The sequence below is a fragment of the Oncorhynchus kisutch genome, unplaced genomic scaffold, assembly GCF_002021735.2.
Source record: "Oncorhynchus kisutch isolate 150728-3 unplaced genomic scaffold, Okis_V2 Okis02a-Okis13b_hom, whole genome shotgun sequence".
NCBI lineage: Eukaryota > Metazoa > Chordata > Actinopteri > Salmoniformes > Salmonidae > Oncorhynchus > Oncorhynchus kisutch.
Window position 1 is genome coordinate 2,188,080 of NW_022261979.1, and position 142,182 is coordinate 2,330,261.

General features: G+C 43.7%; 8 protein-coding genes across 35 annotated transcripts in view; 3 read left to right on the forward strand and 5 right to left on the reverse strand.

Moving 5' to 3' along the window:
• Positions 1-5,403: 5,403 nt before the first annotated feature.
• LOC109900173 (titin) lies at positions 5,404-42,370 on the forward strand. 27 transcript variants are annotated; one of them, XM_031811968.1, is made up of 32 exons: positions 5,405-5,717; positions 7,896-8,168; positions 8,476-8,580; positions 8,879-8,921; positions 9,010-9,085; positions 9,537-9,755; positions 16,241-16,328; positions 16,675-16,925; positions 19,367-19,542; positions 19,664-19,777; positions 21,127-21,390; positions 21,746-21,883; positions 22,083-23,411; positions 23,645-23,887; positions 24,043-24,270; positions 24,458-24,706; positions 24,922-25,137; positions 25,286-25,537; positions 26,554-26,757; positions 26,963-27,175; positions 27,290-27,502; positions 27,698-27,892; positions 28,162-28,329; positions 29,585-29,787; positions 30,162-30,203; positions 30,894-30,956; positions 33,938-34,120; positions 36,166-36,573; positions 38,849-38,971; positions 39,158-39,286; positions 39,463-39,537; positions 39,675-42,370. In XM_031811968.1, the coding sequence occupies exons 2-32, from the start codon at positions 8,013-8,015 to the stop codon at positions 39,702-39,704; spliced, it is 6,396 nt and encodes a 2,131-aa protein (XP_031667828.1). In that variant the 5' UTR covers positions 5,405-5,717; positions 7,896-8,012; the 3' UTR covers positions 39,705-42,370. The 27 variants fall into 27 exon arrangements, 18 of the variants coding, with proteins under 18 accessions (XP_031667828.1, XP_031667829.1, XP_031667831.1 ...); XM_031811969.1 differs by having other exon boundaries at positions 24,485-24,706; positions 28,213-28,329; XR_004206637.1 differs by having other exon boundaries at positions 5,404-5,717; positions 39,158-39,537.
• On the reverse strand, positions 41,936-47,598 carry LOC109905481 (casein kinase II subunit beta). Its single transcript, XM_020502879.2, has 7 exons — positions 47,217-47,598; positions 46,610-46,682; positions 46,027-46,129; positions 45,582-45,697; positions 44,492-44,567; positions 43,565-43,754; positions 41,936-43,337 (listed from the first exon to the last, which is right to left on the reverse strand). Exons 2-7 carry the CDS (start codon positions 46,679-46,681, stop codon positions 43,247-43,249), a joined length of 648 nt encoding a protein of 215 aa, XP_020358468.2. The 5' UTR covers position 46,682; positions 47,217-47,598; the 3' UTR covers positions 41,936-43,246.
• A 10,486-nt stretch (positions 47,599-58,084) lies between these two features.
• LOC109905458 (allograft inflammatory factor 1) lies at positions 58,085-64,947 on the reverse strand. Its single transcript, XM_020502838.2, has 6 exons — positions 64,814-64,947; positions 64,503-64,564; positions 59,651-59,717; positions 59,501-59,542; positions 58,687-58,852; positions 58,085-58,512 (listed from the first exon to the last, which is right to left on the reverse strand). The coding sequence occupies exons 1-6, from the start codon at positions 64,830-64,832 to the stop codon at positions 58,425-58,427; spliced, it is 444 nt and encodes a 147-aa protein (XP_020358427.2). The 5' UTR covers positions 64,833-64,947; the 3' UTR covers positions 58,085-58,424.
• A 987-nt stretch (positions 64,948-65,934) lies between these two features.
• LOC109901245 (uncharacterized) lies at positions 65,935-70,983 on the forward strand. 2 transcript variants are annotated; one of them, XM_031811992.1, is made up of 8 exons: positions 65,935-66,082; positions 66,206-66,553; positions 66,644-66,973; positions 69,731-69,787; positions 69,983-70,123; positions 70,232-70,279; positions 70,367-70,429; positions 70,761-70,983. In XM_031811992.1, the coding sequence occupies exons 1-8, from the start codon at positions 66,019-66,021 to the stop codon at positions 70,772-70,774; spliced, it is 1,065 nt and encodes a 354-aa protein (XP_031667852.1). In that variant the 5' UTR covers positions 65,935-66,018; the 3' UTR covers positions 70,775-70,983. The 2 variants fall into 2 exon arrangements, with proteins under 2 accessions (XP_031667852.1, XP_031667850.1); XM_031811990.1 differs by having other exon boundaries at positions 65,936-66,082; positions 69,980-70,123.
• A 3,427-nt stretch (positions 70,984-74,410) lies between these two features.
• LOC109905451 (uncharacterized) lies at positions 74,411-77,413 on the reverse strand. The gene is made up of 8 exons (XM_031811989.1): positions 77,297-77,413; positions 76,882-77,175; positions 76,486-76,785; positions 76,100-76,381; positions 75,702-75,959; positions 75,458-75,562; positions 75,260-75,291; positions 74,411-75,096 (listed from the first exon to the last, which is right to left on the reverse strand). The coding sequence occupies exons 1-8, from the start codon at positions 77,403-77,405 to the stop codon at positions 75,004-75,006; spliced, it is 1,473 nt and encodes a 490-aa protein (XP_031667849.1). The 5' UTR covers positions 77,406-77,413; the 3' UTR covers positions 74,411-75,003.
• A 79-nt stretch (positions 77,414-77,492) lies between these two features.
• LOC109900163 (choline transporter-like protein 4) lies at positions 77,493-98,491 on the forward strand. Its single transcript, XM_031811993.1, has 22 exons — positions 77,493-78,072; positions 82,144-82,192; positions 82,563-82,636; positions 83,124-83,202; positions 84,997-85,096; positions 85,408-85,539; positions 85,820-85,880; positions 86,099-86,213; positions 86,412-86,495; positions 87,729-87,841; positions 88,135-88,257; positions 88,593-88,692; positions 88,782-88,874; positions 90,962-91,067; positions 91,230-91,489; positions 92,181-92,275; positions 92,607-92,710; positions 92,868-92,941; positions 93,105-93,175; positions 93,591-93,685; positions 94,699-94,783; positions 98,290-98,491. The coding sequence occupies exons 1-22, from the start codon at positions 77,847-77,849 to the stop codon at positions 98,400-98,402; spliced, it is 2,352 nt and encodes a 783-aa protein (XP_031667853.1). The 5' UTR covers positions 77,493-77,846; the 3' UTR covers positions 98,403-98,491.
• A 33-nt stretch (positions 98,492-98,524) lies between these two features.
• Positions 98,525-115,603, reverse strand: LOC109900152 (steroid 21-hydroxylase-like). The gene is made up of 12 exons (XM_031811988.1): positions 115,418-115,603; positions 114,175-114,366; positions 113,935-114,024; positions 112,392-112,546; positions 111,093-111,188; positions 108,886-108,996; positions 108,632-108,718; positions 108,380-108,475; positions 107,500-107,613; positions 100,796-100,962; positions 99,143-99,246; positions 98,525-98,958 (listed from the first exon to the last, which is right to left on the reverse strand). Exons 1-12 carry the CDS (start codon positions 115,548-115,550, stop codon positions 98,711-98,713), a joined length of 1,593 nt encoding a protein of 530 aa, XP_031667848.1. The 5' UTR covers positions 115,551-115,603; the 3' UTR covers positions 98,525-98,710.
• Positions 115,604-125,634: 10,031 nt separating this feature from the next.
• Positions 125,635-142,182, reverse strand: part of LOC109900141 (tenascin) — a 21,682-nt gene continuing 5,134 nt past the window's right edge. The window contains exons 2-15 of the mRNA XM_031811994.1: positions 140,038-141,858; positions 139,691-139,828; positions 138,122-139,465; positions 137,324-137,446; positions 132,727-132,870; positions 132,366-132,485; positions 130,372-130,527; positions 130,050-130,162; positions 129,592-129,724; positions 128,814-128,965; positions 128,238-128,334; positions 127,430-127,591; positions 126,882-127,045; positions 125,635-126,195 (exon numbers count right to left, since the gene is read on the reverse strand). Coding sequence (XP_031667854.1) covers positions 126,097-126,195; positions 126,882-127,045; positions 127,430-127,591; positions 128,238-128,334; positions 128,814-128,965; positions 129,592-129,724; positions 130,050-130,162; positions 130,372-130,527; positions 132,366-132,485; positions 132,727-132,870; positions 137,324-137,446; positions 138,122-139,465; positions 139,691-139,828; positions 140,038-141,754 — 4,662 coding nt within the window. The 5' untranslated portion in view covers positions 141,755-141,858 and the 3' untranslated portion in view covers positions 125,635-126,096. The remainder of the gene's footprint in view (positions 126,196-126,881; positions 127,046-127,429; positions 127,592-128,237; positions 128,335-128,813; positions 128,966-129,591; positions 129,725-130,049; positions 130,163-130,371; positions 130,528-132,365; positions 132,486-132,726; positions 132,871-137,323; positions 137,447-138,121; positions 139,466-139,690; positions 139,829-140,037; positions 141,859-142,182) is intronic.

A 142,182-nucleotide genomic window follows, 5' to 3' on the forward strand; every position in this document is an offset into this window, starting at 1 on the left:
TCACACAGTCTTCCGGAACAGCTGGTGCTCTCATGCATGTTTGAGGGTTATTTGCCTCGAAGCGAGCATAGAAGTAGTTTAGCTCATCTGGTAGGCTCGTGTCACTGGGTAGCCCCCAGCTGTGCTTCCCTTTGTAGTCTGTAATGGTTTGCAAGCCCTGCGACATCCGACGAGCGTCAGAGCCGGTGTAGTACGATCCGATCTTAGTCCTGTGTTGAAGCTTTGCCTGTTTGATGGTTCGTCGGAGGGCATAGCGGGATTTCTTATAAGCTTCCGGGTTATACAGTCCCGTTCCTCTAGCCTTTAGCTAAGTGCGGATGTTGCCTGTGATCCATGGCTTCTGGTTGGGGTATGTACGTACGGTCACTGTGGGGGCGACATCATCGTTGCACTTATTGATGAAACCAATGACTGATGTGGTGTACACCTCAATGCCATCGGAGGAATCCTGGAACATATTCCAGTCTGTGCTAGTAGAACACTCATGTAGCTTAGCATCTGCTTGTAAGCAGGAATCAGGAGGATAGAATTATGGTCAGATTTGCAAAATGGAGGGCGAGCTTTGTATGCATCTCTGTGTGTGGAGTAAAGGTGGTCCAGAGTTTTTTTCCCCTCTGGTTGAACATTTAACATGCTGGTAGAAACATGCTGATAAAAAAAGACAGATTTAAGTTTCCCCGCATTAAAGTCCCCGGCCACTAGGAGCGACGCCTCTGGGTGAGCGTTTTCTTGTTTGCTTATGGCGAATACAGCTAATTTATTGCGGTCTTAGTGCCAGCATCAGTCTGTGGTGTTATGTAGACAACTACGAAAAATACAGATGAAAACTCTCTAGGTAGATGGTGTGGTCTACAGCTTATCATGAGATACTTTACCTCAGGTGAGCAAAACCTTGAGACTTCCTTAGATATCGTGAACCAGCTGTTATTTACAAAAATACATAGTCCGCCGCCCCTTGTCTTACCAGACGCGGCTGTTCTATCCTGCCGATACAGCGTATATCCAGCGAGCTGTATGTTGATAATGTGGTCGCTCAGCCACGACTCCATGAAGCAAAGATATTACAGTTCTGAATGTCCCGTTGGTAGTTTAATCTTCCGCATAGGTCATCTATTTTATTTTCCAAAGATTGCACGTTTGCTAGCAGAATGGAAGGCAGTGTGGGTTTATTCGATCGCCTACTAATTCTCAGAAGGCAGCCCACCCTCCGGACCCTTTTTCTCAGCCTTCTCTTCACGCAAATGACAGGGATCTGGGCCTGTTCCCGGGAAAGCAGTATGTCATTCACGTCGGACTCGTTAAAGAAAAAAATCTGTCTGCCGGTTCGTGGTGAGTAATCGCAGTTCTGATGTCCAGAAGTTATTTTCGGTCATAAGAGACGGTAGTAGCAACATTATGTACAAAATAAGTAAAAAAAATAAGTTACAAACAACGCAAAGAAACAAACAAAAACACAATTGGATAGAAACACGTAAAATGTCAGCCTTCTTCTCCGGCGTCATCTTAACTTTCCTATAGCATCTTATTCAACCCCCCCTTCCCTTTCTTTAGTCATAGGTGCACCCCAAATGGCACCCTATTCCCTACATGGTGCACTACTTTTGACCAGGGCCATAGTGGACTATGAAGGGAATAGGGTGCCATTTGGGAGACACACAGATGGTCGGAGCATCTGACGTGCACCTGACCCAACAGCTGAACACGCTGTTCACCCATTTCTGCAGGGCAATCTTTATCTCTGGCAGCTAGTTAGTCTAATGATGGTTGATGTATACAGTAGTAATGATGGTTGATGTATACAGTAGTAATGATGATCGGGATGTCAGCTGGCCTACTGGAGGTAGAACATTATAGACGTGAGAAATGATAGGGCCTCTATGCACTATGGAAAAGTGTTTTCAAAGGGGCACCAGTTTGATCAAGATTGGCAGAACTACCGTTATTTCCTGTATATTGCTCTATTTTTGACTGGTCAAAGGTAGTTGGGTCCTGGTCAAAAGTAGTGAACTACATAGTGGATAGGGTACAATTTGGGACACAGTGTGGTTGTGAGAGTCCCTGTTACTTCCCCAGGTTAGAAGCCGGACCAGAGCTGCTCACCTGGCCTTTAGCAGAGAATCTAGATGTTACCTAGTGAAGACAATGGAGGAGGCAGTCATGCAGGAGGCAGCAGCAGACACAAGACGTCTCATCTGGTCCATTAACACCATGTCTGTTTCCTGACTATTACCATTGAGATTACGCTACATTAAAAGACCCAGAGGAGATCCTGAGCACTGAGGCGTACACCACGCTGCTCGGTGTGTGTGTGTGTGTGTGTGTGTTTAGGTTGACCTAGGGAACAGGCCTATGGGGGGTTGTTGCGGTGGGGGAAGGGCAGGATTAGTTTGAGTGCACCACAGTTATTGGTCACTAGACACAAACAATGGGAGGACTAAAGAGGATTTGGTCTCTGTGGTCCCCCCTCCTCTCCTCCCCATACCCCTGCTGTCCCTATAGCGATGGTTCACTGTGTGTGTGTCAGGCACCCTCTGGGGTAAGGACAGCCGTGTGTGTGCAGCTGGAAGATCTGCCATCCTGTCTAGCGAAGTGTCTCCCTGCCCCCCACTGTATGGCAGACCTAGACATTTAATGAACTACTAGCCTAGATGTTGAGCAATGACAACAACTAGCAGCATCAGACTAGCCTAGATGTTGAGCAATGACAACAACTAGCAGCATCAGACTAGCCTAGATGCTAAGTAGATGCAATCTCTGTTAACACTGAATGGAGGGCTACTAGACATATGATGATGAACTGCTATGATCTAACACAAGTACGTTGATGCTGCTGCAACTCTTTCAATGACAGCCTCACAACTGCAAGACAAGTTCACACAGTGAAGTGAACACAGTAACTGGCCATTTACTTCTCAGAAGCCCTGTATGTCCTGTGAATTTCTAACCCAATTTAGCGATGCATTGTCATGCAATGTTACATTGGGACATCTTGGCCCACCGTATGAAGCCGGCGGGGCCACAGCGGACGGATGAAAGAGCCGTGTTGGGTTAGTGCTGAGGATGATACTGACTGGAGCTGTACTAATAGACTTCTAGGCTGCTACGGAGCAGAAAGACTCCATTGTGTGTGTTTCTAATGAGCCTCTGGTAGACACACACTGTCGTGAGCTGCCTGTCTCTCAAGAGGTCCTCCCAGACACACACACACACACTCATTCAACAAGAGGTGCCATTGTGGAGTGGGATACACTCATAACTCCATATGAAAAAGTGTTTGTGGCATATTTGTTCGAGTACTCCAGTCTGAGAAAACGTAGTAGTAGTAGCTCATGCTGTAGAATGGCATCAGTGCATCACTGTTGACTGTCCATAATCATGTCTTGCTTGTGTGTATGTTGCTGTGCATCATCCAACATGACAACACACAAAGCTTTCTCTTTCCTATAACATGTTCTGCAGTGTGTACCATGACAACAGAGGCTAGCGCGGTGGGCGAGGCGGACACAGAGGGCAAGCCGAAGCCCAGTGTAGCAGAGGCAGAGAGAAGACCGGAGAACAAGCAGAGCTCGGAGGCAGAGATACAACTGGAGAACAAGCAGAGCCCAGAGCCAGAAACAGAGAGAGAACCGGAGAACAAGCAGAGCCCAGAGGCAGCAGCAGCGGAGCCAGAGAGGGAGAAGCCCAGCCAGAAGACCCAGGAGCAGGCCTCAGAGCCTGGCTCCACAGAGACCCCCATCTTCACCACCACCACTGAGGAGGAGCAGCTAGTGAAGCCCCGCCAGCGCACCTCAGCCAGCCGGGGCCTCTCACGTCTCTTCTCCTCCTTCCTCAAGCGGCGCTCGCAGTGCTCAGACGTAGAGTGGGCTGAGGTCGAGAAGGCGGAGAAGGACAGGAAAGAGAAGGCAGAGGCTGGAACAAAGGAGGAAAAGTTAGAGCAGGCCAAGGGGGAGGAGAAGAAAGAGGCAGAGGAAAGGGGGGAGAAGAAAGAGAAGGAAGAAGCAGCAAAGAAAGCAGAGAAGAAGAAAGAGGAGGAAGAAGCAGCAAAGAAAGCAGAGAAGAAGAAAGAGGAGGAAGAAGCAGCAAAGAAAGCAGAGAAGAAGAAAGAGGAGGAAGAAGCAGCAAAGAAAGCAGAGAAGAAGAAAGAGGAGGAAGAAGCAGCAAAGAAAGCAGAGAAGAAGAAAGAGGAGGAAGAAGCAGCAAAGAAAGCAGAGAAGAAGAAGAAGAAAGAAGAGGAAGAAGCAGCAAAGAAAGCAGAGGAGAAGAAGAAGAAAGAAGAGGAAGAAGCAGCAAAGAAAGAGGCAGTGAAGAAGAAAGAAGAGAAAGAGGCGGCAAAGAAAGCAGAGAAGAAGAAGAAAGAGGAAGAAGAAGCAGCAAAGAAAGCAGAGAAGAAGAAGAAAGAGGAGGAAGAAGCAGCAAGGAAAGCGAAGAAGAAAGAGGAGGAAGAAGCAGCAAAGAAAGCAGAGAAGAAGAAGAAAGAGGAGGAAGAAGCAGCAAGGAAAGCGAAGAAGAAAGAGGAGGAAGAGGCAGCAAAGAAAGCAGAGAAGAAGAAAAAAGAAGAGGAAGGGGTAACGAAGAAAGAGGCAGAGCAGCAGAATCAAGAGGAAGAGGCAGCAAAGAAAAAGGAGGAGGAGAAGAAGAAAGAGGAAGAAGAGGCAGCAAAGAAAGAGGAGGAGAAGAAGAAGAAAGAGGGAGAGGCAGCAAAGAAAGCAGAGAAGAAGGAGGGAGAGGCAGCAAAGAAAGAGGAGAAGAAGAAAGAGGAGGGAGAGGCAGCAAAGAAAGCAGAGGAGAAGAAAGAGGAGGAAGAGGCAGCAAAGAAAGCAGAGAAGAAGAAGAAAGAGGAGGAAGAGGAAGCAAAGAAAGAGGAGGAGAAGAAGAAGAAAGAGGGAGAGGCAGCAAAGAAAGCAGAGAAGAAGGAGGGAGAGGCAGCAAAGAAAGAGGAGAAGAAGAAAGAGGAGGGAGAGGCAGCAAAGAAAGCAGAGGAGAAGAAAGAGGAGGAAGAGGCAGCAAAGAAAGCAGAGAAGAAGAAGAAAGAGGAGGAAGAGGAAGCAAAGAAAGAGGAGGAGAAGAAGAAGAAAGAGGGAGAGGCAGCAAAGAAAGCAGAGAAGAAGGAGGGAGAGGCAGCAAAGAAAGCAGAGGAGAAGAAAGAGGAGGGAGAGGCAGCAAAGAAAGCAGAGGAGAAGAAAGAGGAGGGAGAGGCAGCAAAGAAAGCAGAGAAGAAGAAGAAAGAGGAGGAAGAGGCAGCAAAGAAAGAGGAGAAGAAGAAAGAGGAGGGAGAGGCAGCAAAGAAAGCAGAGGAGAAGAAAGAGGAGGAAGAGGCAGCAAAGAAAGAGGAGAAGAAGAAAGGGGAGGAAGGGGTTCCAAAGAAAGAGGAGAAGAAGAAAGGGGAGGAAAAGACAACGAAAAAAACGCAAAAGGGGAAGAAGAAAGAGAAAGAAAATAAAGAGGAGGAGAAGGGGAAGAAGAACGAGGCGAATAAAGAGGTAAAGAAGAACGAGGAGAATAAAGAGTTAAAGAAGAAAAAACGGAAGGGCAAAAAGAAAGCAGGGGAGGGGAACAAAGCAGGGGAGCAGTCCACAACAGAGGTGCAGGTGAAAGCCCCCATCGCGGCCCCGGAGCCAGAGCTCAGAGCAGAGGTGGAGGGGGAGGCTGAACAGGAGAGTCAGGAGGAGCCGGTAGAGGCCCAGGACCATCACTCCATCAGCAGTGCAGAGACACAGGTGAGTGAGGGAGACAGTGAACTTCTCACCTAGGGCATGGGTGCACAACTCTGTTCCTTGGGGAATGCTATCCTGCTGTTTTTTTTTTGTTCTGATTGTGGGAGACAGCTTTTGCAGTGCGCAAAAAAACAAAAATGCAGAATTATCATACCTACACTGAACAAAAATATAAACGCAACATGTGAAGTGTTGGTCCCATGTTTCATGAGCTGAAATAAAAGCTCCCAGAAATGTTCCATATGCACAAAATGCTTATTTTCTCTCAAATGGTATGCACACATTGGTTTTACATCCCTGATCGTGAGCATTTCTCCTTTGTCAAGATAATTCATCCACCTGACAGGTGTGGTATAATCAAGAAGTTGATTAAAGAGCATGATCATTACACAGGTGCACCTTGTGCTAGGGACAATAAAAGGCCACTCTAAAATGTACAGTTTTGTCACACAACACAAAGCCCCAGATGTCTCACGTTTTGAGGGAGTGTGCTGTTGCCAGGCAGAATTGACTTTATTTTAATGGACTTTTTTACTTCTATGAACTGTAACTCAAATTGCTGCGTTTATATTTGTGTTCTGTATATTATTAAACGTGTCAATGAGTTGCCTTCCCATTTTTTAAAATATATTTTTCTACAATGCTGTTATTATTTTACACATTGAGGGGCTGCATTGCAGCAGACTGAAGATGTAGGTCAATGAGTCTCAAGTGAGAGACTGGAGTAAAAATAAGTGAGGTGAACATCAGGCACAGAAACTGAAGGAACATGTTACCCAGAGTCTGATCAACAACATAGCATTCAGAGAATAGCTACACTGAAGACACTCAGCGTAGCAGGAGAGAGAGAGGTACAGGACAGAACATCAACTAGTTTGGTGCTTGACTGGGGTGGGCTGCTGACTCAGTAGAACTGACTAGGCTGCTCTGTGCAGGTCTAGAGCTGCCTAGATCTAGTCTGCGTTAGGAAAAGTACCGCTTCAAGTAATTATTTAATAAATGAAGTAACATTGCTGTTACATAGTAGTCTAGTACTACTAATCTAGTAGTGCTGAGCGAAAAAAACAAGTTGATGCTCAGTTTGTGTGACGATGTAGTAGGGAGTTGAAGTTTCCAACAGACCAAAATTAGACATAGTTTACAGCAGAAATGTGGTAATTAACTACAATGAACATAATCCATTGCTTGTCTGGTCTCGGTCTGTGTGGAGCAGAGATGAGAGAACAAGAGAGAGGGATAGAGAGCAGCTGCTTCGCGAGGTATCTCTACCTGAAAATACATCATCTAAGTGATTGATAGTTGGTATTAAGCATAAAAGTTTGCCTTATTTACTTTGAAGAACTACTAAAATAGTGCTTTTGTCAGACAGCATAGGCAGCAGCTCTATACAGATGAGATGATGACTTGGAATGAAATAATAAAGTCATCAAATAAAACAAATATTTTATTAAAGTAAATTACTGTGAAGAAATGGTTAATAAGTGATTAACAAAGGTCATCATTAGCATCATGGGACTTTTATTAATGGTTTGATTCTGTGTTGTTACAACCTTTAACCCACATAATGCATGCTGCATTTATTGTAAAAAATGTTTTTATAGAAACCGAAATCAAAAACTGAGATCATTTTTTAATAATTGAACCGAAACCGAACCCGACTTAAAAAACAAAACAATTCCCAGCACTATAATCAATGACAAGAGTTGAAGTGTAGTTGGAAAGAGAAGAGCATGGCGGTATGAAAGCTGTTTGTTATAACACAGAAGGACTGCAGTGCGTGTAGTGTAGTTGGAAGAGAGAAGAGCATGGCGGTATGAAAGATGTTTGTTATAACACAGAAGGACTGCAGTGCGTGTAGTGTAGTTGGAAAGAGAAGAGCATGGCGGTATGAAAGCTGTTTGTTATAACATAGAAGAAGGACTGCAGTGCGTGTAGTGTAGTTGGAAAGAGAAGAGCATGGCGGTATGAAAGCTGTTTGTTATAACATAGAAGAAGGACTGCAGTGCGTGCCATGCTCTTCTCTAACAGCTACACTGAAAGTCACTTGTCCTTATTTCCTGAGGATAATGACTGCATTATATTTTGAGTCACTCTGTCTATTACATAAATGTAACTGTCTTTAATTAGAAATGAAACATCCTGACAACATGTCTGTCATATGACCTTTCTGTGACCCCCTAGCCAGCACAGGCGGAGCAGAAGGTGAACGCCGAGGTAGAGAAGGAGGGGGAAGAGAAGGAGGCGGGAGTAGAGGAGAAAGAGAAGAAAGAAGAAACAGAGGAAGAGCCAGCCGAGCAGATGGAGGAGGGAGAGGCGAACGGAGGGGAAGGGGAGAACACTAATGGAGAAGACAAGATGGCTTTAGCAGAGGAGGCCAAACCCTCCAAGCGTCCGCGGATCATGCAGTGTAAAGTCACCCTCCTGGACGACACTCTGTTTGAGTGTGAGCTCGGTGTAAGACACTTCTCAAATACACCGTTGTCTTTTCAGCCTTGTTCTACTCTTTTCTACACTTCAAATAATTGCCCATCAACTCTGTTTCTGACTTAATCTTTTTGAATGCATAGTTGTGATCGTATGTGAGTACATCCAGTAATATTTCTTCCTTACTGAATGCTTATTTGTGATTGGTTATGAGTACAACCAGTAATATTTCTTCCTTACTGAATGCTTATTTGTGATTGGTTATGAGTACAACCAGTAATATTTCTTTCTTACTGAATGTTTGTGTGATTGGTCTCCTCTCTGTCTCCCTGTGTAGAAACATGCGACGGGCTCGGATCTGTTTGTGAAGGTGTGTAACCACCTCAACCTGCTGGAGAGAGACTACTGTGGCCTGGCCGTCTGGGATACCCCCACCTCCAGGGTACAGTACACTTTGCCTGGTTTAAGAATGGGGTGCTAATCTAGGGTGAAGTGGTGAACAGTAATCTTAACCTTCCAAGTGAAAGGAGGGTAGATGGCATCTCACCTGTGGAGTCCTTTGGGAGAGAAAGATATGTTCAGTGAGTGTGTTGTTTTGCGTGTAGTTTGACTGCATGTTCTTGCCCATTAGAGAAACAGTACCTATAGGATGGAAGGTGCAGTTTCACCACACAGGGCAAAATGACTTTCTTACAGTACGACGGCGTTCATTGAGTCTGTTCTCCTGCTGTCATTTACAGACATGGCTGGACGCCTCCAAAGAGATCCGGAAACAGGTGGCAGGTGGGTGATGTCAATACGATGACCTACAGTAAATACATGTTTCTAACTCAAATGACCAACAGTACTCAGACTGTATTTTCATCTCCAGATTATACATACGAGTTCACTTTCAACGTGAAGTTCTACCCTCCTGATCCAGCTCAGCTCACAGAAGACCTCACCAGGTTAATCTACACACACATCTAAATATCTGCCGTTAACTCAATTTCAGGGTGTCAGTGGTTAACTCCCATTCCCCTCCCTCTCTCTCTTCACTCTCTCTCTCCCTCTCTCTCTCTCCACCCTCGCCCCCCTCTCTCTCTTTTTCCCTTAACCCCCCCTTCCTCTTTCTCCCACCCCCTCGCTCTCTCTCTCCCTCCAACCCCTCTCTTGCTCACTCTCCACCCCCTCACAATATCTCTCACCTCTCATCTCTCCTCTCTCTCTCTCTTTCCTCTCACCCTTCACCCCTCCTCTCTCTTCACCCCCCCCCCTCTGCTCTCTTGCTCCTGCTCTCTCCACCCCTCTGTCCTTACCCACCCCCTTTCTCTTTCCTTCCACCCCCCCTCTCTCTTCCTCCACCCCCCCTTTCTCTCTCTCTCTCCATCTACCCCTCTCTTTCCCTCCCTCTCGCAGGTACTACCTGTGTCTACAGCTGCGTAAAGACATACTGAGTGGCCTGCTGCCATGCTCCTTTGTAACTCTGGCCATGCTAGGCTCCTACACGGCCCAGTCTGAGCTGGGGGAGTATGATCCAGAGGTCCACGGCTCTCACTACACCAAGGAGCTGAGGCTGGCCCCGGGACAGGGCAAAGAGCTGGAGGACAAGGTCATGGAGTTGCACCGCACATACAGGTAAGAACCAGGGGAGGACTGACTATATACTGGAACTATGATGTACAAAAGACCAGGGAGGACCAGACTATATACTGGAACTATCATGTAGAAAAGACCAGGGAGGACCAGACTCTATACTGGAGGAATGTGGAAAATACCAGGGAGGACAGAAATATATACTGGAGTAATGTAGAAAAGACCAGGGAGGACCAGACTCTATACTGGAGTAATGTGGAAAAGACCAGGGAGGACCGGACTCTATACTGGAGTAATGTAGAAAAGACCAGGGAGGACCAGACTCTATACTGGAGTAATGTGGAAAAGACCAGGGAGGACCGGACTCTATACTGGAGTAATGTACAAAAGACCAGGGAGGACCAGACTCTATACTGGAGTAATGTGGAAAAGACCAGGGAGGACCGGACTATACAGTGCCTTGCGAAAGTATTCGGCCCCCTTGAACTTTGCGACCCTTTGCCACATTTCAGGCTTCAAACATAAAGATATAAAACTGTATTTTTTTGTGAAGAATCAACAACAAGTGGGACACAATCATGAAGTAGAACGACATTTATTGGATATTTCAAACTTTTTTTACAAATCAAAAACTGAAAAATTGGGCGTGCAAAATTATTCAGCCCCTTTACTTTCAGTGCAGCAAACTCTCTCCAGAAGTTCAGTGAGGATCTCTGAATGATCCAATGTTGACCTAAATGACTAATGATGATAAATACAATCCACCTGTGTGTAATCAAGTCTCCGTATAAATGCACCTGCACTGTGATAGTCTCAGAGGTCCGTTAAAAGCGCAGAGAGCATCATGAAGAACAAGGAACACACCAGGCAGGTCCGAGATACTGTTGTGAAGAAGTTTAAAGCCGGATTTGGATACAAAAAGATTTCCCAAGCTTTAAACATCCCAAGGAGCACTGTGCAAGCGATAATATTGAAATGGAAGGAGTATCAGACCACTGCAAATCTACCAAGACCTGGCCGTCCCTCTAAACTTTCAGCTCATACAAGGAGAAGACTGATCAGAGATGCAGCCAAGAGGCCCATGATCACTCTGGATGAACTGCAGAGATCTACAGCTGAGGTGGGAGACTCTGTCCATAGGACAACAATCAGTCGTATATTGCACAAATCTGGCCTTTATGGAAGAGTGGCAAGAAGAAAGCCATTTCTTAAAGATATCCATAAAAAGTGTTGTTTAAAGTTTGCCACAAGCCACCTGGGAGACACACCAAACATGTGGAAGAAGGTGCTCTGGTCAGATGAAACCAAAATTGAACTTTTTGGCAACAATGCAAAACCCTTGGTGTAAAAGCAACACAGCTCATCACCCTGAACACACCATCCCCACTGTCAAACATGGTGGTGGCAGCATCATGGTTTGGGCCTGCTTTTCTTCAGCAGGGACAGGGAAGATGGTTAAAATTGATGGGAAGATGGGTGGAGCCAAATACAGGACCATTCTGGAAGAAAACCTGATGGAGTCTGCAAAAGACCTGAGACTGGGACGGAGATTTGTCTTCCAACAAGACAATGATCCAAAACATAAAGCAAAATCTACAATGGAATGGTTCAAAAATAAACATATCCAGGTGTTAGAATGGCCAAGTCAAAGTCCAGACCTGAATCCAATCGAGAATCTGTGGAAAGAACTGAAAACTGCTGTTCACAAATGCTCTCCATCCAACCTCACTGAGCTCGAGCTGTTTTGCAAGGAGGAATGGGAAAAAATGTCAGTCTCTTGATGTGCAAAACTGATAGAGACATACCCCAAGCGACTTACAGCTGTAATCGCAGCAAAAGGTGGCGCTACAAAGTATTAACTTAGGGGGCTGAATAATTTTGCACGCCCAATTTTTCAGTTTTTGATTTGTTAAAAAAGTTTGAAATATCCAATAAATGTCTTTCCACTTCATGATTGTGTCCCACTTGTTGTTGATTCTTCACAAAAAAATACAGTTTTATATCTTTATGTTTGAAGCCTGAAATGTGGCAAAAGGTCGCAAAGTTCAAGGGGGCCGAATAATTTCGCAAGGCACTGTATACTGGAGTAATGTAGAAATACCAGGGAGGACCAGACTATATATTGGAGTAATGTAGAAAGACCAGGCAGGACCAGACTCTATACTGGAGTAATGTAGAAAAGACCAGGGAGGACCAGACTATATACTGGAGTAATGTACAAAAGACCAGGGAGGACCAGACTATATACTAGAGTAATGTAGAAAAGACTGGACTATATACTGCAGTAATGTAGAAAAGACCAGGGAGGACCAGACTATATACTGGAGTAATGTACAAAAGACCAGGGAGGACCAGACTCTATCCTGGAGTAATATAGAAAAGACCAGGGAGGACCAGACTATATACTGCAGTAATGTAGAAAAGACCAGGGAGTACCAGACTATATACTGGAGTAATGTACAAAAGACCAGGGAGGACCAGACTCTATCCTGGAGTAATGTACAAAAGACCAGGGAGGTCCGGACTATATACTGGAATAATGTAGAAATACCAGGGAGGACCAGACTATATACTGGAGTAATGTAGAAAGACCAGGGAGGACCGCACTATATACTGGAGTAATGTATAAAAAAACAGGGAGGACTGACTCTATACTGGAGTAATGTGCAAAAGACCAGGGAGGACTGACTCTATACTGGAGTAATGTAGAAAGACCAGGGAGGACCAGACTATATACTGGAGTAATGTAGAAAAGACGAGGGAGGACCAGACTATATACTGGAGTAATGTAGAAAAGACCAGGGAGACCGGACTATATACTGGAACTATCATGTAGAAAAGACCAGGGAGGACCAGACTATATACTGGAGTAATGTAGAAAAGACCAGGGAGAAATGACTATATACTGGAGTAATGTACAAAAGACCAGGGAGGACTGACCTATATACTGGAGTAATGTAGAAAGACCAGGGAGGACCGCACTATATACTGGAGTAATGTATAAAAAAACAGGGAGGACTGACTCTATACTGGAGTAATGTGCAAAAGACCAGGGAGGACTGACTCTATACTGGAGTAATGTAGAAAGACCAGGGAGGACCAGACTATATACTGGAGTAATGTAGAAAAGACGAGGGAGGACCAGACTATATACTGGAGTCATGTAGAAAAGACCAGACTATATACTGGAGTAATGTAGAAAAGACCAGGGAGGACCAGACTATATACTGGAGTAATGTAGAAAAGTCCAGACTATATACTGGAGAATGTAGAAAAGTCCAGACTATATACTGGAGTAATGAAGAAAAGACCAGGGAGGACCAGACTATATACTGGAGTAATGTAGAAAAGACCAGGGAGGACCAGGCTACATACTGGAGTAATGTAGAAAAGACCAGACTATATACTGGAGTCATTTAGAAAAGACCAGACTATATACTGGAGTAATGTAGAAAAGACCAGACTATCAAATCAAATCAAATCAAATTTATTTGTCACATACACATGGTTAGCAGATGTTATTGCGAGTGTAGCGAAATGCTTGTGCTTCTAGTTCCGACAATGCAGTAATAACGAACAAGTAATCTAACTAACAATTCCCCCAAAAAACTACTGTCTTATACAGAGTGTAAGGGGATAAAGAATATGTACATAAGGATATATGAATGAGTGATGGTACAGAGCAGCATAGGCAAGATACAGTAGATGATATCGAGTACAGTATATACATATGAGATGAGTATGTAAACCAAGTGGCATAGTTAAAGTGGCTAGTGATACATGTATTACATAAGGATGCAGTCGATGATATAGAGTACAGTATCTACGTATGCATATGAGATGAATAATGTAGGGTAAGTAACATTATATAAGGTAGCATTGTTTAAAGTGGCTAGTGATATATTTACATCATTTCCCGTCAATTCCCACGATTAAAGTGGCTGGAGTAGAGTCAGTGGCATTGACAGTGTGTTGGCAGTAGCCACTCAATGTTAGTGGTGGCTGTTTAACAGTCTGATGGCCTTGAGATAGAAGCTGTTTTTCAGTCTCTCGGTCCCAGCTTTGATGCACCTGTACTGACCTCGCCTTCTGGATGACAGCGGGGTGAACAGGCAGTGGCTCGGGTGGTTGATGTCCTTGATGATCTTTATGGCCTTCCTGTAGCATCGGGTGGTGTAGGTGTCCTGGAGGGCAGGTAGTTTGCCCCCGGTGATGCGTTGTGCAGACCTCACTACCCTCTGGAGAGCCTTACGGTTGAGGGCGGTGCAGTTGCCATACCAGGCGGTGATACAGCCCGCCAGGATGCTCTCGATTGTGCATCTGTAGAAGTTTGTGAGTGCTTTTGGTGACAAGCCGAATTTCTTCAGCCTCCTGAGGTTGAAGAGGCGCTGCTGCGCCTTCTTCACGATGCTGTCTGTGTGAGTGGACCAATTCAGTTTGTCTGTGATGTGTATGCTGTGATGTGTATGCCGAGGAACTTAAAACTTGCTACCCTCTCCACTACATATACTATATACTGGAGTCATGTAGAAAAGACCAGACTATATACTGGAGTAATGTAGAAAAGACCAGGGAGGACCAGGCTACATACTGGAGTAATGTAGAAAAGACCAGACTATATACTGGAGTCATTTAGAAAAGACCAGACTATATACTGGAGTAATGTAGAAAAGACCAGGCTCTATTCTGGAGTAATGTAGAAAAGACCAGACTATATACTGGAGTAATGTAGAAAAGACCAGACTATATACTGGAGTCATGTAGAAAAGACCAGACTATATACTGGAGTAATGTAGAAAAGACCAGACTATACTGGAGTCATGTAGAAAAGACCAGACTATATACTGGAGTAATGTAGAAAAGACCAGGGAGGACCAGACTATATACTGGAGTAATGTAGAAAAGTCCAGACTATATACTGGAGAATGTAGAAAAGTCCAGACTATATACTGGAGTAATGAAGAAAAGACCAGGGAGGACCAGACTATATACTGGAGTAATGTAGAAAAGACCAGGGAGGACCAGGCTACATACTGGAGTAATGTAGAAAAGACCAGACTATATACTGGAGTCATTTAGAAAAGACCAGACTATATACTGGAGTAATGTAGAAAAGACCAGGCTCTATTCTGGAGTAATGTAGAAAAGACCAGACTATATACTGGAGTAATGTAGAAAAGACCAGACTATATACTGGAGTCATGTAGAAAAGACCAGACTATATACTGGAGTAATGTAGAAAAGACCAGACTATACTGGAGTCATGTAGAAAAGACCAGACTATATACTGGAGTAATGTAGAAAAGACCAGGGAGGACCAGACTATATACTGGAGTAATGTAGAAAAGTCCAGACTATATACTGGAGAATGTAGAAAAGTCCAGACTATATACTGGAGTAATGAAGAAAAGACCAGGGAGGACCAGACTATATACTGGAGTAATGTAGAAAAGACCAGGGAGGACCAGGCTACATACTGGAGTAATGTAGAAAAGACCAGACTATATACTGGAGTCATTTAGAAAAGACCAGACTATATACTGGAGTAATGTAGAAAAGACCAGACTCTATTCTGGAGTAATGTAGAAAAGACCAGACTATATACTGGAGTAATGTAGAAAAGACCAGACTATATACTGGAGTCATGTAGAAAAGACCAGACTATATACTGGAGTAATGTAGAAAAGACCAGACTATATACTGGAGTCATGTAGAAAAGACCAGACTATATACTGGAGTAATGTAGAAAAGACCAGACTAAATACTGGAGTAATGTAGAAAAGACCAGACTAAATACTGGAGTAATGAAGAAAGACCAGGGAGGACCAGACTATATACTGGAGTAATGTAGAAAAGACCAGACTATATACTGGAGTCATGTAGAAAAGACCAGACTATATACTGGAGTAATGTAGAAAAGACCAGACTAAATACTTGAGCTCTGATAAAGAATGGAGCGGCAGAATGTCACATACAGGTCAGATGTGGGGTTTTAGGAGGAAAGAGCAGCAGACTCTGCATATATGCTAGTTTTACACATGGCAAGCCTTGCTGTACACGTGCACTGTATGCACAGATGACACACACCATAAACGTCTTATTATATAGCTGATAACTTGCACTTATATAGTTGCTAACTTGCATCCTTACATGTTTACTTTTGAGTCATTTAGGAGACGCTCTTATCCAGAGAGACTTACAGTAGTTGTTAGTGCAAACATTATTGTAATTGTCCCCTGTGGGAATTGAACTCACAACCCTGACGTTGCAAGCACCATGCTCTACACCGGACCTGTTTACATTACCTCTTCTTCTATGTAACCTAACTAGGCAAGTCAGTTAAGAACAAATTCTTATTTACAATGACGGCCTACTGGGGAACAGTGGGTTAACTGCCTTGTTCATGGGCAGAACAACAGATTTTGACCTTGTCAGCTCAGGGATTCAATCCAGCAACCTTTCAATTCCTGGTCCAACGCGCTAACCACTAGGCTACCTGCTGTACCCATCTCTGTGTTTGTCTCCAGATCCATGAGTCCAGCCCAGGCAGACATGTTGTTTCTGGAGAATGCCAAGAAGCTGTCTATGTATGGAGTGGATCTGCACCAAGCCAAGGTACACTTTAGAATGTTCTGGAATCTAGGACTGGAACATTTTTTATATATATTTTTAAGAGCGGTCAGAAAAAGTAGAAAACTATCCAATCGAAGTGCATGATTTGGGAATAACAAGGTTAGGCAACTCTAGCAGCCACAGATTTTTAATTACAAAATCGCTGTCATCATCAAACGAGATTAATCTGTGCTGCTGAAAGTGTAGCAGAGGCTGCTACCTCCTAGTGGCATGTTGAGGTAAATGCAGGAATAACAGTGACGGAAAGATGCCTATAAGTGTATATGATGAGGGTATATAGAACATATTGATCATCTTTATCGAATGTACTTTTTCTACATGCTCACAGGATCTTGAGGGTGTGGACATCACTCTAGGGGTGTGTTCTGGTGGTCTCATGGTATATAAGGACAAGCTGAGGATCAATCGTTTCCCCTGGCCCAAAGTCCTCAAGATCTCCTACAAGCGAAGCAGCTTCTTCATCAAGATCCGTCCCTCTGAACAAGAACAGTATGAGAGCACAATCGGCTTCAAGCTGCCCAACTACAAGGCCTCCAAGAAGCTGTGGAAGGCCTCAGTGGAACACCATACCTTCTTCAGGTGAGAAACTCACTATCCCTCAGTGATACAGTGGTGAATAAATAGCTGGTGGGTAAACCGTGGTCGCCGTTCACGCTGAGTAAAATCATTTCCTTTATACTTTAAGTTGAAAAAATGAATGGAAATATATATTGAGACTGTTTAGGGGTTATACATGTAAAAAAACAAACATTTGCTGATCTATCTCTTCTATCTCTAGATATAAGACAGACACTTCAGAACAAACTTCCTTTAGATGTTCTGGGGGGGGGACTATCTGTTGCTCCATGTATCTGTTATTCTATGTGTTGTATGTGCTAATAGCAGTAAGCCAAGTACACATTTTCATCAAATAATTCAATTATTAAAACAATTCCATATAGCTTAGTAGACCCCCCTCCCCCGGGTTAGACCGGGCTTTGACTGTAATGGTCTAATAATATTATCTTTGAGAACTAACAATCAGCAAAACAAAAACTAGATAGTCAGGGAGAATTGAAAAATCCCTAAACAATTCATTTAACAGTAGAGATTTTGTTATGTTTGAGCGAAAGAACACAGCATTAGCCATGGCAAAATGCATAGGATTGCAGGAAATTTGCTTTTAAACGGCAAAATAATCTCTCTGTTCCCATGGCAGAATATGTAGAATCCCAGGAAATTTGCTTTAAAACTGCAACCTTTTTAGCTGCATGGCAAGGAAGGATTGCAGGAAGTTAGCCTTACAATTGCAAAAATGTCTCTTAGCTCCATGGAGAAATGTGTAGAATTTCAGGAAATTGGCTTATAAATGCAAACGTTTCTCTTCTTCTAAAATGTTCAGTCGAGCCAACGTGCATTTAACCTCCGCTACACCACTACTCACCCTGCTTCTAACTAACAAGTTACCCTTAACCATAGATCTAGGATCAGATTATCCTACTCCCCAATCCTGACCTTAACCATTAGGACGTTAAAACAATATCTGATCCCATATCAGCGGTTACAGGCGCGCAACTTCTACCTACTCCACTTCTTGGATCATCTGCTCGATAGAGATACAATAAAAGTGTTCTATTTAATTCTGTCATCTGCCCCCATTACTGCCCGACAACAGGGGGCTATTCTCAGGTTACCAATCCCTTGTGCATTCTAATTGGCCCCTGCAGCATAACCTTTCTGAGAGTAACTCTATTAGCACCGGTGGTAGTTTAACTCTGCTACAGTGCTGTGAACAATATTTGCCCCCTTACGGATTTGTGCATATTTTTGATACTGAATGTTATCAGATCTTCAACCACATCTCTCGCTGTGGAGGAATTTTGTTCCACTCTTCCATGTAGAACTGCTTTAGCTTAGCAACATTTGTGGGTTTTCAAAGCATGAACTGCTTATTTCAAGTCCTTCCAGAACATCTCCATTTGGATTAGGTCTGGGCTTTGACTAGGCCATTACAAAACTTCAAATTTGTTGCTTTTTAACCATTTTCATGTAGACTTGAATGTGTGTTTTGGATCATTGTCTTGCTGCATGACTCAGCTACGCTTCAGCTCACAGACGAAAGGCCTGACATTCTCCTGTAGAATTATCTGATACAGAGCAGAATTCATGGTTCCTTCTATTAAGGCGAGGTGTCCAGGTCCTGAGGCAGTAAAGCATCCCAAATCATCACACTACCACCACCATGCTTGACCGTTGGTATGAGGTTCTTACTGTGGAATGCAGTATTTGGTTTTTGCCAGACATAATGGGACCCATCTTGTCCAAAAAGATGACTCAAGTTTGCCAAGAAGCACCTGGCAGATGAGTCAAAGTCCCATTATGCCTGGCGAAAACCAAACACCTCATTCCACAGTAAGAACCTTATACCAACGGTCAAGCATGGTGGCGGTAGTGTGATGGTTTGGGGGCGGGGGGGGATTCCTGCACAGAGACGTGAGACTGATCAACAACTATAGGAAGTGTTTGGTTGGAGTCATTGCAGCTAAAGGTGGAAGAACCAGTTATTGAGTGTAAAGGGGCAATTACTTTTACACACGGACATTGGGTGTTGCATAACTTTGTTCATGAGATAAATGAAATAAGTATGTAATTGTTGTGTTATTTGTTCACTCAGGTTACCTTTATCTAATATTACGTTTTGTTTGAAGATATGATAACATTCAGTATCAAAAATATACAAAAGTATAGAATTAGGGAAAGGGCAAAAACCTTTTCACAGCACTGTACGTGACAAGTCCGCCATACAGGAGGAGCTCTGGATTAAGATGGTTCATGTAACATGAGGTTGGTCTAAATCACCTGGCTGTATGCCATTGGAGGAACATGACTAAGCTTTTACTAAAGCTGGAGTTCGGCTGGTCCAGTGATGTGATTTATTGATTCATCACATCACTGGCCAAGCTATTATGAACTATGAAACCAAATCATTATAATAAGCATGTCTAGAAACTGTGAGTGACTGTGTGATTCTCCTCCCCCAGGGTGTCGTCCGTGGAGCCCCCGTCGTCCCGATCCCGGTTCCTGGCGCTGGGGTCAAAGTTCAGGTACAGTGGTCGTACCCAGGCCCAGACCCGCCAGGCCAGTTCCATGATCGCCCGGCCCGCCCCGCGCTTCACCCGGTCCGCCAGCAAGAGGCTGTCCCGCACCATCGACGAAGGTGTGGGTGTGTGTATGCGTGTATTACAGTATGTGCTTTTTTGTGTGTGGGAATGTGTGTGTTCGTGCCAGCGCACACGACTTCAGGATCAGTCTCTCACCAACTTGTCCCACTCTTGTAGCTGGAGATGATGATCTCCAAGTCTCGCAGCTCTCTGCTAGTCCAAACAAGACCGAGGATGACGATTGGTTCTTCATGCTGGGATCTGACCAACCCCAGACTTTCTTTTCACCAGGTAGCCAATCAGGAACCATGTGGACCATCATTGAAGTTTTGACTCAGCTTACATAGAGCAACCTCAGTTCAGCCTTGCTAGAGAACTACATACTGTAGCTTTGAGTCAGCTTGATCTAACCCTGCGCTCTGTCAGTCCTCTCATCATCTCATTAGCTCCAGCCCTTATGCTGAGGCCTAATCTCAAGCCAGCTTGGGTCAACGCTGGTGACTCACCAAGGGCAGCTCAGAATGACCTGCCAATCAATCACAGCTACAGTTACATTGATGCTCCATTCACTTCTAACAGCTTATGACTGACTAACAGCAGCTTCAGAGCTCTTGAGTCTTTGGCCCGTGTTGTGTTGCTTGTTAAAGAGAGCCTTCAGTTCTTTGGTCCATGTTGTGTTGCTTGTTAAAGAGAGCCTTCAGTTCTTTGGTCCATGTTGTGTTGCTTGTTAAAGAGAGCCTTCAGTTCTTTGGTCCATGTTGTGTTGCTTGTTAAAGAGAGCCTTCAGTTCTTTGGTCCATGTTGTGTTGCTTGTTAAAGAGAGCCTTCAGTTCTTTGGTCCATGTTGTGTTGCTTGTTAAAGAGAGCCTTCAGTTCTTTGGTCCGTGTTGTGTTGCTTGTTAAAGAGAGCCTTCAGTTCTTTGTTCCGTGTTGTGTTGCTTGTTAAAGAGAGCCTTCAGTTCTTTGGTCCATGTTGTTGCTTGTTAAAGAGAGCCTTCAGTTCTTTGGTCCGTGTTGTGTTGCTTGTTAAAGAGAGCCTTCAGTTCTTTGGTCCATGTTGTTGCTTGTTAAAGAGAGCCTTCAGTTCTTTGGTCCGTGTTGTGTTGCTTGTTAAAGAGAGCCATCAGTTCTTTAGTCCGTGTTCTGTTGCTTGTTAAAGAGAGCCTTCAGTTCTTTGGTCCGTGTTGTGTTGCTTGTTAAAGAGAGCCTTCAGTTCTTTGGTCCGTGTTGTGTTGCTTGTTAAAGAGAGCCTTCAGTTCTTTGGTCTGTGCTTGATGATGGACATCATTGTGTCTAGGAGACTGCCGTTCCTGTGCTTGGAACTAAACATCTCGCTCTGCAGATCTGAGAATTGTGTGGTAGTCTCGTACTAACTTAATTTGCTATCTGCCTGCCAGATACATTGAATTCCATTTGCTTACTAAATCAGTGAGCTTTGCTGTGAAATCCCCTGAAATGCAGAGCTGTGGAGGGGAGCTTTGCTCTGAAAGCCCCTGAAATGCAGAGCTGTGGAGGGGAGCTTTGCTCTGAAAGCCCCTGAAATGCAGAGCTGTGGAGGGGAGCTTTGCCTTACTCTCTCCTCCATCTAACTTCACCATTAACTCCTGCAGTAACACCATTACCTCATGTTCTATCAACAGCCAGAGGGGGGGAGACTTTCTCTGTGGAGACTTCTACTCTGAGCTGGGATGATGGCAAGTCTGTCCAGACAGTCAGACAGGCATGGCAGGAGACCGAGACAAGCCAGACGGTCAGTCGGACTGTCAGTCAGACATGGCAGGGACGAGTGTCTGATGAACAACAGCAGGGGAGACTGGAGGAGGAGAAAGAGGAGGATTGGTCTGTCCTGCTGGGCAGACGACCCTCCCTTCCCTATGTCCCCTACCCCATGATGAAACCGCCAGGTATCTGTTGTTAACCTCATTCTGTACCTGGTGTAGCTGTCACTGTGTGCATCCTTGCTTTGACAATGAATCCTCCGTCGAGGTGTGCTTTAGAAGTTGACAGTGATGGAAGGTGAACCTGCTAAGCTCGCCGCCGACCGTGATGACATCTTTAAAGATGTTGCTCTGTCATTTACTGGCTTATTTAATGTTGCTATATTATCAATGGTGCTTGGCCCTCATTGATGTAGAGCTGTGATACTGTGGTAAGTATGCTTTGCTGATGACCCTCTGTTTGCAGTGTGCTCACGTGCTACGTTATTGTTCCATATGTATGGGATCCGCTCTGTTCTAAATGTTTCTGTGATGTCCTCAGTCAAATACCGCTCTGCCCAGGTGGCAAAGGTGGCCACGGCCAACATTCTGGAGAGGCTGCTACAGCCAAGGCAGGAACAAAGTGATGACTGGGTCATGCAGTTGGACCGCAGCTTTGAGTTTGCAGACACACCTCCATGTGAGTCGTCATACTATATACATTCACTAGCGGTTGTTCATTAGCACAGAAATAGAGTTTTGCAGAACAGACATGATTGACTGTCTGGTAGTACAGGGAATCATCATTTCTGTCTGTAACATTCTGAACGTTTCACCACACTGAATAGGCTACACTCCTGTTCTTCCTATACTGATAACCCCAATCTGCCCCTCCTCAGTCTCTCCCCCAGTCTCCCTGGAGAAGGAGGAGACTAGGCAGGAGAGGAGGGAGGTGATCAAGAGGCTCCAGGAAGGGGTGTTCCTGGTGGAGAAGCTGAGGGAGGTAGAGGTGCTGGATGAGAGACTGAGGGAGGTGAAGGTTTTGGAAGAACGGCTGCAGGAGGTGGATGAGCTGGAGGAGAGGATACAGGAGGAGGTGGAGGCCAGGCAACAGCAGGAGGAGGTGGGAGGGGTAGAAGTAGAGGAGGAGGTGGTAGAGGCAGCAGAAGAGAATGTGGAGGAAGTAGATGAGTTGGAGGAGCAGATAAAGGAGGTGTTTCTCAAAGGATTGCTGCCAGATGAGTCAGGGGAAGATGAGGGACTAAAAGAGGAGAGTATGGAAGAGGCAGAGGAATCTGAAGAACGGTGGTCAAACGTGGCGAGCACCTCCTCTGTGGTGCGGAGAGTAGATTTGAGGACCCAGAATAGTGTGACTATAGTGAAAGAGATGAGGCAACAAGAAGGAGGGATGGAGGAAGAGATGGTGGAACAGGTGGTGGTTTCAGACGAGGGATTGAAAGAGGATGAAGGATGGTTGGAGGAGAGGAAGCATCAGGCTTTGGTGGAAGGGTTGCCAGAGGGGCTTGAGGAAAGGAGAGGAGAGATAAGAGTGGAAAGGAGGAGGAAGAAGGTGACTATAGTGACACAGGATGAGAGTCTTCCAGATGAACTAGAGAAGAAAGCATCTGAGAAGTTGTCAGAGGACCAGATAGGAGGCCATTTTTATAAAGAGGGACAACTTATGGTGAAATTCAATGAACTATTTGCGGCAGAGAAGTTAGGGTTACCGAAAGTTACAATTCAGCAGGAGTGGCTCCAAGAACAGGAAAAGGTCAGGGAGGAGAAACAGGAGAGAGTGGAACAGGTGAAGGTTTCAGGCGAGGGATTGATAGAGGTGAAAGGAGGTCTAGAGGATAGGATGCGGCAGATGTCGGAGGAAAGGTTGCTAAAGGGAGAGCAGACTGTGGTGAAAACCAAGAAAACAGTGAGAATAATGGAAGAAATGAGGAGAACACAGAAGACACTCGAGGAAAAGTCATCAGAGGACATTTTATCAGAGGAAAGGCTGGGTGATGGTTTTTATACAGAGGGGGAAGTTTTGGTGAAATTCAGAAAGGATGTGGAGAGGGTTCCACATAGAGTCAGACAAATGGAGAAGCCCCAAGAAGAAGAAGAAGAAGAAGAAGCGGTAGTGGAAGTGAATATGCAGCCATCCCAGCCAGAAGACAAGGACGATTGGGTTGTGCTGCTGGACAGCCTCCCACACAAGACTCTTTATAAGCCTCCAGGTACGTCCCATCAACCAATCAGCTTTGCTTCTCCCCGTCACCGTTGAAACCGTTATGGAAACGCTTGCTTTACCACCACCCACACAATTACCGACAATTCCATCTCAAACATTCCCTCCGCAAAGCTAACCAGCTCGTGTGTTTTACAACAATTGCCATTTCAATTGAAAGATAAACCTTTGGTGCAGTATGGATTTGTGTGGCTGAGAGAACTGCTGTCTCTACTTTGTCAGTCATGCCAGCCGACTCCGCTCTGGTGCCTGTGGTCTCCACAAGATTCTCTGTGGTGTTAGTAGACACGGTCGAGCAGAGAGCACCAGAGAGGGAATGCATTGAAGTGGAGGCCACACAGCAACAGCCTGAAAGGGGATTGGTGGAAGGACGGAGACCGTGGCAAATGCAGGAAGATGATTGGTTTATGCTCTTGGACCTGGCTGATCGTGTTCCTTCAGGTGTACCAACCTCACCAGTTTCAGGTATGAAGAACTGTCATCAAGCCCTGCTGCTTGTGCTATGCCTCAATTATTGGTATTTTATGGATTGAAACAACTGGCCTACAATGACTGATTAATCATCGAACTAGGCTTTGAAATTCATGTCTCTCACGGTTCATGGTGTCTTTATGTATCAGCTTCTTTGCAAGAGCAAGTTCAGGTGTACGTAGATGAAACCATCTCTTCCATGGTTAAAGTGATGACAGTGGTACAGAGAGAGGAGACCAGGGTGACTGTAGTGGAGGAGATGGAGTTACAGGAAGACCAGAGCCGTCTCGAACAGAAACCGTCACAGAGAGAGATGGAAGATGACTGGTTTGTTCTGCTGGACATTGTTCCCAGAGAACCATCTGTGATTCCGTCAGGTACTTCCATGATTTTCATGCACTGCTTCCCAGTCCCACCACAATATTAACAACATCTCCCCTGAGCCTGTGCTTCATACGCTGCAGAAAACTTTCAAATAAGAATAACTAACAAGACATTTGACTATCCACCAAGAGAAGGGCTTCAGATACATTGCTTTGTGTAGTAATTTCAATTATCTTCCAGTATCTGAGGAATGTGTGTTTGTATCAGCTTCTGTGGAAGAGCGTATTCCGGTATACCCTGAGGAAAGCGTCTCCTCTGTGGTTGAGTTGACGACAGTAGAGCAGAGAGAGGAGAGAAGGGTGACTGTAATGCAAGAGGAGCGACGTCAAGAAGAAGTTATACTTCCACCACAGCCATCAAGAGAGATGGACGATGACTGGTTTGTACAACTGGATGTCGTGCCCAGAGAAACATCCTATATACCACCAGGTACCCCATACAATTCAAGGCTTTGCGCCTCCGCCCCTGATTCCATCAAAAATATACCCAACTCAACTCACCAAACTCGCAGACTAACCGTAGTGCTTTTCCCATATGAACTTTGGAATGTTTATCTGGGAATATGATCTTTGATGACATGGCTTTTTGTGAGCCCACACATCTAGCTGAATCTGAAGGGTATGTACTATGTGTGTTTGTATCAGTCGCTCCAGCAGAGCCAACACCGGTTTCTCCAGATGTGATCAGCCCTGTGGTTGAGGTAAAGGCTGAAGAGCAGAAGCCAGTGGTGGTTCTGGTGGAGGAGACGAGGCCACAACAGGAATGGGAAGTAGAGGAGTGGCAGCGACAACCAGAGAGAGATGATGATTGGTTTACACTGTTTGCTGATGTCCGTGAGGAGCCGATCATTGTACCACCAGGTACCGTTCCTGCTTAATTGCCACAATCTTTGTACAGTTGCAGATGTGTACATTTCCCAGCTTTGACTGAGAATAAACTATGTTTTTTGTAACTTTGGAGAACATGGTAAAGTCCCTAAACTAAAGGACTTTCCCCTGTCTGTATCAGTTGCTCTTGGTGAGCATACTCCGGTATATCCAGATTTAAGCCAGACCACCTCTGTAGTTGATGTGATGACCATAGAAAGAATAATTAAGAAGAGGGTGACTATTGATGAAGAGAGGTGGGGACAGCAAGAGGAGATCCTCCAGTCAGAGATGATCATCCCAGAACAGAGACCACCAGCAGAGAGAGAGGAGGGAAATGGATGGTTTGTTCTGTTGGATGCCGTCCGTGAAGAACGTGCTGGGGTTCCACCAGGTACCTCAGACATACAGTACTGCCAACAAGCTAACTAACCACCAGGTACCTCAGACGTACAGCACTGCCAACAAGCTAACTAACCACCAGGTACCTCAGACGTACAGCACTGCCAACAAGCTAACTAACCACCAGGTACCTCAGACATACAGTACTGCCAACAAGCTAACTAACCACCAGGTACCTCGGACATACAGTACTGCCAACAAGCTAACTAACCACCAGGTACCTCGGACATACAGTACTGCCAACAAGCTAACTAACCACCAGGTACCTCAGACGTACAGTACTGCCAACTAACCACCAGGTACCTCAGATGTACAGTACTGCCAACAAGCTAACTAACCACCAGGTACCTCAGATATACAGTACTGCCAACAAGCTAACTAACCACCAGGTACCTCAGACATACAGTACTGCCAACAAGCTAACTAACCACCAGGTACCTCAGACATACAGTACTGCCAACAAGCTAACTAACCACCAGGTACCTCGGACATACAGTACTGCCAACAAGCTAACTAACCACCAGGTACCTCGGACATACAGTACTGCCAACAAGCTAACTAACCACCAGGTACCTCAGACATACAGTACTGCCAACAAGCTAACTAACCACCAGGTACCTCGGACATACAGTACTGCCAACAAGCTAACTAACCACCAGGTACCTCAGACGTACAGTACTGCCAACAAGCTAACTAACCACCAGGTACCTCAGACGTACAGTACTGCCAACAAGCCAACTAACCACCAGGTACCTCAGATGTACAGTACTGCCAACAAGCTAACTAACCACCAGGTACCTCAGACATACAGTACTGCCAACAAGCTAACTAACCACCAGGTACCTCAGACATACAGTACTGCCAACAAGCTAACTAACCAAACCTATGTGTTTTTCTTGTGTGAATTGGGAATATGATATCTCTTGGGTTATGACTGGTTAATCATCAACAGGACCCTCAAATAGTAGTTGTGGTATATCAAGCTCGCTGTGTGTCTTTTTGCTCCAGTTTCCCTGGCTGTTAGCGATAGGGTATACCCAGAGGTTGTGCCAGCCAAACATCTGACCATTGAGCCTGAACCAAGAGTGTTTGTGGTGGAAGCAGTCCAATCACTTCCTGAAGACATTGCCCTGGAGGGTAAGGCAACACAACCGCAGAGAGAGCAGGATGATGATTGGTTTTTGCAGCTGGATGTTGCCCCTAAAGTAGCAGGTACTTTGACCATTCTAAGCTTGCTGTTGGCCACTCAAAATAAAAATACCAACCCTTATCTTGCGTCCAAAGGCTCTCAATTGTTGTGTGAGCCTATTGACTATCCACAAAAGCTTTTGGCAAGGATTACACTATTATATTTACATGTTCTAGTAAAAGACTTGATCCCTTGTGGACTGTTGGGCTGTGTTTCTGTCTCTATCAGCTGCACCAGTGGTGGTGATTTACTCTGGTGTGAGCACCACAGCTGTTATGGTGGTGAAGGAGACAGTGGAACAGAAACCACCAAAGACCGTGAGGATCATGGAAGAGACTGTTAAGATGGAGGAGGGGCCTGTGGTAACACCTAAAGAAGTGGATGATGATTGGTTTGTGCTCTGGGACCGCGCTCCCTCCAAGATACTGACCACACCCAAGGGTATTGCTGCTTGACCACCATCTGCCCCCTTTTGTCTTTTTCTTTGGTAAAACGCTGAACCCAGATTGTGTATTACTTGGCATTGATAAGCCTGTTATCCTTGTTTTATTTCAGCGTTCCATGTAGACAGAGAGGTTATAGAGCTGGTACCCCGGAGAACAGTGATTGTTGTGGAGGAAACTAGGAAACCACATAGAGTGGTGGAGGACAGACGTCAACCGGAGTTTGAACTGGTGAAAACACTGCCTCCCCAAGAGAGAGGGGAGGGTGATGATTGGTTCACGCTCTTTGAAGCCTCTCGCCAAGAGCCTGTGAAAATGCCAACAGGTACCCACTGACCACATCATCCTGAGCTCGGTTGTGCTTCACATTCCCCTATATATATTTTATAATGATGTGTCGTAAAGGGTCTCTCATCAGATATGTGCAGCTTTGGCCACAATCAGATTCTGTGTTATAATTTGTGAATGGTAAGAGTATCATAGTCAAGTCTCCCGGGTACTCTGTGTCTGTCTGTATCAGTTGCTGGGGTAACTAGACCTGCCCCTGTGGTTGATGTGATGGAGACGAGCACAGAGCAGAGAACCCAGAAAAGGGTGACGATAGTGGAGGAGAGGTGGAGAGAGGAGAGGACCCTGCAGCAGAGACTGCCTCAGAGACAGAGAGAGGTGGACGATGACTGGTTTGTCCTGCTGGATGCTGCCCCTAAAGAATTAGGTACCCCCCCCCATCTCTTAATTTCCCTATCCCCCTGCTTTTCCTGCTCATTTTAACTGCAGACTGAGACTACCAAAAGACGGAAACAACCGAAAACATCAGTTCATTTTGTCCGGCATATCTATTTGGAATTCAATTAAATCGCAGATTGAGATCACTATTGCTAGTTTGAATTTTTTTGAGAATTGCAAAATGGTCTTCTACTGATACTTTAACGATGCATGTAAGCTGTGTCTTAGATAAGAGCTCTGTTTGTGTGTTTGTATCAGTTGCTCTGCGTGAGCGTCTCCAGGTCTATACTGACATAACTGTGGTCAAAGGTCCAGCCGCTCAGCCCAAACCCAGAGTGGTGGTTGAAGAGGAGAAGAGACCAGCACAACCCCAGAGAGATGTGGATGACCATTGGTTTGTGTTGCGGGATACAAAATCAGTTTCAGGTACTTTGCGTCTTGAGTTTTTGCGTGCTGCCCTAAAACAATATGTTGATCTCACACCCGCTCTCCAACCTCAACTTACCAGAAAAGCTGACTAACATTCGTCCAACACTTTTACAACGTGGTTGTGCTTTGTCATGGGATTTTCCCCTGAAAAATACGTTGTTTGACGAACCAATGGGTCTTTGGTTATGCTTTGCTTTATAGAAGAAATACATATATAGTTTTCCTTTTAACGGCTTTAGGAATACTATACCACAGTGAGGCCTGAGCTTATTAACCCCATGAGTCAGGACAACTTCTGCTATTTGCATCGTTGGTTATTAACCCCATGAGTCAGGACAACTTCTGCTATTTGCATCGTTGGTTATTAACCCCATGAGTCAGGACAACTTCTGCTATTTGCATCGTTGGTTATTAACCCCATGAGTCAGGACAACTTCTGCTATTTGCATCGTTGGTTATTAACCCCATGAGTCAGGACAACTTCTGCTATTTGCATCGTTGGTTATTAACCCCATGAGTCAGGACAACTTCTGCTATTTGCATCGTTGGTTATTAACCCCATGAGTCAGGACAACTTCTGCTATTTGCATTGTTGGTTATTAACTCAATGAGTCAGGACAAGTTCTGCTATTTGCATCGTTGGTTATTAACCCCATGAGTCAGGACAACTTCTGCTATTTGCATCGTTGGTTATTAACCCCATGAGTCAGGACAACTTCTGCTATTTGCATTGTTGGTTATTAACTCAATGAGTCAGGACAAGTTCTGCTATTTGCATCGTTGGTTATTAACCCCATGAGTCAGGACAACATCTGCTATTTGCATTGTTGGTTATTAACTCAATGAGTCAGGACAACTTCTGCTATTTGCATCGTTGGTTACGGTTGAGAAGTAATGGCCATGCTTTGCTGCCTGTTCTATATTGTGAACAGTTGCTTCCTACAACTCATCCAAGCTTTTCCCCTTGCTAGTCTCATTCTAGACTAGACTGAGCTGGCCCGTGAAGGTACAGTGTGTACCTGAAGTCTGTGTGTGCCCTGGCCTCAGTGTGTGTGTGTGTGTGGAGTTGATTATAAGTTTGTTTTGTATATGTGGATGTTCAAGATGTTCTTCTGCGCTCGGTCAGTGTGTTTACCTCTCACTACACCGGGTTTGATCGTCTCAAAGCACGCAGACCGTCTCTCTCCTGCCCTATATACAAAACCACTATCTAAATACTAACACTCCCTCTGTCCTGTCTCTCTCCTGCCAGTGGTGGCCACCCACAAGGCCGCCCGTCCTGTCAGCGCCCCAGTCTTCTCCCAGGCAGCCCTGATGGAGGCAGGGATCCCCATGGCCCCCCTGGACCTCCAGCAGCCCCAGACCTCCACCCCCATCAGGCTGCCAGCCCGCCAGGATGACAGGAAGCTGCAGGTCACCGTGGAGGCAGTGGACGAGGGCTCAGCTGAGGTCAAGGTACTGTACCTAGGAACTACAACTCCCACAATCCCCTGCCGTACAGGGATCATCATCATTCACCCCTCACACACAGATATACTGGTCATAGAAGTTACAGATAGACTGGTCTCAGCAGCGATATTGCTATATTCATCACATAGTATTATTTATAAGAGAAGAATAAAATGCTGATTTTTCTATAGTTATAAATAGAATAGCTGTGCATCATCATTTCTGCCCTCCATTGGTCACAGTAATGATAGTGTAACAAAGACACACCTCAGATCACAAGTTCCTCAGGTGGCTCTGCTATGGACGGGGACGCGGCTCCTAGTGGAGGATTCTAACACCATTATGCCTTCTCTCCTCCTCCATGCCTGGGGTAACTCCAGTCTGAGCAGACGGACACTGAGGAGCCGGTTCAAATGAGGAAGGTCAGACCTTTGACCTTGTCCCGACTCCTGCTTGTGCATTATATTAGTATTGTAGTCACTCCACTCCCATTCTAACTTACACCACTGCCAAGTCTCCCATCCATAAGACTAACTTCACCCTCTCCTCGTTTTATTCTCCTGGTTTCATTTGAATACTGCTCACAAACTACAAGGTCTTTGAGTTGACCTCATGTTCAAGTCAGACATTGTCTATGACAACATCATTGGTATTGGTCATGTGCACAGACTGAGATGACGTATATGAGATACATTACATATGCTTTTGGTTTGTACACCAGTCCAGACAGGAAGAAAAGTTAGGGCCTTTGAAGAATGAATGTTGAAAGAAGATTCCTCATTGGCTGCTGCATTTACATGCATGACACAGGACTAGGTTTTCATGATGACTAGTGTTTCTATCGAGTACTGTATCCCTGCCTGACCCTTCACCTTTACCCCCCCCACCCCTTCAAGACACCCACTCTAATAGCCCTGTCTTGGGTCCCCTGCTTTGCACATCTGGGATTCCAGGGCCCTTGTGGCCCCCAGAGGCTCCAGGCCACTCTGCATGCAGACCCCTCACCACCCCCCTCCCCATGCAACAATGCATGTCCACGTTGTGACGTCTGCTATGATGTCACGTGGAACCTGTGTAACCCACACCTTTCTCCTTTTTTTGTTCCTTCACAGAAAAGAGCTAAGAGAACTGAGGGTGACTCAATTTATATCAGACATAGTCTTTTAATGTTGGAGGTTTGTTTCCCCGTCTTCTGGAGATCTGTCTCTGTACACTGTTTTCTTGCTCTTTGGCTACTAGCTGCTATAATACAACAGGCTGCTTTGCATGTGACATTACTGATTCACATCTTGTGTATTACATAGGCGTCTTTGCTTTTGCTAGTAGATGATTTTGACTGTGTAACCTCTAATTTCCTTTGTGTGTGGCAATATTAACTCAACAGAACTAGCTACTTGTTTCAGGGGAATGTTGTTGAGTACTAGATATCTCCTGATTGCTTCTCGCAAAGTATATGATTGGGATTGCGGTCTCTTCTCCCCAGACATCACACCATACACATTCCATGAAAGGGAGCCAGGAGTGTTTCATTTGTGGTGTTTGTAGATACCGTTACTGATCGGCCACGTTATGCAGCTGAGATGTTGTTCCGTCTCCATCTCGGCCATTTGAGTGTTAGTAGAAGCATTACCATTACATTCCTGACATCTTGTTTCAGCTTCGTCTCTCCTCGGTATACAGTAGGAAAGTGTTTCATCTCCATACTCCATATAGGGCAGGCCACCACCAGCCTTCCCTCTCCACCACTCTGCCATCTCCATACTCCATATAGGGCAGGCCACCACCAGCCTTCCCTCTCCACCACTCTGCCATCTCCATACTCCATATAGGGCAGGCCACCACCAGCCTTCCCTCTCCACCGCTCTGCCATCTCCATACTCCATATAGGGCAGGCCACCACCAGCCTTCCCTCTCCACCACTCTGCCATCTCCATACTCCATATAGGGCAGGCCACCACCAGCCTTCCCTCTCCACCACTCTGCCATCTCCATACTCCATATAGGGCAGGCCACCACCAGCCTTCCCTCTCCACCACTCTGCCATCTCCATACTCCATATAGGGCAGGCCACCACCAGCCTTCCCTCTCCACCACTCTGCCATCTCCATACTCCATATAGGGCCGGCCACCACCAGCCTTCCCTCTCCATCACTCTGCCATCTCCATACTCCATATAGGGCAGGCCACCACCAACCTTCCCTCTCCACCACTCTGCCATCTCCATACTCCATATAGGGCATGCCACCACCAACTTTCCCTCTCCACCACTCTGCCATCTCCATACTTCATATAGGGCAGGCCACCACCAACCTTCCCTCTCCACCACTCTGCCATCTCCATACTCCATATAGGGCAGGCCACCACCAGCCTTCCCTCTCCACCGCTCTGCCATCTCCATACTCCATATAGGGCAGGCCACCACCAGCCTTCCCTCTCCACCACTCTGCCATCTCCATACTCCATATAGGGCAGGCCACCACCCGCCTTCCCTCTCCACCACTCTGCCATCTCCATACTCCATATAGGGCAGGCCACCACCAGCCTTCCCTCTCCACCACTCTGCCATCTCCATACTCCATATAGGGCAGGCCACCACCAACTTTCCCTCTCCACCACTCTGCCATCTCCATACTTCATATAGGGCAGGCCACCACCAGCCTTCCCTCTCCACCACTCTGCCATCTCCATACTCCATATAGGGCAGGCCACCACCAGCCTTCCCTCTCCACCACTCTGCCATCTCCATACTCCATATAGGGCAGGCCACCACCAGCCTTCCCTCTCTACCACTCTGCCATCTCCATACTCCATATAGGGCAGGCCACCACCAGCCTTCCCTCTCCATCACTCTGCCATCTCCATACTCCATATAGGGCAGGCCACCACCAGCCTTCCCTCTCCACCACTCTGCCATCTCCATACTCCATATAGGGCAGGCCACCACCAGCCTTCCCTCTCCACCACTCTGCCATCTCCATACTTCATATAGGGCAGGCCACCACCAGCCTTCCCTCTCCACCGCTCTGCCATCTCCATACTCCATATAGGGCAGGCCACCACCAACCTTCCCTCTCCACCACTCTGCCATCTCCATACTCCATATAGGGCAGGCCACCACCAGCCTTCCCTCTCCACCACTCTGCCATCTCCATACTCCATATAGGGCAGGCCACCACCAGCCTTCCCTCTCCACCGCTCTGCCATCTCCATACTTCATATAGGGCAGGCCACCACCAGCCTTCCCTCTCCACCGCTCTGCCATCTCCATACTCCATATTGGGCAGGCCACCACCAACCTTCCCTCTCCACCACTCTGCCATCACATATCTTTCCACTCACCAGCTCGTCCACTATTTGTGTCCCTTTCTGAATCTAGTTTATGATGTCTTCCCAGTCATATATTCATGTCATTGTGAATAAATGACGTCTAAGAGTTCCACTGCTCTCATCACCATAAGATTCATCCAGCCACTGATATAGGATGCTGCTGTCGCTGCATAGTGACCACCTGCGTCTGTGACCAGAAGTAATGTGTGCTAACATCACCTCGCTCTCATCCGCTGTGATTTGTAACCTGATCAGATTCGATATAGTGCTGCTCACTAATTGAACGGGTTGATTTATCAATGAGAGCTCAGAGAATCCATTTTATTTTGAATGGATCTGATGAACTGAGTTCCTGCCTGCTTTAACGCTGTAGCTTTGAGTTAAATAAACAGCAAAAGTCACCTGCTGCTTGGTTGACATTGTTTATTATCTAAACATGTTCATATGAGTGACATTGTTTCTGACACACCTGCTTTCTCTCTCCACCTTCTACACATCTACTCTGTCACTCCTCTTCTCCACACCTATTTTCCAAACCAAATGTTTGTCATTTTCCACTTTACCTCTCTCTCTCTACCTCTCTCTCTCTCTCTACATCTCACTCTACCTCTCTCTACCTCTCACTCTACCTCTCCCCTCTTCTCCCTCCCTCCCTCTCTCTTCTCTCTCTCCCCTCTTCTCCCTCCCTCCCTCTCTCACTCTCTCTCTCCCCTCTTCTCTCTCTTCTCTCTTCCCCCTCCCTTTTCCTCCCTCTCTCTCCTCTCTCCCTACCTCATTTCCCACTCCCCCTCTCCTTCCTCCCTCCCTCTCCACTTCTCCCTCCCTCCAGGACTTTGAGAAGCCCCAGGAGGATCTCATCAGGCATCATACTAGTATCAGTGAGCTGAAGAGGAACTTCATGGCATCTGTCCCAGAGTCCCGGGGGCCCAGCGAATGGGACAAGCGCCTGTCCACTCACTCCCCCTTCCGCAGCCTGGGCATCAACGGACAGCCTTTACCTGATGCCGACGGGGTGAGTACCATCTCAGACCAGACACTGTGCCGTACCCCACCACACACCTCTCCCCTCAGTTCTCTGTAGTTCACGCCAGCTTCCCAGCTCTCCCATTCCACAGAGAAGGAATGGATGTTAGCACACAATGTCGGGGTCAGTTCCATTTCAATGCAAGTCAATTTGGGAGATGAGGAGAAATGTAAATGTGTGAATATATTCCTGAATTGACTGAATGGAAGTACCCCACCACACGTTTCCCTCTGTATGGCTGTCTGTTGTGTTCTCTGAGTTGATGTGTTGGGGTGGAGAACCACAACACCATCCTGTGGTTCTACTTTTTGTTCCTCTTGGTTTGTGTTGATGCGATGCAAACACTTATTGCATGTCTTTGAGCAAGGCCTTTTGTCTTCAACCGGACCCATCTAGTCTATGAAAGGCTTTCTGTCATTACTACCCTACTAAAATGGAAAGATTTCTGTTTGCATGGGCCAACTGAAGAACACCTTTTCCAGACTGATTGGAACAGATTCAGTCTGTTCACCTTGTGGCCCAGTCTGTCTGAATGTTCAGCTGTTTGTTGTGAGGAAGGGACTTGTGGTTTAGGCATGTGGTGTCTGAGCCTATTGGTCAGGTTTCTAAGCCCAGCTCTGTCTTTACCTCCTCATTGGCTGTCCCTTAGTCTGACCCTCCCCTCAGTGCATGACAACCAGACCTGATTGGACAGAGAAACTGCATGACCCTGTGACTTGAAGATCATGACCTTAGAGTAGAAGAGTTGACCTGTGTGCTCGTCCTCCTGTCTCCTCTTTCCCTCAGTGATGTGCTTGTTTTCTGCTTCATGTCCTCCATCCTGCCTCCTTCTCCCAAATACTGCCCCTCTTTCCCTAACTCTGCTTTCCCGCACTTCCTTTTTCTCACTTTGCTTTGCTATTCCGTGTACTGATACTCCTGTCCCCAAGCCCACAACTGAAGAGTCTGAAGGCCCACAGGTTACCCATAACCACCTAGTCCAACTCAGACATGCGTTCTCCATTCTTCCTCTCTTAGACCATGACACAGCTTTGCATAGCCTTCCTATCCATTACCCTACATCAGACATTTCAACATCCCCTACCTCTCTCATCTCTCTCCCCCTCTCCACCCTCACCCTTCTCCCCTCAGTTCGCCATCCGCCTTCCGCGTGGCCCCCTGCAAGACTTCTACTCTAAACGCAGCTGAGGTGGCATCCTAGGGGCCCCTCGAGCCAGCCCAGAGGGAGAGGACCAGAGAGAGGGATGTGTGTAGGCAGGCCATCAACCTCTAGCTCCTTCTTCTTCTCTTCTTCATCACAGCTCTTCATCATCATCTTCTTCTACTTCAGAAGCTGCTTCCTTTCATGTGACTCTTACTTCCTGTGTATCTTGCTCAATCCCCCCTCCCCAACTTTTCCTGATTGTTCCTACTGACTGTTGCTCCTTCCTAAAAAGTTTAAAGACTTGACGATGACCCCACTTCTGTTTTTGTATATCTGATTATCTGGACTAGATGAGGTGCGTCTGACAATGACAAGTGGCTTTTTACAGTAGGAACAGTTTTGATATGTGCAGGTTCCACTAATAGAAGGTGTTTTTGTACACATCCAGACAGACATCAATGTTGTCATATGTCATAGTAGTATTAGTTAGTGGCGTGTTGTGGTATTTCATGTATGAAGTCTTCTATAGAAGCACATTAACCCAGCACTAGTGGACAGCTACAGTGTATTTTTGAGTATACAGTGTATACCTCATCACAATTCACTGTTATTTTTTGTATGCACATCTAACACTGACGAGGTAACTTTGGGGCAGCTTAATCAAATGTTATAGTATACATGACCTATGTTTCGTTCACTGGTATTTGGTAAAACACTCTTGTCAACTGCACTATATTTTGTCCTGCTGCATGCCCATTTGACAATCAATTTTGACCCCAACCAAAATTGCAATAAATTCTTGCTGAACATGTTTGATGGTGGAAAACATTGTTTCATTCCCTGCTGTTGTTCACACAGTGGATATATGTGTGCTGTGTCTTTCCTCTAGAGTGTGTGTATTACTCCTATAAGGGAAGAGCTGGACACTAAGGCAGCGCTACAACAGGACGAGTCCATCAGCACTGTAAGACCATCGGGGGGGCCCAGCCCCAGCCCTGCTAGCACAGAAACTGGGCCTGATAGGGTTGACTCCAAATCCCATGATGCACCTGGGGTGGCAGGGCCATGTGATCAGGATGATGAGCATGTTAGCTCTGGGACCACCACCAGCCACGTACCTGTCGTTGAGGTGGAGAGGGCACAGCTGCCCCACTCCTATCAGCTCCAGGGTACAGTGCTGGAGGAGGAGGAGCCGGCAGACCCAGGGTCAAGGGGGGAGCAGTCTGGGAGGATAACTGGAGCCTCCCACACCTCCTATTTCGTGAGGGGTGTTCCCCATGTCATACGCTGTTTCCAGGTAGCCCTCCCTCTGCCCTGACCAGCTCCTGTTGATTGACTCCTCTGCCTGTCCTCTACCTGTACTCTGCCTGTCCTCTGCTCTGTCTGGGTGATTCCATGGGGGACAGTGTACACTCACCCTTCTGCAGCATGGCTACAAGGAATCCAAACTGTAAACACTGAATCTGTACTGTAGTCATACTGGTGTTGGTCAGGATGGTTGAGTTCTGCTAGAGCCGGCTGCAGAGGCGGTGCACAGTGATGGTGTTTTCTCTGGTGTTGGGGGCGATGGGAAGAGATAAGGACCGTGTCGCAATTCCTCTCTTTCAAGCGCTCTCTCTGACACAAGATGAATTGTCTTTCTCTCTCTGACACAAGATGAATTGTCTTTCTCTCTCTGACACACACTAGATGAATTGTCTTTCTCTCTCTGACACACACTAGATGAATTGTCTTTCTCTCTCTGACACACACTAGATGAATTGTCTTTCTCTCTCTGACACACACTAGATGAATTGTCTTTCTCTCTCTGACACACACTAGATGAATTGTCTTTCTCTGACACAAGATGAATTGTCTTTCTCTCTCTGACACACACTAGATGAATTGTCTTTCTCTCTCTGACACACACTAGATGAATTGTCTTTCTCTCTCTGACACACACTAGATGAATTGTCTTTCTCTCTCTGACACACACTAGATGAATTGTCTTTCTCTCTCTGACACACACTAGATGAATTGTCTTTCTCTCTCTGACACACTAGATGAATTGTCTTTCTCTCTCTGACACACACTAGATGAATTGTCTTTCTCTCTCTGACACACACTAGATGAATTGTCTTTCTCTGACACAAGATGAATTGTCTTTCTCTCTCTGACACACACTAGATGAATTGTCTTTCTCTCTCTGACACACACTAGATGAATTGTCTTTCTCTCTCTGACACACACTAGATGAATTGTCTTTCTCTCTCTGACACACACTAGATGAATTGTCTTTCTCTCTCTGACACACACTAGATGAATTGTCTTTCTCTCTCTGACACACTAGATGAATTGTCTTTCTCTCTCTGACACACACTAGATGAATTGTCTTTCTCTCTCTGACACACACTAGATGAATTGTCTTTCTCTCTCTGACACACACTAGATGAATTGTCTCTCTCTCTCTGACACACACTAGATGAATTGTCTCTCTCTCTCTGACACACACTAGATGAATTGTCTTTCTCTCTCTGACACACACTAGATGAATTGTCTCTCTCTCTCTGACACACACTAGATGAATTGTCTCTCTCTCTCTGACACACACTAGATGAATTGTCTTTCTCTCTCTGACACACACTAGATGAATTGTCTTTCTCTCTCTGACACACACTAGATGAATTGTCTTTCTCTCTCTGACACACACTAGATGAATTGTCTCTCTCTCTCTGACACACACTAGATGAATTGTCTCTCTCTCTCTGACACACACTAGATGAATTGTCTTTCTCTCTCTGACACACACTAGATGAATTGTCTTTCTCTCTCTGACACACACTAGATGAATTGTCTTTCTCTCTCTGACACACACTAGATGAATTGTCTTTCTCTCTCTGACACACACTAGATGAATTGTCTTTCTCTCTCTGACACACACTAGATGAATTGTCTTTCTCTCTCTGACACACACTAGATGAATTGTCTTTCTCTCTCTGACGCACACTAGATGAATTGTCTTTCTCTCTCTGACGCACACTAGATGAATTGTCTTTCTCTCTCTGACACACACTAGATGAATTGTCTTTCTCTCTCTGACGCACACTAGATGAATTGTCTTTCTCTCTCTGACGCACACTAGATGAATTGTCTTTCTCTCTCTGACGCACACTAGATGAATTGTCTTTCTCTCTCTGACGCACACTAGATGAATTGTCTTTCCCTCTCTGACGCACACTAGATGAATCGTCTTTCTCTCTAACCTCGTGGTGGTGGGAAGGACATCTTGGTAAAACTAGAATGGGGAGTGGGAACGAGGGACCCAATCAGTTGTGAATGAAAAGAGGTGCGGTTTGAGGGGAGTGGTTGATGAAACATTGGAAAGTTACCGCTGTGCAATGTTCAATTGGGCACAACCAATAATGTATATAAACACTGGACACAACATCATGTAAGGTTCAGATATAATGATATGATATAGAGCCTATATGTCTGTTTGACATGTATAGAAGAAAGGAACCATGTCGGCTCTTCTCATGTCGATGTGCAACGTTCAGTCAAACTGACTGGAGTGTGTTCTCCTCCCACCCCAGCCCCCTCTGGTGCAGACCCAGACAGTCACCATCACAGACGTGTCCAACTCCCTCCCTACTGACGTCTCCACTAAGGATGTCCCTGTCGTTCAGACCCAGACTATCAGCTACAAGTCTGCAGAGGTAGCCACCCCATGATCATATAGATGATGCTACAGCTGGGGAACTCTGTGGTTCCACCTCCACAGGGTACAATCAGGGCCGTGTTCAGGGATCTATACATGGCATTTCTTTCTGAAACGTTCAGTACAGTGCACCGATGACTGAGGTGTTACCATGGAGCCATTATTTCTGTTTGTTTCCTCTCAGGTGTCAGTTGATGGGACAGACGGGGGGAAAGAGGCCACAGCACTGAGCAGCATTCAGTCCATTACCTCAGAGAGCAGCAGGGAAACCAGTGGCACCTCCATTACTACCACCACCACTCACATCTCCAAGGTAAGGGCATACCATAGACTGAGCAGCTTTCAGTCCATTACCTCAGAGAGCAGCAGGGAAACCAGTGGCACCTCCATTACTACCACCACCACTCACATCTCCAAGGTAAGGGCACACCATAGACCGCACACACATCTCAGCTGTGTCATGGCCTCTGACTATTTCTCTTGTCCCAGGTGGTGAAAGGAGGAGCGTCAGCGACCAGAGTGGAGAAGAGGATCGTCATCACTGCCGACTCAGAGGATGACCAGGTACAGTACGGTGTCTATGCCGGCTCCTTCTACACACACCAAGGCCTGGTCAAACACAATGCTTCTCTGTGACACATTTTTGTCATAAGGTGTACAACCAGCTAGGTGAAGGTTAACTGAAGCTTTGTCTCCTGCAGGGAAGTGGCGGCGGAGCAACAGCAATGTGATTCAGCTCAACACACAGTCAGGGAGCCCTATGGATCTGATGCTCAAGACACCAGAGCTTTGTAGTACAGACTAACCTCCCTGTCCCAGAGCCACCCCCACCTCCTCAACCCATACGGACATTGTGTCCTGACTGGTCCCCTCCAGGACCACTGTGGTTGCATCTCTTGACCAGAGCCCTGGTTAAAAGTAGTGCATTATAAAGGGAATATGGTGCCATTTGGGAAGCATCCTGGAGTCTCCCTGCCCAGTGGGATATGAACAGGCCAGGGAGAAAGCCTATTGTGTCCTCTCTTTCCATACTGCTGTTCTGACTGTATGGTGGCTTCATTTTGGTCTATTCCACTCAAACCTCATATTTCGCCAAATTACTCTTTTTTTTATTATTATAGTAGGAAAGATGAACCTTTTCAGTTCTAAGAGCATTTAGGTCATTTAGCGTTTAGATGTTTATTTACAACATATTTTTCTGTTGTTTGTATTGCTACTACTGTGTCATTGAGTTTAAGTGTGGACTCAGCGATATGACGGAGATGCAGAAAGTAAACAGCGTAGTGGGCCAATTTCAGTCAAACAACTAAGAACGTTGAAGCGAGAGGCTCGACTTCTCCACTGTTTTGGTGCCATGGTTCCAACGCTGTGAACAGAGTGAAGTGAACCCGTGCACATGCGCAGATACTGTGTGAGAGCAAAGTCTTGCATCTCGCTCATCTCTGTATCTGTGGTGCTGGTCGAGGCAACGGCATTTTACTGAGTCTCCCTTTAACATGCTCATTTTGACAGAAATGCACTGTTTTTAACTGGGCTTTAAGTAATAACATTATCAGACCTTTTCAATCAGATGAAGATGCTGGACAGAAACTAGATGTATTTTTGGAAAGTGATAACTCCTTTGAGTTTCTTTATGTTTATAATTGAGGAATATTATTTTTTATTGAATATTCAAATTGAAATGACATACCTCACTTAAAAGTATTGAACAAAGATATTGCATACTCCAACAACCATGCCTGTTTTGGATTTGTTCTCTGCTCAGGTAAAATATCTCTTTCTTAACCAGCCATGTTAACATGTGTAATTACTACTAGGTCAGGCCACGATGACCCTCGGTATAAACTTTGACGTGATGACAACTATCTGATTTGAAATGTTTACTCTATTTTATAGCATGACTGCTTTTATAGTATTTGTACAAAATGAGGTGTTTAAGTTATTGAAGTTCATATCCTACTCAATGGTAGCTTCTCATATCAATATTGTCTTTTTTTTTTACAGCTTGAATTTGGGAGTGCCCCCATGTTTCCCAGTACATATTCAGCATGGTTTCTTCTTCCTTTTATAACGCACCATTGACCTCTAGGACTGCCCCATGCAGTCTGATGTGAGAGCAATGGAAAGTCCCGCCGTGTTTTGTCCCTGGAAATGATTTTAGATTGAAACGTGATTGATTTTCAAACCTGTTGTTGTTGATTTGATGAAACAATGTTTTAGTCTGTTTCTCAGGTTGTATGTCTTATCAATACTGCAGGACAAAACCCCTCTGTATATGATTGTATGAAGAATGTTCAGTCTTGATGTACATTCTAGCCCTGCAGATGGGTCCAAATGATTCTCAGCTCTTAAACACAGTAGTACCTGTGCAAGATGTATTTATCACTATCAAAAGGCAGCTGTCCCAGTGTATGTGGCTTTTCTTTCATACAGGGGAACATATTTAGTCCTTTTGTACATGTTCTACCATCATTTCTTTGTAAAGTAGAGACTGTTTCATGTGATTCTTTGTACTGGGATGTTTTTTAAAACACGAGCCTGTTCGCAGGCTTTTAGACACAGTCACATTTATAATAATCATCTAGTTTGTAAATCTTTCTTACCACCTGTTTTAGAGTAGATTCATCTACCAGTTGCTGTTCCCTGTCCTTTTGTAGATCAGATAAAGATACTTGTATGAGAACCCTTTTAGAGAATGACAATTGGTAGCAGACCTTTCTTCCCCTCTGAAGAAGTTTGTGAAGGTGGCACAAACTATTAGCTAGAAGGATCTTGAGGGCATAAACTAGAATCTCAGCGGAACCCTTCGTTTTTAGATATGTAAACGTATTGCTTTTGTGACATATCCCTGTCTTTAAAATGAAATCAAATCAGGATGAATTATCAAGTGGTGTGTAGTGTCTGTCTGAGCAGGATTTCAGTCACAATAAGAACATTTTTAAATTAAAGGTGACCAATAGAATTAAGAAATACAATTTTATTAAAAATTCTTAATTCCAGATGCTTGCATACAGACTTCAGAAAATCAATAATAGCATTACCACTGGAATTGTAGACTGAAAGAAAAACATTATTAATGTAAAATGTAGTACCATAATGTAAACTGGTTGTAGCTATAGGTTATCAACATGAAAGACATCCACCTGTGTTCAATACCACTTAATATTGTAACAGACCAATGCAAGAGAAACCATGCGGCTCAGTGTCCAGTCAAGAGACAACTCTGCTGTCATGGACATGTTCACAACTAATGATGGCTTAAGTGGCCCGAACATTTTCACTTTGGGACAGTGAGTGTTCCAGCACTGGTATTTTATGTCAGCACAAAGCAAACCCATGTTGCCATTCACCCTGAGAACATATCGTATACATCTAATAAACTCTGTCTTAAATTTAATTTGTGCAGCATCCATTCTCTAGGGAATCTATAATACATATCAAACTGGTTGTTAATTGGATTCTCAGTCAATCATCTGGATATGAATAATCATTGAAGATTGTTTTATATCAGCCTTTTCACACTGCTCAGTTATGTGTCCACCCTCGGTAATGGAACCATGTGGGAAAGGAAACCATGTAGAGAATGTATCTGAGCCAGCCCAATACTGTGCAGGTCAGCATGATAGTGTGACAACAGGTATTAGGATGTGCTCACACAGGCTGCCCAACTCTGACCAATCACATCAGCTCTTTTGACAATACGTGGGCAAAAGATCAGAATTGGGCAAAAACCAAGTCGTGCACCTGGGGGGGGGGCCTCAGGACTGAGTTTGGAAAACCCTGCCTTAGCGAGCCAAACTGAAAAAAGGTTTGAAAGATTGGGTCCTGTCAAGGAGAGGGGAAGAGTTGCACGATTGTAGTCAGTAGGGTTATGATAGGCTAAAGCACAGAGGGAGCCAATCACCAAAGAGCATCCTGTGTAACAGATGATGGCCTGGTCCGGACGTCGACATCTAACTACATCAGGGATGGTCAACTCCAGTCCTTCTGGGGCCTGATTGGTGTCATATTTTTGCTGCAGCTAACACACCTGACTCCAATAATTACCTAATCATGATCATCAGTTTAGAATACAATGTGTTGAATCAGCTGTGTTTGCTATGAATGGGGTAATACTGCGACCTACGATGACTGGAGTTTCCCATCCCTGATCTACATGTATGTATTGTATCTGTCAGAATGTGTTTTTAACAAGCCTTTATTGAGCTACATAATCCACTGCTTTCATTCCAACCAAGTCAAAATGTCTCTTTACCGGCCGGGTGTGTAAGTTCTAGCGAATAGCCTTCACAGGACTCTTGAAGCTGGAGGCAGCCTGGAGTTGGAGTTGATAAGCCATGGGGTGGATCTTGAAGCCATATAGCCTGAGAAAAAACAACTAAATATTACAACACAATAACAGTGTGGACTGTAGAAGGCTGCCATTATGCTAACATGTCTCAATCTCCTTACCGAGGGAAAAAAATAATCTTCACATCAAGCAAATGGTTTTTGTTACAGTTCCCAGCTGAACATGAAGTAATAACACGAACAAATCAAATGGGGCAAACAGCATCTTGATGAATGTGCAAAGATAATTATAGAAATAAACCTTGGCACAAACTGGTTGGCAGGTCGTTTTGGCCGGTACTCTGGGTGCACCATAAATAGCATGTGGGGGAAGCCTGTCCCAAAGTAGGCCCCGTCCGTGTGGTGGTGCCGGGAGGACTTGGGGGTGTACACATCCATGCACTTTGGACAATACAGCTTCACCATCGCCTCACCTGGGATGTCTGACAGACCTATGGGAGAGGAGAGATCATCTATGTAACACCGCTGAGGGCACAGACGTCTATTCTGGTGTCAGCTGGCAATTAAATATTGATCAAATATATTTACTGTGCAAGCAAGAGTAATCTTTTTGAAGATTCCCTCAGACCTGTGTGAAATACTGCTGACAATCTGTGATACAGTTTGTTATATCTGGAGTACTTCTCCTGTCCTATTCGGTGTCCTGTGTGAATCTAAGTGTGCGTTCTCTAATTCTCTCCTTCTCTCTTTCTTTCTCTCTCTCGGAGGACCTGAGCCCTAGGACCATGCCCCAGTCCACCTGACTGTGCTGCTGCTCCAGTTTCAACTGTTCTGCCTTATTATTATTTGACCATGCTGGTCATTTATGAACATTTGAACATCTTGGCCATGTTCTGTTATAATCTCCACACGGCACAGCCAGAAGAGGACTGGCCACCCCACATAGCCTGGTTCCTCTCTCGGTTTCTTCGTAGGTTTTGGCCTTTCTAGGGAGTTTTTCCTAGCCATCGTGCTTCTACACCTGCATTGCTTGCTGTTTGGGGTTTTAGGCTGGGTTTCTGTACAGCACTTTGAGATATCAGCTGATGTACGAAGGGCTATATAAATAAATTTGATTTGATGATATAGTTCAAAATGTGACTGGAGAGAAATGGTTCAATTCCATGAAAAGAGAAGAGGTATGTTCTGTAAGTGAACAGGAGTATGAATACATTAAAGTCAAACTCACCAATAGGAAGCATGGGTTGATTCTCACAGTACACTCTTGGGCAATAGCCAAAGTCACCTTGTTGGTACTTATCCAGCTGCAAACCAAAAACTATTTCAGTGTGTAACATGGTCACACAACTAGTCCAAGAAGGCCAAACTAACTACATAAACAGACAGGTAGAATTTAGAACAGGGGTCTCCAACCTTTTTTAGCCCGAGCTACTTAAAACAAAAAAAATTAAACATGACACGAGCTACATTTTTATTTTAAAGCTTTCAAATAGTTGTTTTGTCAATATACCTGGCAAAATAACAGTTAATAGACAACTAAGTGGGCCCACTAAAATGTTCCTGAATCCTCTTTTCACTGTTTTATTTCTCCTGGTTTGGGATTACATTTTTTCATTTTTTATTACATTTGCTCAATATTACAATTCTTCATAGAGAAAGATGGGAAATGGATGTTCTGAGTCCATGTCAAAGCTTAAAATCACCTGAAGACCCTTTGAGGTCTAGAAAAAAAATATATATATATATTTGAGTGTAATGTACCCTTTAATTGCACATCTCGCAAGAGAGGAATGTGTCAGTCTAGTGATGTTGCTGCTGTTACCTATTGCTGCAGCACGTCATGACAGAGTTTGCAAAACAAATCAGCACCTCATTGATACAAATAATCATCATGATAGTTCTGTCAGATAAGCCTACTTTGCAATATGCATTTAATTGAACGTTTTTTCAGTCTACCCAAAAGACTCCGGTCGCTAACTAGCTACACACAGACTCAGACAAATGAGCGCCCTAAACAGACAGGGGCAATATTGCTGGAAATTAAATTGGCAGATTGTGTTACGCGTGGCTTTTTAAGCCAATAGTGGCTAACTAGGGGTTGGAGAATGTCACTGTGGCTTTGATAGCCGGGAGCTTTACATTTATGACAGTTTGCCACGGAACACATGAAGAAAATGCATGCAATTTCAGAATTGATTGGCGAGCTACTCCTAGGTGGGCTGCGAGCTACTGTTAGTTCACAGTCTACCTGTTGGAGACCACTGATATAGAGATTATCCAAACTCCAGAACAATATATACAGATCTAGGGTTTACTACCATCTGAGCGATGCCTCTGTTGGTGAGGATGTAGCGTGCGTGGATCAGCCCGTACAGCATCTCTGCTGCCTGCTCTATCAGGTCACTCTGGTTGGGGTTGTCCTCCAGCTCCTCATCTGACAGACAGACATGACAGTGAGGCTTTCAGATCAACACACAAGGTACACAGAAGGCTATAGTGACATGGTGCACGAATAAAGCACTGGGAGGTAGCATTATAGCGTCTGCAGGTCTTTCCTGTCTTTATACACACACATAAGTCAGGCTTTCAGATCAACACAAGGTAGACTTCAACCTATAGATGCACTGAATCAAAGTATGTAGTCACAGTACTGTGTCCTTGTGTCTTTTGAAAGGCACTTGTAAAATACAAACAGAAGTGATAAATTAGCCTATAGGAAGTGTCAGTGTGAAGTCATGCCAGACGGTGTAGTGATGAGCTCACCTGGTTCCAGATCCAGGATCATGTCAAGGGCCTGGCGGTAGTGAGGCACCTGCTCATTGAGCCCTGTCAGGTTAAACTTGTCCTGAATGTAGTCCTCATCAACCTGGTAAAGTGGAATGGATCAACATGGTTAGTAGCTTTCAGCTGACAAACACAGTCTACTACTCTTTATGAATTGGCCAAGGTTGGTCAATTGCATAACAGGTTAAAGGGATTACTTCAGTATTGGCAATTAAGACAAGCAGAAGAGTTAAAGGTAGAATTAAGCAACGTAGCCTACACGGTGCACTGTGCTGGAATATCTGAAGCTACCACCACGCCATAACAAGCTTATGTCACGGTTACACACTATGGCACCAATACAAAACCACCCCACGACTTTAAACACTCTATTTTGGTCCTCTTTCACATGGAATTCTCCATCTGTGTTTGGGGTATATTTGGCTGGTAGTTGTAACAGTTCATTCTGTATCTCAAAGGATCAACTAGCTTCACAAACAGTTGGCTAAGTCAGAGCAATAGTATTTCCCCTGTCTGTCCTTCTCATTCTTTGATGTTCTGACATAACTAGCTATCTACTCACCTCACAGAAAAACTCATTCCCCCTCAGGCCACAGAACCAGGAGATCCAGGACACCTCTTCCGAGCTGCTCATCCTATGAACAAGTGGGGGGTGATGGTGCAACGGCATGCAAAAATTACATGTATTTCAGAATTTCCATTGTAGCACTAGAATATAAAGCTAGCTGGGCTAAGCATTTCGCTACACTCGCAATAACATCTGCTAACCATGTGTATGTGACCAAATTGTTTTTATATTAGCTAGTGGTGTATTCCATTCTGATCCAGGGACCTGAAGTATGTGCACACTGCAGGCTTTATTTCTGCCCCAGATGTTAGCTAGCTAATTCATCAAATCATCAAGCCCAGATGTGTTAGTACTGGGCTAGAACAAAAACCTATTGTTATTAGTCAAATTATGCATAAAGAACTCTAGCTAGCTGACGTTAGCTACATAGATAACACTAGCTAGCTAACCCCGTGTTTACTAGCTAGTTACATTAGTTTAATAACGTTAGCTAGGTAACGGACATTTTCCACACGCATGAAATACATACTGATTTGAAAGTAAACAATTAATTTAGTACTGTGTAAAACTAAATGTGTTGTGTCAGCACACGTTTACTCACCCTCTTTTATGTTAGCTAGATATATCTACCGGTAGCTACTTTTCTAACTAGCTAACACCTTAGCTAACTGCTGTAAACAAGAATGCTACTTCCGGTGGAATCTTCGACTTCTCCGACCTGTGTTGATGAACAGTTTGTTGTTCCAGTCAAACCGCGAGTATTAGTGATGGGTCGTTCGCGAACGAGTCGGCTCTAAGAGCATATCAGAAGGGCCCAATCTATTTATAAAAATATTTTTAAAATAAGATATTAATAATCCAAAGATTTAAATTAATAGAATTAACTAATTCAAATAACGATTTATTTTTATTTTTACAATATAGGCCTAAATGCTCAAGCGCATACTTTCGTTCTGACTGTGCTAAGACTAAAAGCCTCACCTGTTGTTCCTGTCAATCAGACACGTAGTGTCAATAGTGTCAATCAATCAGACACGTAGTGTCAATCAATCAGACACGTAGTGTCAATCAATCAGACACGTAGTGTCAATCAGACACGTAGTGTCAACCAATGAACCAAAGATGCGCGAGGGAGGACCGAGCCAACTCAATTCAATTCAATTCAAGGGGCTTTATTGGCATGGGAAACATGTCTTAACATTGCCAAAGCAACTGAGGTAGATAATATACAAAAGTGAAATAAACAATAAAATCAACAGTAAACATTACACATACAGAAGTTTCAAAAGAATGAAGACATTACAAATGTCATATTATGTACATGGGAGTTTATCAAAATTGGGTTTGTTTTCGAATTCTTTGTGGATCTGTGTAATCTGAGGGAAATATGTGTCTCTAATATGGTCATACATTGGGCAGAAGGTTAGGAAGTGCAGCTTAGATTCCACCTCATTTTGTGGGCAGTGTGCATATAGCCTGTCTTCTCTTGAGAGCCATGTAGTGCCTACGGCGGCCTTTCTCAATAGCAAGGCTATGCTCACTGAGTCTGTACATAGTCAAAGCTTTCCTTAAGTTTGGGTCAGTCACAGTGGTCAGGTATTCTGCCACTGGGTACTCTCTGTTTAGAGCCAAATAGCATTCTAGTTTGCTCAGTTTTTTTGTTAATTCTTTCCAATGTGTCAAGTAATTATCTTTTTGTTTTCTCATGATTAGGTTGGGTCTAATTGTGTTGCTGTCCTGGGGCTCTGTGGGGTCTGTTTGTGAACAGAGCACCAGGACCAGCTTGCTTAGGGGACTCTTCTCCAGGTTCATCTCTCTGTAGGTGATGGCTGGATTTCTGGATTTTGATAATAAGTGGGTATCGGCCTAATTCTGCTCTGCATGCATTATTTGGTGTTCTACGTTGTACACAGAGGATATTTTTGCAGAATTCTGCATGCAGACACTCAATTTGGTGTTTGTCCCATTTATTGAAATCTTGGGCAAAGGGTTCTATGACTGATTCAAGTATTTTTAGCCAGTTCATAATTGGTATGTTGCATTTTATGTTCCTTTTGATGGCATAGAATGCCCTTCTTGCCTTGTCTCTCAGATCGTTCACAGCTTTGTGGAAGTTACCTGTGGCGCTGATGTTTAGGCCAAGGTATGTATAGTTTTTTTGTGTGCTCTAGGGCAACGGTGTCTAGATGGAATCTTTATTTGTGGTCCTGGTGACTGGACCATTTTTGGAACACCATTATTTTGGTCTTACTGAGATTTACTGTCAGGGCTGGCAGAATCTGTGCAGAATATCTAGGTGCTGCTGTAGGCCCTCCTTGGTTGGTGACAGAAGCACCAGATCATCAGCAAACAGTAGACATTTGACTTCAGATTCTAGTTGGGTGAGGCCGGGTGCTGCAGACTTTTCTAGTGCCCGCACCAATTCGTTGATATATATGTTGAAGCGGGTGGGGCTTAAACTGCATCCCTGTCTCACCCCACGGCCCTGTGGCAAGAAATGTGTGTGTTTTTTGCCTAATTTAACCGCACACTTGTTGTTTGTCTACATGGATTTTATAATGTTGTATGTTTTACCCCCAACACCACTTTCCATCAATTTGTATAGCAGACACTCATGCCAAATTGAGTCGAAGGCTTTTTTGAAATCAACAAAGCATGAGAAGACTTTGCCTTTGTTTTGGTTTGTTTGATAGTTAATTAGGGTGTGCAGGGTGAGTACATGGTCTGTTGTATGGTAATTTGGTAAAAAGCCCATTTGACATTTGCTCAGTACATTGAGGAAATGTACGAGTCTGCTGTTAATGATAATGCAGAGGATTTTCCCAAGGTTGCTGTTGACGCACATCCCACGGTAGTTATTGAGGTCAAATTTGTCTCCACTTTTGTGGATTGGGGTAATCAGTCCTTGGTTCCAAATATTGGGGAAGATGCCAGAGCTAAGGATGATGTTAAAGAGTTTTAGTACAGCCAATTGGAATTTGTTGTCTGATTATTTGATAATTTCATTCAGGATACCATCAACACCACATGCCTTTTTGGGTTGGAAGGTTTTTATTTTGTCCTGTAGCTCATTCAAGGTAATTGGAGAATCCAGTGAGTTCTGGTAGTCTTTAATAGTTGATTCTAAGATTTGTATTTTATCATGTATATGTTTTTGCTCTTTGTTCTTTGTTATAGAGCCAAAAAGATTAGAGAAGTGGTTTACCCATACGTCTCCATTTTGGATAGATAATTATTCGTGTTGTTGTTTGTTTGGTGTTTTCCAATTTTCCCCAGAAGTGGTTCGAGTCTATGGATTTTTCAATTACATTGAGCTGATTTCTGACGTGCTGGTCCTTCTTTTTCCGTAGTGTATTTCTGTATTGTTTTAGTGATTCACCATAGTGAAGGCGTAGACTCAGGTTTTCCGGGTCTCTATGTTTTTGGGTGGACAGATTTCTCAATTTCTTTCTTAGATTTTTGCATTCTTCATCAAACCATTTGTCATTGTTGTTCATTTTCTTCAGTTTTCTATTGGAGATTTTTAGATTTGATAGGGAAGCTGAGAGATATTATATACTGTTAAAATGTTCTACTGCCAAGTTTACACCTTCACTATTACAGTGGAACGTTTTACCCAGGTAATTGTCTAAAAGGGATTGAATTTGTTGTTGCCTAATTGTTTTTTGGTAGGTTTCCAAACTGCATTCCTTCCATCTATAGCATTTCTTAATGTTACTCAGTTCCTTTGGCTTTGATGCCTCATACAGCCATGAGAGAGAGGAAGGACAGCTGTGAAAACAACAGCTGGAAAATGAGTCAGAAGCACAGTAGCAGTTGGCTGCATTTTAATAATGTTGACAATGTTAGAGCACAGTGTAGAATTTGCCCCCAAAAATCTCATATAAAGCAGGTTCTACGCACAACCTACCACGGCATATGCGAACTGTGCACCCAACTGTGAAGCTAGCTGTAGCGGAGCTTTGAGAAACTAGCAGGCCTGCTAGTGATAGTGGTTGATAATTGTTAGATTTATATGCACTTTGCTTATATACATTAAAAAGTTCTACTTTAAATGCAAAAGTTTAATAGCATTCTTTTTCACAACAAACCAATGCATTTTTAAATACATTGTGTTTAGGGTAGAGTGTGATTTAATTTAATCATTTAATTAGAATTGTTTTAACTATCGCAAACTGTTTGACTTAAAAGAGCCGTTTGAGAGCCAAAGGCTCACTGAAAAGAGCCGGAATGCCCATCACTACATGAGTTCCAGTTGGCTCCGGAAGCCAATGCGCTGGGAAAGTATGAAGACTTCCACATCACCTGTTTTGAATGGTCTTCTGCTAGAGAGGAATCCACGCCAGTGGAAGAGGCGAGAGGTTTCTTTCTCACCAAAATCTGTCGTAAATAAGCCCAATGCGTTTCTATAGGCTTATTTTGGACCTAAACTTGTCGCTTACCTTCCACCATTGGGACAACGATTCGACTTGTTAGGGTGGAGACTTCTTCTTCGATGAAGTTTAACGGTGGTTGGCATCCAATATGTTGCATTAACACCACCTACTAGACTGGAATAGAACTCCCTATACTTTGCTTTAAAACAATTATTAAAAAATACCCTACCACATAACACTACTGACAAAAAAAGAATTAAAATCTAAATAACACCACCCTACTTCACTATTTTAAATCTGTTTAATCCGACCTCATGCCAACAACCTGAAAGGATGGGACATCACCACATAACACACCCATAACACACTCTGATGTTAAGCCTCACACACCCATATACCTCTCTGCAGCTGCCACCACAACCTCAATTTTCTGCGACTTACATTCCATCCCTGCAGTACAGTTGATAACCATTACTATAAATGCTAAATATCCAATCTTACTGAAACATACATCACTTGTTGGCCTCTGTACTGATACAGATCTACTACTCACACCACTCCTCTCAGGATCTATCCCTCTGTTCTGGTACAGATCTACTACTCACACCACTCCTCTCAGGATCCCTCCCTCTGTACTGGTACAGATCTACTACTAACACCACTCCTCTCAGGATCCCTCCCTCTGTACTGGTACAGATCTACTACTCACAACACTCCTCTCAGGATCCCTCCCTCTGTTCTGGTACAGATCTACTACTCACAACACTCCTCTCAGGATCCCTCCCTCTGTTCTGGTACAGATCTACTACTCACACCACTCCTCTCAGGATCCCTCCCTCTGTTCTGGTACAGATCTACTACTCACACCACTCCTCTCAGGATCCCTCCCTCTGTTCTGGTACAGATCTACTACTAACACCACTCCTCTCAGGATCCCTCCCTCTGTTCTGGTACAGATCTACTACTCACAACACTCCTCTCAGGATCCCTCCCTCTGTTCTGGTACAGATCTACTACTCACACCACTCCTCTCAGGATCCCTCCCCTTGACTCATCTTCCTCTACTTTCTTCACTGCTTCAGCATATGACAGGTTCTGCACTATTCTAACCCTGGAAAACTCAACCTGCCTCTCTCGCACGGGACATTTCTGATCCCCAGCCACATGAGCACCCCTACAATTAACACATACCACTACTTTCACCAACTTTCACCAATGCTACACATTCCTTTGTCTCGTGCCATTCTGCACACTTCTCACACCTAGGAACCTCCCTCATACACACTGCTGCCACATGCCCATAAGCTTGACACCTGTAACGACGCAATGTATTTGGTATAAAAGCTTGTACAGGATAACTTACAGTATATATCCTAACATCACTTTGTCGGGCAAATACTCAATATCAAAACTCAAAAGAGCAGACAATGATTCTTCTGTTTCACCACTCTTGCCACGCTGTCTGCATCGCACCAAACGATGAGCATCACAAACACCGGGAATCTTCCCCTTCAGTTGGTCAACTTTTAAAAATACTGCTACCCCAGTAATCACTCCTTTCAATGGCGCCCTATTCTTGAGAGCGACATGATTCACATTTCATGCCCCCATTCGTTTAACGCAGAGTGCCTACTCCCTCTGACCAGCAGAAACACAAATAATTATCACAAGACTACTGTACTTCTGGTTACTGTCATCGATTTCACAGTACCCAACTCTGTTTTCACCCACCCTGAAACCACTAATGGATCAGCCAAAGGCACCGGTCCACTTTTTCCAAAAACGCCACTGCTACTGTCACAGACTCATCTTTATCTTGACCCTCAGTGCCAGCCTCGGGCTTCGAGAACTTCACCACACCTACCACCTCTGATACTTCGACCTCATTCACTTCCATTTCTCCTCCTGTCTTCAGCTCACTCTGCTTACATTTTCTACCATTCTTCTTTAACAAACCATCTCCATTTTTTTCTCACAATCTTTAATCGACTCAAGTCCTCCATCGTCCTCCCTCTCTCTCTTAGACCTCCTCTGCCTCTCCTTTTCCCTCTGTTCCTCCTCCGTATTCCAAGTATACATCCAGTATTATCCTTATGATAATACTGCACTTCTCCTGACATACATGTTGTTCTTGCTTTCTAAAGGGATGCCATTTAACCGGCTGTCACAATCTCTGTACAATCAGCATGAACACCTCGGGATGTAGCGCTCAACAGTGCATCCCACTTATAATGCAGCTGCTTCGTCTTGATGTTCTTCTTTATCAAAAGCTACCGCGACACTTTTCCATTTCAAACAATCTCAGGGTCCATTCACTGCCTGCAACTCTACTTGTGCTCCCTCACGATGGAACGTACCAAGGGACAAACAAAGTGGCAATGAAGAGAGGAGACACGAGCATCTCGTCATTATATACAGATCTCTGTCCATGCAGATGTGCTGATAAAATACTTGTCAAAAACAGATGACTTCAAATCAAGTCTTTCTGGTCATTAGTCTCCTGTCAAAGTCGAGTCCTGATTATTTTACTTATTTTGTTTTGAACCAAATGGAGTCTCAAAACATCACATTTGTGTCCTTGTTCAAGAGCATCAAAACCGTGATGTGTCATTGGTCACTTGTGACTGACTGATCTACAAATAATAAGAAGTCTTTAATAATATTGCAAGGTGATTTGTACATCAGTCAGTCGCAGTTGCCTGACAGCTGCAACGTCAAAAAAGCACTGTGACTAGTAGTGATGTTAGTATGTAAATATTGGTGGGGCAAACTCAACACCCAATTTACTTCGATGGACGCCAGCAAAGCCACAATAGTTTTTTTTTAACCTTTATTTAAATAGGCATGTCAGTCAAGAACAAATTATTTTTTTCAATGACAGCCTAGGAACAGTGGGCTAACTGCCTTGTTCAGGGGCAGAACAACAGAGTTTTACCTTGATCTTGCAACCTTTCGGTTACTAGTCCAACGCACTAACCACACGGCTACCTGCCGCCCCATACAACACAACTATACAACACAACACGAAACAATATGCTAATTGCACTTTAAAAGTGACAAACACTGCCCACAAACTGTTAGGGCCTACATAAAGCTGTCCAAACACCAGAGCCCCAACAGCAGTCCCAACACCTTACCACAGCTACACCTGGCTATCAGCGGAGCCTTGTTTGGCAGCGAAACGGTTCATTCAGCCTCATTTACTGCCTTTAAAAAAACCTAGCTGATGTGGCTGACTTGCTTAAACAAATGTGGTTTCTACTGACATTTGAGAAGTACAAACTATGGCATAAGGGGACGACAAGTGTTTAAGAGTCAATCCGTAAGACAATGAGCGAGCTAGGATGGACGTAGTCAATATAACTATTTGTTCAGCACTTTTGAAATGTACAGTGACAGAATTTTGGCCGTTCTTATGGTATTCTCCCTGTACACCAAGTCAGAACCGTAGAATAAAGGGGGAATGTAAGCAGATAATAAAGGGGGCATATAAGCACCTTGCTGTACTGTGCTCACTTGAACAGGAAGGTGGTGTGGCGGTCCTTCATGGGCAAATTTTGTCATCAAACTTTGTCATCAAAATCAGGCATTCTCTGGATTTATGCTGCTTTCAAGACAGCTGGGAGATCAAAAAAAAAAGGTTGTCATGACGTCAGTGATCTTCAGGTTGTAGCTCTAGAAAGAGGCCCGAGTTCCCCATTTACAATTCTGAGTTGAATGAAAGTTCCAAACTTATCTTCCCAGTCGTGGCTCGTTTTTCCAGAGTTCCCAGTTGTCTTGAACTCACTAAAGTCAGATTTTGCAGTTCCACGTTAGCAGTTGTTTTGGGAGCGGCACAAATCATGCTTCATTGACAGCATGGCCAATGTTGAACGTTTATCATTTTAAACTACCAAAAGAGACTGTTAATTTTAGACTTAGCACCACACAGCCACTCCGCTGAATAGCAGGAGTGGCTGTGTGGTTGTTTTGCAATGCTTACAGTTAGCCACTGATTCCTTCCAAAACACTCATTGTTGAATTTGTGATTTCCAACTTGTGTAACGTTTATGTCCAATGGGCGATGAGTACTGATACGTTTTATCTATAATTTCTCTTAATTATTTCTCTTCATATGACAAGGATTACAAGGATTGGCCAGTACATTGTCGACTTGATTCATGATGATGACTGCTAGCTAAAATTTTGAAAGTATGATGTTGACAGTCCTATCAAAGCTACTGTAGATATAATGTGATTTGATGTCATTTTATCTGTGGCCAATAACCTTGAGCCTTCCTGGATGGGCACTTCTAATTTTCGAGCTCTACCCTTAGACTTGGTGGTGACGTAGTGTCCCCATGAGTGACAGAACACTGAGCCAATCACGGCGCAACGCTCTATATTTTCTGCTAGCTTGCCCCACCACAGAAAGCACTGAACTAGGCTGAAACACATGCATTTTGGAGCTGCCTTACTCAAGAAAACAAAAAAGAGACCATGTTTGTATGCAGCTTTATTAACTCAATGATATATATAGTTTTTACATTGTTTGCAAACTGATATGTGACACGTATTAATGCCAAAATAACATGCGAAACAGGCAAGCCCCCCCAATTTTTTGGGGTGCTAAAAATGTGGGGCTCCACCTGCCCTGATAGACTGGTCGCCACTGGAGACTTTATGTAGACAGGTGTGTGCCTTTCCAAATCATGTCCAATCAATTGAATTTACCACAGGTGGACTCCAATCAAGTTGTAGAAACATCTCAACGATGATCAATGGAAACAGGATACACCTGAGCTCAATTTCGGGTTTCACAGCAAAGGGTCTGAATACTTATGTAAATAATTTTTGCAAACATTTCAGACAACCTATTTTCACTTTGTCATTATGGGGAATTGTGTGTAGATTGATGAGGAAACATAACAATTTAATCAATTTTAGAATAAGGCTGTAATGTAACAAAATGTGGGAAAAGTCAAGGGGTCAGAATATTTTCCGAATGCACTGTATATTCTGAATAAGAATGTACAGTCGTGGCCAAAAGTTTTGAGAATGACATAAATATTAATTTCCACAAAGTTTGCTGCTTCAGTGTCTTTAGATATTTTTCTCAGATGTTACTATGGAATACTGAAGTATAATTACAAGCATTTCATAAGTGTTAAAAGCTTTTATTGAGAATTACATGAAGTTGATGCAAAGAGTCAATATTTGTACTATTGACCATTCTCTTTCAAGACCTCTGCAATCCACCCTGGCATGCTGTCAATTAACATCCTGACTGATGGCATCCTATTCTTGCATAATCAATGCTTGGAGTTTGTCAGAATTTGTGGGTTTTTGTTTGTCCACCCGCCTCTTGAGGATTGACCACAAGTTCTCAATGGGATTAAGGTCTGGGGAGTTTCCTGGCCATGGACCCAAAATATCAATGTTTTGTTCCCCGAGCCACTTAGCTATCACTTTTGCCTTATGGCAAGGTGCCCCATCATGCTGGAAAGTGCATTGTTCATCACCAAACTGTTCCTGGATGGTTGGGAGAAGTTGCTCTCGGAGGATGTGTTGGTACCATTCTTTATTCATGGCTGTGTTCTTAGGCAAAATTGTGAGTGAGCCCACTCTCTTGGCTGACAAGCAACCCCACACATGAATGGTCTCAGGATGCTTTACTGTTGGCATGACACAGGACTGATGGTAGTGCTCACCTTGTCTTCTCCGGACAAGCTTTTTTTCCAGATGCCCCAAACAATCGGAAACGGGATTCATCAGCGAAAATTACTTTACCCCGGTCCTATATCAGTTGGTCCCTGATGTTTTTCTTGGAGAGAAGTGGCTTCTTTGCTGCCATTCTTGACACCAGGTTATCCTCCAAAATTCTTTGCCTCACTGTGCGTGCAGATGCACTCACACCTGCCTGCTGCCATCCCTGAGCAAGCTCTGTGCTGGTGGTGCCCCGATCGCGCAGCTAAATCAACTTTAGGAGGCGGTCCTGGCGCTTGCTGGACTTTCTCGGGCGCCCGGAAGCCTTCTTCACAACAATTGAACCGCTCTCCTTGAACTGCTCACCTTGAAGTTCTTGATGATGATGAATTTTTACCCCTTTTTTCTCCCCAATTTCGTGGTATCCGATTGTTGTAGTAGCTACTATCTTGTCGCATCGCTACAACTCCCGTACGGGCTCGGGAGAGACGAAGGTTGAAAGTCATGCGTCCTCCGATACACAACCCAACCAGCCAACCTGCTTCTTAACACTGCTTCTTAACACATCCAACCCGGAAGCCAGCCGCACCAATGTGTCGGAGGGTACACCGTGCACCTGGCAACCTTGGTTAGCGCGCACTGCGCCCGGCCCGCCACAGGAGTAGCTGGTGCGCGATGAGACAAGGACATCCCTACCGACCAAGCCCTCCCTCCCTAAGCTGGCGCTGCAGTACAGCGCCCTTAACCACTGCGCCACCCGGGAGGCCACTCACACCTGTGTTAACGAGAGAATCACTGACATGATGTCAGCTGGTCCTTTTGTAGCAGGGCTGAAATGCAGAGGAAATGTTTTTGGGGGGATTCAGTTCATTTGCATGGCAAAGAGGGACTTTGCAATTAATTGCAATTCATCTGATCAGTCTTCATAACATTCTGGAGTATATGCTAATTGCCATCATACTACAAACTGAGGCAGCAGACTTTGGGAAAATTCATATTTGTGTCGTTCTCAAAACTTTTGGCCACAACTGTACTAGCACATACTCACCTTTAACCTGTAGCTTGACCTCAAAGCACTGTTCATTTTGTCCCATCTGCAACCTACGTCTGTACCATCGGCTTTGACTGTACTCCACCATGGAGAGAGCCAAAGATGCATCTCCTGAACTGAGATTCCCTCCAAAGCTCACCCTTTTTCCTAGGAACGTTTGGTTGGAGATATCTGTAGGGTATTGAAGTATTTGGATCTCACTGTCTCCCTTGATCTCTGCCCAGGTCACCGATGATATTTGGAGATTTCCTGTTGTCATGTTCAACAGGCAAGGCAGGGTAGCTATCCCATTGGGTGCTGCCATAACTGAATGTAGAATTTTGCATTCTTTGGAGGAGAGGAGAGGCTTACTCAAACAAGTTTTACTCTATTTTTATTCGACACTTACATAGAAAGAAATGGAATATATAATTTTACTTTTCACTTTGAGTGATGTTTTTCACCATTACACAAACACTCAAATCTGGGATTCTATCATTTTATCAGAAATGCTGACAATTGATATACTTTGTTAAGTATATTCGATCAAGAGCTTGATATGAGGTTCTGCAGCTGCACACATGTTTGTCACCAACAAATGGACAAGCCTATGGATCAATCAAACCATTCTTTATTCCCTACAATGAAACCTGTATAACCCAGTTCATTTGACATTCAGTTTTTATATGAACAGATTGGATCCATAACGTAATTGCCTTCAGGGCAGATCTGAAAAAGTCTTGCGTTGCGGTGGTCCACTCTCTTTGGGCTCCTGGTCTTTCCCTTTCTCCTCAAACATCAAGATCCTTCAGCAGAGAAAAATAAACTAACAAATTATTACACAAGTCATGTAGCAAAAAGACATATAGCCTTAAAGGGAATACAGTGGATTACAAAAGTTCAGAATCGTATTCAGAAAATTCATTTCAGGTCAAATGTAATGACTTCATTAACGTAGTGTCAGTTTCCTTCTAACTTACAGTCGGAGTATGGAATTCCTCTTCCCTAGCATCATATTGAGAAAGTCTGTGTAACAGAACGTGTCTCGTGCAGCACCGCCAACCACATCTGACATCATCTTTTTCAGCTCCAAGTGAGTCTTTGCCACACCCAGCTTCTCCAACATGCGCTTCAGCCCCATCATGTCTGTGACACAGAGATAGAGAGAGAGTGTCACGTTCATAATATGAATGAGACCAAGGCGCAGCATGGTATGCGTACATTCTTTAACAATATAAGAATGAACACTGAACAAACTAACAAACCGTGAAGCTAATAAGGATAATGCAGACAGGCAACTAAACATAGAATAAGAACCCACAAACACAAAAGGGAAATGGCTACCTAAATATGATCCCCAATCAGAGACAACGATAAACAGCTGCCTCTGATTGGGAACCATATCAGGCCACCATAGACATATAAATACCTAGACCTACAAAACCCCTAGACATACAAAAACCCTAGACAATACAAAAACTAGCATAGCCACCCTCATCACACCCTGACCTAACCAAAATATAAAGAAAACAGAGATGTTAAAGGTCAGAGTGTGACAGAGAGAGAGAGAGAGAGAGAGAGAGAGAGACAGAGAGAGAGAGAGAGAGAGAGAGAGAGAGAGAGAGAGAGAGAGAGAGAGAGAGAGACAGAGAGAGAGAGAGAGAGAGAGAGAGAGAGAGAGAGAGAGAGAGGCTGTGACAAAGATTGAGCCATCCATGTGAACTATGTTGTCCTCATGATTAGCCTAATCTTGTTATTCATCAGGATTGTCGTAAAAAAATAAGGCAATTTTACCAATGTCTCCTTGGTCATTGAGATCAAATTCCATGTATTTGTCTGTAAAACAATATAGAAGACATTACAATTATTATTTAATTGTTGATTCATTCAATAAGGACACATAACTGTCTGATCAATGTGCAGTTAAAAGACTTGAAATCTCACTTTTAAACATTTCCAGTTTTGAGCTGAGGTCCTCCTCCTCTGCATATTTAGGATCTGTGAGAAAAACCTTAAGAATAGAATACCACAAGGCAGACATTGAGATTAGATCGTGTCAGTGGTGACCTGTCATTCAGCCACACATTTTTAGCAAAAAAAATGTTTTGCATGTTACTTTGGCATTGATATGTGTCACATATCAGTTTGCAAACAATGACATTTTTATTTATTTATTTATTTTATTTATTTCACCTTTATTTAACCAAGTAAGCTAGTTGAGAACAAGTTCTAATTTACAACTGCGACCTGGCCAAGAAAAAGCAAAGCAGTGCGACACAAACAACAACACAGAGTTACACATGGAATAAACAAGCGTACAGTCAACAACACAATAGAAAAAAAGAGCGATGATGATGTGCAAGTAGAGATACTGGTGTGCAGAAGAGCAGAAAAGTAAATAAACACAATATGGGGATGAGGTAGGTAGATTGGGTGGGATATTTACAGACTATGTACAGCTGCAGCGATCTGTTAGCTGCTCAGATAGCTGATGTTTAAAGTTAGTGAAGGGAATATAAGTCTCCAACTTCAGCGATTTTTGCAATTCGTTCCAATTACTGGCAGCAGAAAACTAGAAGGAAAGGTGGCTAAAGGAGGTGTTGGCTTTGGGGATGATCAGTGAGATATACCTGCTGGAGCGCGTGCTATGGGTGGGTGTTGTTATCGTGACCAGTGAGCTGAGATAAGGCAGAGCTTTACCTAGCAGAGACTTATAGATGACCTGGAGCCAGTGGGTCTGGCGACGAATATGTAGCGAGGGCCAGCCGACTAGAGCATACAGATCGCAGGGGCTTTGGTAACAAAACGGATGGCACTGTGATAAGACTGCATCCAGTTTGCTGAGTAGTATATGGGAAGCTATTTTGTAGATGACATCGCCAAAGTCGAGGATCAGTAGGATAGTCAGTTTTACTAGGGTAAGTTTGGATGCGTGAGTGAAGGAGGCTTTGTTGCAAAATAGAAAGCCGATTCTAGATTTGATTGTGGATTGGAGATGTTTAATATGAGACTGGAAGGAGAGTTTACAGTCTAACCAGACACCTAGGTATTTGTAGTTGTCCACATATTCTAGGTCAGAACCGTCCAGAGTAGTGATGCTAGTCAGGCAGGCGGGTGTGGGCAGCGAACGGTTGAAAAGCATGCATTTGGTTTTTACTAGCGTTTAAGAGCAGTTGGAGGCCACGGAAGGAGTGTTGTATGGCATTGAAGCTCGTTTGGAGGTTTGTTAACACAGTGTCCGAAGAAGGGCCAGATGTATACAGAATGGTGTCGTCTGCGTAGAGGTGGATCAGGGAATCACTCGCAGCAAGAGCGACATCATTGATATATACAGAGAAAAGAGTCGGCCAGAGATTTGAACCCTGTGGTACCCCCATAGAGACTGCCAGAGGTCCGGACAACTGGCCCTCCGATTTGAACCAGGCGAGGCAGTCATTTGAGAAACCAAGGCTATTGAGTGTGCCAATAAGAATATGGTGATTGACAGAGTCGAGCCTTGGCCAGGTCGATGAAGATGGCTGCACAGTGTTGTCTTTTATCGATGGCGGTTATGATATCGTTTAGTACCTTGAGCGTGGTTGAGGTGCACCAGTGACCAGCTCGGAAACCGGATTGCACAGCTGAGAAGGTGGGATTCAAAATGGTCAGTGACTGTTTATTAACTTGGCTTTCAAAGACTTTAGAGAGGCAGGGCAGGATGGATATAGGTCTATAACAGTTTGGGTCTAGAGTGTCACCCCCTTTGAAGAGGGGGATGACCGCGGCAGCTTTCCAATCTTTAGGGATCTCGGACGATACGAAAGAGAGGTTGAACAGACTGGTAATAGGGCTTGCAACAGTGGCGGCAGATAGTTTTAGAAATAGAGGGTCCAGATTGTCTAGCCCAGCTGATTTGTATGGGTCCAGGTTTTGCAGCTCTTTCAGAACATCTGCGATCTGGATTTGGGTGAAGGAGAAGCTGGGGAGGCTCGGGCAAGTAACTGCGGGGGGTGGGCGGACCTGTTGGCCGGGGCTGGGGTAGCCAGGAGGAAAGCATGGCCAGCCGTAGAGAAATGCTTATTGAAATTTTAGATTATCATGGATTTATCGGTGGTGACATTGCTACCTAGCCTCAGTGCATTGGGCAGCTGGGAGGAGGTGCTCTTGTTCTCCATGGACTTTACAGTGTCCCAAAACTTTTTGGAGTTAGAGCTACAGGATGCAAATTTCTGCCTGAAGAAGCTGGCCTTTGCTTTCCTGACTGACTTTGTGTTTTGGTTCCTGACTTTCCTGAAAAGTTGCATATCAAGGGGACTATTCGATGCTTGTGCAGTACGCCACAGGATGTTTTTGTGCTGGTCAAGGACAGTCAGGTCTGGAGTGAACCAGGGGCTATATCCGTTCTTAGTTCTACATTTTTTGAAATGTGCATGCTTATTTAAGATGGTGAGGAAACTACTTTTAAAGAACGACCAGGCATCCTCGACTGATGGGATGAGGTCAATGTCCTTCCAGGATACCCCGGCCAGGTCGATTAGAAAGGCCTGCTCGCAGAGGTGTATAGATATATAAGATATATCATGGAGTTAATAAACATGGTCTCTTTTTTGTTTTCTTGAGTAAGGCAGCTCCAAAATGTAGATGTTTCAGCCTAGCTCAGTGCTTTCTGTGGTGGTTGGACAAGCCAGCAGAAAATACGAAGCGTTGCACCATGAGTTACATTAGATATACCCATACAAGAATTGATAAATTTGTTCCCCATAATGACAAAGTGAAAACAGGTTTTTAGAAATGTTTGCAAAAAAAAACAATAACAGATATACATTATTTCAGAAGTATTCAGAACCTTTGCTATGAGACTCTAAATTGAGCTCAGGTGTGTCCTGTTTCCATTGATCATCCTTGAGATGTTTCTACAACTTGATTGGAGTCCGCCTGTGGTAAATTCAATTGATTGCACATGATTTGGAGCTGCGCCCCACCTGTTTTGAGACCCACATTTTTAGCACCCCCCAACAATTGGGGGGCTTGCCTGTTTCGCATGTTATGTTATTTTGGCGTTAATACGTGTCACATATCAGTTTGCAAACAATGTAAAAAAATATATATAATTTAAAGTCGCATACAAACATGGTCTTCTTTTAGTTTTCTTGAATAAGGCAGCTCCAAAATGCAGGTGTTTCAGCCTAGTTCAGTGATTTCTGTGGTGGTGGGGCAGCCAGCACAAAATATAGAGCATTGCGCCGTGATTGGCTCAGTGTTCTGTCACTCATGGGTACACTACGTCACGGCCAAGTCTAAGGGTAAAGCTCGAAAATTCAAGCCCCTTGGGTGCTGCCATAGAGGTACATTAGAAGTGCCAATCCAAGTAGGCTCACGGTCATTGGCCACAGATAACATGACGTCAAATCACGTTATATCTACAGTAGCTTTGATTGGACTGATCATGTCAACATCATACTTTCAAAATCTTAGCTAGCAAACAGTCATCATCATCATGAATCAAGTTGACAATCTACTGGCAAATCCTTTTTAATCCTTGTCTTGTGAAGAGAAATAATGAAGAGAAATTATAGATAAAATGTATCAGTACTCATCGGCCATTGGACATAACATTACACAATAAGTTGGGGATCGCAAATTCAACAATGAGTGTTTTGGAAGGAATCAGTGGCTAACTGCAAGCATTCCATACCAATCATTATCAAAGAAATCATCGTGCCGCGCTAAAAACAACTGTTAACTTGGAACTGCAAAACCTGACTTTGGTGAGTTCAAAACAACTGAGAAATTGGGAAAAACAAGCTACGACTGGGAAAATACGTTTTGAACTTTCATCCAACTCAGATTTGTAAATCGGGAACTCGGCCCTCTTTCTAGAGCTACGACCTGAACATCACTGTTGTCATCATGAAGTTCCCAGTTGTCTTGAAAGAACCATAAATTCAGAGAATGCCAGACTTTGATGACAAAGTTTGATGACAAAATATGTCCACAAAGGACTGCTGGGCCACATTCCTGTTCAAGTGAGCACAGCACAACAAGGTGAGTCCAAAAATGTATTGTATGCTGCTGCATAAATGATGTAATATGCCAGGGAGATATGTATACTGTAGCTAAGAAAGTACTACTAAGTGAATGTCATGTAGTAAGATCTTAGTAGCCCATGTACCTCACCCTAATAATTTATAACATTTCGCCTACTGTTCTGACTTGGTGGTGCACATGTAGCCTATAACCCGTTTTTGATAATGTTATCATCGATTACATTTATGCCTCTTTTTTTATCCTACGGTTCTGACTTGGTGTACATGGAGAGCACTGTAAGAATGGCCCATGTTCTGAATTCTGTCACTGTACAATTAAAAAGTGCTGAACAAATATATATATCGACTACATCCATCCTAGCTCACTCATTAATGTCTTAAACAAAATTACGGATTGCCTCTTATCAACTTGTCGTCCCCTTATGCCATAGTTTGCACATCTCAATTGACAGTATAAACCACATTTGTTAAAGCAAGTCAGCCATATATAGATATTTTTTTAAAGGCAGTAAATGAGGCTGAATGTACTGTTTCGCTGCCGGACAAGGCTCAGCTGATAGCCAAGTGTAGCTGTGATATTGTGCAATTAATGTATTGTTTAGTGTTGTGCATTGGCTTTGCTGGCATGCATCCCACAATTTTATTTTCCTCTACCAAGATTTACATGCTAAAATCGCCACTGGATAGTGTACATAGATAATCAGATGCTAATAATACTATAGCTAGATAATACTACCATAATAACATTTATAGACAGATGAACAACAGACCTCATTGATGGAGTTCAGTTTCACATCTTGCTGAGACTTGAGGAATCCAAATGCTTTCCCTCCTGAAATGATATGAGGATCAACTCAGAAAACGTGTTACTACTCACTTCCTTATTGGTGATCTATCCACACAACCCTCACGCATTCACAGGATCTAACTAAAGATAACAGATTTGATTTAATTGATTGATTTAGCTAGAACACTGTATTTCTTTAATAAATTGTTTATAAAATCTGTGGAGTGCATATCGACAGAAAGACAGACAGACGGACTGACAGCGTGAGATGAGACATATGACACAGAGACTTACCTTGCAAATGTTTGTCCATGTCAATCTGCTGTTATTTGGTGGATCATAGAGTAGTCAAAGGGACCAGGGGTGGCTGAGCGTTGTGTCATGAACACTGAAAGTGTAAAGTATGTATCTGTATTTTGTGACAGAAGAGGAAGTGTGGTGAGTTAAAGTTAGAGTGTGGTCATTTGCTAAGTTCCCCTCTCACATCCACTCCCAGCAGACGGAACAGACAGAGAACAAAGAGAGTCTATGGAGGGGACAATGAACTAAGGGGTTTGCATTTGACATACGCTAGACTAGGCTACCAAATAAACACTGCACACTACATTATTGTCTACATGTTTTTTTTAAACTATTCAAGTCCTTTCAGCAAAACATGCAATCACTTTTCATGTCTTAAGAACAAATTCTTATTTTCAATGACGGCCTAGGAACAGTGGGTTAACTGCCTGTTCAGGGGCAGAACGACAGATTTGTACCTTGTCAGCTCGGGGATTTGAACTTGCAACCTTTCAGTTACTAGTCCAACCACTAGGCTACCCCGTATAGATTTAGGTACAAGGAAGGAATGCATATAATTATTTTTACTTAACTAGGAAAGTCAGTTAAGAACAAATTCTTATTTACAATGACGGCCTACCTCGGCCAGTTGTGTGCAGCCCTATGAGACTCCCAATTACAGCCGGATGTGATGCAGCCTGGATTTGAGCCAGATACTGCAGTGATGCCTCTTGCACTGTCTTAGACCACTGCGCCACTCTGGATGTAACATGTAACAGTACGGTTAGGCTAAGTATTGTAGAACTAATTGGATAAATGTGAAAATTACAGGGCTCCTGAGTGGTACAGGGTCTAAGGCATTGCATCTCAGTGAATGAGGCGTCACTACAGTCCCTGGTTCGAATCCAGGTTGTATCACATCTGGCAGTGATTGGGAGTCCGTCATTGTAAATAAGAATTTGTTCTTAACTGGCTTGTCTGTTTAAATATATGTATATTATTTTAAGCAAATAACTTGTTCTCAGTCTTTGACACTAGATGGCACTGTTAAGCATATAATCTTCAAAACAACATTATTTTTATGTGGGAGGGAAGTCAATAAATGTTTCCCCGCAAATGTGTATTCATGACCCATATAGAAACTAGGCCTTGGAGAACTGAGATTGGACTCTGAGATGAGAGACTAACTTGATAAGGAACTTCACACACTCACATGGATAATGGCACTGTTTCAGTCAAAAGGGTTATCAATACTTCTGTTGATCATCAGAACACAGTTTGCTGGTGAGTAGTCATTTTTGATTAAATTGCACTTGATTTAATTGTCTGAAAGTAATTTTTAGAGCAGTATGCATATTTAAAAAGTTAATATACTAATTTGATCTATTTTTTCCCATAATTTCCCAGGTGCTGAGTCTTGTTCTCATGTAGATGCGCCACAATTCATCACAGCTACTCAGGAAGAGGTAGCTGTCCTCCCCTGTTTCACATCAATCCACAAAGATTTAGCAGCCAGAGTGAAATGGACAAAACTTTCACTTAAACCTGAGGACATCTTGGTGTGGCCTGATAATCCCTCTGTGGCCCATAAATCAGAACGTGTGGCCTTCGAGTCGGGAGCGGATGTTGTGGTGGCTGGAAACCTGTCCCTGTCTCTAAGAGATGTAAGGAAATCTGACGAAGGGCTTTATAGTTGCAAGGTTTGGTTGGGATGGAGTTGTGTCCATGTGAAAAACATCACTCTAAAAGTGAAAGGTAAAATTATATATTCCATTTCTTTCTATGTAAGTGTCAAATAAAAATAGAGTCAACCTTGTTTGAGTAAGCCTCTCCTCTCTTCCAAAGAATGCAAAATTCTACATTCAGTTATGGCAGCACACAATGGGATAGCTACCCTGCCTTGCCTGTTGAACATGACTACAGGAAATCCCCAAATATCATCGGTGACCTGGGCAGAGATCAAGGGAGACAGTGAGATCCAAATACTTCAATACCCTACAGATATCTCCAACCAAACATTCCTAGGAAAAAGGGTGAGCTTTGGAGGGAATCTCAGTTCAGGAGATGCATCTTTGGCTCTCTCCATGGTGGAGTACAGTCACAGCCAATGGTACAGATGTAGGTTGCAGATGGGACAAAATGAACGCTGCTTTGAGGTCAAGCTGCAGGTTAAAGGTGAGTATGTGCTAGTACATTCTTATTCGGAATATACAGTGCATTCGGAAAGTATTCAGACCCCTTGACTTTTTCCACATTTTGTTACGTTACAACCTTATTCTAAAATTGATCAAATTGTTTTGTTTCCTCATCAATCTACACACAATTCCCCATAATGACAAAGCGAAAACAGGTTTTTAGAATTTTTGCAAATGTATAAAAAAAACATAAACATAAATAGATTATTTACATAAGTATTCAGACCCTTTGCTATAAGACCGAAAATTGAGCTCAGGTGTATCCTGTTTCCATTGATCATCCTTGAGATGTTTCTACAACTTGATTGCAGTCCACCTGTGGTAAATTAAATTGATTGTACATGATTTGGAAAGCACACACCTGTCTATATAAAGTCCCCAGTGGTAAATTAAATTGATTGTACATGATTTGGAAAGCACACACCTGTCTATATAAAGTCCCCAGTGGCTACCAGTCATTCATTTTTAATCCTTGTCATATGAAGAGAAATAATGAAGGGAAATTATAGATAAAACATATCAGTACTCATCGGCCATTGGAAATAAACATTACACAACAATTTGGAAATCGCAAATTCAACAACGAGTGGTTTGGAAAGAATCAGTGGCTAACTGTAAGCATTGGAAAACAATCATTAGCCTGCTATTCAGTGGAGTGGCTGTGGGGTGCCAAGTCTAAGATTAATGGTCTCTTTTCCTAGTTTAAAATGATAAACGTTCAACATTGGCCATGCTGTCAATGAAGCATGATTTGTGCCATGCTCAAAACAACTGTTAACTCGAAACTGCAAAATCTGTTGAAGAGTCTGGGAAAACGAGCTATGGCTGTGAACATAAGTTCTGTCCACGGTATGTCCACGAAGGACCGCTGGGCAACCTTCCTCTTCAGGTGAGCACAGCACAACAAGGTGAGTCCAAAAACGTCTTGTATGCTGTTGCATAAATGATGTAATATGCCAGGGAGATATGTATAGTGTAGCTAAGAAATTAGTACACTGTATGTTGTGTAGTAAGCTGTTAGTAGCCCATGTGCCTCATACTAATAATTTTGTATATTTTCACCTCTTAATTTTGCCTATTGTTCTGACTTGGTGGTGCACATGTAGCAGTTAAAATGTAATCATCTAATTTTGTAAGAACTTTCATTGTCTGCTTATATGCCCCCTTTATTTATCCTACGGTTCTGACATGGAGATCACTGTAAGAACGGCCAATGTTCTGAATTCTGTCACTGTACATTTTAAAAGTGCTGAACAAATAGTTATATTGACTACGTCAGTCTTAGCTCGCTCATTAATGTTTTAATCGAAATTCTGGATTGACTCTTATGCACTTGTCGTCCCCTTATGCCCTAGTTTGTACATAGTTTGTACATCAATTGTCAGTAGAATTCACAGTTGTTTAAGCAAGTCAGCCATATCAGCTATGTTTTTTTTAAAGGCAGTAAATGATGCTGAATGAACCGTTTCGCTGCCAAACAAGGCTCTGCAGATAGCCAGGTGTAGCCGTGGTAAGGTGTTGGGACTGCTGTTGGGGCTCTGGTGTTTGGACAGCTTTATGTAGGCCCTAACAGTTTGTGGGCACCGTTTGTCACTGGTATAGTGCAATTAATATATTGTTTAGTGTTGTGTTGTGTAGTGGCTTTGCTGGCATGCATCCCACTTCTTTTTTGTTGTTGCCCCATCAAGATTTACATGCCAAAATCGCCACTGAAGGTTCCACAGTTGACAGTGCATGTCAGAGCAAAAACCAAGCCATGAGGTTGAAGGAATTGTCCGTAGAGCTCAGAAACAGGATTGTTTCGAGGCACAGATCTGGGGAAGGGTACCAAACTATTTCCGCAGCATTGAAGGTCCCCAAGAACACAGTGGCCTCCATCATTCTGAAATGGACTCTTCCTAGAGCTGGCCAAACTGAGAAAAAGGGGGAGAAGGGCCTTGGTCAGGGAGGTGACCAAGAACCCTATGGTTACTTTGAAAGAGCTCCAGAGTTCCTCTGTCGGGTGGCAGCATCATGCTGTGGGGATGTTTTTCAGCGGCAGTGACTGGGAGACTAGTCAGGATTGAGGGAAAGATGAACAGAGCAAAGTACAGGGAGATCCTTGTTGAAAGCCTGCTCCAGAGTGCTCAGGACCTCAGACTGGGGTGAAGATTCACCTTCCAACAGGACAACGACCCTAAGCACACAGCCAATAGAACACAGGAGTGGCTTCGGGACAAGTCTCAGAATGTCCTTGAGTGGCCCAGCCAGAGCCCGGACTTGAACCCGATCGAACATCTCTGGAGAGACCTGAAAATAGCTGTGCAGCTACACTCCCCATCCAACCTGACATCTGGAGAGGATCTGCAGAGAAGAATGGGAGAAACTCCCCAAATACAGGTGTGCCAAGCTTGTTGCGCCATACCAAAGACTCAAGGCTGTAGTTGCTGCCAAAGGTGCTTCCACAAAGTACTGAGTAAAGGGTCTGAATACTTATGGAAATGTGATATTTACGGGTTTTTTTATATATGTATTTGCAAACATTCCTAAACATTGCTTTGTCCTAATGGGACAATTTGTGTGTAGATTGATGAGGGGGAAAAAAAACATTTGATACATTTTAGAATAAGGCTGTAACGTAACAAAATGTGGAAAAAGTCAAGGAGTCTTACTTTCCGAATGCACTGTATCTATATTTGTCAACCATTGCATTAGCAATTTGATGTTCTATAATGATCCTTTTCTACCATTGAATCAGAACAGGAAGAGAACCTGGTTGTTCGGACTTTCACCACAACTGAACTAACAAACCCTGGTAGGTGTACAATGTTGTTCTCTTATTTGTGTCTTTTATTTATTCAAAATAACAAATCTACTGAATGTATTTGTGGACATATTTATCACCACTAGGTTTAGAGGACAAGAGACACACGACAGGCTTTACACTCAGTTCAATCAAATAAGACCATGAATGACTGTCATCATATTATACTGATGCTCTACTCAGCAGTTACTGCCAGGGGGAGTCCAGAAAGAGTTGCGACTGCTACAGTTGGAACGGCTACTATAGCGGCTTCATCCATGTGTGTGATTGTCATAATGGCTCTTACGCTGGGATTGATCATTTGCCTCAGACGCCGCAGACACTCAGGTATGTACGGACACTACTCTGGTTTATATTGACCTGGTAAAGTAAGGCTAAATGTTTTGAAACACACAGTATTATTGTATTGTGAATCTGCCTCTCTCTCTTTCTCAGATGGAGATGAGTCTGACTGGAATACTTATGAAGATGTACAAGACCCAGGTAAGCCTGTTGATTATGTCTCATCCTGAATGTGCTCAGAGGGCTCCTGGTCCACCTAAATAACGTCTTCATCTATTCTTTTCACAGCAACGGGACCCAATTGTTTGTATTCACTTGCAGAGTTTGACCAGAAGGACAACCTAGGCACTTGTGAGTTTTTTCCCACAATATTTTTGTAAAAAAATGTTTAACTTGGGCCTCGATTCAATCCGGACCACAGTAGATCCGCATTATAGCACAATTGGCATTTAAAGGCAATGCTTCCTGGTTCACGGATATAGCACTCACGGTAAAATGCATATGTCAGCTCAATCGGAAATAACCTTTAAACATCAAGCACGCTAAAATGCGGATCTTTCGCGATCTGGATTGAATCTAGGTTCTGGTCACTGTCTGAGTCCAGGTTCAAATGTTTCTAACACCTTCAGTTCTGTAAACAATTAACATTTCATTCAATTGTATTTATTTTGATTTATTTCAGTTCAATGGCAGTGAAAAGAATAATCATCTTCCAATCAACACACCATGTCTTACTGAACCCTTCACAAAACATCTGTAAATGCTTTCTTATGATATTCACCCACTTATCTTTCAACCCCTGGTATAGCCTACATAGTATTACACAATAACAATCTTATCTTTCAACCCCTGGTATAGCCTACATAGTATTACACAATAACAATCTTATCTTTCAACCCCTGGTATAGCCTACATAGTATTACACAATAACAATCTTATCTTTCAACCCCTGGTATATCCTACATAGTATTACACAATAACAATCTTATCTTTCAACCCCTGGTATATCCTACATAGTATTACACAATAACAATCTTATCTTTCAACCCCTGGTATAGCCTACATAGTATTACACAATAACAATCTTATCTTTCAACCCCTGGTATATCCTACATAGTATTACACAATAACAATCTTATCTTTCAACCCCTGGTATAGCCTACATAGTATTACACAATAACAATCTTATCTTTCAACCCCTGGTATATCCTACATAGTATTACACAATAACAATCTTATCTTTCCACCCCTGGTATATCCTACGTAGTATTACACAATAACAATCTTATCTTTCCACCCCTGGTATATCCTACATAGTATTACACAATAACAATCTTATCTTTCAACCCCTGGTATAGCCTACATAGTATTACACAATAACAATCTTATCTTTCAACCCCTGGTATATCCTACATAGTATTACACAATAACAATCTTATCTTTCAACCCCTGGTATAGCCTACATAGTATTACACAATAACAATCTTATCTTTCAACCCCTGGTATAGCCTACATAGTATTACACAATAACAATCTTATCTTTCAACCCCTGGTATATCCTACATAGTATTACACAATAACAATCTTATCTTTCAACCCCTGGTATATCCTACATAGTATTACACAATAACAATCTTATCTTTCAACCCCTGGTATATCCTACATAGTATTACACAATAACAATCTTATCTTTCAACCCCTGGTATAGCCTACATAGTATTACACAATAACAATCTTATCTTTCAACCCCTGGTATATCCTACATAGTATTACACAATAACAATCTTATCTTTCAACCCCTGGTATATCCTACATAGTATTACACAATAACAATCTTATCTTTCAACCCCTGGTATATCCTACATAGTATTACACAATAACAATCTTATCTTTCAACCCCTGGTATATCCTACATAGTATTACACAATAACAATCTTATCTTTCAACCCCTGGTATATCCTACGTAGTATTACACAATAACAATCTTATCTTTCAACCCCTGGTATATCCTACATAGTATTACACAATAACAATCTTATCTTTCAACCCCTGGTATATCCTACATAGTATTACACAATAACAATCTTATCTTTCAACCCCTGGTATATCCTACATAGTATTACACAATAACAATCTTATCTTTCAACCCCTGGTATATCCTACATAGTATTACACAATAACAATCTTATCTTTCAACCCCTGGTATAGCCTACATAGTATTACACAATAACAATCTTATCTTTCAACCCCTGGTATATCCTAGATAGTATTACACAATAACAATCTTATCTTTCAACCCCTGGTATATCCTACATAGTATTACACAATAACAATCTTATCTTTCAACCCCTGGTATATCCTACATAGTATTACACAATAACAATCTTATCTTTCAACCCCTGGTATAGCCTACATAGTATTACACAATAACAATCTTATCTTTCAACCCCTGGTATATCCTACATAGTATTACACAATAACAATCTTATCTTTCAACCCCTGGTATATCCTACATAGTATTACACAATAACAATCTTATCTTTCAACCCCTGGTATATCCTACATAGTATTACACAATAACAATCTTATCTTTCAACCCCTGGTATATCCTACATAGTATTACACAATAACAATCTTATCTTTCAACCCCTGGTATATCCTACATAGTATTACACAATAACAATCTTATCTTTCAACCCCTGGTATATCCTACATAGTATTACACAATAACAATCTTATCTTTCAACCCCTGGTATATCCTACATAGTATTACACAATAACAATCTTATCTTTCAACCCCTGGTATAGCCTACATAGTATTACACAATAACAATCTTATCTTTCAACCCCTGGTATATCCTACATAGTATTACACAATAACAATCTTATCTTTCAACCCCTGGTATAGCCTACATAGTATTACACAATAACAATCTTATCTTTCAACCCCTGGTATATCCTACGTAGTATTACACAATAACAATCTTATCTTTCAACCCCTGGTATAGCCTACATAGTATTACACAATAACAATCTTATCTTTCAACCCCTGGTATATCCTACATAGTATTACACAATAACAATCTTATCTTTCAACCCCTGGTATATCCTACATAGTATTACACAATAACAATCTTATCTTTCAACCCCTGGTATATCCTACATAGTATTACACAATAACAATCTTATCTTTCAACCCCTGGTATAGCCTACATAGTATTACACAATAACAATCTTATCTTTCAACCCCTGGTATATCCTACATAGTATTACACAATAACAATCTTATCTTTCAACCCCTGGTATATCCTACGTAGTATTACACAATAACAATCTTATCTTTCAACCCCTGGTATATCCTACGTAGTATTACACAATAACAATCTTATCTTTCAACCCCTGGTATATCCTACATAGTATTACACAATAACAATCTTATCTTTCAACCCCTGGTATAGCCTACATAGTATTACACAATAACAATCTTATCTTTCAACCCCTGGTATATCCTACATAGTATTACACAATAACAATCTTATCTTTCAACCCCTGGTATAGCCTACATAGTATTACACAATAACAATCTTATCTTTCAACCCCTGGTATAGCCTACATAGTATTACACAATAACAATCTTATCTTTCAACCCCTGGTATATCCTACATAGTATTACACAATAACAATCTTATCTTTCAACCCCTGGTATATCCTACATAGTATTACACAATAACAATCTTATCTTTCAACCCCTGGTATAGCCTACATAGTATTACACAATAACAATCTTATCTTTCAACCCCTGGTATATCCTACATAGTATTACACAATAACAATCTTATCTTTCAACCCCTGGTATAGCCTACGTAGTATTACACAATAACAATCTTATCTTTCAACCCCTGGTATATCCTACATAGTATTACACAATAACAATCTTATCTTTCAACCCCTGGTATAGCCTACATAGTATTACACAATAACAATCTTATCTTTCAACCCCTGGTATATCCTACATAGTATTACACAATAACAATCTTATCTTTCAACCCCTGGTATAGCCTACGTAGTATTACACAATAACAATCTTATCTTTCAACCCCTGGTATAGCCTACATAGTATTACACAATAACAATCTTATCTTTCAACCCCTGGTATAGCCTACATAGTATTACACAATAACAATCTTATCTTTCAACCCCTGGTATAGCCTACATAGTATTACACAATAACAATCTTATCTTTCAACCCCTGGTATAGCCTACATAGTATTACACAATAACAATCTTAGTTGTGAAATAATCAAATGGATGAGGTGACCAATTGTATTTAGCTTGATTTGATTGGACATATTCCTTTATTTGTTACCCCATGGTGGAACAACTTTTGCTGACGCTTTTCTACACCAAATGATGTGTAGTTGGGAGCTGTTCCAGACAGAGAGACATGCTGTTCTGGGGTTTTTACTTGTATTGCTAATGCTCACACACTGCCATCCTGCATTAAATAAACACACTTATCTGTTCACTCTCATGTATTATGTGTCTTGTCTCAGTCCCATACATCTACAGTTTTACACTGCTGAAGAGAAGCTACCAGGTTTCATGTGGGATGTGAAAGTCAGCAGAGTGATGTTCAAGACAGGAGGTGGGGTGACTTAGCCATCAACCCCCACACTGAGGAGTCATACTGAATGTGTTCCTGTAACCAACTTATGTCGGGGTTTTTAACTGTGGTAACTGGTGATATTCTATAGAGGTTCTTTTCTTTATGAATTTATTTCCATCATAAAAAACAACCTGCATAGACTTGATGTCCTGGTGACACTTATAATGTTCCAAACCACAAAACAATGCAAAGTACAAAGTAGTCAAATTAGATTTAAAACTCAACTAATAGCCTAAAGATAGAGGACATGACATTACACTCAGTTCCCAGCCTGCAGAAGATCATAGAAACTGTTGTTGGTTACTCCGGAAGGTTGAATTGGTTGATCTTGAATCTCGTCATAGAGATGAGTCTGCGAAAAAAAGATGGAATGTGTAAAACCAGTTGAATTTAGTTCACCAACATTGTGAAAGGATTAGAAGACATTTAGTCAAATTTGATGTCACGTTGTAGGCATACTCAATTGGGCTTCACTTGTTAGTGAATTACATAGTTGTGTTTAATTGAATCCTTACCATTCCAACAGGTGTCTGCTGTTCTTCTCCTTCTATAGGCAAAGAGGGACAAATGTCAGCTTTATTTCACATGAATTTAATTCCGATGATACGGCTTTCCTTTTCACTGCTGTTCATTACTGTAGGTTTAATCAAGGATGCAACATCCAAATGGCAGTTTTGTAACACACACAATCTAACCAGTGAACAAATACGTACGAGCGGCACTTCCCTTGCCCTGCCTCTTCCAATACACGCCCCCTCCAACAGCACAGAGCAGCAGTAGCAGAAGGACTGACCATACCACTGCAGGTAGAACATGACCTATTTTGCAAAGACGTGTAAAGTCACAAATACTGTATTACAACTCAATATCTTATCACAACATCACAGTAATGAAAGAATACAGCCTCAACACAGATCATGGCTATGCATTGTTCCAAACTACTTTCAAAAGTCTTACCTCTCTGGATGGTCCACTCCTTTACAGCCATTTCAACCCCCTCTCTGAGCACGGCGCAGGCTATCTTCTCTGTGCCCTGGCGGTCAGGGAGGAAGAGTTTGGAGATGAGGGTGTTGTTATGTCCTATAGGGCCACTCTGCAACCCATCCTGGCCACTGTGAATCCAGGATAAATTGAAGTCTCCACAATCTTCAACACAGGTGAGTGAGCAGGTCAGGGTGAGATTGTTTCCGTCTGTGGTAGCATACTCTGCAGATACTGAGTAGAACAACAAGAAGATCTACTTGATATCAGGACAAAGCAGTGATGTACTTTGTGCCGTTACCCTAATTTACTAAGTTTATACATAGTGTAAGGCACTTATTTATGTCTCAATGGTACAACCCATTGACACTCACCATCCAGAGTGTGTAGTAAGATTCTGTTCTGTTGCGAGCAGTTGTAGAGCCCAGAATGCAGTGTTTTCACATTGCTGATGACCAAAGACCCGTCTTGGCTGATGTGAGATGCAGGAAGGTGACCCTGAGTTCCAGCTGAGACATCGCCTGACCGAGACAGACTGGACAGTGACCTTTGACCCAGAGTCCACTGGAATCTGCTGCCCACCTCGAGAGAGGAGTGGGTGGCACAGGGAAGTGATACTGACTCACCCACTGCGACAAACACTTCCTCTATACCTCCTGAAAGAGAGAGAGAGAGAGAGAGAGGAGGGAGGGGAATTTGGTTGCAATATACTACTGTGTTAATGCAAATATGATGCAATACTACATAGTTCCAAACATACCTGTAATTTCTGTGGTATAGCTGAGGGACGTCTTCACAACCTCTCCTTCAATCAGTTGACACCGCCACTTCCTGTGATGGTCTGTCTTCCTGACACCTCGGATGGTCAGCGTAGAGAAGCAAGCAGATGAACGTTCGGTTTGAAATCTCTCTCCCTGTAGCACTGTATTGGCCTCATTCAGCCAATTCAGCTTTATTTCACTATGGTTGCATTGTGGGACAAGGCCTGAGAATATATTCAGGTAACATTGGAGCTTGATATCCATCTCTGGTGCTGTATTGGTGTCTGTTGCCAGAGTAACTGGTAAAAAAAAATGTAAATAATGGTGACAACACTCACTCAGAAATAGTGTGTATAAAGACGGACAATTTAGGTTGATCATAAATGGTAACATACTGTTGAGAAGCTGAAGAGAAACACTTGAACTGGTAGCCCCATCTCCACAGGTGTAAACTCTTCCATCATCTATTTCAAGAGGTTGAATATGTAGAGAGCAGTCCTGTCCCACTTTCAGTCGACTTCCTGAGTTTGGACCATCCGCTTTCACCTTGCCTGATAGTTCTAATTGGTTATCAAACCCATCTTTCACTACACTCCAGGTAACAGAGGAGCAGGAATTGATGTAGGATGTACCACATGGTAAACGCACACTGTCTCCAATTGAAGCAAAGATTCTTGTGAGCCTACGGTCTTTTGAATAGTGTAAAAACAAGTGTTACAACATTTCTGATAACAAAATTAATAGGGAATCAATAAATATTTTATTTAAAATATGTTTAAAAAAATCTAATGTTAAAGGAGTCTTATTTACCAGATGACTGGAGTCCAAGTATAGTCTGTAAAAGCACAGAGAGACACAGTTTTAAGTACAGACACATCTCTCCGTCTTGTGATTTTCTTTTGACAGTTTGTGTTGTCATTCAGGAAATTACAAGTTCTCACTCATCTTCTCTTTTTTCCCCAACTTCTAGAAATACCAGGCATCATGCCCTGGTATATTTTAACCAAGTAGGCCTGATTGTTTTGCTCTTCCCCTTTCCATTCAGTTCTATTTGAAATCTTATGTTTTGTAATCTACCCTACAAACACAAGACTGTATGAGGCGAAAAAATTTACGAATTGAGATAAACCATGCAGAAAATTATGGCATTTCCCACCAAACGGATGTTATATAAATTCCATGACTGTAAAGAATATTCTACTATTCTCCCATATTACATTTATTAGATTTATTTTAAAAAATCAGCCTGCTCATTGATTGATTTATTGAATTAAATCAGCATAGCAGGAAGAGGCTACATGTTTTGAATGGGGCCAGGAGTTCAACTGTTTCCCTAGCGATCATACAGCAACATTCCAAAATGTATGTCACAATGACAGGGTCGCGCTGTTGGCTACGGTTGTACAGGTACCTATATGACGTCACCGTTTATCAACGCGGAAAAGACGTCCAGATGTTCGGATTGAACAAAGCTAAACTGGGCCTTGAACATAAACCCGTGCGCGGCCATTTCGAGTCAAACGCTCCGTTTCTTCGGCGCAAGGTCATGAAAATGAAAGGAACCAGTAAAAGGGCGGAAGAGAAGGGTGAGTTATTCTAACCATCTCAACAATTTCAGTATAGGCAGTCACTAATCAATATTCAGTGTTGGAAAAAGTACCCAACTGTCATACTTGAGTAAAATACCATAATATATCAAAAGTGAAAGTCACCCAGGAAATTACTATTTAAATGTACTTAAGTATCAAAAGTAAATGTAATTGCTAAAATATACTTAAGGAGCAAAAGTAAAAGTATAAACCATTTAAAATTCCTTGTATTAAGCGAACCAGATGGCATCATTTTCTAGTTTTTTAAATTTAGCCAGGGGCACACTCCAACACTCAGACATAATTTACAAACAAACATGTGTGTTTAGTGAGTCCGTCAGATCAGAGGCAGTAGGGATGACCAGGGATGTTCTCTGTTTAGTGAGTCCTCCAGATCAGAGGCAGTAGGGATGACCAGGGATGTTCTCTGTTTAGTGAGTCCCCCAGATCAGAGGCAGTAGGGATGACCAGGGATGTTCTCTGTTTAGTGAGTCCTCCAGATCAGAGGCAGTAGGGATAACTAGGGATGTTCTCTGTTTAGTGAGTCCCCCAGATCAGAGGCAGTAGGGATGACTAGGGATGTTCTCTGTTTAGTGAGTCCTCCAGATCAGAGGCAGTAGGGATGACCAGGGATGTTCTCTGTTTAGTGAGTCCGTCAGATCAGAGGCAGTAGGATGACCAGTAGGGATGACTAGGGATGTTCTCTGTTAAGTGAGTCCTCCAGATCAGAGGCAGTAGGGATGACCAGGGATGTTCTCTGTTTAGTGAGTCCGTCAGATCAGAGGCAGTAGGGATGACCAGGGATGTTCTCTGTTTAGTGAGTCCTCCAGATCAGAGGCAGTAGGGATGACCAGGGATGTTCTCTGTTTAGTGAGTCCGTCAGATCAGAGGCAGTAGGATGATCAGTAGGGATGACCAGGGATGTTCTCTGTTTAGTGAGTCTGTCAGATCAGAGGCAGTAGGATGACCAGTAGGGATGACCAGGGATGTTCTCTGTTTAGTGAGTCCGTCAGATCAGAGGCAGTAGGATGACCAGTAGGGATGACCAGGGATGTTCTCTGTTTAGTGAGTCCGTCAGATCAGAGGCAGTAGGATGACCAGTAGGGATGACCAGGGATGTTCTCTGTTTAGTGAGTCCGTCAGATCAGAGGCAGTAGGATGACAAGTAGGGATGACCAGGGATGTTCTCTGTTTAGTGAGTCCGTCAGATCAGAGGCAGTAGGATGACCAGTAGGGATGACCAGGGATGTTCTCTGTTTAGTGAGTCCGTCAGATCAGAGGCAGTAGGATGACCAGTAGGGATGACCAGGGATGTTCTCTGTTTAGTGAGTCCGTCAGATCAGAGGCAGTAGGATGACCAGTAGGGATGACCAGGGATGTTCTCTGTTTAGTGAGTCCGTCAGATCAGAGGCAGTAGGATGACCAGTAGGGATGACCAGGGATGTTCTCTGTTTAGTGAGTCCGTCAGATCAGAGGCAGTAGGATGACAAGTAGGGATGACCAGGGATGTTCTCTATTTAGTGAGTCCGTCAGATCAGAGGCAGTAGGATGACCAGTAGAGATGACCAGGGATGTTCTCTGTTTAGTGAGTCCGTCAGATCAGAGGCAGTAGGATGACCAGTAGGGATGACCAGGGATGTTCTCTGTTTAGTGAGTCCATCAGATCAGAGGCAGTAGGATGACCAGTAGGGATGACCAGGGATGTTCTCTGTTTAGTGAGTCCGTCAGATCAGAGGCAGTAGGATGACCAGTAGGGATGACCAGGGATGTTCTCTGTTTAGTGAGTCCGTCAGATCAGATGCAGTAGGATGACAAGTAGGGATGACCAGGGATGTTCTCTGTTTAATGAGTCCGTCAGATCAGAGGCAGTAGGATGACCAGTAGGGATGACCAGGGATGTTCTCTGTTTAGTGAGTCCGTCAGATCAGAGGCAGTAGGATGACCAGTAGGGATGACCAGGGATGTTCTCTGTTTAGTGAGTCCGTCAGATCAGAGGCAGTAGGATGACCAGTAGGGATGACCAGGGATGTTCTCTGTTTAGTGAGTCCGTCAGATCAGAGGCAGTAGGATGACCAGTAGGGATGACCAGGGATGTTCTCTGTTTAGTGAGTCCGTCAGATCAGAGGCAGTAGGATGACAAGTAGGGATGACCAGGGATGTTCTCTGTTTAGTGAGTCCGTCAGATCAGAGGCAGTAGGATGACCAGTAGGGATGACCAGGGATGTTCTCTGTTTAGTGAGTCCGTCAGATCAGAGGCAGTAGGATGACCAGTAGGGATGACCAGGGATGTTCTCTGTTTAGTGAGTCCGTCAGATCAGAGGCAGTAGGATGACCAGTAGGGATGACCAGGGATGTTCTCTGTTTAGTGAGTCCGTCAGATCAGAGGCAGTAGGATGACCAGTAGGGATGACCAGGGATGTTCTCTGTTTAGTGAGTCCGTCAGATCAGAGGCAGTAGGATGATCAGTAGGGATGACCAGGGATGTTCTCTGTTTAGTGAGTCCGTCAGATCAGAGGCAGTAGGATGACCAGTAGGGATGACCAGGGATGTTCTCTGTTTAGTGAGTCCGTCAGATCAGAGGCAGTAGGATGACCAGTAGGGATGACCAGGGATGTTCTCTGTTTAGTGAGTCCGTCAGATCAGAGGCAGTAGGATGACCAGTAGGGATGACCAGGGATGTTCTCTGTTTAATGAGTCCGTCAGATCAGAGGCAGTAGGATGACCAGTAGGGATGACCAGGGATGTTCTCTGTTTAGTGAGTCCGTCAGATCAGAGGCAGTAGGATGACCAGTAGGGATGACCAGGGATGTTCTCTGTTTAGTGAGTCCGTCAGATCAGAGGCAGTAGGATGACAAGTAGGGATGACCAGGGATGTTCTCTGTTTAGTGAGTCCGTCAGATCAGAGGCAGTAGGATGACCAGTAGGGATGACCAGGGATGTTCTCTGTTTAGTGAGTCCGTCAGATCAGAGGCAGTAGGATGACCAGTAGGGATGACCAGGGATGTTCTCTGTTTAGTGAGTCCGTCAGATCAGAGGCAGTAGGATGACCAGTAGGGATGACCAGGGATGTTCTCTGTTTAGTGAGTCCATCAGATCAGAGGCAGTAGGATGACCAGTAGAGATGACCAGGGATGTTCTCTGTTTAGTGAGTCCGTCAGATCAGAGGCAGTAGGATGACCAGTAGGGATGACCAGGGATGTTCTCTGTTTAGTGAGTCCGTCAGATCAGAGGCAGTAGGATGACCAGTAGGGATGACCAGGGATGTTCTCTGTTTAGTGAGTCCATCAGATCAGAGGCAGTAGGATGACCAGTAGAGATGACCAGGGATGTTCTCTGTTTAGTGAGTCCGTCAGATCAGAGGCAGTAGGATGACCAGTAGGGATGACCAGGGATGTTCTCTGTTTAGTGAGTCCGTCAGATCAGAGGCAGTAGGATGACCAGTAGGGATGACCAGGGATGTTCTCTGTTTAGTGAGTCCATCAGATCAGAGGCAGTAGGATGACCAGTAGAGATGACCAGGGATGTTCTCTGTTTAGTGAGTCCGTCAGATCAGAGGCAGTAGGATGACCAGTAGGGATGACCAGGGATGTTCTCTGTTTAGTGAGTCCGTCAGATCAGAGGCAGTAGGATGACCAGTAGGGATGACCAGGGATGTTCTCTTGATAAGTGCTTGAATTGGTCCATTTTCTGTGCTACTAATCATTCCAAATGTAATGAGTACTTTTGGGTGTCAGGGGAAATGTATGGTGTTAAAAGTACATTCTTTTCTTTAGGAATGTAGGGAAGTAAAAGTCAAAGTTGTCAAAAATATAAATAGTAACATAAAGTGCAGATAACCCAAAAAACGACGTAAGAAGTACTTTCTAGTATTTTTACTTAAGTACTTTACACCCCTGTCAATATTTGAAATGATTTTGTCAAACCAAAGCCAATGTTGTTGGCCTTCTTGTGTTTGCAGTTACAGTAGACCTACATCAACAGTGAAAACTGCTGCAAAAGCAAAAGTCCTTTGACCAATTTTCCGTCTGAAAGAACCCTGTGTGCTGAATCTGTTCTCTTCCATTTTAGGCTATGCCGCTCCCTATGATCCATTCTTCAGTGGACCAGTACGAAAGAGGTTTGTGCAGACTCATCATTGGTTGTTTGCCTTCATTCAATCTCGATTTCCATTTGGCCTATTTATGGTTTGCGTCCCAAATAGCAACCTATTCCCTACACTAGGGCACTACCTTTATCCAGGGTCTTTATAGGTTGAAATTTGGGACATATACATACCATTTGTATTTTTTTCTAGCATTGATTAAAAAAATGCACTGCTAAAATCACAGCATATGCAGAAGCACACATACAAAATCATGCTCACATTACATCTTAGATTTGTGTACAACTCTTTTGAATGCGGACATGCTAGCTAGCTGTCATGTGGATTAAGTCCACCTTGTTCAAGCATATGAATCAGCTGATTTCATTTCTTTGTGTCATTTCAGGAGCTGCACAGATCTGATCTGCTGCATACTGTTCTTGGCTGTCATAGCTGGTTACATGGTCATGGGAGTTCTGGGTAGGGAAGTCTTCATCATCGTTTGAAGATGGCATGACTGTCATCATATCATATCTGTTTTATCCCCTGTCATAGCTGGTTACATGGTCATGGGAGTTCTGGGTAGGGAAGTCTTCATCATCGTTTGAAGATGGCATGACTGTCATCCTATGATATCTGTTTTATCCCCTGTCATAGCTGGTTACATGGTCATGGGAGTTCTGGGTAGGGAAGTCTTCATCATCGTTTGAAGATGGCATGACTGTCATCTTATGATATCTGTTTTATCCCTTGCTCATCTAAAAAGTCAGTATCTGATTGTCAATGTCAACATGACAATGAGAGAGACGATTCCCCTGTATACAGTTCGGCCATCTTTTTAGTGTACAGCACAGTAGGCCTAGCTACATCGACCGAACCACTCTGAAAGTTCACAGGAACTCAAAATGAAACCCCTGTTATGGAAGTGTGTGATATGATTTCCTCTGGTTCTCCCTCCCTTCATCAGCCTGGTTGTTTGGAGACCCTCGCCATGTTCTCTTCCCCAGGAACTCCACCGGAATGTTCTGTGGAGTGGGAATGAATAGGTGAGTAGCCGTATGTTATGTCTATCTAGCTATAGGTCCTATGTTACTGTATGTCTACCTAGTTATAGGTCCTATGTTATGTCTATCTAGCTATAGGTCCTATGTTATGTCTATCTAGCTATAGGTCCTATGTTATGTCTATCTAGCTATAGGTCCTATGTTACTGTATGTCTATCTAGCTATAGGTCCTATGTTATGTCTATCTAGCTATAGGTCCTATGTTATGTCTATCTAGCTATAGGTCCTATGTTACTGTATGTCTATCTAGCTATAGGTCCTATGTTACTGTATGTCTACCTAGTTATAGGTCCTATGTTACTGTATGTCTACCTAGTTATAGGTCCTATGTTATGTCTACCTAGTTATAGGTCCTATGTTATGTCTACCTAGTTATAGGTCCTATGTTACTGTATGTCTACCTAGTTATAGGTCCTATGTTATGTCTATCTAGCTATAGGTCCTATGTTATGTCTATCTAGCTATAGGTCCTATGTTATGTCTACCTAGTTATAGGTCCTATGTTACTGTATGTCTACCTAGTTATAGGTCCTATGTTACTGTATGTCTACCTAGTTATAGGTCCTATGTTATGTCTATCTAGCTATAGGTCCTATGTTACTGTATGTCTACTTAGTTATAGGTCCTATGTTATGTCTATCTAGCTATAGGTCCTATGTTACTGTATGTCTACTTAGTTATAGGTCCTATGTTATGTCTATCTAGCTATAGGTCCTATGTTACTGTATGTCTACTTAGTTATAGGTCCTATGTTATGTCTATCTAGCTATAGGTCCTATGTTACTGTATGTCTACTTAGTTATAGGTCCTATGTTATGTCTATCTAGCTATAGGTCCTATGTTATGTCTACCTAGTTATAGGTCCTATGTTACTGTATGTCTACCTAGTTATAGGTCCTATGTTACTGTATGTCTACCTAGTTATCGGTCCTATGTTATGTCTACCTAGTTATAGGTCCTATGTTACTGTATGTCTACCTAGTTATAGGTCCTATGTTACTGTATGTCTACCTAGTTATAGGTCCTATGTTATGTCTACCTAGTTATAGGTCCTATGTTACTGTATGTCTACCTAGTTATAGGTCCTATGTTACTGTATGTCTACCTAGTTATAGGTCCTATGTTACTGTATGTCTACCTAGTTATAGGTCCTATGTTACTGTATGTCTACCTAGTTATAGGTCCTATGTTACTGTATGTCTACCTAGTTATAGGTCCTATGTTATGTCTACCTAGTTATAGGTCCTATGTTACTGTATGTCTACCTAGTTATAGGTCCTATGTTACTGTATGTCTACCTAGTTATAGGTCCTATGTTATGTCTACCTAGTTATAGGTCCTATGTTACTGTATGTCTACCTAGTTATAGGTCCTATGTTACTGTATGTCTACCTAGTTATAGGTCCTATGTTACTGTATGTCTACCTAGTTATAGGTCCTATGTTATGTCTACCTAGTTATAGGTCCTATGTTATGTCTACCTAGTTATAGGTCCTATGTTACTGTATGTCTACCTAGTTATAGGTCCTATGTTACTGTATGTCTACCTAGTTATCGGTCCTATGTTACTGTATGTCTACCTAGTTATAGGCCAAGCATCAGAAAACATGGATGAGTCCTAACCAGACCTATAAGGTGGTGCACTCTAAAGGGATATAGGATGCCTGTCAGGATGCTGGAACAGTGGCCTGGATGTGCAGTATGCTAACTCATTGAGTGTCTGAAAGAGATCAAGTTGAGACAACTCAGTCTTTGTTTTTAACTTTGTCTTGTCAGAGACCAGCCCAGGATGATCTATGTGGACATACTGAAGTGTGCCACGACCACCAAGGTGATGGCAGCAGCGCTCGGAGGCACACAGTGTCCCACCACACAGGTCAGACTCAAACTGTATCTGTACGATCACATCCTACCTGTCCCCGTCCGTTTGACCAGAGTCACGTAGGACATATGATGTAACAGATAGGACATACTGCATAGGGTACAACATGTAGCTTAGGACATATACCACTTCATGTAATAGTCAACAGTATGGGGCCACATCATTTGGGGAATAGGGTTTAATTTGAGATTTGACTCACTCTCTCTCTTGATGGTTTCACTCACACTTTCGTTACCTGCGGGAAATCAATGTTTGCCGTACACTAATGTCTGGTCCCTCCCATCTCTCTGTTCCTTTCTCTGCAGGTGTGTGTCCCTAAGTGTCCGTCTCACTTCTGGATGCTGTCTGCTGCTGCCTATGACCCCGACGCCAATCCCAAAGACTTCTTCCATCAGCAGTACTGTGACCACAGCCTCAACCTGACTACCACTACCTGGGTACAGGGCATTTTACACTGTTATCAATGTGCTTATAGAGACTGGAACTGGGTGTGTGGGACCATTAGTCCCAAGCAATCTGTCAAGCATAGCTACATTACAGTGTAGCTTATGTCTGTGTTTCATTCTGAGTTAAAGGGTTTGGTTGATTGGAAAACATTTTAATTTGAGGCATTGATTAGAAACAGATGTAGTTTCTACATGATTGCGTTTGTTATACAGTTGTTCTGTATATTGGCCATCCTTGTAGTCATGTTTGGTCCTGTACTCTCTTTTTCAGACTGTCCAAGAGATCCTTGATGCTGAACTTTGTCCGTCCTTCCTTGTTCCAAGTAAATCAGGTGAAGTAGTTTAACATGGCATCCATCCTCACATCTATTGATAGGACTGTTAATGTGTACATTAAATAATAGTTAAATAAAGGTTAAATCAAATAAAAAGGATGTCTACATAATCATGGTACAGAGGAGGAAGTGAAACAGCAGGAAACTGAGGTGAATCCACTCTGAACCTTTTCCTCACTCTACTCGTCCGTATGTTGCCGTTTGAATCACTACAGCTCTGGGGAGGTGTTTGCCCAGTCTACATGCTCTCAAAAGTGCTCCTTCCAACTTCACTCTGCCCGGAATGGCCTCCGTCAACGAGACAGTCAACAGCATCAGAAGCGCCATGGGGTTATCATTCATCCAATGAACTAATATTCTCCTGTAGATACTATACGTGTGTGTCCCAAATGGCACTCTTTTCCTTTTGTAGTGCACTATTTTTGACCAGAACCCATAGGGAATCAGGTGCCATTTGGGACACAGCATATGTGTAGCTAAACAGATCATCACTGTCCCCTAACCTACTATATCTTTCCATTATTCCAGCTCACTGATATCAGGCTTCAACAGAAAGGCTGTAGGAGTGAGGGTCTTTGAGGACTTTGCCTCCTCCTGGTACTGGATCTTACTGTAAGTCTGAGCTTCCAACTATCTCACAGTGGGTACATAGTACTACATAGAGCCATGGTACTACATAGAGCCATAGTACTACATAGAGCCATGGTACTACATAGAGTCATGGTACTACATAGAGCCATAGTACTACATAGAGCCATGGTACTACATAGAGCCATGATACTACATAGAGCCATGGTACTACATAGAGCCATAGTACTACATAGAGCCATGATACTACATAGAGCCATGGTACTACATAGAGCCATAGTACTACATAGAGCCATGGCACTACATAGAGCCATGGTACTACATAGAGCCATGGCACTACATAGAACCATAGTACTACATAGAGCCATGGTACTACATAGAGTCATGGTACTACATAGAGCCATAGTACTACATAGAGCCATGGTACTACATAGAGCCATGGTACTACATAGAGCCATAGTACTACATAGAGCCATGGCACTACATAGAGCCATGGTACTACATAGAGCCATGGCACTACATAGAGCCATAGTACTACATAGAGCCATGGTACTACATAGAGCCATAGTACTACATAGAGCCATGGTACTACATAGAGCCATAGTACTACATAGAGCCATAGTACTACATAGAGCCATGGTACTACATAGAGCCATGGTACTACATAGAGCCATAGTACTACATAGAGCCATGGTACTGCATAGAGCCATGGTACTACATAGAGCCATGGTTACATGGAACTCTATTCCACATCAAGGAACTCACGCAAGCAGTGAAATCTGATTTTAAAAAACAGAATGACTTACAGGAGCAAATAGGGTTACGTGTCATGCTCAAGGGAACAGCGGCAGATTTTCCCCTAGTCGGCTCTTAACCGCTAGGCTACCAGCCGCGCCAACCGTCAACAGCCAACCGGTACTAACGCTAGTAAACCAACCAACAGTAAATCTTGTCAGTCTACCAGCACCAACTAGTCCACTGGTGTTTTACACTGTATGTCTATACCATGCCTGAGCTGTCTCTGTTCCAATATCCACACTATCCTACCACTTAGTATGAAGCAATGTGTTGACCATGTATTAGAAGTGGTATGTCAGTATAGACATTGGATGTCTAGTTGTTTGCAGTGGTCTGGTGGTTGCTCTGGACAGTTGCTTGTCAACCAACCAACACTAATGCCAGTCAGTCAGAGTGTTTAGCATGCCCATACCATGCCTCAGCTGCTCTCCAACAGTTTGCTGCGTGCTGTGTTTGCAGTGGTCTGACGCTGGCTCTGCTAGTCAGTGTGGTGTTCCTGTTGCTGCTGAGGTACCTGGCCATTGTCCTGGTCTGGATTCTCATGGTGGGACTTCTGGTGGTGGGAGGCTACGGTAAGTCTGGCTCATACAGCCCTGCAGCCTGGCCTGGACTAGATTATGTGGATCATATGTAGGGATCAAGTGGTGGTGGTGTCTGTGTGTCTGTCTGTCTGTCTGTCTGTCTGTCTGTCTGTCTGCTTGCAGACAAGAAAGACAAGGGTCAACATGCTTTGCTTACTATTTTGACTTTCCAATGTTTTGTATCTAGCAATCACTATTTTATACTCACATACTGGCCTTATCTGGTTTTCTGTTCAATCTAGAATTATGACAGAATTTGCATAATGGGTTCTTCTCCTCCCCAGGAATATGGCATTGCTACTCAGAATACTACCATTTCAGCACTTCTAAACTGAAGTTCGGGGATCTAAGCTTCAATACAAATATCTCAGTCTACCTTCAAGTCAAAGAGACCTGGCTTGCTTTCTGTGAGTTTGATCATTATGTACTGTCTATGGGTTATATTGGGCCTATATCAGTGGAGGCTGCTGAGGGGAGGACAGCTCATAATAGTATCTGGAACGAAGCGAAACCGTGTGTTTGGTGTATTTGATACCTTTCCACTCATTCCGCTCCATCCATTACCACAAGCCCATCCTCCCGAATTAAGGTGCCACCAGCCTCCTGTGTCCAACGATTGGCATATGTTTCTATTTAATTTAAACTTTTTTTTATCCAGAATGTCCCATTGAGGTCAGAGGACCTCTTTTACAAGGGAAACCTGGCCAGCTCAATAAAAAACACTATTTCTTTCTTTCCTCAGTGATCATCCTGTGTGTGTGGGAGTCCATTTTGATTCTGGTGCTTAGTTGTCTCAGGAGGAGACTCTCTGTTGCTGTTGCTCTCATGGAGGAGTCCAGCAGGTCGGACATTGCCTCAGATTTGATTTATTGTATTTATTAGTGTTTTATCCTGTATGAAATGATGTGTAATGTGTGTGTTCTGTCGGCAGGGTGGTGGGTTACCTGATGTCCACCCTGCTCTACCCTCTGTTTACCTTTGTTCTGCTGGTGGTGTGTGTGGCCTACTGGGGAATGACCTCCCTGTATCCTTTGGCCCATCATACATGGGGTTTCCATTTCCAATGCTTTCTAATGCATAAGCTAACTGGTTATTTTCACAGCTTATTTTGTCATGTGTGTTTTAGCCAGGGGTTGGAACAGAACAGAAAACGAGAAAAGAACAACATTTTTTAGAGGAACAGAGAGAGAATCGGGAACGAAAGTGATCTATACTGTTCTGGAACAGAACCGTTATTTTAAAAGCATGGGAACCGGTTAATAACGTTCTTTTAGGTTCCAGGCATTTTTTTACAGTCCCACAAAAAAACGCAACAAAGCACCTATGCAAAGCGTGTCTGTCACTCAGAAACGTATTCCAGTGTCTGCCTGCCAACTGAAAATCTTTACCAGTGTGTGTAGGCTACCTCCCCCTCCCCCTTCCCCTCCGAAGTATAGTTTACTGTAGCCCCTCCCCCCCCGAAGTATAGTCTACTGTAGCCCCTCCCTATCCGGAGTATAGTCTACTGTAGCCCCTCTCCCCCCGAAGTGTAGTCTACTGTAGCCCCTCCCCCTCCAAAGTATAGTCTACTGTAGCCCCTCCCCCTCCGAAGTATAGTCTACTGTAGCCCCTCCCTATCCGGAGTATAGTCTACTGTAGCCCCCCCCCCCCCCGAAGTATAGTCTACTGTAGCCCCTCCCCCTCCGAGGTATAGTCTACTGTAGCCCCTCCCCCTCCGAAGTATAGTCTACTGTAGCCCCTCCCTATCCGGAGTATAGTCTACTGTAGCCCCCCCCCCCCCGAAGTATAGTATACTGTAGCCCCTCCCCCTCCGGAGTATAGTCTACTGTAGCCCCTCCCTATCCGGAGTATAGTCTACTGTAGCCCCTCCCCCCCCGAAGTATAGTATACTGTAGCCCCTCCCCCTCCGAAGTATAGTCTACTGTAGCCCCTCCCCCTCCGAAGTATAGTCTACTGTAGCCCCTCTCCCCCCAAAGTATAGTCTACTGTAGCCCCCCCATCCGAAGTATAGTCTACTGTAGCCCCTCTCCCCCCGAAGTATAGTCTACTGTAGCCCCCCCATCCGGAGTATAGTTTACTGTAGCCCCTCCCCCTCCGAAATATAGTCTACTGTAGCCCCTCCCCCTCCGAAATATAGTCTACTGTAACCCCTCCCCATCCGGAGCATAGTCTACTGTAGACCCTCCCCCCCGAAGTATAGTCTAATGTAACCCCTCCCCATCCGGAGTATAGTCTACTGTAGCCCTTCCCCCTCCGAAATATAGTCTACTGTAGCCCCTCCCCCCCGAAGTATAGTCTACTGTAGCCCCTCCCCCTCCAAAATATAGTCTACTGTAGCCCCTCCCCCTCCAAAATATAGTCTTCTGTAGCCCCTCCCCCTTCGAAGTATAGTCTACTGTAGCCCCTCCCCCTTCAAAGTATAGTCTACTGTAACCCTCCCCCTTCAAAGTATAGTCTACTGTAGCCCCTCCCCCTTTGAAGTATAGTCTATTGTAGCCCCTCCCCTGTCAAAGTATAGTCTACTGTAGCCCCTCCCCCTTCGAAGTATAGTCTACTGTAGCCCCTCCCACTTTGAAGTATAGTCTACTGTAACCCCTCCCCCTTCGAAGTATAGTCTACTGTAGCCCCTCCCCCTTTGAAGTATAGTCTACGGTAGCCCCTCCCCCTTTGAAGTATAGTCCACTGTAGCCCCTCCCCCTTTGAAGTATAGTCCACTGTAGCCCCTCCCCCTTTGAAGTATAGTCTACTGTAGCCCCTCCCCCTTTGAAGTATAGTCTACTGTAGCCCCTCCCCCTTTGAAGTATAGTCTACTGTAGCCCCTCCCCCTTTGAAGTATAGTCTACTGTATAGTTTGCCCCCTCCATAGCAAGCTGCTCTATCCACACTGATTGGTAAAGTCGAGCTAAATGTAAAAAAAAGGAAGAGAAAGGAACAATATAAACAATGACTTCGAACCGATTCATAACTTTTGTTTCCTGGTCGGAACAGTGGAACGGAAACAAAAAAAATGATGGTTCTGTTCAGAACGAAATGATTGGAAAATCATTTTGTTTCCAACCCCTGGTTTTTGCCTTTAGTTTGGTTGGGTCCTTGACTCGAGGCTCCCCACAGATACTTGGTCACATCAGGGGCCCCTCTCTACAGAGTGGTGTCTCTTAGCGACCCCTCTGTAGATAAGTGTAGTCTCATCAACGGCTCTGAGACCTGCAAGCCACAGGTAGATGGCTTCGCTTCTATTGGTTTCAATTGACAAATGATTCTGATGTCAGAACCCCATGTTTGCAACCCACCTTGAAATTAGGTAAACTAGGGGAAACACTGCCTCCCACTTGTCTCATATTTCTCTCCTCCTCCCCTGTCCTCTCCGCTCCCTACCCAGACGTTCAACTCCTCGGCCTACCCATACTGCCCGTCGGTGCGCTGCATCTTCTTCAAGTACGATGACACGGGCCTGTTCCAGCAGAACCTGGTTTACCTGCAGGTCTTCAACATCTTTGCCTTCCTGTGGTGTGTGAACTTTGTCATCGCCCTGGGCCAATGTACCCTGGCTGGGACCTTTGCTTCATACTACTGGGCCTTCAGCAAGCCTACAGAAATCTCACCCTTCGCCCTGTCCCAGTGCTTCATACGCACTCTACAGTAAGACATGAGGGACTAAGGGTTTCTGTGGGTGGGGACATAGGATTGTGCCTTAAGCCAGACAGCTCTGACACACACACTTATCCCACCGGACATGCTACCAGGGGTCTTTTCACAGTCCCCAAATCCAGAACAAATTCAATAAAGCATACAGTATTATATAGAGCCCTTATTGCATGGAACTTCCTTCCATCTCATATTGCTCAAATAAACAGCAAACCTGGTTTCAAAAAACAGATAAAGCAACACCTCACAGCACAACGCCTCTCCCCTATTGGACCTAGATAGTTTGTGTGTATCTACTGATATGTAGGCTACATGTGCCTTTTTTTAATGTATGTAGTTCTGCCTTTGAGCTGTTCTTGTCTGTTGATGTTCTGTATTATGCCATTCTGTATTATGTTTTGTGTGGATCCCAGGGAGAGTAGCTGCTGCTTTTGCAACAGCTAATGGAGATCCTAATAAAATACCAAAATACCACAAAGCTTACCTACCTGTATCTTGAATATGAGGGCACTAGTTGTAGTAGATAAGCTAAGCATAATGATGGGTCAGTGTGAAGAGATATTTGATGTCATATCTTTTTAGACTGCGTCTACTGTGGTGTATTTCAGTAGCAGACGTTGGGTTCTGCTCGTGTGTTCATATGGAGTTCATTATGAAATGTGTTTATTTCTTCCATTCCTGGAAGGTACCACGTGGGCTCTCTGGCATTCGGAGCCCTCCTCCTCACCTGCTTCCAGCTTGTCAGGTTGGTGCTGGAGTACCTGAACCATAAGACCAGGGGTAAGGCCACACACACACACACACACCACACCACACCACACCACACACACACCACACACACACACACACACACACACACACACACACACACACACACACACACACACACACACACACACACACACACACACACACACACACACACACACACACACACACACTCACACACACACACACACACACACACACACACACACACACATACACACATACACACATACACACAGTATGGTTTTATGAGTCATTGACTAAAGGGAGCATCCTATTAATGTGACTGTATGATTCCCCAGTCATTGACTAAAGGGAATCCCATGTTGTGATGTGTCTCCAGGTTCTCAGAGTGCCTGTGGTCGGTTCCTGTTTAACTGTCTCAGATGCTGCTTCTGGTGTCTGGAATACTTCCTGAAGATCCTCAACAGGAACGCTTATATCATGGTCAGTCACATGACTGTCTGTCACTGTCTGGCATTCCTTTTAGCAGCCATTAGCATCCACCTGTTCTAGCTCAGTTGGTCATTTATTCTTGGTGTAGGAACATGCAGTTCATCCTCGTCAGTAATGTCAGTAATGCATCATTCTGAATGACTGATAGATCGCCATCTACGGGGAGAGCTTCTGTGTGTCAGCCAAAAATGCATACAGTCTGTTGATGAGGCACATCGGACGGTAAGACTGGGTTTATTTGGTTGGTCGATCTTCTGCTCTCTCTCTTTTATTTTTATTTTTCCTTCACTTCCATTATAGTCGAAGACATTATATATTAGTTTCTATGTAAGATGCTTCCGTGTTGTCAAGATTCTTTAATGTGTCATCCTCTCGTTGGCCACAGGGTGGTGCTACTGGACAGAGTGACAGACATGCTCATATTCTTTGGCAAACTACTAGTGGTGGCAATAGTTGGTAAGAGAAGTTTACATGAACTCACATTTGTTTGAACTTTAAGTATGAATAGCAGCCTGAAATCAAATTGGATTTAATTGGCCCAGTGCTGTCTGGGTTTGGCTGGAGTAGGCTGTCATTGTAAATAAGAATTTGTTCTTAACTCACTTGCCTAGTTAGATAAAGGTTACCTAATAAACACAAACAGACTGGATTTCAGGCTTAATGAATACTGAGTTTAATATATTGTGTCTGGACTTCTGATATTATAAGAATCTTCATACACATGAAATAGTATAAGGCATAGTACTGTAACTATTGTGTTGGCCATTTTATCTTCAGTGGTTGTGTTTATTATCAGCATCTTGTTTTCCTTCACTAAGGAAGTATGACTAATATAATGATCTAATGGCTGACCTGTCTCTTGTTTTATCAGGTGTGTTGGCTTTCTTCTTCTTCTCTGGACAAATCCGCCTGCCTGGCGACACGTTCCAGGCCGAGATGCTCAACTATTACTGGGTTCCCATCCTGGCACGTCCATGCAACAGTGTTGTTACCAAACACTCAACACTCACAGTTCTTCATTGACATTCTATCTTCGATGAACACATTAGACCAGCGTTTCCCAAACTCGGTCCTCGGGACCCCTAGGGGTGCAAGTTTAGTTTTTTACCCAAACACCACACAGCTGATTCAAATGATTAAAGCTTGATAATTAGATGATCATTTGAATCAGCTGTGTAATGCTAGGTCAAAAACCAAAACGTAAACTCCTTGGGGGCCGAGGACCAAGTTAGGGAAACCCTGTATTAGATGTTGTATGCAGGTTTGAAATGGATTTAGAAATGAGATCATGAAAATGGCTGATTTTCATGTAGTTTCTTTCACTGTTGAACTTAGTAGAACCTCCTTTGATATGAGATGATTATTTATCTTTTAGCCCCTTTTCTCCCCAATTTCGTGGTATCCATTTGGTAGTTAGTCTTGTCTCATTGCTGCAACCCCCGTACGGACTCAGGAGAGGTGAAGGTCAAGAGCCATGCGTCCTTCGAAACACAACCCAAGCAAGCCGCACTGCTTCTTGACACAGCGCTCATCCAACCCAGAAGCCAGCCGCACCAATGTGTCGGAGGAAACACAGTACACCTGGCAACCGTGTCAGCGTGCATTGCACCCAACACGCCACACGAGTCACTAGTGCACGCTGGAACAAGGACATCCCAGCCAAACCCTCCCCTAGTCCGTACGACACTGGGCCAATTGTGCACCGCCCCATGGGTCTCCCAGTCGCAGCCAGCGGCAACAGAGCCTGGACTCAAACCCAGAATCTGTAGTGGCACAGCTAGCAGCACATCTAGCACTGTGATGCAGTGCCAAGACCACTGCACCACTCGGGAGGCGGATATGAGACTATTAACGCAGTAGCCTGTGTTGATAACTGCCGTGTATTTTTAAAGTTACATTTACTGTATGTATTGTCAGCAGTGTATTGATTGGTGCTGTTAGAACTCATGCAGCTATGTTGTCGTAATGTTCCTCTGCAGACAGTGATGGCCGGAGCCTACCTCATCGCTCAGGGCTTCTTCAGTGTCTACAGCATGTGTGTTGACACCCTGTTTCTCTGCTTCTGTGAGTACCAACACCATCTAACTCTCCAACAGCACAACACCACCTAACCCTCCAACACCACAATACCACCTAACCCTCCAAAACCTACACCACTATAACTCTAACAGGGTAAGGTGGTCTTGTGGTACAGTAGTGTAAGGAAGAGTAAGGTATAATATAGTAAGGTATAGTAAGGTATAATATAGTAAGGTATAGTAAGGTATAATATAGTAAGGTATAATATAGTAAGGTATAGTAAGGTATAATATAGTAAGGTATAGTAAGGTATAATATAGTAAGGTATAATATAGTAAGGTATAGTAAGGTATAATATAGTAAGGTATAATATAGTAAGGTATAGTAAGGTATAATATAGTAAGGTATAATATAGTAAGGTATAGTAAGGTATAATATAGTAAGGTACAGTAAGGTGTAATATAGTAAGGTGTAATATAGTAAGGTATAGTAAGGTATAATATAGTAAGGTATAATATAGTAAGGTATAGTAAGGTATAATATAGTAAGGTACAGTAAGGTGTAATATAGTAAGGTGTAATATAGTAAGGTACAGTAAGGTGTAATATAGTAAGGTATAATATAGCAAGGTAGAGTAAGGTATAATATAGTAAGGTATAATATAGTAAGGTATAGTAAGGTATAATATAGTAAGGTATAGTAAGGTATAATATAGTAAGGTAGAGTAAGGAAAATATAGTAAGGTATAGTAAGGTATAATATAGCAAGGTAGAGTAAGGTATAATATAGTAAGGTATAATATAGTAAGGTATAGTAAGGTATAATATAGTAAGGTATAGTAAGGTATAATATAGTAAGGTATAATATAGTAAGGTATAATATAGTAAGGTATAGTAAGGTATAATATAGTAATGTATAATATAGTAAGGTATAGTAAGGTATAATATAGTAAGGTATAGTAAGGTATAATATTGCAAGGTAGAGTAAGGTATAATATAGTAAGGTATAATATAGTAAGGTATAGTAAGGTATAATATAGTAAGGTATAGTAAGGTATAATATAGTAAGGTATAGTAAGGTATAATATAGTAAGGTATAGTAAGGTATAATATAGCAAGGTAGAGTAAGGTATAATATAGTAAGGTGTAATATAGTAAGGTGTAATATATTAAGATACAATATAGTAAGGTATAATATAGTAAGGTACAATATAGTACGGTATAATATAGTAAGATACAGTATAGTATTGTACAGTATAGTAAGGTACAGTATAGTAAGGTGTAATATAGTGTCATGACGTTGCCCTCTTTGGATACAGCAAGCCCCATCCCCCTCTCCCTTTCCTCCTTCAACTAGGCTGCTGTGGTCAGAGAGAGGTCATAAATTCCTGAGGATCTCCTCATGGCCACACAGTGTAAGAGAATTTTCATAGAGGACAAAGGAATTTCTTCCACTGTCCGAACAAATTTAATTTTCCTGGAGAAAGTATAAAAGATCGGTGAAGAATCCAGCTATGAACTGGTCCATTTGTTACAATTTGGGGAAGCTCATGGGAGGTGGTGTGGCCACATTACCATGACGCGGTTTATATAATAGCCTCAGATATGAGGTTTACATCTAGTTGTTGTATAAGATGAATGAGTGAGTGAGTATGATACTGTTTGTAAAATTGTGTAATGTGATTTTGGACTGTTTAATGAAGGAAACTCCAATTCCCTTTTGAGTTTAACTAAATCAGAGGACCGCCCCTGAGCCCAGTTAGGGTCAGGCATCCTGGGACAGCCCCTTTTCTGCAATTCCCTATAAAACCCAATTTTGAGAAATTCTCAGGCAGACCATGTTTCTCTCAATCACGGGAGTACAAAGGTTGCAGACCATTGCTGAATCTTTTAATCATACCACGTGGTTAAACTCTTAGACTATCGATACCGACAGAATAAGAACAAGTCTTTGATATGAATTACTAGTCTGCAGCTAGGAATTCGGTATCATTGAACGCGAAGAACGACAACCGCCGAAACATCCATTCTACAACATGAATGAATGTCACTCTGAACTATCCACTAACCACGACAGAGAGAGACGGACAATTCTACAAAAGAAACAAACTTTTCAACAGTGGTCAAGATGACACACTGAGCGTAAATATAGATATTGATTGCAATTGTTCCCGAATGAGTGAGCGTTCATGTGCAAAGGATTAGCATTTCATTTGTTATAAATATCAACTCTGTAGTGACATCTTAAAATAAATCATTCATTAATCAGAAGACTATTTGATCAGATATAAAATATCTGAAAAGTTATTTTAGGAAATGATAACTTTGTAATCTGATTATTTTCCTTGGTGCCCCGACTTCCTAGTTAATTACAGTTACATAATCAGTTTAATCGCGTAATACTAATTACAGAGAATCTTTGATAAAAACTAAGTCTTCAATTTAATGATAGTAAAGACATGACAAAAGTAAAGCACAGTATGGTAAGGTACAGTATGGTAAGGTACAGTATAGTAAGGTATTGTAAGGTACAGTATAGTAAGGTACAGTATAGTAAGGTATTGTAAGGTACAGTATAGTAAGGTATTGTAAGGTACAGTATAGTAAGGTACAGTATAGTAAGGTATTGTAAGGTACAGTATAGTAAGGTATTGTAAGGTACAGTATAGTAAGGTACAGTATAGTAAGGTACAGTATAGTAAGGTATTGTAAGGTACAGTATAGTAAGGTATTGTAAGGTACAGTATAGTAAGGTACAGTATAGTAAGGTATTGTAAGGTACAGTATAGTAAGGTACAGTATAGTAAGGTATTGTAAGGTACAGTATAGTAAGGTATTGTAAGGTACAGTATAGTAAGGTATTGTAAGGTACAGTATGGTAAGGTATTGTAAGGTACAGTATAGTAAGGTATTGTAAGGTACAGTATAGTAAGGTATTGTAAGGTACAGTATAGTAAGGTATTGTAAGGTACAGTATAGTAAGGTATGGTAAGGTACAGTATAGTAAGGTATTGTAAGGTACAGTATAGTAAGGTATTGTAAGGTACAGTATAGTAAGGTATAATATATTAAGGTATGGTAAGGTACAGTATAGTAAGGTATTGTAAGGTACAGTATAGTAAGGTATTGTAAGGTACAGTATAGTAAGGTATTGTAAGGTACAGTATAGTAAGGTATAATATATTAAGGTATGGTAAGGTACAGTATAGTAAGGTATTGTAAGGTACAGTATAGTAAGGTATTGTAAGGTACAGTATAGTAAGGTATAATATATTAAGGTATGGTAAGGTACAGTATAGTAAGGTATAATATATTAAGGTATTGTAAGGTACAGTATAGTAAGGTATTGTAAGGTACAGTATAGTAAGGTATTGTAAGGTACAGTATAGTAAGGTATAATATAGTAAGGTATGGTAAGGTACAGTATAGTAAGGTATAATATATTAAGGTATGGTAAGGTACAGTATAGTAAGGTATAATATATTAAGGTATGGTAAGTTATAGTAGAGTAGTAGAGTAGTAGAGTGACTCCAGTGTTTCTCCCTCATACAGTGGAAGATCTAGAGAGGAATGATGGAACAATGCAGAAGCCTTATTACATGTCCAGGAACCTGATGAGGATCCTCCGCAAACCCAAACCGTTTGTTACAGCCCTGCCAGAGTAGTAGTAACCTTTAACCCCTGAGTTAACCCCTAACCTTTAGCCCAACCCTCTTCCAATAAACCTATCAGCATTCTTATTCTGGCTACCTATGGTGTATATATTTAGGGAGTCAGAAATGCATCCTTCGTTGTTAAAAGAGGAAGTATTTATACGAAATAGAAAATATTATTCTATACATTCCAATTACTTCACCATTACTGCACAATACTACACAATATATGCCTTCTCTTATAAGAATACTTTCTCTAGAGCCGAATGATTGATAGAAATGTAATGTGATCACTGTACATGAACAAACTCTGTGAGAGGTCAAGGCCCAGGTCTGGGCAGTGCTATGACTGAGTAGGCCTTGGCTTTGAGTACCACACTGGCTACTCCTATCAGGTCTGGTAGAGAGGTCTGGCTTTCAGCAGGTACAAACTGGAAATCTCGCAACAAGTAGGCGGTGAACAGAAACAATTCCATTTTGGCCACGGCCTCCCCCAAACACAGCCGAGCGCCCCCTCCGAAAGGCAGGAGAGCACGCGTCGAGGCCCCCCCACCCTCCAGGAACCGCTCTGAAAGAGAGAGGGTCTACTGTTAGCTGCTGCTGGAACTATGTTGCTGAGCCAAGTGAAAGCAATGCTAGGTTGCATCCCAAATGGTACCCTATTCCCTATATAGTGCACTACTTTTAACCTGAGCCTTATAGGGAATAGGATGCCATTTGGGACATTGCCAGTACACTCAATAGCCCAGCACCTGGTTTGAAGGAATAGGGATCCGTCCACACTGCAGGGTCATGATGCGCCCCAAACAAATTGGGGATGATGACAGTGTTCTTAGGGATGAAGTAGCCTGCAATACTGAACACATATGGAATAGACACAGAATTATACTGTACATTGCAAATACATTGAGTATATCAAACATGAGAAACACCTTCCTAATATTGAGTTGTACCCCCACCCCCTCCCTCAGAACAGCCTCAATTCATTGGGACATGGACTACAAGGTGTGGAAAGCGTTCCACAGGGATGCTGGCCCATGTTTACTCCAATGTTTCCCACAGTTGTCAAGTTGGCTGGATGTCCTTTGAGAGGTGGATGAAACTTGATACACACAGGAAATTGTTAACAGTGAAAAACCCAGCAGCGTTGCAGTTATTTTTTTCTTCTTTTTTACCCATTTTTCTCCCCAATTTCATGGTATCCAATTGTTGTAGTAGCTACTATCTTGTCTCATCGCTACAATTCCTGTACGGGCTCGGGAGAGACGAAGGATGAAAGTCATGCTTCCTCCGATACACAACCCAACTAGCCGTACTGCTTCTTAACACTGCTTCTTAACACATCCAACCCGGAAGCCAGCCGCACCAATGTGCCGGAGGAAACACCGTGCACCTGGCAACCTTGGTTAGCGCGCACTGCGCCCGGCCCGCCACAGGAGTAGCTGGTGCGCGATGAGACAAGGACATCCCTACCGACCAAGCCCTCCCTAACCCGGACGACGCCTAGGCCAATTGTGCGTCGCCCCACGGACCTCCCGGTCGCGGCCAGTTACGACAGAGCCTGGGTGCGAACCTAGGGACTCTGATGGCACAGCTGGCAATGCAGTACAGCGGCCTTAACCACTGCGCCACCCGGGAGGCCGCGTTGCAGTTCTTGACACAAACTGATGCGCCTGGCACCTACTACCATACCCCATTTAAAGGCAATGGAATATTTTGTCTTGCCCATTCACCTTCTGAATGGCACACATACACAATCCATGTCCCAATTGTCTCAAGGCTTAAAAATCCTTCTTTAACCTGTCTCCTCCCCTTCATCTACACTGATTCGCCTGGTCTGCCTGGATTCGCCTGGCCAGTCTGTGATTTGGAAAGAGCAGGTGTTCTTAATGTTTTACTATACTCAGTGTATAAACATGCATTAGTACTGTATGATGAGGTATTACATTTAGGTAGAAAAACGGCACAGAAGGGAAGTTGGCAAGGCAAATGTACTGTACAAAGCAGAGTAACAGCATCAAAACATAAACTCCCTTAGGATGGTGAAAGTTACACATAGCTGTACAGTACTTTCCCACAGTGCATTTATTGAGATGCTCTGTAGAGTAATCTTATACAGTAATGATATACAGTAATGATATTACAGTAAAGATATACAGTAATGATATAGAGTAGAGATATACAGTAATGTTATACAGTAATGCTATACTGTACTACAGTAAGTATATCTCAGAGGAGACTGGTGGGAGGGGTTATAGGAGGACAGGCTCATTGTAATGGCTGGAATGGATTTGATGGAATACATCAAATAAATGGAAATGTTTGACTCTGTTCCATTTATTCCATTTTAGCCCGTCCTACTATAGCTCTTCCCACAAGCCTCCCATGGTATAGCTTCTATTCACCTGCTGTCTCTGATGGCTCTGTGAGGCACAGCTAGCGGAGCCACAGGTCTGAGTCTGAGCACCTCACTGATCACAGCACACAGCACTGGCAGCCTGTGTCTGTCACTGTACTGAGGGTAGCGCCCGTCCAGCACCGAACACAACTCATCATACACTCTGTACTGCACCTAGGGAGGAGGAAAGAGAGAGAGACAGAGATGGAGGGAGAGGGAGAGTAAGAGAGACGGAGGGAGAGAGAAAGAGAGAGAGAGAGAGAGAGAGTAAGAGAGACGGAGGGAGAGAGAAAGAGAGAGAGAGAGAGTAAGAGAGACAGAGGGAGAGATAAAGGGAGAGAGAGTGAGAGATATTGAGTGAGAGAGAAAGAGAGAAGCATCTCACCATGTGAAGTGATCTCAAACGTAAGTTTTGACATACAGTCTATAATGGAATGCAAGCCAACAACACATCTGTGGGTTTCAGTCTAGTTCCATCTCTATAGAATACTATGTAAAGCATATATCAAAGGTCTGAGGACACTGGCGAATACACTGTATTGTATTGTATTGTAGTGTAGGTTATTGTAGTATAGTGTGTAGAGTAGTGTTGTGTAATGCATTGTATTATAGTGTGGTATAGAGCAGTGTAGTGTAGTGTATATACTTCTGTAGTGTAGTGTATTGTATTGTAGTATAATGTGTAGAGTAGTGTAGTATAGTGTAGTGTAGTGTAATGCATTGTATTATAGTGTGGTATAGAGCAGTGTAGTGTAGTGTAGTTTAGTGTATAGAGTTATGTAGTGTAGTGATGTGTAGTGTATATAATATGTAGTGTAGTGTATCTAGTTCTGTAGTGTAGTGCAGTGTAGTGTATAGAGTTCTGTAGTGTAGTGCAGTGTAGTGTATAGAGTTCTGTAGTGTAGTGATGTGTAGTGTATCTAGTTCTGTAGTGTACTGATGTGTAGTGTATCTAGTTCTGTAGTGTAGTGCAGTGTAGTGAATAGAGTTCTGTAGTGTAGTGATGTGTAGTGTATCTAGTTCTGTAGTGTAGTGCAGTGTAGTGAATAGATGTCTGTAGTGTAGTGCAGTGTAGTGAATAGAGTTCTGTAGTGTAGTGATGTGTAGTGTATCTAGTTCTGTAGTGTAGTGCAGTGTAGTGAATAGATGTCTGTAGTGTAGTGCAGTGTAGTGAATAGAGTTCTGTAGTGTAGTGATGTGTAGTGTATCTAGTTCTGTAGTGTAGTGCAGTGTAGTGAATAGATGTCTGTAGTGTAGTGCAGTGGTTCCCACACTTTTATTAGTCCCCTACCCCTTCAAACATTCAACATCCAGCTGCATACCCCCTCTACCCTGGTGGTAGTATAGTGTATCTAATTATGTAGTGTAGTGTAGTGTATATAGTTCTGTAGTGTAGTATAGTGTATCTAATTCTGTAGTGTAGTGTAGTATAGTGCATCTAATTCTGTAGTGTAGTATAGTGTATCTAATGCTGTTGTGTAGTGTATAGAGTTCTGTAGTGTAGTGTAGTATAGTGTATCTAATTCTGTAGTGTAGTGTATAGAGTTCTGTAGTGTAGTATAGTGTATCTAATTCTGTAGTGTAGTGTAGTGTATAGAGTTCTGTAGTGTAGTGTATAGAGTTCTGTAGTGTAGTGTAGTATAGTGTATCTAATTCTGTAGTGTAGTGTAGTGTATAGAGTTCTGGAGTGTAGTATAGTGTATCTAATTCTGTAGTGTAGTGTATAGAGTTCTGTAGTGTAGTGTATAGAGTTCTGTAGTGTAGTGTATAGAGTTCTGTAGTGTATAGAGTTGTGTAGTGTAGTGTATACAGTTATGTAGTGTAGTGTAGTGTATAGAGTTCTGTAGTGTAGTGTATAGAGTTGTGTAGTGTATTGTATAGAGTTCTGTAGTGTAGTGTATAGAGTTCTGTAGTGTAGTGTATAGAATTCTGTATTGTATAGAGTTGTGTAGTGTAGTGCATAGAGTTCTGTAGTGTCTAGAGTTGTGTAGTCTAGTGTATACAGTTATGTAGTGTAGTGTAGTGTATAGAGTTGTGTAGTGTAGTGTATAGAGTTGTGTAGTGTATTGTATAGAGTTCTGTAGTGTAGTGTATAGAGTTCTGTAGTGTAGTGTATAGTTCTGTGGTGTAGAGTATTGCGTTCTGTAGTGTATAGAGTTCTGTAGTGTAGTGTCGTGTACTGAGTTATTTAGTGTAGTGTAGTGTATAGAGTTTTGTAGTGTAGTGTATAGAGTTCTGTAGTGTAGTGTACTGAGTTCTGTAGTGTAGTGTATAGAGTTCTGTAGTGTAGTGTAGTGTACTGAGTTCTGTAGTGTAGTGTAGTGTAGTGTATTGAGTTTTGTAGTGTAGTGTATTGAGTTCTGTAGTGTATAGAGTTCTGTAGTGTAGTGTACTGAGTTCTGTAGTGTAGTGTAGTGTATTGAGTTTTGTAGTGTTGTGTATTGTATTGAGTTCTGTAGTGTAGTGTATAGAGTTCTGTAGTGTAGTGTATAGAGTTCTGTAGTTTAGTGTATTGAGTTCTGTAGTGTATTGTATAGAGTTCTATAGTGTAGTGTATAGAGTTCTGTAGTGTATTGTATAGAGTTCTGTAGTGTAGTATAGTGTATCTAATTCTGTAGTGTAGTGTAGTATAGTGCATCTAATTCTGTAGTGTAGTATAGTGTATCTAATGCTGTTGTGTAGTGTATAGAGTTCTGTAGTGTAGTGTAGTATAGTGTATCTAATTCTGTAGTGTAGTGTATAGAGTTCTGTAGTGTAGTATAGTGTATCTAATTCTGTAGTGTAGTGTAGTGTAGTGTATAGAGTTCTGTAGTGTAGTATAGTGTATCTAATTCTGTAGTGTAGTGTATAGAGTTCTGTAGTGTAGTGTAGTATAGTGTATCTAATTCTGTAGTGTAGTGTAGTGTATAGAGTTCTGGAGTGTAGTATAGTGTATCTAATTCTGTAGTGTAGTGTATAGAGTTCTGTAGTGTAGTGTATAGAGTTCTGTAGTGTATTGTATAGAGTTCTGCAGTGTAGTGTATTGAGTTCTGTAGTGTAGTGTATAGAGTTCTGTAGTGTAGTGTATAGAGTTCTGTAGTGTAGTGTATAGAGTTCTGTAGTGTATAGAGTTGTGTAGTGTAGTGTATACAGTTATGTAGTGTAGTGTAGTGTATAGAGTTCTGTAGTGTAGTGTATAGAGTTGTGTAGTGTATTGTATAGAGTTCTGTAGTGTAGTGTATAGAGTTCTGTAGTGTAGTGTATAGAGTTCTGTAGTGTATTGTATAGAGTTCTGTAGTGTAGTGTATAGAGTTCTGTAGTGTAGTGTATAGAATTCTGTATTGTATAGAGTTGTGTAGTGTAGTGCATAGAGTTCTGTAGTGTCTAGAGTTGTGTAGTCTAGTGTATACAGTTATGTAGTGTAGTGTAGTGTATAGAGTTGTGTAGTGTAGTGTATAGAGTTGTGTAGTGTATTGTATAGAGTTCTGTAGTGTAGTGTATAGAGTTCTGTAGCGTAGTGTATAGAGTTGTGTAGTGTATTGTATAGAGTTCTGTAGTGTAGTGTATAGAGTTCTGTAGTGTAGTGTATATATTTCTGTAGTGTAGTGTGTAGAGTTCTGTAGTGTAGTGTATAGAGTTCTGTAGTGTATAGAGTTCTGTAGTGTATAGAGTTCTGTAGTGTATAGAGTTCTGTAGTGTAGTGTATAGAGTTGTGTAGTGTATACAGTTATGTAGTGTAGTGTATAGAGTTCTGTAGTGTAGTGTATAGAGTTCTGTAGGGTAGTGTGTAGAGTTCTGTAGTGTATAGAGTTGTGTAGTGTATAGAGTTATGTAGTGTATAGAGTTCTGTAGTGTAGTGTATAGAGTTATGTAGTGTAGTGTATAGAGTTCTGTAGTGTAGTGTATAGAGTTCTGTAGTGTAGTGTGTAGAGTTCTGTAGTGTAGTGTGTAGAGTTCTGTAGTGTAGTGTGTAGAGTTCTGTAGTGTAGTGTATAGAGTTCTGCAGTGTAGTGTATAGAGTTGTGTAGTGTAGTGTATACAGTTGTGTAGTGTAGTGTATAGAGTTCTGTAGTGTAGTGTATAGTTCTGTGGTGTAGAGTATTGCGTTCTGTAGTGTATAGAGTTCTGTAGTGTAGTGTCGTGTACTGAGTTATTTAGTGTAGTGTAGTGTAGTGTATAGAGTTTTGTAGTGTAGTGTATAGAGTTCTGTAGTGTAGTGTACTGAGTTCTGTAGTGTAGTGTATAGAGTTCTGTAGTGTAGTGTAGTGTACTGAGTTCTGTAGTGTAGTGTAGTGTAGTGTATTGAGTTTTGTAGTGTAGTGTATTGAGTTCTGTAGTGTATAGAGTTCTGTAGTGTAGTGTACTGAGTTCTGTAGTGTAGTGTAGTGTATTGAGTTTTGTAGTGTTGTGTATTGTATTGAGTTCTGTAGTGTAGTGTATAGAGTTCTGTAGTGTAGTGTATAGAGTTCTGTAGTTTAGTGTATTGAGTTCTGTAGTGTATTGTATAGAGTTCTATAGTGTAGTGTATAGAGTTCTGTAGTGTATTGTATAGAGTTCTGTAGTGTAGTGTATATAGTTCTGTAGTGTAGTGTATAGAGTTTTGTAGTGTAGTGTATAGAGTTCTGTAGTGTAGTGTATAGAGTTCTGTAGTGTATTGTATAGAGTTTTGTAGTGTTGCGTATAGAGTTCTGTAGTGTAGTGTATAGAGTTCTGTAGTGTATTGTATAGAGTTTTGTAGTGTAGTGTATAGAGTTCTGTAGTGTAGTGTATTGAGTTCTGTAGTGTATTGTATAGAGTTCTGTAGTGTATAGAGTTCTGTAGTGTATGGTATAGAGTTCTGTAGTGTAGTGTATAGAGTTCTGTAGTGTAGTGTATAGAGTTCTGTAGTGTATTGTATTGAGTTTTGCAGTTAGTGTATTGAGTTCTGTAGTGTTGCGTAGTGTATTGTGTTCTGTGGTGTAGTGTAGTGTATTGTGTATTGTGTTCTGTGGTGTTGTGTAGTGTATACAGTTATGTAGTGTAGTGTATAGAGTTCTGTAGTGTAGTGTATAGAGTTCTGTAGTGTAGTGTGTAGAGTTCTGTAGTGTATAGAGTTCTGTAGTGTATAGAGTTCTGTAGTGTATAGAGTTCTGTAGTGTATAGAGTTCTGTAGTGTAGTGTATAGAGTTATGTTGTGTAGTGTATAGAGTTCTGTAGTGTAGTGTATAGAGTTCTGTAGTGTAGTTTGTAGAGTTCTGTAGTGTAGTGTGTAGAGTTCTGTAGTGTAGTGTGTAGAGTTCTGTAGTGTAGTGTATAGAGTTCTGTAGTGTAGTGTATAGAGTTGTGTAGTGTAGTGTATACAGTTGTGTAGTGTAGTGTATAGAGTTCTGTAGTGTAGTGTATAGTTCTGTGGTGTAGAGTATTGCGTTCTGTAGTGTATAGAGTTCTGTAGTGTAGTGTCGTGTACTGAGTTATTTAGTGTAGTGTAGTGTATAGAGTTTTGTAGTGTAGTGTATAGAGTTCTGTAGTGTAGTGTAGTGTACTGAGTTTTGTAGTGTAGTGTATAGAGTTCTGTAGTGTAGTGTAGTGTACTGAGTTCTGTAGTGTAGTGTACTGAGTTCTGTAGTGTAGTGTAGTGTATTGAGTTTTGTAGTGTAGTGTATTGAGTTCTGTAGTGTATAGAGTTCTGTAGTGTAGTGTACTGAGTTCTGTAGTGTAGTGTATAGAGTTCTGTAGTGTAGTGTAGTGTACTGAGTTCTGTAGTGTAGTGTATAGAGTTCTGTAGTGTAGTGTATAGAGTTCTGTAGTGTAGTGTAGTGTACTGAGTTCTGTAGTGTAGTGTAGTGTATTGAGTTTTGTAGTGTAGTGTATTGAGTTCTGTAGTGTATAGAGTTCTGTAGTGTAGTGTACTGAGTTCTGTAGTGTAGTGTATAGAGTTCTGTAGTGTAGTGTAGTGTACTGAGTTCTGTAGTGTAGTGTATAGAGTTCTGTAGTGTAGTGTAGTGTATTGAGTTCTGTAGTGTAGTGTATAGAGTTCTGTAGTGTATAGAGTTCTGTAGTGTAGTGTAGTGTATTGAGTTTTGTAGTGTTGCGTATTGTATTGAGTTCTGTAGTGTAGTGTATAGAGTTCTGTAGTGTATAGAGTTCTGTAGTGTAGTGTATAGAGTTCTGTAGTGTAGTGTATAGAGTTCTGTAGTTTAGTGTATTGAGTTCTGTAGTGTATTGTATAGAGTTCTGTAGTGTAGTGTATTGAGTTCTGTAGTGTAGTGTATAGAGTTCTGTAGTGTAGTGTATAGAGTTCTGTAGTGTAGTGTATAGAGTTCTGTAGTGTAGTGTATAGAGTTCTGTAGTGTAGTGTATAGAGTTCTGTAGTGTAGTGTATAGAGTTTTGTAGTGTTGCGTATTGTATTGAGTTCTGTAGTGTAGTGTATAGAGTTCTGTAGTGTAGTGTATAGAGTTTTGTAGTGTTGTGTATTGTATAGAGTTCTGTAGTGTAGTGTATAGAGTTCTGTAGTGTATTGTATAGAGTTTTGTAGTGTTGCGTATTGTATTGAGTTCTGTAGTGTAGTGTATTGAGTTCTGTAGTGTAGTGTATAGAGTTCTGTTGTGTATTGTATAGAGTTCTGTAGTGTAGTGTATAGAGTTCTGTAGTGTATTGCATTGAGTTTTGCAGTTAGTGTATTGAGTTCTGTAGTGTTGCGTAGTGTATTGTGTTCTGTGGTGTAGTGTAGTGTATAGAGTTCTGTAGTGTACCTCAGGCCTGTGCAGTAGAAAGGCCACAGTCCAGCTGAGCCAGGCAGCTGTTGTCTCTGTTCCCCCGATCAGAAGGTCCACAGTGGCCATGTGGACGTGAGTGTCTGTCAGGACCTGTGAATGGACCATGTCCTTACTGCAGACCATGAGCATATGTGTGACCCAAATGGCACTCTATTCTCTATATAGTGCACTGCTTTTAACCAGGGCCATGGTCAAAAGTAGTGCACTAGGGAATCGGGTGCCATTTCGGATGCGCAATATAACACTTACTATTACACATTTATAGCAATTAGTAGGCTTATATTGTAAGCATTTGCTATGTGATTTTGATTGATTACCATGATAAACCACAGCCTGGTCTCATAGACGAGACCTGACATAGTAAACGTGAATCTGGAAAATCCAAATTAGTATGATATGTTACGTTTGGTGTGGTTACATAAGAAAGAAAGTAACTTAACGCGAATGTCTAGCAACCCAAGGGTTGCGTGTTTGATTCTCGTCACGGATAACTTTTATCTAATTAGCAACTGCAACTACTTACTACTTTTTAGATGCTTTGCAACTACTTAGCATGTTTGCTAACGCTTCCCCTAACCAAAACTTTAACCCTTTGATCTAACTCCAAACCTTAACCCCTAACCCTAACCCCTAGCCTTTCTAACGTTAGCCTTAGCCACCTAGCTAACGTGAGCCACAACAAATTAGAATACGCAACATATCATACTTTTTGCAAATTCATAACATATTGTACGAATTTCAGTTAATACATACTATACAAAATGTAACCTATAATACTAATTGTAGTGTCCCGGATTCACTTCACTATCTTACGTCTACATCTGAGTTCAGGTTGTAAACCATGATAAGAACCTACCACTCCCTGTGTTGTGTCCTGGGGCTTCCCAAGGCCGTTGAGGAGAGCGCTTGTGATGGCAATGTCTTCCTCTGATGTTTTGCTCGGTGCCTGCATCTGTGGCAGCAATACATTTCATATCTTCCATATGCTACCAATGTACCCATATTACATTACAGATGCTTTTTAAAAACTTTGACATGATTGTCTTTGTGTTTGCTGCTGGCTACGTGAACATAAGTTTGAAAAAGAAGCTACAGTATTCACACCAACCTTGTACTCATCCAGATGTGTTCTGATGATGTCATCTCTCCTGGCCACCACTTTCAGAAGACGGGAGAACGGAGGATTGGGCAATATCTTGGACAAATGGGAACAGATCAATATAACTACACAATAGAATCACATATTCCCACTTTTGTTTGCACCATTTTAGACATTTTAATTTGTGTATCAGAGTAGCTATCTGTGCATGCAGTTTCCCTGTCAGATAGTGTAGTATGTATGAGTGTATAAACTTGACCGACCCTGAGCAGTGGGAAGCAGTCCAGAGCAGAGATCCAGGGAGAGCCCCATAGAGACACGATCTCATTAAGACAGCCATGCAGTCTCTGCAGCTCTGCAGAACTCTTCTCATACTAAAAGACACAGACAAATAGACAAAGGTCACAAACACAGACAAATGAATCAATATATTACAGGAAGTCCCACTTATACCATTTACCATTTGATACTACTGTATGTATAGCGTCTTTGTTTCCTTGAAAAGTTATTTAAAAAATCCCATTTGTTATTATTATTATCATTATCATAATTATTATTATTATCATTATCCTAGTATTATCATAATTATTATCAATATTATTATTATTTACAGTACACACAGTAGTACAGGAGATGCTTTACCATATGTGGCATAACCCTTTTCCACCTTCTATAACATGATTATACATTATTCATAAAGCACCAATAGGTTTTTCTTTTATAAAGGATTGATAAACCCTTTCAGGTTGGGCCCTGGGACGAAACACCTCCCTCTGCAACTGGATTCTGGACTTCCTGAAGGGCTGCCCCCCCAGGTGGTAAGGGTAGGTAACAACACATCCACCACGCTGATCCTCAATACGGGGCCCCCTCAGAGGTGCGTGCTCAGTCCCCTCCTGTACTCCTTGTTCACTCATGACTGCACGGCCAGGCACGACTCCACCACCATCATTAAGTTTGCCGATGACACAACAGTGATAAGCCTGATCACCAACAGCAACGAGACAGCCTATAGGGAGGAGGTCAGAGACCTGGCCGTGTGGTGCAAGGACAACAACCTCTCCTTCAATGTGATCAAGACAAAGGAGATGATTGCAGACTACAGGAAAAGGGGGACTGAGCACGTCCCCATTCTCATCGACGGGGCTGTAGTGGAGCAGGTTGAGAGCTTCAAGTTCCTTGGTGTCCACATCACCAACAATCTAACATGGTGCAAGCACACCAAGACAGTAATGAAGAGGGCATGACAAAACTTATTCCCCCTCAGGAGACTGAAAAGATTTGGCATGGGTCCTCAGATCCTCAAAAGGTTCTACAGCTGCACCATCGAGAGCATCCTGACGGGTTGCATCACTGCCTGGTATGGCAACTGTTCGGCCTCGGACCGCAAGGTACTACAGAGAGTAGTCCGTACAGCCCAGTACAACACTGGGGCCAAGCTTCCTGCCATCTAGGACCTCTATACCAGGCGGTGTCAGAGGAAGGCCCTAGACATTGTCAAAGACCCCAGCCACCCCAGTCATAGACTGTTTTCGCTGCTACCGCCTGGCAAGTGGTACCCAAGTCTAGATCCAAGAGGCTTCTCAACAGCTTTTACCCCCAAGCCATAAGACTCCTGAACATCTAATCAATTGGCAACCCAGACTCTTTTACACTGCTGCTACTCTCTGTTATTATCTATGCATAGTCACTTTAATAACTCTACCTACTCTACCTCTATGTACATATTACCTCAATTACCTCGACTAACTGGTTCTCCCACACATTGACTCTGTACCGGTACCCCCTGTATATGGCCTCGCTATTGCTATTTTACTGCTGCTCTTTAATGATTTGTTACTTTTATTATTTATTTATTTAGGTATTTATCTTAATACTGCATTAAGGGTTAAGGGCTTGTAAGTAAGCATTTCACTGTAAAGTCACTGTAAAGTCTACACCTGCTGTATTCGGCACATGTGACAAATGCAGTTTGATTTGATTTGATCACCAACCCCACTAGATAACCAGCCTGGTTCAATTTTCCAACTGTGATATATAACTGCTTATCGTGTCTCTGCTTTTAGATAGCTTACCCACGCAGTGGTTAATAAAATACATGACTATATTTCCGTCATGGTTGTCCCACCAAACCTGGTGTCTCTCTTCATTCTAATTCTGGGTTATGTCCCAAATAACACCCTATTCCCTATATAGTGCACTAGATTTTCACCAAAGCCCAAGTAGTGCACTATATAGGGAATAGGGTGCCACTCCTGGTGTATACACTGTACAGACTCAAAGAACTGACAGATAGCTGGCTTCAAATAGTGTGGGTTTCTTCCAGATACTTGATTGAGCCTGCCTGGAGCAGCCGGATCAAATGGGTGTGGTTTCTTTTTTTGGGACTGTTCCATTGATTCCGTTGTGCCAGGCAAGCTCAATCAAGCGCAGACAACAAATACTATTTGAACCCAGGTGTGATCCTCACCTCTTTCCCAAAGGCCAGTGTGGTGATGATGTTACTGGCTGCTACAGTGAAATCCTCAGAGAGATCCGCAGCTCTGCCGTTATAGTCCAGCAGCACCTGATGGATCACAGGTTACATATTCAGATATAAACTCCCTCACTGTAAACTAAATGTCGATTGCCTCAACTTAAGAAGATGAGTTACCCCGCTGACTTGTAACTTCAACTTTTTGGGGGCTGTAACTTTTCCAATTTGAAACCACTACATCGTCATTACACAAGGCCACAAACAAGAAGTACAACAAGTGATACATCATTAAGTTGTGGTTGGCATGTTGCTGAGGTTGTGTTGCATTGTGTAATCTCCAGTTGAGTCAGTCAGTGTACTGGTACATGCTGGTTTACATTCCTTCTCAGAACACAGTGTATTTGTTCCATGCTGCTGTTCCCTCCCTTGGTAGAGAAAGTGTTCTGTGTTCTGTGCAAGGGTTTGAAATACCTGCACATTGGTGTATGCTCCATTATAGTTCATTACAATGTTTTGACCCCCAGAAAGGTTGAAGGTCTTCGTGGAGTAGACATGGCAATAAACTATACAGGAGCATACAACCATATAATTACATATAGAACTCTAGAATGCTGAAGCTGAGAGATTCTTTTTGTGAGGGTGGATACTTCACAAACCCAAAATCTTTATTTCTAACAGGCTTACCCCCAGAACCTAATCAAGCATCTGAACAAAGGACAAAATATTTGAGTTCTGGTTTAACCCAGATTAGGATCCTAGCAACATGACAAACATTCATCCATCTTGGTCATGGAATCTTTCCTTTGAGAAACTGATCAAATGTGTTCAAATATTGTGTAAAACAATGAATGTGTACATATACAGGTCATTCTGAAAGTATTCAGACCCTTTCTGTTTCCCCAATGTTGTTACGTTACAGCCTTAATCTAAATAAATACACATTTGATCAATCTACACACACACTACCCCATAGTGACATCACACTACCCCATAGTGACATCACACTACCCCATAGTGACATCACACTACCCCATAGTGACATCACACTACCCCATAGTGACATCACACTACCCCATAGTGACATCACACTACCCCATAGTGACATCACACTACCCCATAGTGACATCACACTACCCCATAGTGACATCACACTACCCCATAGTGACATCACACTACCCCATAGTGACATCACACTACCCCATAGTGACATCACACTACCCCATAGTGACATCACACTACCCCATAGTGACAAAGCAACAACAGGTTTAGAACTGTCATGTGTTTCATCTCTACTTGTCTCAGGTGGAGGGCCTGTTTCTGGATGACCCCGTGGAGCGACTGCTGGGAGCAGCGTTGCAGTGCATTATGGGCCAGACGGCGATGGGCCCTCCACTCCTCACTGTAGTCCCCCAGAGAGATGGAGCGGCCTCCCCCTGACACCACGTCTCCTGAGAGACCGGTAGGGAGGGAGGGAGGGGGTAGAGAGAGAGAAGGAGAGAGGGAGGTAGGTAGGGAGGGAGGCAGGGAGGGGGTAGAGGGAGAGAGGGAGGTAGGGGGTTAGAGAGAGAGAAGGAGAGAGGGAGGTAGGTAGGGAGGCAGGGAGGGGGTAGAGGGAGAGAGGGAGGTAGGGGGTTAGAGAGAGAGAAGGAGAGAGCGAGGTAGGTAGGGAGAGATGGAGGGAGCGATGAGATAAGGAGAGAGGGAGGTAGGTAGGGAGAGATGGAGGGAGGGAGGGGGTAGAGAGAGAACGAGAGAGGGATGGAGGTAGGGAGAAATGGAGAGAGGGAGGGGGGTAGAGAGAGAGAAGGAGAGAGGGAGGTAGGTAGGGAGAGATGGAGGGAGGGAGGGAGGGGGGTAGAGAGAGAGAAGGAGAGAGGTAGGTAGGTAGGGAGAGGGAGGGAGCGATGAGATAAGGAGAGAGGGAGGTAGGCAGGGAGAGATGGAGGGAGGGAGGGGGTAGAGAGAGAGAAGGAGAGAGGTAGGTAGGTAGGTAGGGAGAGATGGAGGGAGGGAGGGGGGTAGAGAGAGAGAAGGAGAGAGGTAGGTAGGTAGGGAGAGATGGAGGGAGGGAGGGGGTAGAGAGAGAGAAGGAGAGAGGTAGGTAGGTAGGGAGAGATGGAGGGAGGGAGGGGGTAGAGAGAGAGAGAGGGAGGTAGGGGTAGAGAGAGAAGGAAAGAGGGAGGTAGGTAGGGAGAGATGAGATAAGGAGAGAGGGAGGTAGGTAGGGAGAGATGGAGGAAGGGAGGGGGTAGAGAGAGAGAAGGAGAGAGGGAGGTAGGTAGGGAGAGATGAGATAAGGAGAGAGGGAGGGAGAGATGAGAGATGGTGGGGTGAAATGGAGGGTGGAGAAAGAGAGTGAGGTGAAGGGTAAATCATATGAATCAAAAGCACTGTTGGCTCAGAGTAACAGAAGTGAGTGATGGGTGCTGTGAAAACTGGGGTGGTTCTAGTAACATGTTCTCAGAGTAACATAAGTGAGTGATGGGTGCTGTGAAAACTGGGGTGGTTCTAGTAACATGTTCTCAGAGTAACAGAGTGAGTGATGGTTGCTGTGAAAACTGGGGTGGTTCTAGTAACATGTTCTCAGAGTAACAGAAGTGAGTGATGGTTGCTGTGAAAACTGGGGTGGTTCTAGTAACATGTTCTCAGAGTAACAGAAGTGAGTGATGGTTGCTGTGAAAACTGGGGTGGTTCTAGTAACATGTTCTCAGAGTAACAGAAGTGAGTGATGGTTGCTGTGAAAACTGGGGTGGTTCTAGTAACATGTTCTCAGAGTAACAGAAGTGAGTGATGGTTGCTGGGAAAACTCAGGTGGTTCTAGTAAGGTGTTCTTCACCGGTGTAAGAATGTGGTCTCCCAGCAAAGTCCGACCATTTCTTCACCAAGGCTTCTCTGATGACGTCCCCACTGTTTAATACCACCATGGCTGCAGCAAACACAACATACAGAGTCAAGACAAACGTACTGTAATACTGAAAACATTCACATACTGAGGATATTACATGTATAAACAACTATTCTAACTGTCTTGAAACAGAGTTAACTTGAGTCATTTGGTTGGAAGTGACTTCATTACTTGTGTTGCCACACTTGAGGCGGTAGATGTTGCCATAGCGACGTGCCAGGGAGGTCAGGTGACTGGGCAGGTGGTCGTGTGCCAGCTCCAGCATGTTGCCCAGCAGAGGGAGAGAGAGAGGGCCAGGGAGAGAGGGAGAGAGAGAACGGGGAAAGAACTGATAGAAAGAGTGCAGAAGTCTAGACCCAACAGCTGGGATGGAGGAGGTGGATAACATACAGTAGGAACACAAAGGGAACGTTGGTTGTCATTCTCTTCATAATGTTACTGTTGACCATTGCTAATCAAGTAAAGCCACGTGCCAATATGGACAATGACTTGTCCTACTACCATTTACATTGAGGTTTACATAAGGCCTATTCATAGCCTATATATAATCTAATGATAAGCAGAGTTCCAGGTTAAGCAGCTAAGATAGATTGTTGAACAGACTCATCGATTGTCCTGGACCCTTGAAGGGCCAATCAGCAGTTGCTACATCCATCATATGTATGATATTAAGGATATGTACCCATTGATTATTATAGAATACAACTTAGAAATGCCTTAATGAGCTTAGTTCCACTGTCGTTCCCCATCAGACCCCAAAATATTAGATTGTTTTACTCCGATGTTTGTAAACAAAGTGAATGTCAACAAACACTGTAGAGCGTCAAAACATGGTTACAACTATCATGTTGATATCATGGATAGCTCTGTCTATGAATTTGAGAGAGATGACATTTCTCCAGCCACATCTCTCAGCTTTTAAACCAAACACTTTGTCTGTGTTTCTACAGCTAATTGGCCCTTTACCTGTAGGACATAGACTGTACAGTACATACATGAAGAAAGAGCATTGTGTTGATTACCTGTAGGACATAGACTGTACAGTACATACAGGAAGAAAGAGCATTGTATTGATTACCTGTAGGACATAGACTGTACAGTACATACAGGAAGAAAGAGCATTGTATTGATTACCTGTAGGACATAGACTGTACAGTACATACAGGAAGAAAGAGCATTGTATTGATTACCTGTAGGACATAGACTGTACAGTACATACAGGAAGAAAGAGCATTGTATTGATTACCTGTAGGACATAGACTGTACAGTACATACAGGAAGAAAGAGCATTGTATTGATTACCTGTAGGACATAGACTGTACAGTACATGCAGGAAGAAAGAGCATTGTATTGATTACCTGTAGGACATAGACTGTACAGTACATACAGGAAGAAAGAGCATTGTATTGATTACCTGCTGACTGACATCCATTGGGTTCTCCCTGTGTAACTTTGTCTCCTTTTCCAGGGAGGTAGATGAGCAGGATCCATAACAGTGTAAGCATGACCACAGCACCCACAATCACCACTGACACATATGCTGTCATTATGCAGGCTTTAAGTCTTACTCTCCCTGTCCCCCCAAAAATCACCTTTCACTCTGGTCTTCCCTTTTATACAGGACTCCTGACAGAGTCTCTTCAGTGTTAGCATGGTCCTGCTCAAGGATGGGTAAATATTGTCTTGTCTTGACCCTCTGGATAACCAACTATTATTTCAATGTATTTATATGGTGGAAAAAAACAACAGCTGAGAAATTGTACGACCACGACCGATATCCTTGGGTATCTCAGTAACATGTTGACCTGACACACCAAAGCACTGAAGGTCTTTGTCTCGTTCTCATGGTGCAACTGGGTGGAAATATGGCTCCCAGTTGGAGGATGATTGAGGTCCTTTGGTCAGCCCAGGTTAGGTTGCACCACGGCAGGGTCTTTCTGTAGTCCTTTGGTCAGCCCAGGTTAGGTTGCACCACGGCAGGGTCTTTCTGTAGTCCTTTGGTCAGCCCAGGTTAGGTTGCACCACGGCACGGTCTTTCTGTAGTCCTTTGGTCAGTCCAGGTTAGGTTGCACCACGGCAGGGTCTTTCTGAAGTCCTTTGGTCAGCCCAGGTTAGGTTGCACCACGGCAAGGTCTTTTTGAAGTCCTTTGATCAGCCCAGGTTAGGTTGCACCACGGCAGGGTCTTTCTGTAGTCCTTTGGTCAGCCCAGGTTAGGTTGCACCACGGCAGGGTCTTTCTGTAGTCCTTTGGTCAGCCCAGGTTAGGTTGCACCACGGCAGGGTCTTTCTGTAGTCCTTTGGTCAGCCCAGGTTAGGTTGCACCACGGCAGGGTCTTTCTGTAGTCCTTTGGTCAGCCCAGGTTAGGTTGCACCACGGCAGGGTCTTTCTGTAGTCCTTTGGTCAGCCCAGGTTAGGTTGCACCACGGCAGGGTCTTTCTGTAGTCCTTTGGTCAGCCCAGGTTAGGTTGCACCACGGCAGGGTCTTTCTGTAGTCCTTTGGTCAGCCCAGGTTAGGTTGCACCACGGCAGGGTCTTTCTGTAGTCCTTTGGTCAGCCCAGGTTAGGTTGCACCACGGCAGGGTCTTTCTGTAGTCCTTTGGTCAGCCCAGGTTAGGTTGCACCACGGCAGGGTCTTTCTGTAGTCCTTTGGTCAGCCCAGGTTAGGTTGCACCACGGCAGGGTCTTTTTGAAGTCCTTTGGTCAGCCCAGGTTAGGTTGCACCACGGCAGGGTCTTTCTGTAGTCCTTTGGTCAGCCCAGGTTAGGTTGCACCACGGCAGGGTCTTTCTGTAGTCCTTTGGTCAGCCCAGGTTAGGTTGCACCACGACAGGGTCTTTCTGAAGTCCTTTGATCAGCCCAGATTAGGTTGCACCACGGCAGGGTCTTTCTGTAGTCCTTTGGTCAGCCCAGGTTAGGTTGCACCACGGCAGGGTCTTTCTGAAGTCCTTTGGTCAGCCCAGGTTAGGTTGCACTACGGCAGGGTCTTTATGAAGTCCTTTGGTCAGCCCAGGTTAGGTTGCACCACGGCAGGGTCTTTATGAAGTCCTTTGGTCAGCCCAGGTTAGGTTGCACCACGGCAGGGTCTTTATGAAGTCCTTTGGTCAGCCCAGGTTAGGTTGCACCACGGCAGGGTCTCTCTGAAGGACATGTGATTTTAAAGAGGATGATTGAAGTCCTTTGGTCAGCCGAGGTTAGTTTGCACCACGGCAGGATCTTTCTGAAGGACATGTGATTTTAAAGAGGATGATGTTTACTTTGCTGGAGAGACTCAGATAAGAACAGAGGTGGGACCTATACAGCATGAGTTCACATAGAAGTAAGTCAAAAGATGGGACCAAAGTATCACATTGAAAAATATTGGTTTTCAGCTGAGTTTTGAGAATGATCTGCACAATCCTCTCTCTTCCCTCCCCTCTCTCATAACTCTATCCTGTCCTCTCTCTTCCCTTCCCCCTCTCATAACTTGATCCTGTCCTCTCTCTTCCCTCCCCTCTCTCTTCCCTCCCCTCTCTCATAACTCTATCCTGTCCTCTCTCTTCCCTCCCCTCTCTCATAACTCTATCCTGTCCTCTCTCTTCCCTTCCCCCTCTCATAACTTGATCCTGTCCTCTCTCTTCCCTCCCATCTCTCTTCCCTCCCCTCTCTCATAACTCTATCCTGTCCTCTCTCTTCCCTCCCCTCTCTCATAACTCTACCCTGTCCTCTCTCTTCCCTCCCCTCTCTCATAACTCTATCCTGTCCTCTCTCTTCCCTCCCCTCTCTCATAACTCTATCCTGTCCTCTCTCTTCCCTTCCCCCTCTCATAACTTGATCCTGTCCTCTCTCTTCCCTCCCATCTCTCTTCCCTCCCCTCTCTCATAACTCTATCCTGTCCTCTCTCTTCCCTCCCCTCTCTCATAACTCTATCCTGTCCTCTCTCTTCCCTTCCCCCTCTCATAACTCTATCCTGTCCTCTCTCTTCCCTCCCCTCTCTCATAACTCTATCCTGTCCTCTCTCTTCCCTCCCCTCTCTCATAACTCTATCCTGTCCTCTCTCTTCCCTTCCCCCTCTCATAACTCTATCCTGTCCTCTCTCTTCCCTCCCCTCTCTCATAACTCTATCCTGTCCTCTCTCTTCCCTTCCCCCTCTCATAACTTGATCCTGTCCTCTCTCTTCCCTCCCATCTCTCTTCCCTCCCCTCTCTCATAACTCTATCCTGTCCTCTCTCTTCCCTTCCCACTCTCATAACTTGATCCTCCTCTCTCTCTTCCTCCTATCTCTCTTTCTCTCCTCTCTCTTCCTCCTCTCTCTCTTCCTCCTATCTCTCTTCCTTCCCTCTCTCTTCCTCCCCTCTCTCTTCCTCATACCTCTCTTTCTCTCCTCTCTCTTCCTCACCTCTCTCTTCCTCCTATCTCTCTTTCTCTCCTCTCTCTTTCTCTCCTCTCTCTTCCTCCCCTCTCTCTTCCTCCTCTCTGTCTTCCTCCTACCTCTCTTTCTCTCCTCTCTCTTCCTCACCTCTCTCTTCCTCCTATCTCTCTTTCTCTCCTCTCTCTTTCTCTCCTCTCTCTTCCTCCCCTCTCTCTTCCTCACCTCTCTCTTCGTCCTATATCTCTTTCTCTCCTCTCTCTTCCTCACCTCTCTCTTCCTCCTATCTCTCTTTCACTCCTCTCTTTCTCTCCTCTCTCTTTCTCCCCTCTCTCTTCCTTCCCTCTCTCTTCACTCTCCTATCTCTTCCTCCCTCCCTCCCTCCCCTCTCTCTCCCTCCCCTCTCTCTTCGTTCCCCTCTCTCTTCCTCCCCTCTCTCTTTGTTCCCCTCTCTCTTCCTCCTCTCTTCCTTCACCTCTCTCTTCCTCCCCTCTCTCTTCACTCATAACTCACTTTCTTCACTCTCTATCCTTTCCCCTCTCTCTTCCCTCTCCTCCCTCTCTTCCCTTTCCTCTCTCTCCTCCCTCTCCTCTTCCTCTCCATTGCTCTGTTGTCCCTGTGTCTGGGCTGCAGTCCTCAGAGTCTGTAGAGACGCACAGTCTCTTCTCGTGGTCTTCATGTTCACAGTGATCACAGTGCAGACCATCCCCAGCAGAACACAGCCCAGCAATGATGAGAACACTGCATAGAAAGTGGAATCGACAACAAAGGGATCTCTCTCAACGTAAATCAGATGGGTCTTAGTCACTGAGAGACGCGTCGTCATAGATGACAGCACACTAGCACTTCCCACGGTACTCCAGTGAGACGTTAGAGAGCACCAAAGAGGAGTGAGGACTAGACACATTCAATCGGCCCTCCTTATCCTCAAATAATTTCTGTGTTGGCAGACATACAGTGTGTTTTGTGTGTCCATGATAACATCGTCCACCAGATCGCTCTGTCTGTACCATACAACCTCAGCAGGCTGAGTGAGATCAGTGTTACAGCCGAGAGCAGCTTCCCTTCCCTCTGAGAAGACTTGGACTTGCAGCACACCAGCAGGTCACAGCATTGAAGAATCCTGAAACCCCTAAAAAATATACAGAAGCCTGTGTGGTTCAGCATCAGTGTAATTCCCTGACACTCTTCCATCCACCATGCACCATCCACCATCCACCATGTACATCTGTTTGCCAGTGAGGTTTTCCTCAGAGGTGTTTTCTCACGGCTATTCTAACTCTAAATCTGCCAGTATGCAACTCTTCTCCACTGGGGTCAGTGTTAAAGCAAGGCACTGCATTTTCTCCCAATGAGCAATGGAGATACATTGCCTCGGGCCTCACTTCCATCAACTCCCTGTAAACACATTGCTGGGGCTCCAGTACCATTAAAACAAAATATATCTTGTCCTCAGTGGTGAAGTTGGTGATACGTAGAGTGGAGCTGTTCTCAACCATTTGCCATCCCAGTTCGTCCTCCAAGAAAGGTGCTAGGGAACTAAGGATGTCCCAAATGTTCACATTGTCACCACCCCTTGCCGTCCCACACAACAGGTCTACTGTCTCTCCTAACTGGATAAATGGCACAACTGGCTTCTTGCCTGTAGTTCTGCAAACGGTGAGGTCTATGTTCTTCTGTTTGGACCCTGTGCCATTTGTCCAGCACACCGTGTAATGCCCAGAGTCTGACTGAGTGAGGTTGTTGATCTGGAGATAAGAATTGTTCCTCAGATTCACAGATAGATTGTAGACGATCCCATAAGTCTGCATCCAGGGTGGAATTCTCAGGTGAAGGGTTAGAGGTATTCACAGCAGCAGACTCTCTTCAGGTGAAGGGTTAGAGGTATTCACAGCAGCAGACTCTCTTCAGGTGAAGGGTTAGAGGTATTCACAGCAGCAGACTCTTCAGGTGAAGGGTTAGAGGTATTCACAGCAGCAGACTCTCTTCAGGTGAAGGGTTAGAGGTATTCACAGCAGCAGACTCTCTTCAGGTGAAGGGTTAGAGGTATTCACAGCAGCAGACTCTTCAGGTGAAGGGTTAGAGGTATTCACAGCAGCAGACTCTCTTCAGGTGAAGGGTTAGAGGTATTCACAGCAGCAGACTCTCTTCAGGTGAAGGGTTAGAGGTATTCACAGCAGCAGACTCTTCAGGTGAAGGGTTAGAGGTATTCACAGCAGCAGACTCTCTTCAGGTGAAGGGTTAGAGGTATTCACAGCAGCAGACTCTCTTCAGGTGAAGGGTTAGAGGTATTCACAGCAGCAGACTCTTCAGGTGAAGGGTTAGAGGTATTCACAGCAGCAGACTCTCTTCAGGTGAAGGGTTAGAGGTATTCACAGCAGCAGACTCTCTTCAGGTGATGGGTTAGAGATATTCACAGCAGCAGACTCTCTTCAGGTGAAGGGTTAGAGGTATTCACAGCAGCAGACTCTCTTCAGGTGAAGGGTTAGAGGTATTCACAGCAGCAGACTCTCTTCAGGTGAAGGGTTAGAGGTATTCACAGCAGCAGACTCTCTTCAGGTGAAGGGTTAGAGGTATTCACAGCAGCAGACTCTCTTCAGGTGAAGGGTTAGAGGTATTCACAGCAGAAGACTCTTCAGGTGAAGGGTTAGAGGTATTCACAACAGCAGACTCTCTTCAGGTGAAGGGTTAGAGGTATTCACAGCAGCAGACTCTCTTCAGGTGAAGGGTTAGAGGTATTCACAGCAGCAGACTCTCTTCAGGTGAAGGGTTAGAGGTATTCACAGCAGCAGACTCTCTTCAGGTGAAGGGTTAGAGGTATTCACAGCAGCAGACTCTCTTCAGGTGAAGGGTTAGAGGTATTCACAGCAGCAGACTCTCTTCAGGTGATGGGTTAGAGGTATTCACAGCAGCAGACTCTCTTCAGGTGATGGGTTAGAGGTATTCACAGCAGCAGACTCTCTTCAGGTGAAGGGTTAGAGGTATTCACAGCAGCAGACTCTCTTCAGGTGAAGGGTTAGAGGTATTCACAGCAGCAGACTCTCTTCGGGTGAAGGGTTAGAGGTATTCACAGCAGCAGACTCTCTTCAGGTGAAGGGTTAGAGGTATTCACAGCAGCAGACTCTCTTCAGGTGAAGGGTTAGAGGTATTCACAGCAGCAGACTCTCTTCAGGTGAAGGGTTAGAGGTATTCACAGCAGCAGACTCTCTTCGGGTGAAGGGTTAGAGGTATTCACAGCAGCAGACTCTCTTCAGGTGAAGGGTTAGAGGTATTCACAGCAGCAGACTCTCTTCAGGTGATGGGTTAGAGGTATTCACAGCAGCAGACTCTCTTCAGGTGATGGGTTAGAGGTATTCACAGCAGCAGACTCTCTTCAGGTGAAGGGTTAGAGGTATTCACAGCAGCAGACTCTCTTCAGGTGAAGGGTTAGAGGTATTCACAGCAGCAGACTCTCTTCAGTTGAAGGGTTAGAGGTATTCACAGCAGCAGACTCTCTTCAGGTGAAGGGTTAGAGGTATTCACAGCAGCAGACTCTCTTCAGGTGAAGGGTTAGAGGTATTCACAGCAGCAGACTCTCTTCAGGTGAAGGGTTAGAGGTATTCACAGCAGCAGACTCTCTTCAGGTGAAGGGTTAGAGGTATTCACAGCAGCAGACTCTCTTCAGGTGAAGGGTTAGAGGTATTCACAGCAGCAGACTCTCTTCAGGTGATGGGTTAGAGGTATTCACAGCAGCAGACTCTCTTCAGGTGAAGGGTTAGAGGTATTCACAGCAGCAGACTCTCTTCAGGTGATGGGTTAGAGGTATTCACAGCAGCAGACTCTCTTCAGGTGATGGGTTAGAGGTATTCACAGCAGCAGACTCTCTTCAGGTGAAGGGTTAGAGGTATTCACAGCAGCAGACTCTCTTCAGGTGAAGGGTTAGAGGTATTCACAGCAGCAGACTCTCTTTGGGTGAAGGGTTAGAGGTATTCACAGCAGCAGACTCTCTTCAGGTGAAGGGTTAGAGGTATTCACAGCAGCAGACTCTCTTCAGGTGATGGGTTAGAGGTATTCACAGCAGCAGACTCTCTTCAGGTGAAGGGTTAGAGGTATTCACAGCAGCAGACTCTCTTCAGGTGAAGGGTTAGAGGTATTCACAGCAGCAGACTCTCTTCAGTTGAAGGGTTAGAGGTATTCACAGCAGCAGAATCTCTTCAGGTGAAGGGTTAGAGGTATTCACAGCAGCAGACTCTCTTCAGGTGAAGGGTTAGAGGTATTCACAGCAGCAGACTCTCTTCAGGTGAAGGGTTAGAGGTATTCACAGCAGCAGACTCTCTTCAGGTGAAGGGTTAGAGGTATTCACAGCAGCAGACTCTTCAGGTGAAGGGTTAGAGGTATTCACAGCAGCAGACTCTCTTCAGGTGAAGGGTTAGAGGTATTCACAGCAGCAGACTCTCTTCAGGTGAAGGGTTAGAGGTATTCACAGCAGCAGACTCTCTTCAGGTGAAGGGTTAGAGGTATTCACAGCAGCAGACTCTCTTCGGTGAAGGGTTAGAGGTATTCACAGCAGCAGACTCTCTTCAGGTGATGGGTTAGAGGTATTCACAGCAGCAGACTCTCTTCAGGTGATGGGTTAGAGGTATTCACAGCAGCAGACTCTCTTCAGGTGAAGGGTTAGAGGTATTCACAGCAGCAGACTCTCTTCAGGTGAAGGGTTAGAGGTATTCACAGCAGCAGACTCTCTTCAGGTGATGGGTTAGAGGTATTCACAGCAGCAGACTCTCTTCAGGTGAAGGGTTAGAGGTATTCACAGCAGCAGACTCTCTTCAGGTGAAGGGTTAGAGGTATTCACAGCAGCAGACTCTCTTCAGGTGAACGGGTTAGAGGTATTCACAGCAGCAGACTCTCTTTAGCTGAGGATCTGGTGATCAACCAGTAGTCTTCACCCACAGGAGTCGTGGAAAAGGAGGATTCTTCACCTTGTTCTTTCATTTCATAGGCATCACCGGCCAGTAGAATGCTGAGCTTTGTGACTGAAGCCATTCTGCTGCAAAATGTCTGTTCAATAGTTGGAACATACTCAGTCGGTGCTCCTGTGGTAAGACGTGACAAGCTAATAGCTTCATACATTCACCCTCGTTTATCTTTCCACTGGATGCTGCAGTGCTAGAGACCTCACGGAGTTGAGCTCCATATCGACTCATCTTCTTTCCTGTGAGTCGTTGATAAATGGACATTTCAGAGCAGAGTGTGCTGAGTTGTTAGATCAGGAACTAAATGCCTATTGGAGGAGGGAGAAGTGAATTAGATTGTGTTAGATTGTCACTGATTGTAAATGCTAATGGTGACAGAAACACACCAGGGATGTATAGCCTCAGTTTGTGTAGGTGGCATCCTATTCCCTATAGGCCATATACAGTGCCTTGCGAAAGTATTCGGCCCCCTTGAACTTTGCGACCTTTTGCCACATTTCAGGCTTCAAACATAAAGATATAAAACTGTATTTTTTTGTGAAGAATCAACAACAAGTGGGACACAATCATGAAGTGGAACGACATTTATTGGATATTTCAAACTTTTTTAACAAATCAAAAACTGAAAAATTCGGCGTGCAAAATTATTCAGCCCCCTTAAGTTAATACTTTGTAGCACCACCTTTTGCTGCGATTACAGCTGTAAGTCGCTTGGGGTATGTCTCTATCAGTTTTGCACATCGAGAGACTGAAATTATTTCCCATTCCTCCTTGCAAAACAGCTCGAGCTCAGTGAGGTTGGATGGAGAGCATTTGTGAACAGCAGTTTTCAGTTCTTTCCACAGATTCTCGATTGCATTCAGGTCTGGACTTTGACTTAGCCATTCTAACACCTGGATATGTTTATTTATTCTCAGGTCTTTTGCAGACTCCATCAGGTTTTCTTCCAGAATGGTCCTGTATTTGGCTCCATCCATCTTCCCATCAATTTTAACCATCTTCCCTGTCCCTGCTGAAGAAAAGCAGGCCCAAATCATGATGCTGCCACCACCATGTTTGACGGTGGGGATGGTGTGTTCAGGGTGATGAGCTGTGTGGCTTTTACGCCAAACATAACGTTTTGCATTGTTGCCAAAAAGTTCAATTTTGGTTTCATCTGACCAGAGCACCTTCTTCCACATGTTTGGTGTGTCTCCCAGGTGGCTTGTGGCAAACTTTAAACGACACTTTTTATGGATTTCTTTAAGAAATGGCTTTCTTCTTGCCACTCTTCCATAAAGGCCAGATTTGTGCAATATACGACTGATTGTTGTCCTATGGACAGAGTCTCCCACCTCAGCTGTAGATCTCTGCAGTTCATCCAGAGTGATCATGGGCCTCTTGGCTGTATCTCTGATCAGTCTTCTCCTTGTATGAGCTGAAAGTTTAGAGGGACGGCCAGGTCTTGGTAGATTTGCAGTGGTCTGATACTCCTTCCATTTCAATATTATCGCTTGCACAGTGCTCCTTGGGATGTTTAAAGCTTGGGAAATCTTTTTGTATCCAAATCCGGCTTTAAACTTCTTCACAACAGTATCTCGGACCTGCCTGGTGTGTTCCTTGTTCTTCATGATGCTCTCTGCGCTTTTAACGGACCTCTGAGACTATCACAGTGCAGGTGCATTTATATTTATCATCATTAGTCATTTAGGTCAACATTGGATCATTCAGAGATCCTCACTGAACTTCTGGAGAGAGTGTGCTGCACTGAAAGTAAAGGGGCTGAATAATTTTGCAATTTGTCAGTTTTTGATTTGTTAAAACAGTTTGAAATATCCAATAAATGTCGTTCCACTTCATGATTGTGTCCCACTTGTTGTTGATTCTTCACAAAAAAATACAGTTTTATATCTTTATGTTTGAAGCCTGAAATGTGGCAAAAGGTCGCAAAGTTCAAGGGGGCCGAATACTTTCGCAAGGCACTGTACACCCTATTCCCTATGGGCCCTGATCAAAAGTACTGCACTGCATAGGGAATAGGGTGCCATTAGGGACGCAGCCCGAGTGTGCGTGTCATATTGCATAACTGTCAACTGGAAATGTGTTTAGTCATCTTATTACTGATACTAACCTGTCCGAGGCCATTTCCTGCACTCTCTCTCTTCTTGTCTAAATGTTTCAAATCAGTTCACAAAATACTGTATTTGTGAACAGAACTGAAATATATGAAATAAGCATGTCTAGCACAGGTGAACTACACATGGTGATGAGTAACCTTGACAACACCTGATGAATCGTGTTAGTAGATTAGTCACACACACAACACCGCTCACATAGTTGAGTACAAAAAACCCATCTCCATCCAGGCATTCATGTGCCTCATTTATTGCAATAGAGTGAGACAGTGCATGTTTTATTACAGTAGTAGTGGGGTGGTAACCTTGTGATGTGCATCAGGTAGAGATGCTTTGGGGTCAGAGCAGTAGAACAGTCATTGAGTTGGAGACGGTAAGAGTTGGGTCATAAAACAATATTATACAAAATGCTGCAATCACAAATATTTCCTGTCTACAGATACAGCTGAGAGAGACAGCATGATAAAGGTACAGAACAGGAGCCTGGTGCACTGCTCTGTACAGTACAAGTACAGACTGATACGCTGTCTGTCGTGACGGCTGTTAAGACCACTGGACATGCAAGTTGAGGCGGAATTTGAGATGCAGGAAGTGCGACATCCACACGTTTATGGTCTCTTGGTGCTCCACTTTCCTGTTTCTCAAAGAAAGGGTTTAGGGGTGGACGAGTCAGAGGACAGTCTTATCCGTGGGTTGTGACGGAGATCCCGGCCGGGCGGAACTTCATCTCAGTAAAGGGAATGGACGAGTCTTTGCCCTTCCAGTCTATCCACACCACACCCTATAACACAGCACAAGCAGTTGAATTACGTTCATTTAGTAGATTAAGTTGAGTTGACAAAACTTAAATTCAGTTACATTAGTTGATAGGAGTTGATAGCAGATGACACAACATCAAATAAGATGACTGTTCAAATCATAGAGATAGATAGAGGACTCTAGTGCCTAAAATCCCGTTTTAGCATGGGCATCGTCAACTGGGTGGGACTTCGTCAACTGGGTGGGACATCCTATGGGTTAATGAAGGATCACATAATTCCATCTGAGGGATCAGCCAATGAATTATACATGAGCAAACATTCCATAACTGCAGGTGGCAGTAGATCACCAACCTTGGCTTTATATCTGTTCAGACAACACACTCTATGTGGCAGTGTGCACCTTTTCAGTTTGTTTACCAACTCGTAGAAGTAGTAGAATAAAAATAAAAAAACGAATTCAAAATGAAGATGGCCTTAATGGTGCTGCCCATACCCTCACAGATGCCATAATTGAACAGATACAAAGAAGAGTCCTCTATTATTCTCTATGGATCAATTTGAAACACTGGAGATGTGGTGCAGTGTTTATAGCATATCAGCATTGGGGTGCTGTCTTGCAATAGCAAAGACCAGGAAAAGTACTGTCATCAAAATGTCAAAGCAGCGACTAAAGCACTTAGTGGGATGATACTGGTACTAGTGGTACCTGGTTGTTGCTGTTGGTGCCATAGAGGCCGTTGAGGTTGGTCTTGTAGCAGTTTTTGTACCACCAGCCGCCCATGTAGGCCCTGGCACAGTGGATGCCCAGGGGGTGGGGTTCCTTGTCTCTGGTGGAGAATGGGCGCCCGTTGTGGTACCTCATGGAGTCACCTTATAGACGTGATGGGGAAGAAAGAAACAAGTACAATTCAGGATTTGTAGAGTAAGGGACCAATCCCACCCTCCACTTCAGTAAAATGTTTACTTTAGTGAAATTATGTGAATGGGATTGACCTCGTATTGAATATTTGTTTGTGAGCTATTTGAGTTTTGGTTCCTCAAACTTAAGCACCTGCTCTGCTAGGTTCTGTCCTCACATTCTATCTTGGCTAGTGTACATTCTGCTCTGCTAGGCTCTGTCCTCACATTCTATCTTGGCTAGTGTACATTCTGCTCTGCTAGGCTCTGTCCTCACATTCTATCTTGGCTAGTGTACATTCTGCTCTGCTAGGCTCTGTCCTCACATTCTATCTTGGCTAGTGTACATTATTTTACCTGCAGTGCCGGTGTATCCAGACACCTCGATGGCGTAGTGTTTGTCCACTGAGTCGATGGTGAAGCTGGAGTAATGGGCGTAGGCCGTATCGTTGCCTGAACGCAGGTCCACTCTCAGGCTCACTGGGCCCATGCTGGTCAGGTTGTGAAGCAGCTCATTACCTGGATGGATGAGAGATAGAGAGAAGGACATCATTTAAAACATATACTATGTACTCTATGTTCAAGCTGTGAGCTATGTAGAGTACATACTGTACGCTTTGGTAGTAGCCTCCCTTTTGATGCAGTTAGCATGGTTGGGGTCAATTCCATTTCAATGGTGAGGGTGGGTAAAGAAGGAGGAATCCGGATATGCAGTCATTGTTTTAGCATTACCCACAGAGTTTTTAAACTACGGAGCGCGACATGGCTCAATGTGCCAGTAAATCAGCACAATTTACTTTTCCATTTTTTTTTCTTCAAATTGACACCATCTTGGAGATTTACTGAAGCTACTGCAGATTCCAAACAAGAATAATGGAAACCACTGTATAATAGGACAAACTTAGCAAATGAGGTATTTGTGGTAAGTACATGGGGGCCGCCATCTTCACGCATGTCCTCTATTCAGTCAATTCAAGAAGTGGACTGAAATTCCTATTTAAAATGTTCTCATAGAGAAGCATTAAAGAAAATTGGAAAATGTATTTGTTTACTTCCTGAATTTACTGAAATGATAATAGAAATGACCCCATCCCTGAACTACAGTTTCCTGTTTGTCCTCTTCTGAGGACTTTGAGTGGATCAGCAGCATTGAGCTGAACCTTACCGAGCCAGAACTCCTCGCTACGGTTTCCAAAGCCATTAGTGTAGTCACTCCAGGTTCTGAAGAAATCTGTCTTCCCGTTCATTCTCCTCTGGAACACCTACAGTATGCAACACATTCACAAAGCTGATATTGGAAACAGACAGACTCACCATAGAAAATAAATATGCATAGATGTCCCACATTCATAGCCATTTTATCATTCCCCCACGTACTATGTCCAACAAAATGCAGCTGTTCAAAAGGAAATGTGATTGTCAACCTTTGGAATCAGATGGCTGATGATTCAATCCCATTCAAACCCATGAGAGAGAGAGAGAGAGAGAGAGAGACAGAGAGACACAGAGAGAGAGAGAGACAGAGTGAGACAGAGAGAGAGACAGAGAGAGAGAGAGAGAGAGAGAGAGAGACAGAGAGAGACAGAGAGAGACAGAGAGAGAGACAGAGAGAGAGAGAGAGAGAGACAGAGAGAGAGACAGAGAGAGAGACAGAGAGAGACAGAGAGAGAGAGAGAGACAGAGAGAGAGAGAGAGAGAGAGACAGAGAGAGAGAGAGAGAGAGAGAAGCCATGTATCTTACCGTCCAGCCTCCTCCCTCAGTCTCCATGTCACAGTAGACTCTGACTGCCTTCCCTTCCTTGCCCTCTGGGTAAAGATCCACCTCTCCTGACTGGAGCGCTCCGTTCAGCAGCTCTTGGGAACACTCCGTGGGGAATGGGAAGCGCAGTTTTCCTGAGCCGAGGGGATACAATTACTATACAATTACTATACAATTACTATAAGATTACTATACAATTACTATAAGATTACTATACAATTACTATAAGATTACTATAAGATTACTATACAATTACTATAAGATTACTATACAATTACTATAAGATTACTATACAATTACTATAAGATTACTATAAGATTACTATACAATTACTATAAGATTACTATACAATTACTATAAGATTACTATACAATTACTATACAACTACTATAAGATTACTATAGAATTACTATACGATTACTATACAATTACTATAAGATTACTATACAATTACTATAAGATTACTATACAATTACTATAAGATTACTATACAATTACTACAACATTACTATACAATTACTATACAACTACTATAAGATTACTATACAATTACTATAAGATTACTATAACATTACTATACAATTACTACAACATTACTATACAATTACTATAAGATTACTAGACAATTACTATAACATTACTATACAATTACTATATTCTCTGTAAAAGATAAGTAACCCTGTTGCTTTGAGTTGATGAAATGTAGAGACTCATGTGCAAAGTACATTTTCAAAATTCACTGCTGGTCTGTAACACCTACCTGTGATAAACTCAGTGGTGACAATAGATGTGTACTGCCCCTCTCTCTCTCCCTGTACCAGCACCGTGTACTTAGACATAGAGAACAGTCCAGTCAGCTTGTACTCCGTCACCGTGGAGTCCAGAATCACCTCCTGGGGAGATAGAGGGCCAGAGAAACAGATGTTTGAAACTGTCTTACCTCATGCACTGTTGTTTCACCTCATATAGTCCGTCCCAAATGGCACCCTATTTCCTATATAGTGCACTACTTTTGACGATGGGCCCTGGGTAAAAGTAGTACACTATAGGAATATGGTCATTTGGGACGCATCATTGTATACAATGATATATATATATCATTGTAGCAAACTGGCTCAAATGAAGATCCTACATCTGTAGCATTGGTATACAATATAGTAGCAGTATAGTTGTGGTATTAAGTTCATACGAATGTAACATGTGAGGAATAAAGCTCACCTTGACCTCCTCTCCTGCCGTCTGATAGGTCACTCTGTATCTGCTGAACGCAACACTGGGGGATTTCCATGATACAACAGCAGAACGAGCGCCCACCTCACCGGCCTTTACAGCTGAAGGACAAACCATCACACATACAGGTACGTTCTGTCCTGGTTCTTTTCCCTATACAGTAGGACCTCAGAAATACCAACGAGTCGGGAATAGAGGTCGTGTTGTAACTTTGGCCGGTCAGTCCGTAACTCTGAGCTTCAGATCTTTGAGGTTCTACGCTGTAGTTACATGTGATGTTGTGCAGTGTGTTTCCCCCCTGTGTACTCACCACTAGCCGTTGTGAAGGTGGTAGTGATGGCTGTGCTCTGCAGACTGTCTTTCTGACTCAGGGCTTTGACTGTGTACACGGTGTCTCTCTGCAGCCCTCTCAGCTGCTGCTCTACTGAGTTACCAGACACCATCACTGTCACTGTTACATTGGGAGCTGTGGGAGAGACGAGGGAGGAGGGACAGGGACTGCAGCTTAGGCTGGATTACAGCTTGGAACGTGAGTAGAACAGCATATAATGTACAGGTGTAGTTATACTAGCTATGGTACATAGTATATACTACAGGAGGTTGGTGGCACCTTAATTGGGGAGGACGGGCTCGTGGTAATGGCTGGAGTAGTTCCTATGTGTTTGATGCCATTCCCTTTGCTCCCTTCCAGACACTGGTATGAGTCGTTCTCCCCTCTGCAGCCTCCACTGGTCTACAGTGCCTTCTGAAAGTATTCAGACCCCTTGACTTTTTCCACATATAGTTACGTTACAGCCTTATTATAAAATTGATTCAATAGTTTTTTCCCTAATCAATCTACACACAATACCCCATAATGCCAAAACAAAAATATATAAATATTATTTTGCTAATTTATATATATATATACTGTCTATATATCACATTTACATAAGTATTCAGAACCTTTACTCAGTACTTTGTTGAAGCAACTTTGGCAGTGATTACAGCATCAAGTCTTCTTGGGTCTGATGCTACAAGCTTGGCACACTTGTTTTTGGAGAGTTTCTGTCAGGTTTGATTGGGACCGTTGCTGCACAGCTATTTTCAGGTCTCTCCAGAGATGTTCGATCGGGTTCAAGTCCAGGCTCTGGCTGGGCCACTCAAGGACATTCAGAGACTTGTCCTGAAGCCACTCCTGCGTTGTCTTGGCTGTGTGCTTAGGGTTGTTGTCCTGTTGGAAGGTGAACCTTTGCCCCAGTCTGAGGTCCTGAGCGCTCTGGAGCAGGTTTTTATCAAGGTTCTCTCTGTACTTTGCTCCATTAATCTTTTCCTTGATCCTGACTAGTCTCCCAGTCCCTGCTGTTGAAAACATCCCCACAGCATGATGCTGCCTCCACCATGCTTCACTGTAGGGATGGTGCCAGGTTTCCTCCAGATGTGACGCTTGGCATTCAAGCCAAATAGTTAAATCTTGGTTTCATCAGACCAGAGAATCTTGTTTCTCATGGTCTGAGAGTCTTTAGGTGCCTTTTGGCAAACTCCAAGCGGGCTGTCATGTGCCTTTTACTGAGGAGTGGCTTCCGTCTGGCCACTCTACCATAAAGGCCTGATTGGTGGAGTGCAGCAGAGATGGTTGTCCTTCTGGAAGGTTCTCCCATCTCCACAGAGGAACTCGGAGCTCTGTCAGAGTGACCATCGGGTTCTTGGTCACAACCTTGACCATGGCTCTTTTCCCCCGATTGGTCAGTTTGGTCAGGTGGCCAGCTCTAGGAAGAGTCTTGGTGATTCCAAACTTCTTAATTTAAGAGTGATGGAGGCCACTGTGTTCTTGGGGATCTTCAATTCTGCAGACAGTTTTTGGTACCCTAACCCAGATCTGTGCCTCGACACAATCCTCTCTCGGAGCTCTATGGACAATTCCTTTGACCTCATGGTTTGGTTTTTGCCGTGACATGCACTGTCAACTGTGGGACCTTATATATACGGGTGTGTGCCTTTCCAAATCATGTCCAATCAATTTAATTTACCACAGGTGGACTCCAATCAAGTTGTTTTATTCTTTATTTAACTAGGATGATCAATGGAAATAGGATGCACCTGAGCTCAATTTCGAGTCTCATAGCAAATAGTTTTCACTTAGTCATTATGGGTTATTGTGTGTAGATTGCTGAGGATTTTGTTTTTATAATAAGGCTGTAACATACCAAAATGTGTAAAAAGTCAAGGGGTCTGAATACTTTCTGAAGGAACTGAATAACTATAGTTATACTACTGTATGTATGTTCACCATATCTTTTCATCAGGAAATGATACCAAACTCACTTTTTGCAGACTCATAACTGATGATGAAGCGGTCTACTTGGCCCATGGCGGGGGTCCATTGCAGCACTGCCTTGGTATCTGTTACGTTAGTTGCTTGGAGAACAGTTGGAGGGGCAGGTACTACAGTCCAAAGACAATGTGTTTTACATGGTGAATTTAGCTAAATAACAATTATTGTTTTGCCTTTATGTCATGTTTTAAAACACTTAATTGTTGTCATATTGCAGGACAAGACAACTGAAACTGTGGGTAAGAATAAGGCAAATCGTTCTGCACTCCACGTCCAAAGCAGAATGCATGATGATGTACTGTAATGGTGAGTTGCTACAGCACATTAGATCTAGGTAAGTGTGGTGATCACCTGTGGTCATGATGGCAATGAGGGGATCACTCTCTCTCTTCCCCATGGTGGACATCACACTGACCTCGTACGTGGCCCCCGAGGACAGCTTGGACAGAGACACCTGGGACTGCAGGGAATCCACAGTCACAGAACCACTCTCTCCTGTCAGGATGACAGACACACAACCACTCTCTCCTGTCAGGATGACAGACATACTGTAGACACAGAACCACTCTCTCCTGTCAGGATGACAGACACACAACCACTCTCTCCTGTCAGGATGACAGACATACTGTAGACACAGAACCACTCTCTCCTGTCAGGATGACAGACACACAACCACTCTCTCCTGTCAGGATGACAGACACACAACCACTCTCTCCTGTCAGGATGACAGACACACAACCACTCTCTCCTGTCAGGATGACAGACACACAACCACTCTCTCCTGTCAGGAAGACAGACACATAACCACTCTCTCCTGTCAGGATGACAGACACAGAACCACTCTCTCCTGTCAGGATGACAGACACAGAACCACTCTCTCCTGCCAGGATGACAGACGCAGAACCACTCTCTCCTGTCGGGATGACAGACACAGAACCACTCTCTCCTGTCAGGATGACAGACACAGAACCACTCTCTCCTGTCAGGATGACAGACACACAACCACTCTCTCCTGTCATGATGACAGACATACTGTAGACACAGAACCACTCTCTCCTGTCATGATGACACACATACTGTAGACATAGAATCACTCTCTCCTGTCATGATGACAGACATACTGTAGACACAGAACCACTCTCTTATGTCATGATGACAGACACAGAATCACTCTCTCCTGTCATGATGACAGACATACTGTAGACACAGAACCACTCTCTCCTGTCATGATGACAGACACAGAACCACTCTCTCCTGTCATGATGACAGACACACTATAGACACAGAACCACTCTCTTCTGTCATGATGACAGACACAGAACCACTCTATCCTGTCATGATGACAGACATACTATAGACACAGAACCACTCTCTCATGCCATGATGACAGACACAGAACCACTCTCTCCTGTCATGATGACAGACATACTGTAGACACAGAACCACTCTCTTCTGTCATGATGACAGACATACTGTAGACACAGAACCACTCTCTTCTGTCATGATGACAGACACAGAACCACTCTCTCCTGTCAGGATGACAGACACAGAACCACTCTCTCCTGTCAGGGTGACAGACACAGATCCACTCTCTCCTTTCAGGATGACAGATATACTGTAGACACAGAACCACTCTCTCCAATCATGATGACAGACATACTGTAGACACAGAACCACTCTCTTCTGTCATGATGACAGACACAGAACCACTCTCTCCTGTCATGATGACAGACATACTGTAGACACAGAACCACTCTCTTCTGTCATGATGACAGACATACTGTAGACACAGAGCCACTCTCTTCTGTCATGATGACAGACATACTGTAGACACAGAAGCACTCTCTCCAGTCAGGATGACAGACATACTGTAGACACAGAACCACTCTCTTCTGTCATGATGACAGACATACTGTAGACACAGAACCACTCTCTTCTGTCATGATGACAGACACAGAACCACTCTCTCCTGTCAGGATGACAGACACAGAACCACTCTCTCCTGTCAGGGTGACAGACACAGATCCACTCCTCCTTTCAGGATGACAGATATACTGTAGACACAGAACCACTCTCTCCAATCATGATGACAGACATACTGTAGACACAGAACCACTCTCTCCTGTCATGATGACAGACATACTGTAGACACACAACCACTGTCTCCTGTCATGATGACAGACATACTGTAGACACAGAACCACTCTCTCCTGTCATGATGACAGACATACTGTAGACACAGAACCACTCTCTCCTGTCAGGATGACAGACACAGATCCACTCTCTCCTGTCATGATGACAGACAGACACAGAACCACTCTCTTCTGTCATGATGACAGACATACCGTAGACACAGAACCACTCTCTCCTGTCAGGATGACAGACACAGATCCACTCTCTCCTGTCATGATGACAGACATACTGTAGACACAGCATCACTCTCTCCTGTCATGATGACAGACATACTGTAGACACAGAACCACTCTCTTCTGTCATGATGACAGACATACTGTAGACACAGAGCCACTCTCTTCTGTCATGATGACAGACATACTGTAGACACAGAAGCACTCTCTCCAGTCAGGATGACAGACATACTGTAGACACAGAACCACTCTCTTCTGTCATGATGACAGACATACTGTAGACACAGAACCACTCTCTTCTGTCATGATGACAGACACAGAACCACTCTCTCCTGTCAGGATGACAGACACAGAACCACTCTCTCCTGTCAGGGTGACAGACACAGATCCACTCCTCCTTTCAGGATGACAGATATACTGTAGACACAGAACCACTCTCTCCAATCATGATGACAGACATACTGTAGACACAGAACCACTCTCTCCTGTCATGATGACAGACATACTGTAGACACACAACCACTGTCTCCTGTCATGATGACAGACATACTGTAGACACAGAACCACTCTCTCCTGTCATGATGACAGACATACTGTAGACACAGAACCACTCTCTCCTGTCAGGATGACAGACACAGATCCACTCTCTCCTGTCATGATGACAGACAGACACAGAACCACTCTCTTCTGTCATGATGACAGACATACCGTAGACACAGAACCACTCTCTCCTGTCAGGATGACAGACACAGATCCACTCTCTCCTGTCATGATGACAGACATACTGTAGACACAGCATCACTCTCTCCTGTCATGATGACAGACATACTGTAGACACAGAACCACTATCTCCTGTCAGGATGACAGACATACTGTAGACACAGAACCACTCTCTTCTGTCAGGATGACAGACAAACTGTAGACACAGAACCACTCTCTCCTGTCATGATGACAAACATACTGTAGACACACAACCACTCTCTCCTATCAGGATGATAGACACAGAACCACTCTCTCCTGTCAGGATGACAGACAGACACAGAACCACTCTTTCCTGTCAGGATGAAAGACAGACACAGAACCACTCTCTTCTGTCATGATGACAGACATACTGTAGACACACAACCACTCTCTCCTATCAGGATGATAGACACAGAACCACTCTCTCCTGTCAGGATGACAGACAGACACAGAACCACTCTCTCCTGTCAGGATGACAGACAGACACAGAACCACTCTCTCCTGTCAGGATGACAGACAAACTGTAGACACAGAACCACTCTCTCCTGTCATGATGACAAACATACTGTAGACACACAACCACTCTCTCCTATCAGGATGATAGACAGACACAGAACCACTCTCTCCTGTCAGGATGACAGACAGACACAGAACCACTCTATCCTGTCAGGATGACAGACAGACACACAACCACTCTCTCCTGTCCGGATGACAGACACACAACCACTCTCTACTGTCAGGATGACAGACAGACACAGAACCACTCTCCCCTGTCATGATGACAGACAGACACAGAACCACTCTCTCCTGTCATGATGACAGACAGACACAGAACCACTCTCTCCAGTCATGATGACAGACAGACACAGAACCACTCTCTCCTGTCATGATGACAGACAGACACAGAACCACTCTCTCCAGTCATGATGACAGACAGACACAGAACCACTCTCTCCTGTCAGGATGACAGACATAGTAACACACTGGTCCTCTGGGGAAAACAAATGGCACCGTATTCACTTTACGATGCACTACATTTGACACATAGGGAATAGGGTGCCATTTGGGACACTGGCCATGATTGACACTTAAACAGTGTCAGTGTTTGGGGATGACGGAGGTATTTTGACTGAACAGCTGATCTGTCATTCATTAATGGACACACAAGAATGCTACAAAAGTTGTATCTTCCACTTGAATGATTCTGGTGAAGCCCTTGTGCTGACAAATGGGGTGCGAAAAAACTAGTTTTAAAGTGTTCAAAGTTTCATCACCTTGTCACTTATAGTAGGGTTTCCCAAACCTGCCCTAGCACTACACAGCAGATTCAAATACTCATTGTCAAGGAGGGGCCCTAGCACTACACAGCAGATTCAAATACTCATTGTCAAGGAGGGGCCCTAGCACTACACAGCAGATTCAAATACTCATTGTCAAGGAGGGGCCCTAGCACTACACAGCGGATTCAAATACTCATTGTCAAGGAGGGGCCCTAGCACTACACAGCGGATTCAAATACTCATTGTCAAGGAGGGGCCCTAGCACTACACAGCAGATTCAAATACTCATTGTCAATGAGGGGCCCTAGCACTACACAGCAGATTCAAATACTCATTGTCAAGGAGGGGCCCTAGCACTACACAGCAGATTCAAATACTCATTGTCAAGGAGGGGCCCTAGCACTACACAGCAGATTCAAATACTCATTGTCAAGGAGGGGCCCTAGCACTACACAGCAGATTCAAATACTCATTGTCAAGGAGGGGCCCTAGGACCCAGTTTTAGAAAACCCTGACTTAGAGGTAGATAACATGATAAAAGCTAAGGTAACTGTAACTTACCCGTGACTGAGTGAGAGTATGTGATTTTGAAGCCGGAGATTTTGTTCTTTGGTTTGGACCAGGACACAGAAAGAGAGGCTTCTGTCACGTTACTAAACACCAGCTCGGTGGGTGGCTCAGGTCCTGCATGGGGAAGAAAATGAATAAGGAAGAGGAGAGGCCAGAAGAGGATATTTAAAGGAACCTCATATTCATTGTCTCCAGCACCACACCAGTGTCAACATGTGTGAAAACAGTTTCTATATTCTGTGTGTTAAAAAGACGAGATGAAAGGTCCTATAAACTGCTTCTCTGTGACATCACAGGGTTGGATTAAAAGTAATAAAAATGGTGAGTTTCTAGCCAGAAGGAGGGTCTTTTCTTGCTCCCCAGGTCACAGTGAATGTCATTGTGTTTTTAAAACGGTTACCTTTTGATCATTTTTTTACTTTGTTTTTTTTCTTCTACAAAAGGTGGAAATGCACAGTTTTCACATATGTAGACACTGGTATTGTACTGGAGGTAACGAACATGAGGCTGAAACGTGGTGAAGGAAAAGGTTAAAAAGTCACTAAAGTCCCAGTACATTTGAAGTATAGAAAATATAGAAACAATGGGATATTCTGTCTCAACACAAGTGATGTGTTGAGTGATGTGTTTAGTGCAGCCACATTTTAAATGAAAGAGAGACATGCAGGCTATCCAATACATGAACTAGCACATTGAATGAAAAGATACATTACTATAGGAGTTATTCATAAAAAGTTATGGTCAAATATTCTGAATAAGTCTCTATGTGGGTTTGGTTCTCCTAATTACCTGTCATGGTGGTTACTCTGTGAATCTTGGAGCGGGATCCGGGAGTGGTGCCACATATGTGCAGGGAGTATCGGGTCTGTGGTCGCAGGTTACTGAACTCCACAGAGCGAACGCTGTCGGGGAGAACAACGGACACCCTCTTTGTGTGAGCTTTACCTCTGGAGCTACCGGGAGCTTTAGTGGGGAAAGCCACGGCTCCATTAGGGCTCTGTTTTCGGATCTCAATGGTGGAGTTTACGACTCCGGCTACTCTGTCCTCTTCCCTGAGAGCAGCTCCCTCCTCCGCCTCTTCCTCCTCCTCTTCCTCACCCTCTGCCCTGTGCTCTCTTCTGGACACAGTGAAGTTCTTAAACATGGCTGTTGGAGCCGACCATGTGAGGGTGAAGCCGTATGTGGTGATGTTCTGAACCTTCACAGAGCCAAGTCCACGGCCCACTCCTGTTCCTGCTTTCCTGGTGCTGTTTTTGGAAGACTGGATAGTTGTTGTCTTGTTGCTGAAGACTTTGACTTCAGAGGTGGTCTCCACAGTGGTCATGTTCACAACATACTGACTCTTCCGTGGGACTGGCTTCCCTTTGCCTGACCCTATCTTCACAGTAGTTTTAGATGTGCCTGAGGAGATGTCTGCCTCTGTCTTAATGTCCTTTGTAAGGGTGATCTTGCCCGTCCCAGCCTTAGTGATATCAAAAGCCAATGACACCTTTGTAACGTTCATAGTCCCGTGAACTAATTTCACCTTTTTGACTGTTTTCTTTCCAGATGTTAGAGTCACATTCTTCTCAGCCAACGTCGACTGCTCCAGAGTCTCTTTTCCTGACCGGGTTTTGTTCACAAACGTCTTCACAGTGCTTTGGGTGACATTGGCTTGAGGCTGGTCTTGGAGGTTGCCAGCTTCAGCATTGGCTTTACCTCCAGATTCCTCCTTCACTGTTACTTTCAACTTCAGGTCAGGTTTAGACTGCTTCTTTATAACTGTCGTTTTGCCTTTGCTCTCTTGCTTTCTTCCTCCATGGTGTTTCAACAGAACCTGTCCGATGGTTGGTCGGCCCAGTCCAGTCTTGGTAGCATTGGAATGGGTGGTTTTGGTTTTAGTGACAGTAACCCCTTGTTTGGCTTGTGTCTTGGTGAGCCCTGCTTTTACACTTGTGGTCCCTTTTGTTTTGCTTTTGATGTCACCATCCTCTTTGGCGGCTGTAGGTTTCTTTTGCTCTGTTTTGTTCTGGAAGAGGATTTGGTCTGCCTTGGTCTTCTTCCCCTGCAGACTCTCTGTGATAGCACTGCTCTCAGGTGATACCTTCAACGCCACCGTCTCCACCGTTATCTGGATTTTGTCTTTGGTACCTTCTGGAGATGAGAGAAAAAAATATGTGTTCCAATAAACACACAAGCATACAACTTAGAATGAAGGAATGTATATTAGGCATGCATTCTAAGTGGTGTGCTTGTGTGTGGCGACTGGAAGTTAACCTTAGATTATGAGTTGCTAGTATGTCTCTAACTGAATTGCAATAAAGAAAATCAGATCAAAGAAGACAAGTCAGATCAAATGAAGAAGGCACAGTAACTGACTTTTACTGCAGTCAGCTCCAGCTGTACATTTACTGCAGTCTAGACCAAGGAACCCTGGGAGGCAGACACACTTTCCCTTCTCACATTTCCCATTCGCACTGCAGTCATTGGGACATGGGCCTTTGGAGCAGGAAGCACCTGGTAGGAAGGGGAAGAGAGTATACAATATGAGACCAGACAGAGCAAACATCAAAAGATGAAATGTTAATGTTGGTTACAAGAAAGACTCTGGATTGAATTCAAACTAGCCTCATGGATAATCTCCATATCAGAATGAAGTTATTATATGAAAGAGGTTTGCGACTAGGAGGTTACAGTTATGTGTAACTAAATAAGACCAGTCGTACATTTACTCTTCATGAGGGACATCTCTTTCTCCAGCCTGCCAACACGTCCTTTCAGTGCTGCCATCTCAGCCACACATCCCCCGGTGCAGGAGGTAGGAACCAGACTGATGCGGTGGGTCAGGGTTAGAGGAAAGCCAGGCTTCAGCTTCAGCTCATGGGTCTGGGTCTGCTCCTTTGTGCGGTTGCTAGCGTCGCTCTGGGTGTCCTTACTGATGCAGCCAGAGTCAGAAGTGATGAGCACCTTGATGGGGATGGGATGCGGCAGTGTGATGGAGGGTTTGTCTTTGGTTGTGGTCTTTGGACCACTGGCTGTGAGAGGCTTGAGGGGAGTTGAAGGGGCTGGAAGAATCTGATTGGCTTCGGTTGGGCTTAAGGCTTTCAGAGTGGGCTTAGGGGTCTCTTTGGTGAGTTTGACGAGCGTGGCTGTTGGAGGTTTGAGGGGGGTTGAGGGGGCTGGATGTGTCTGATTGGTTGCAGCTAGGCTTAGGGCTTTCACAGTGGGCTTAGGGGTCTCTTTGGTGAGTTTGACGAGCATGGCTGTTGGAGGTTTGAGGGGGGTTGAGAGGGCTGGATGTGTCTGATTGGCTGCAGCTGGGCTTAGGGCTTTCACAGTGGGCTTAGGGGTCTCTTTGGTGAGTTTGATGAACATGGCTGTTGGAGGCTTGAGGGGGGTCGAGGGGACTGGATGTGTCTGATTCGCTGCAGCTGGGCTTAGGGTTTTCGGAGTGAGCTTATGGGTCTCTTTGGTGAGTTTGATAAACGTGGCTGTTGGAGGTTTGAGGGGGGTTGAGGGGGCTGGATGAATCTGATTGGCTATAGTTGGGCTTAGGGCTTTCGGAGTGGGCTTAGCAGTCTCTTTGGTGAGTTTGACGAGCGTGGCTGTTGGAGGTTTGAGGGGGCTTGAGGGGGCTGGATGTGTCTGATTGGCTGCAGTTGGGTTTAGGGCTTTCGGAGTGGGCTTAGCGGTCTCTTTGGTGAGTTTGACGAGCGTGGCTGTTGGAGGTTTGAGGGGGCTTGAGGGGGCTGGATGTGTCTGATTGGCTGCAGTTGGGTTTAGGGCTTTCAGAGTGGGCTTAGGGGTCTCTTTGTTGAGTTTCACGAGCGTGGCTGTTGGAGGTTTGAGGGGGCTTGAGGGGGCTGGATGTGTCTGATTGGATGCAGTTGGGTTTAGGGCTTTCAGAGTGGGCTTAGGGGTCTCTTTGGGGAGTTTGACGAGCGTGGCTGTTGGAGGTTTGGGGGGGGTTGAGGGGGCTGGATGTGTCTGATTGGATGCAGTTGGGCTTATGGCTTTCAGAGTGGGCTTAGGGGTCTCTTTGGTGAGTTTGACGAGCGTGGCTGTTGGAGGTTTGAGGGGGCTTGAGGGGGCTGGATGTGTCTGATTGGCTGCAGTTGGGTTTAGGGCTTTCAGAGTGGGTTTAGGGGTCTCTTTGGTGAGTTTGACGAGCGTGGCAGTTGGAGGTTTGAGGGGGGTTGAGGGGGCTGGATGTGTCTGATTGGATGCAGTTGGGTTTAGGGCTTTCAGAGTGGGTTTAGGGGTCTCTTTGGTGACTTTCACGAGCGTGGCTGCGGTTTTTGGTTTTGCGAGGGAGAGGGTGAGTAGGACGTAGGGTTTCGGTTCACTTCCTGTTCCTGTGGCGTTTCTTTTCTCATTGGTTACTGGAGTTTGAAGGGAGGGGAACGGGGTTAGCAGGAAGAGGAGGGCTAGAGAAAACAACATTTTGAGGCAGAATAGTTTTTGGATGGTCCGAATTCCAACAGTTCTATAAACTCCTTCCCCAGTGTCTCAGTGGAGAGGAGGCTAGACAATCCACCAGAGTTATCCTACAAATGAAAAAGAAAAAAACAAGTCAGCCAAGACGAGTATACTCAGATTACAGTTTATTAACATATGCAAAGCCATTCTGGAACCAAGTCATAAAGTTAGGTTTGTGCTGTGGCCATTGGCTGTAGAGGTATGTAGTGACTACGAGCCAGAGGCTCAGAGCACAACAGATAAGCACTGTGTTCACTACTAGTAGTATATTCTGCGGTGCTGCTGTACATTTTCACTGGACGTTTCCTCTCTCCTTCTCCAAACACATACACTGAACCCTTTCCTCACTTTGCTCCTAAACTATTCGTTTTTTTGCTCCCTCACCAGGTGAA

Coding starts and splice junctions, on each gene's coding strand:
- LOC109900173 (XM_031811968.1), top strand. CDS start 8,013: ATGGAGGAGGGAGAGGCGAACGGAGGGGAAGGGGAGAACACTAATGGA. Junction 24,271..24,457: donor ACCATCTGTGATTCCGTCAG/GTACTTCCATGA, acceptor ATTATCTTCCAG/TATCTGAGGAATGTGTGTTT. Junction 24,707..24,921: donor AACATCCTATATACCACCAG/GTACCCCATACA, acceptor TGTTTGTATCAG/TCGCTCCAGCAGAGCCAACA.
- LOC109905481 (XM_020502879.2), bottom strand. CDS start 46,681: ATGAGCAGCTCGGAAGAGGTGTCCTGGATCTCCTGGTTCTGTGGCCTG. Junction 46,130..46,609: donor GGAATGAGTTTTTCTGTGAG/GTGAGTAGATAG, acceptor CCACTTTACCAG/GTTGATGAGGACTACATTCA. Junction 45,698..46,026: donor GATCCTGGATCTGGAACCAG/GTGAGCTCATCA, acceptor TCTGTCTGTCAG/ATGAGGAGCTGGAGGACAAC.
- LOC109905458 (XM_020502838.2), bottom strand. Junction 59,543..59,650: donor AAAACTGGAAATGTTTAAAA/GTGAGATTTCAA, acceptor ATTGTTTTACAG/ACAAATACATGGAATTTGAT. Junction 58,513..58,686: donor AGGAATTCCATACTCCGACT/GTAAGTTAGAAG, acceptor TCTCTGCTGAAG/GATCTTGATGTTTGAGGAGA.
- LOC109901245 (XM_031811990.1), top strand. CDS start 66,019: ATGGCACTGTTTCAGTCAAAAGGGTTATCAATACTTCTGTTGATCATC. Junction 66,083..66,205: donor CATCAGAACACAGTTTGCTG/GTGAGTAGTCAT, acceptor ATAATTTCCCAG/GTGCTGAGTCTTGTTCTCAT. Junction 70,124..70,231: donor CAGACGCCGCAGACACTCAG/GTATGTACGGAC, acceptor TCTCTTTCTCAG/ATGGAGATGAGTCTGACTGG.
- LOC109905451 (XM_031811989.1), bottom strand. CDS start 77,405: ATGACAACACAAACTGTCAAAAGAAAATCACAAGACGGAGAGATGTGT. Junction 76,786..76,881: donor TTCTCTTCAGCTTCTCAACA/GTATGTTACCAT, acceptor TTTTTTTACCAG/TTACTCTGGCAACAGACACC. Junction 75,097..75,259: donor AGCAGACACCTGTTGGAATG/GTAAGGATTCAA, acceptor TTTTTTTCGCAG/ACTCATCTCTATGACGAGAT.
- LOC109900163 (XM_031811993.1), top strand. CDS start 77,847: ATGTATGTCACAATGACAGGGTCGCGCTGTTGGCTACGGTTGTACAGG. Junction 82,637..83,123: donor CATGGTCATGGGAGTTCTGG/GTAGGGAAGTCT, acceptor TCCCTTCATCAG/CCTGGTTGTTTGGAGACCCT. Junction 88,693..88,781: donor CTCATGGAGGAGTCCAGCAG/GTCGGACATTGC, acceptor TTCTGTCGGCAG/GGTGGTGGGTTACCTGATGT.
- LOC109900152 (XM_031811988.1), bottom strand. CDS start 115,550: ATGACAGCATATGTGTCAGTGGTGATTGTGGGTGCTGTGGTCATGCTT. Junction 111,189..112,391: donor AGGCCCTCCACCTGAGACAA/GTAGAGATGAAA, acceptor GTGATCCATCAG/GTGCTGCTGGACTATAACGG. Junction 108,719..108,885: donor ACTGCTTCCCACTGCTCAGG/GTCGGTCAAGTT, acceptor CATTTGTCCAAG/ATATTGCCCAATCCTCCGTT.